The sequence below is a fragment of the Panulirus ornatus genome, chromosome 29 (assembly GCF_036320965.1).
Source record: "Panulirus ornatus isolate Po-2019 chromosome 29, ASM3632096v1, whole genome shotgun sequence".
NCBI lineage: Eukaryota > Metazoa > Arthropoda > Malacostraca > Decapoda > Palinuridae > Panulirus > Panulirus ornatus.
This window is the reverse complement of record NC_092252.1, coordinates 12,836,473-12,980,651: the sequence shown is the minus strand read 5'-3', so window position 1 is coordinate 12,980,651 and position 144,179 is coordinate 12,836,473. Positions and strand designations below refer to the sequence as shown.

Sequence of the window (144,179 nt, the reverse complement as noted above, 5' to 3'; positions counted from 1 at the left end):
CTCAGACTTTACTTTTAATCCCATTATATCCATGAGTACAACAAATATAAAGTGAGTTTGTCCTGAATTTGGTGTACTAAGTACTTGCTATCATATATAGGTCTATCTTAATCGATCATGTTTCAAAACGATGAGAAAATATCTTTTTTATTCAACTGAAAAGGTTGTATCCTCTGTAAATAATAAACAATTCATTTATTCATTGACAAAATGAGCATTGCTTTTATGATTGCATTACAGCTGTTCAGTTTCCATATATTTTTGTATGCAATTTTCCAGTTAATTTCTCATTTATTACAGTTACTTTAGTCCTGTAATATTTCTTAACTTCCAAGGGTATGCAGGCTTTCAGGACTAAAGTAGAACTTGACAACATATTTAAACCTTCACACTGGAATGCACACATACACAAAGATGCACTCAAGTTAGCATAATTTACCCACATAAGTGTGTAAAACTTCCACCCCATACATTACAAATAGGTTATTGCACACATATATATGATGCAAAGGTTATGAGGGTATTGAAAAGCAAGGAGGCTTACATTAACTTACAAGACAAGAGGAACTAGAGAGCCTGCAAAGTTGGTTTGATATATGGTTAATGACACACGACTCATATGAAAATGTAAAATGATAAGAATGGATCATTGTGAAAGATGACCTCCATATATCAACTAGCAAGATAAGCTGCAGAAATGAGTGTGAGAAAGACTTTGAAGTTGATGTAGTCCTTAATCTGCTGTCAGAGACCTACCTTAGGAGAGTAATAAAGGGGATAAATTGTTTACTAGCAAATAATAGAGTAGCTTTCAGGCATATGGATGAGGAAGTATTCAGCTAGCTGTTCACATCCTACATCATCCCATAACTAGAATATGCTCTTCAGGTTTGGTCACTGCACCAAAAGAAACATCAAGAATTGAAAGAGAAGGTGCAATGGAAGGGCACAAATATGATACTGGAATTGAGAGCTGATATGAGGAGGGTTGATCGAGGAAGTAAAGGTGGGGTAAGAGAGAGATGAGGTAGTAAGAGTATGTCAAGGTGGAGATGACAAGGAATTGCAGAGGACCAACTTGGAAGATGGATGGATGGTGTGAAACATATTTTGCTCAGGCCTGAATATGCAGGTGGGTGAAAGGAATGTTTAGGACAGAGTGGATTGTGTTGATGCGGTAAATAAGGGTTGACATGCTTCCTAACTAGATATTCCTGTGGTGAGCATTATGCGCTAGCCCTGCCTTTTGGCAAAATGGTAGGGACAGTAGATAGAAGTAGTAGGTAGGAATATTTAGGCAGGATTACTAAGTAGAAGTAGTAGGTGGGAGCATTAGATAGAAGTCATTAGGAATATTAGGTAGGAGCCTTTGCAAACACTGCATTAGACTTGCCCTTTGCCAGTGGCCTGTTATGGGTGAGGCACTAAAGTTTAAGATGCGGCACTGGAATTCTTTAGTTATGGAGACTTGCCATGTCCACCCCTTTGAGAGAGTTCCATTTGGAACAGGTGTTAGAGATATAGAAAGACACACACATTCATGAGCATTAATGACACAGTCAGCCCACAGCCTATCCCAGCTGTTCATCTTCCTCTTTGGATTGGTCAGTAAGTGGGTACTTGGCTTAGACTGGAGTGTGTGTGTTAACACATGCTTGAGCAAAAACAAGGTAGACTTATACAAGGTTGGGAGACAGGGCAACACAATCGTTAAACACTCTCCTCCTAACACAAATTATATCGCACATGCACAAGATTGCAAGAAGGGTTGCTTCATCTTGCAAGGAGACCTAAACAGACTCCAAAGTTGGTCTGATACCTGGTTGATGAAATTCAACCAGAGTAAATGTAAATGCAGTGAGAATGATACAGAGTGAAAGAAGGCTACTGTATGATCATTATCTAGCAGGAAACAAGTTCAGGATTCAGTATGTGAGGAGGACTTGGGAATCGGCATCATCCCCAACATGTCGCAAGAGTTCCACTTTGGGAGCATAGTTTACAAGACAAACTGTGTGCTGGCAAATATCTTGAAAGCTTTCAGGTACCAAGCTGTTCATATCCTAAAAGAGGCCAAAATTAGAATGTGCTTCTCAAGTTTAGTCACCACACCCAAAGAAACACATCAGAAAAGGTACAAGAATTAAGAGAGCCAAGTTACAGGCAGGGAAAGGCTAGAAGCTTTAAATTTGCCAACCCTGGAAGAGAATAGAGTTAAGGATGACCTGATTACAACCTTTAAGTTTTTCAAACACATAGATGACATGGACAATGAAAACAGTTCTTCAAGAGATGTAGGAACACAACAACCAGAGGACATAACAAGAAATTAATCAAGAAACTTGACAGAAGATGTAGAGCAGTACTTTTATAGCAAGAGAGTGGTATAGAATGACTGAGGACAGGTAATGCAGACAGCATATATGAATGTATTACCTGTACAAGAGAAGATAATGTTCAGGAGTTAAGGCCCCATGAGTGTAAAACTCCCTACCCATACAGTACGAGCTGAGAATTACACACGCATGCACTCCTTCAAGACCTGCTCATGTTCTGATGGGACTTTACAACTTCAGCAAGTTTATCACACAAGTGAAAGGAGGGAGGATCCAGCACAGGCTGCCTGAAGTAATATAGAACATTAGATGGTGAAAGGTGCCAGTTAACTGCTCTAATACTATAATGATTGGAATGACCCCACAGTATCAGCTGGAATGAAATGCTGGAAACCAAAAACCAACCTCTTGTTACCACAAGAAATTGCAGTCATGCTGGACACACAAACATTTAAATAATGACAGAAGTTACCCAAGAGTGTTCAGTAAAGTGGCATAAAATCTATACTGTATCAGTACCAGGATACCTTATCTAAGATAAACTCAACAGATTAACGCAAAATGTTATAAATCAACCATTTTATGAGTATCAAAATTATAGAGCACAACTTGGTCTCATTATAGATGGGTATAGAATATTTTACATAAAGACTGTCTCCACTGTATGAACACTAAACCTTATAACTGTCTAAAGTACATAACACAACTCAGCCTTCTCACACACACTCACAAATACACGTTCTTATCATTTCTCTTCATTTTGAAATATCTTGCTTGATGCTATTGGGTCTTTCTCCTTACTCATGTCTCATTTATCATCATAGTCCATATCAATGTCAAGATTTCCACTTAATTACTGCTCAAACTGCCCCAACATGACCATAGCTCCTCATACCACCAGGAAAGTTCCTACAAGCAGTTTTGCAGTTTGACCTCCATCTTACGAGTAAACTTTCAGTTCTCTCTGTTTACTGATAACTGTTCTCATATTACTTTCTTCAGTGGAGGTGAGTTTTGGTGTTACCCTTATACTCCTCCAACAGGCTTATAAATTTTTGCTATGTACTGTACACACACAAGCACAGCCTTATGCAATGCACCATGCATTTATGTATTGGTTTGTTGTCTTATGCCAGCCAACTCTTCTGCCTGGTTTCCATTAATATTGCTACCAAACTTACGTTGTGTGAGAATTTTCAGTCTTTACAATCATCCCAGCTGTGTGTGCACCACACATATAATTTTTTTTTTTTTTTTTTTTTTTTTTCAAACTATTCGCCATTTCCCGCGTTAGCGAGGTAGCGTTAAGAACTGAGGACTGGGCCATTGAGGGAATATCCTCACCTGGCCCCCTTCTCTGTTCCCTCTTTTGGAAAATTACACATGTAATACAGTTTAAAAATATTTTGTGTGCCCCACACAAAATACAATCAGAAACTGTGGCCCCCTCACACCACCTGTTTCCCTAATTTACTTAGAATGGTAGTCTTTGCTTTAATATAGTGACCAGCGTGGCACAGACAAAACAGAATGGCAGTATTAGCTTTAATGAAGTGACCAACATGGCACAAACAAAACAGTTCCCCAACATAGACCATCGTATGGAAAGGAAATAAAGAGCAAGTCCTTACCTGTAGTAACCTACAAGATGTTGCCATAATGGCAGGACTAACATGTAGTTCTCCCCACTTGCATGCTAAAGAATGCAAAACGAGGAAGATAATTCCAAAGCTTTGCTGTTTGAAAGAAGTTACCAAAATGGTAGCCAATACCCATCCATAAACTAGAAAGCAGCACTGAGATGCATACCAGACATCCAAGCCTTGAGAGAAGGGACCCATGCAGACAGCTCACAACAACACACAAAGTGGTCAAAATAATACCTGTGGAAAAAAGAGATAGCAGCAACATTGTGGTGCACAGCAAAGGATGAGTGAAGAAAGGTGAGGCTAGGAGAATTATTGAGACCTCATTTGATTCCCTCCTAGTTCATAAAAAGTCAGAGGAAGTGTCATCCCAAATGTATATGTTTGAGCTAATAAAGCTCCTGTGTATGAAGGTATGATATTGCTGCTCAGAAAAAGAAATTGCAACTATAAAACAGCCTCAGCTTCTGGGAAGCAGAATGTGTGATAATGGTTATGTTGTATTTTCTGGATTGAGTGGAGGATATAAGTTAGGCCAAACATGTTTTATGTTATTACAGGCTTGAATCTTGTGTTTTAGAATTGAGCCGAGGGGAACTAACGACCTTTGATTAAATTAAAAGAGAAAAATTGTGTTTTAGCGCATGAATATAACCAGGTTACTGCCACATTGTACGGATCCATATTGAGAGTGGAAATATGTTCAGTGTATGAAGTAGAAGACATCATTTATTGGGAGAAGAAAGGGAGTAGATGATAGGACAGAGCTGTAAGGAACACCAATGATAACATGATAGGAGGGGAAAGTGGCTCCATCAACAACTGCTGCAATTAAACAGCCAGAGAGGACACAGTGCATATAGGAACAAAGAGAAGCAGAAAAACCAAAGGAAGGGAGTTTAGAAATTAAAGACTTATGCCAAACCCTCTCGAATGCTTTGGAGAAATTGAGGTATAGGGGAAAAAAAATTCTGCAACTATTAAATGTAACTAGTTTACTGCTTCCCAATTCTGTGATTCTGTAGAGAAGAGGAAGCCTTTTACAGATTTTTTCTCTGATTTTGTTTTCACCGTTAACATTCCATGATAGTATACTTAAATTTCTTACTTGCTGTCGTCCCCCTAAAAAACTGAAGGTTCCATGAATCGGTCACATTATTTCAAAAAGAAAATTACATAGCATGATAGATTAGCATTCAGAATTTACAGGAAGTTGTATCATTACCTTGGTGTTTACCTGATCCACTGCTAACCAAGGGGAAAAGTAGGGTGTGGATGATGCATCTGAGAGCTCCTTAAGAGATATGGTTGTGGAAATCTTTCTTTCTGTTTAGCTTTCATTTCATGCTGTACTCATGTACACAGGCACAAGTGTGAATATATTTAGAAATATTACATCTTTCACACAAAAAATACTGAGGAAAATTGGCTGGTAAGTCTAATGAGGAAATTAAAGGATTTATTTCTTAATTTTCTTTCACATTCTATTGCATTTTCATATGCATGCACAGATTTGGTGGTGAATAGCATAAATATATCTAGTATTATTACATTTTTCACACAACCATTAATGAGAACAGGTGTGGCTGGCACATAGGGAATGGATATCAAAGATATTTTACTTTGGAAAGACTAGCTCCTTGTCAGTCATCTGCTACTGAAGTCCTCCATCACCCCATGATTACATGAGGAGAAATTTAAGCATAGTTATGTTATTTCTTCCATAAGTGCAAGATCACAGGATAAACTCCTGTGCAGGGCTCTCATCTCCTTACATAATCCTTCTAAAATCCCTACAGGTAAGTCTCTTATTTCTCCAAATATCTCTTGTTATTCCTTTTCACTTTCCTTATCCAACATACTGTGTATTGTAGTTGCTCTGGGTTCACTTCCAACATACTGTGTATTGTAGTTGCTCTGGGTTCACTTCCAACATACTGTGTATTGTAGTTGCTCTGGGTTCACTTCCAACAAACTGTGTATTGTAGTTGCTCTGGGTTCACTGGGTACAGTTTACCAGCAAGCTGATGGCCATGGTCTTATGATGGTGATGTTACAGGTACTGTACTGAAGAGAGCAGAATTTTTCCCCACTCTTTGCTTGTGATAGTGTAGACCTATATAGACTACAAATGATAAAAAAAAAAAGGCAGCTAGATACTTATACAGAGGTGGGAAAAGTTAACACATAAGTTGATGTGAACCATTTCCAAAAATGACACTGATCTAGACAGTAATGTGAGGGTTAGAAATAAGCTGGTCCAACTACTCAAATTCAGTTGTTGCCCCATTTAGATGTACATTGTTTCTGGAATTCCCTCTGTTGGCATATCATCCATCAATTCCATACATTTTTCTCTCCAAATGTACATATGGTACAAGAAGTCAGGAAGATTATTATACTGAGGTAGACACCTGTGGTAGAGATCCCTCTGCCAGTGGCCTGTTACACGTGAGGCACTAAAGGCCAAAAAGTGGCATTGGAGTTCATCAATTATGGAGACTCATTTGCTGTGGCTACCCCTGGAGGGAACAGGCCTTGGAGATAGATAGATATAGAAATGTTAATGCTTCAGTTGACGTGGACAGCCATTTCAGGGTTAAGAAAAAACTGGCCTGACTATTGTACTCAATCTGATCTAATCATTGCCCTGTCTAGATTTATGCTTTTCTGGAATTCCCTTGCAGTCTTTGTTGGCACATCATCCATTACTTCCACATATTTTTCCTCCTTACTAGAAGATGCATGTGCTGCTTTCCTTCTTTACCAGAACATTGCAGCCTCCTTTCCTAAAGTGGCCAACCCCCATCATATCACCTCAGTGTAACTTAGAAACACACGTTCCCCCTGGCATCCACTACTGGTCCTCATTAAAGGTTCTGATAAAATATTCTCTACTTCTCTCTGCTGAACTTTGCATTAATACCCCTAACACTTTCCATGTGGCTTTTAGATTGGTCTTTCCAGGATTCGTTATGCTAGAGCACAACCTGGGATGGGTCAAGTTCAAGGATCTGTCACAGCTTTCAAGTTTCTTAATCAGCTGGATGAAGTTGACAGCAAGTTGTTCTTCAAGAGATGTAGTAACAGGGAAACCAAAGTTCATGGCAAAAGATATATAGGACGTAAAGAAGTACTGGTTTTGTGTAAAGGTGGTGGATGGTTGCTGTAAACTAAGAGGACAATGTCATCAGTTTACAGTATGGCCACGTATTACGACAGTCATAATGCACAATGTTCCTTCTCTGCAGAATACAACCAAGTCCACCTCTGTCAAAAAAAATTCATAATCCACACTGTTCACTTCCAGGGTCTTGAAAAGTACTACCCCCATGCAGTAACAACCCACAACCTCGCATGTAAACAAAGACTCAGTTATTTGATGGTTGCCATCCACTTGATATATTTTTCTTTATTCTTTTAACTTTTTCATGATTATTTAGGTAATTTATGGATGTTATAACATCAAGATATGAAGTGTAAACTTGTGTTGTGTATTTTTATGCATAAATAAAGACAATAACATAAGATGTTTTGGAAGAGTGTTGACAAGTTGACAGCACAGGGCTGCTTACTGTCCCTTTAGATCTATGTGTCTCTGATACCCATTCCCTCTGGAAACTCCCTCTAGAGGATAGACACGGCAAAAGAGTCTCCATAACTGAATAATTCCAGTGCTGCTGCTTACCCTTTAGTGCAGAGGGGCAACTCTATCTGTGTTCCCAGAGGCTCCTGTTGACTACTGCCTATTGTGTCTACCTGATGTTACATCACTTTAATTTTTTTTTTTTTGTGCCCCTTACTGCTCTCTCATCATTAAAATGCATGAATAAAGATATATATAATGATGTAAGATATACTAAGTGGTACTGCTAAGTGTTCCTTAAAATCTGGCTTTTTGATTTTTTTTCATGCCTTTTAGAACTGACATTAATCATAATAAGTGTAAAGAGGAAGAAGTACATTACACTTAAGGAATTATATGCCATCTGGTAGCAATCGCCAGTAAATATTTTTATCCCCCTTGCTATCAGATATCATTTTTAAGAAGTATAATGCCAGATATTTAAGAATTATGGTTTTCTCATAATAAGAAAGTAGTAAAAATGGACCAGTTATAGGGAGCTTACAATCCCTACAAATGCAGCTTAAAATTTATAGTATGGCCAAAGGATATAAAGGCGTCTTGAAAGCACAGAATATTCTCATGAGGCAGTGCCCTATAGATATGGAACTATGTCCCCGATAATGTACAAAAAGGTAACTAAACACATGAGGAGGATCGAAAGGGGTGCAGGACCCAATTGGAAAATGCAACTGAAACAGCTTGCAGAAATGACCAAATTTTTTTGAGAGTACTGATCAGGGGAGTGACTTCTATAACAAAATTATGGACCAATGCAATATAGAAGGTTCTGTGAAATCTCCACTTAAGGGGTCAGAGCATGGATACCCTGGGTAGCCAAAGTAGGAGGAAGATCAAAATGGAGAGATATGATTCATTGAGAACAGTTGTAAAGCAAAAGAGTTCAGGAATCTAATACAAAGTACATAATTGACAGCCAACTAACATATGAAAGACGCAGGAGAGAAAGCAATTAGTACTGCAAGTTGAGGGAATAGCACATACATTTTGATAAAGCATTGTGGACAGAGCAAAAGACAGCTCAAGACTTTTCCATACATTCATCAGGAGTAAACTGTTGGTTGCAGAGTAAGTAATCAGACTAAGGGACTCGTGGTAGGATTCTAGCAGATGCCAAAGAAATATGGAAGCTGAATTAGGGATTAAAGAGTTTTCATTGTGGAGGATCAGTCAGTATTCCCACTTATTAGGCGAGTCTAGATATTGTTCGTTCAGTTGGTCACTACAGGAAAGGGTTGTACCAACTGTGTTTTAGATTGCAAATATTGTGCCTATGTTTAAGAAAAGTAATCGGGAAATTGCACTGAATTGCAGACCAGTCTCGCTAACTACATGGTTGTAAAACATTGAAGAAAATCAGAAAGCAAATGAATGACTTTGTGCATACAAGAAACTACCTAATTGGGATACACCTTAATTTCAGGGAAAGGAGGTCATGCATTATCAATCTTCTCGCTTTCTTCTCAATCTTGGATCAAAGAGAGGGATGAGTTGATTGCCAGTAAACTCTTGACACTTTACCACCTAAGGGGTTAATGAAGAAGCTAGAGCTACAAACAGGAACACAATCTTAGTGGTAGGGAGTAAAGGATGCAGTCATAAGTTGAGTGACTAGAATCCTTATATATGCAGATGATGCAGTGTGATAGACTGGATGAATTCAAAAGTTAGTCAGATGAATTGAATGGTTTCAGTCCAAGCAACCAAGGTAATAGGATTGAATAATTTGAAAGGCCTTCCTAAGATTATTACCCAATGAGAAATAAATTGGCAATATGTGTGTAAGAGACAAAGGGGCCGATATTGTGCATCAGTTGTCACCAGAGCTACAAATTGGGGAGATTTGTGGGACAGTCAAACTGTCTTGCATGTAAGAATCACATGCAAGTTTATGAAAAAAAAAGTTTTAGTAAACTATTCTCTACATATACCTGAAACAGGATTATGCATTTTAAGTCAGATCATTTTGCCTTAAAATGGCTCCAATATCTGATTGAGAGGGGCCAGAGAATGGGTTAAGATGGTTCCAGAATTAAGAGGACATCTACAATGAGAGGCTGGAGGCTACAGAGTTATAAGTCAGGAGGACAGTATTGAAGAAGTTATAAGTCAGGAGGACAGTATTGAAGCAGCTATTCAAGACGCAATACCAGTAGTAGCCACACAATTAGAAGCTGGGTAAAAGGAAAGACAAATTATGTAGAGAAGTACTGGTTTAGTGCAGAAATTGTGGTTGGGTGGAATTGCATCTTAACCAAGTTTATGGTGAATGCTGGCAGTTTGCAAGGCTTCTTGATGGCATAGAAAGTTCAGATAAGTCTCAGGAGATTAAAAAGTTATCTCTGAAGACATAACTTGAAATTAAGGACAGACTTATGAAAAAAAAAGTATTTTAAAGTATGTGCAGTGAATAAATGGAATTAGAATCAATGACGATGATTGTAGAAATAAATAAAAATGTGTGGTAGTAGAAAATGTTCAAAGTGATGTGGCCCTTGAGTGTAAAATTCCCTCCCTGTACATTGTATTCCTCATTTGGACATTGTGTATTCCTGATTTGTCAGAAAGCTTTTGGTCACTACCACATGGAAAAAAGATTACCCAAACAGAAGGGAGTAAAGGACGCAGAATAGAACAGCATTTTCAAAATGGACTTCGGTCATGAGTAGCATGCCATGTAAATAACTTTCCTTAGGGACAAACCGAAACATGTTTGAGAGATGTAAGGAATAATTATGATTGCATCAGCCAGAAAATAACTTGCAGAATTCATAGACTGATAATTGGCAGATGAAGTATTTATCCAAAGGGTAAAATAAGACTCATTGAAAGAAAGTCTCAACGTTATCATGATATAGAGGGAAAGCTGTTGGCATCTGCATGTGAAAAAGATCTAAGGTTCACAGTTTGGCCTGTCACCACAGTTCCACAACATGAGAATTGGTGAGGAGGAAAACTCTTTGATGGCAAATATTAGAACTATTTGTGTAAATATTAATTTATATGAGTCATAGTGTTGCTTGGGACCTTCCTGAAGGCTCCTGCAACCTGAGGCTACACTACTTCCAACAGCAGAGAAATGTAGACTTCTTTGGATGAGTTCTTTGACAAGACTGTACTCCTAATGATACATTCATGCCAAAATTATCTTTTCACTCACAGTGTGGTCTTGAGCAGGCAGAAGCCAGTAACACTCATTTAAGCATATGGATAAGGAGGCATTTGTTTACGTAAACTGCTCTTGGCATAGAACAGAATTGGATTATGCTTATCAAGTTTGATCACCACAACCAAAGAAACAAAGATTTAACCAAGTGTCCCAATGGTAGCATTTAAGGTGGTACCTGAATTATGAAAGCTTGGCTACAGTGGGAGACTGAGGGCTTTCAATTTTGTGCATCACCGAGGTGAATTGATTGCAGATTCCAAGTTTCTAAATCAGGTGAATGACATCAACAACTGGCAGTGTTTCATGAGATGCCTTGACAAGTAACCAGTGGTTACTAATCCCTGACAGAAGGAATGTTAATAAGTACTGTTTTAGTGCAAGGGTGGTGGATGGTTGTAACAGACCAAGTATTAAAACTGGATCCTGGCCGTGTACAGGTATTTGTAAAGCTACTTGATAGTAAAAAGAGATAGGGCCCCACATGTGTAGAAGTATCTCTCATACTGTTGAAAAAGCCAGTTATACACACAATAAGACCTTATATGAGCATGCACAAAAATATACACATTAATGTAAGAAATAACTTCGGGGTATTGTGGAACGTTAAGGAATAAGTGGTTTCATGAGAAAATAAAATGAACAAGTAAGAAAATAATGAGGGAGCAAATTCAAGCACAAGAAAACTTGGGATGGAACAAAGAAAGTAAGAAATAGTGGAAAATGAAAGAAAACATAGGATGTCAAGAAATATGACAAAACAAATAATCATAATTGATAATGGGAAAAAATGGGAGAAGAAGAGATTGCATTAAAGTATCAAGTCTGGAGAACCTATGGAAAACATGGTTACAGTAAAGAATATTGGAGGACATAAAGGAATAACCAAGTATGAAAATAAAATTAAGATAATGCTATACCACAAGGAAACAAAGTATATGATGGAAAATTTAAGGAATAAAAATGAAACCTAATGAAAGGTAGAAACATTGGAGAATGTGGAGGCCATGGAAATAAAATATTGAAAGCATAGTCGACTACAAAGTCTATAAATCCAAATTTCAAAAAGCTATAAAGCTCAAGAATCTGTACAGTTTGAAATTTAAGGCATACTACTATTGTTAACATGCAGAAAATAAGATAAAATACTACATAAGGTTTTTCAGGATGCAGAATTGCTGAACCATAAGATGTTGAGAATACAACAATTATTGAAATTTATGAAACCCTGAAGTGCAGTGCTGACAGGAAAACAAAGGCATGGTCAACTTGAGCATAGATAACTGCAGACAGTTGAACAAAGTGATGTGCATTTTTTTTTCACTGATTTAGAGTAATTGTTAGGAATCTGCACATTGCTTAGTCTTAGATGCAAGAATTTTGACTGTACAGTGGATCAAACATGTTAGTACACAGGATAATGTGACAAGGCAAGAAGGAACCCTGGGAAAACTAGGAAATACATGCACAAAAAAATCTGAGGAAATAGGAGAGGGGCTAATGGGAAAATGAAACTTGAAAATATGGCAAAAGAAAAACTAGACATTTTATGAATTTTGTTCCCATTTACATGGGATGGATCAAATGCTCAAAAGCAAGCACATATTTTGGGAATTAATTTTGCAGAAATGGGGATCCCATCATCAGTTCCACAGATTGGCAGAAAAGCAGCTAAGAAACATGAGAGGAACTATGAGGAGCACTAAGTAGCATGATGAAACGTGATGACCTTGATGGCTTTTGGGAAGATGGGGAGACTGCAAACAAATGACTGGATATACTGAAAGAAAAGGTGAGTTGTGTCTTTAATCCTTTTAGAAAGCTAGCTAGCTTTTTTTTTTTTTTTTTTTTTTTTTTTTTTTGGTAAGTAGAAAGCAAGTAGCTCTAAATGAGGATTTTTCTACTTTAGTATATTTCTTAAGTGAATATTTTCATTTCAGTATAAATTAGATACCATGGCAAGACGTCTTATAAATTCTTAGTTATGTTGCAAATACGCATTTATATATTTATAATAGCTCCAGAAATTTAAAAAAGAGAGTTCTGGTGTTCCCAAGACTTTTAAGAAAAGATTCTGCCCAGGACCTCCTTTCCAAAGACTCCTGCAGCCCAAGGTTGAACTACCTGCAGTAGCTGAGAAATTATTGACCTCTTTGGAGTGAGAAGCCTTACCAAAGATTTTACACGGCATAAGTATGTGCTAGTGGATTTCTGGTAACACCTATTATGAAAAACATTTTCATATATATTCGCCATTTCCCACATTAGCTAGGTAGCATTAAGAACAGAGAACTGAGCCTAGAGGGAATATCCTCACTTGGCCCCCTTCTCTGCTCCTTCTTTTGGAAAATCAAAAACGAGTGGAGGATTTCCAGCCTCGTGATCCCTCCCCTTTTAGTAGCATTCTGTGACATGCAGGGAATACATGGGAAGTATTCTTTCTTGCCTATCCCCAAGGATATTCCACCTATTATATATATATGAATATACATAATTGCTGTTTCCCGTGTCAGTGAGGTAGCGCCAGGAAACAGATGAAGAATGGCCCATCCACTCATATACATGTATATATACCATAAACACCCACATAGACATATATACACATGTGCATATTCATACTTGCTTGCTTTCATCCATTTCTGTCGCTAACTCGCACCACAGGAAAATAGCATCGCTACCCCCTCCTTTAGTGAGGTAGCACCAGGAAAACAGACAAAAAACATCACATTCATTCACACTCGGTCCCTAGCTGTCATGTTTAATGCACCGAAACAGCTCCCTATTCACATCCAGGCCCCACAGACCTTTACATGGTTTACCCTAGATGCTTCACATGTCCTGGTTTAGTCCACTGACAGCACGGTGACCCCGATATACCACATCGTTCCAATTCACTCTATTCCTTGCACGCCTCTCACCTTCCTGTATGTTCAGGCCTCGATTGCTCAAAATCTTTTTCACTCCATCCTTCCACCTCCAATTTGGTCTGCTTCTCCTTGTTCCCTCCACCTCTGACACATATACCCTCTTTGTCAACCTCTCCTCACTCAGTCTCTTCTCATATCCAAACCATTTCAACACACCGTCTTCTGCTCTCTCAACCACACATCACTCTTACCCTTTCATTACTTAACCGATCAAACCACCTCACACCACACATTGTCCTCAAACATTTTATTTCCAACACATCCACCCTCCTCCATGCAACCCTATCTATAGTCTGTGGGGCCTGGATGGGGATAGGAGGCTCTTTTCTTAAGAAATTCAAATGTATATATACATATATATATTGTGTTACTGGTTTTACCTGACTGCCTGTACAAGGTTACATCGAGTGTGAAAAGTCACCTCTGTATTATTGGGCATTCAGTCTCATCAAAAAATTTCTCTCTCCAAAGGAGTCTAGATTTTTCTGCTACTGGAAGTAGTGCAGCCATGGGCTGTAGGAGCCTTTAGAAAGGTCCTGGGTAACACCAGGACTCTTTCATAGAAAGTAGTCTGGGGTAATTATGAATAACATATAGGTTTTACAGGACACAACCTACATGAGGTTACATAATGACTAAATAACGTTTGGCAAGGTTCTATCACTGGGAGTACAGTCTTGTTAAAGAACTTCTCACTTCAAAGGAATCTACATTTCCTTGCAACTAGAAGTAGCACAGTTTTGGGCACCAAGAGTCTCTTGGGTAATACCAGGACTCTCATAGACACTGGAGCTGAAGTTTACCCCAGACGCTTCACATGCCCTGATTCAATCCACTGACAGCACGTCAACCCCGGTATACCACATCAATCCAATTCACTCTATTCCTTGCCCTCCTTTCACCCTCCTGCATGTTCAGGCCTCGATCACACAAAATCTTTTTCACTCCATCTTTCCACCTCCAATTTGGTCTCCCACTTCTCCTCGTTTCCTCCACCTCCGACACATATATCCTCTTGGTCAATCTTTCCTCACTCATTCTCTCCATGTGCCCAAACCATTTCAAAACACCCTCTTCTGCTCTCTCAACCACGCGCTTTTTATTTCCACACATCTCTCTTACCTTTACGTTACTTACTCGATCAAACCACCTCACTTCCTCTTGTGCCTACCCTTTATATAAACTTCCCTAAAACCTAGTTCTTATTTTTTTGCCTTTTTATATTAATTATCACCTCATTTCATGATCATCTTAGAAGTTACAAATTTTGCTTCATTGGTCACTTCCTTTACAGTTCTGTATTTCCTTCACATCTTTTATGATCATGCACCAGCATTCTCAAGTTAATGTCCTTTCATTAAAACTCAACCCCAGCTACTTGCACTTTGCTACTCATTCTACAATTAAAACCAAGGTTTTAAGTGTATCTATTCTTTCCATTCTCTCAGCAGATTTTATCACACAGACTCCTGATTTTTTCTTGCTCTACTGAAGAGCTCCAGCAATTTGCTTACCTTTGGTCTCATAATTTGTTTTTGTTAAATATACTTCCTCAGTTTTAAGATGTTTTTGCCTTTGTAACCTCCTAACAAATTGTCATAAACTGATTTCCTCCTGCATTTCTATTTAATATTAATATACACCATCCAGAAATGCACACCCACTTCATAAAGGATTAATTTCCTGTTGTAACTGCACCTGATATCCTCAACTTCAACCTTCCAGTATAAACCTAATGTTCAGGTACTGTTTATCTAAACTGCAAGCCAAATCATGGCACATGCTCCTCCTTTCTTAAATTGTTTAACTGCATACTGTACTTACTCTTGCACAGTACAACATGAATACATTCCATAGTCGTACCCTCTTCCTTTTTATATGAGCCTTTCCTTATCAGTTAATGTACGTATAAACTTTCTCGGATAACAGTTTTATGGTTATGCATTATTTACATCATTAAGTCATTCTGTACAGGAAATAAGCCTTGTTTATTTCTCATTTTATCAACTTTATCATATTGTAGTGCCATTTCCACTCCACCGTACATCTTAGCTCCTATGATTAGCAGTCTAATACTTATATGATTATTACATTAGTTAGTAATTTTCTTATGAAGTAACAGTATCATCTCATTTATGCAGTCATTTCCAAACTAAAATACCTAATGCATGAATGCCAAAAGACGTTAGAAATTGTGGGATATCCAAAAAGATTCAATAAAGATGTTTCCTACTTAACCTGTATCGTGATGCCAAACAAACTTAAAACTCTGCACTACATTAACTTGTGAGTGTGTGCCAAAACATGTAAGGGAACGTAAGGACTGTTGTAATCACAACTTCATGGCTTACCCCCCCTTCTGTTCCAGTATAATGAATAAGCTTGAGAACTGCAGACTTTAGGTCCTATACCCACTTTTTGTAACACAGGACTATTCCTTCAATAGACAGTTTGTGTTGTGAAGAGCCTTTAACTGGATACTTCAGCTCTTTATCAGTAGACTTCTTATTTGAAACTTGCAAGTTGCTACAATAAATAATTTTTTTGTATTTCATACAAGGACAATGCAAAACAGTTGATCTTTCTCCTATGCTTCTGGAATAATATAGAAAATTAAATCACAGTACCATCCACTGTTTTGGGTTACTATTATGAATAATTATGAGGTACAGAAACATATTTGATATAATGAGTCCTGTTGAAAATACTACAACAGTATATCTACATATGCATGTGTAAAATTTACATCATTTTTACAGTAGCATTAAAAAGTCTGATTATCCGACTCCCTAGGGAGTAAGTATTCTAACCATCCATCAGTATTCCTTCAAATTTAATAACTAATGATTACCTATGAAAAGCATGCTCTCTGACTTTTGGACCTCTAAATACAACTTGTACAATATTTTGCAAGGAGTCCACAAGAGGTGCTGCTCTTCAAACAGCTACTGTTAGTTGCATTGATGGCTTCACTAGCTGTTTCATGGTGGCTACTCTCTCGCTTATTAGACACAGTCAGAAAGGAAACAACACATATGCTCACATCATCATCTGAAAATGGTGTAAGTGATTTAAAAGTTTTCTGGGAAGCATGTAACTGAAAATTTGCCTCATAAAATGCAGTGAAAAGGTAAGCCCAAGACTAGACTACACTGTGAGTATGGCAAAGGTAAGACAACTTTAGGGTAAGTACAACTTCACCTAGACCTCTTTTGCAAGACCTTACAAGGAACATAAGCGTCTCTTTTGGTGAGTATATACTCATTAAAGTATTCAATTGTTAATTAATTTGGATATTTTTGTTTTATTTCTATGTAGCTTTCATGTAGTGTTATCAAAAATGCTCAGGTTTCCAAATTTTCCAGTTATCTGACTTGCCATAGGTCCCAACATGGTCGTATATTCATATTTTCACCCTGGTTTTGTTTTCTGTATTAGCCTTACTGTAATTATCATTGTCAACAGTATTTAGATTGTCTGTGAACACCATCACATTATTACAGTTCACCCACTGTATAGGACTTTGGTTCTTGTCACTAATGATAAACCAAATGAAAACTGATTAAAATATAAACTTACAATGAATGGCTGAACATGACAGTTTGACTTCTGTATAAAATCTTAATTTCTGTCTTATACTAAAGCCAGTTCATTTATAACATCATTAGAAAAGGTGCGAATATTGGGATAAAATTTGTGGATTCAGTTACATGTATATGCCTTTTGTAAGTAAATTTTAGATTATTTAAAATTCAGTCCCTTGAAATAATATTCTCCTTTATAAGACTTCATGCAACTCTTAAGGCATTTGTGAGGATTATGAATACTGTACCTTCTAAAACCAGGAGGCACTTTCTTTAAGCAGTATCCACAAGCTCCAAATATACTGCCATTAACATTGAAATTGTAATGATTGGTGTAATGCACCTGCAATACTGTCTGAGACTCAGCTTATAAGTGAAATTTATGTTTATATCAGTAGGCTTTTGCTTTTCATTATGTATATCTATTAGTTTTGCTTCACAATATCTAACCTGATGAAATATCATACATCATGGTTGTTTTTCAAGTGAAGTGGAAAACAGTTTCTCTTTTGAAGTAAAACTGAAGATGGAAAGATGTACTGAAAAAGAGTAATAAGTGATTGTGGCATGAACATTCTTGAAGGTGAAAGGCATGCGCAGAATAGAGTGAATTGGAACAAAGCAATCAACATGCTGTCAGCAGACTGAACCATGACATGTAAAACGTCTGAGGTAAACCACAGAAAGGTCTGTGGGGCCAGGATATGGCAGGGAGTTGTGGTTTCAGTTCATTACATGTGACAGCACATGTATTTACATAAGCGGATGTGGCCTTTCTTCTTCTGTTTCCTGGTACTACCTCACTGACACAGGAGGTGATTGGGTGTTGGGAAGAAGATTTTATATGTTATAATTGTGTTTATTTTCATTCATGCATTTTGTGCTGTTTTCTGTGAGGCAGATTCATGTCAGGAATGGATGATAGTGGGCAAGTATGAAAATGTAGATGTTTATATATGTGTATGTATATGCATGTGTGCATATATTTTTTTTTTTTCTTTTGCTTTGTCGCTGTCTCCCACGTTTGCGAGGTAGCGCAAGGAAACAGACGAAAGAAATGGCCCAACCCACCCCCATACACATGTATATACATACGTCCACACACGCAAATATACATACCTACACAGCTTTCCATGGTTTACCCCAGATGCTTCACATGCCCTGATTCAATCCACTGACAGCAAGTCAACCCCGGTATACCACATCGATCCAATTCACTCTGTTCCTTGCCCTCCTGCATGTTCAGGCCCCGATCACACAAAATCTTTTTCACTCCATCTTTCCACCTCCAATTTGGTCTCCCACTTCTCCTCGTTCCCTCCACCTCCGACACATATATCTTCTCGGTCAATCTTTCCTCACTCATTCTCTCCATGTGCCCAAACCATTTCAAAACACCCTCTTCTGCTCTCTCAACCACGCTCTTTTTATTTCCACACATCTCTCTTACCCTTACGTTACTTACTCGATCAAACCACCTCACATCACACATTGTCCTCAAACATCTCATTTCCAGCACATCCATCCTCCTGCGCACAACTCTATCCATAGCCCACGCCTCGCAACCGTACAACATTGTTGGAACTACTATTCCTTCAAACATACCCATTTTTGCTTTCCGAGATAATGTTCTCGACTTCCACACATTCTTCAAGGCTCTCAGGATTTTCGCCCCCTCCCCCACCCTATGATCCACTTCTGCTTCCATGGTTCCATCTGCTGCCAGATCCACTCCCAGATATCTAAAACACTTTACTTCCTCCAGTTTTTCTCCATTCAAACTTACCTCCCAATTGACTTGACCCTCAACCCTACTGTACCTAATTACCTTGCTCTTATTCACATTTACTCTTAACTTTCTTCTTTCACACACTTTACCTAACTCAGTCACCAGCTTCTGCAGTTTCTCACATGAATCAGCCACCAGTGCTGTATCATCAGCGAACAACAACTGACTCACATCCCAAGCTCTCTCATCCCCAACAGACTTCATACTTGCCCCTCTTTCCAAAACTCTTGCATTCACCTCCCTAACAACCCCATCCATAAACAAATTAAACAACCATGGAGACATCACACACCCCTGCCGCAAACCTACATTCACTGAGAACCAATCACTTTCCTCTCTTCCTACACGTACACATGCCTTACATCCTCGATAAAAACTTTTCACTGCTTCTAACAACTTGCCTCCCACACCATATATTCTTAATACCTTCCACTGAGCATCTCTATCAACTCTATGATATGCCTTCTCCAGATCCATAAATGCTACATACAAATTTTTTTGCTTTTCTAAGTATTTCTCACTTACATTCTTCAAAGCAAACACCTGATCCACACATCCTCTACCACTTCTGAAACCACACTGCTCTTCCCCAATCTGATGCTCTGTACATGCCTTCACCCTCTCAATCAATACCCTCCCATATAATTTACCAGGAATACTCAACAAACTTATACCTATATATATATATATATATATATATATATATATTATCCCTGGGGATAGGGGAGAAAGAATACTTCCCACATATTCCCTTCATGTCATAGAAGGCATTTAAAAGGGGAGGGAGTGGGGGGCTGAAAATCCTCCCCTCTCTTTTTTTTTTTTTGTTTTTTTTTATTTTCCACACACACAAATATACATACTTATACATCTCAATGTATACATATATATACACACACAGACATATACATATATACACATGTACACAATTCATACTGTCTGCCCCCACTCATTCCCATCGCCACCCTGCCACACATATATACATATATATGTGTGTGTATAGATATATATATTATCCTTGATCGCCATTTCCTGCCTCAGCGAGATAGTGCCAGGAAACAGACAAAGAATGGCCCATACACACACATATACATACACATATACATGTACATTTTCATGCTTACCTTCATCCATTCCTGTTGCATCCCCATCACACAGGTTATATATATATAACCGTGTTCCACATCTCCATTACCTCTAAAATGTGTATATAGTTTCATTATGACATTTACTGTATGGTTTTTGGTAGTATTCATTGTTTAGGGAGACCCTCTTTCAGAATGATAGTATTTCAATTCATATTACCCTTTCTAGGAATGAAATATATTGTGAAAGAAAAGCATTATCTGACTTAGCATTACAGTTTGAAAAACTTGTCTTCAGCCACACTTCTTATAGTGTACACATAACAGCTTCATCTTGGAAACCAGTGCAGTGAAAAGATTATACAGTACTGAGTTTGTAGCAATATTAATGAATAGTGGTTTGCTTTAAACTGGGGAGTGTTTCCACTCAACTATGTGAAAATGCAGTACTAGAACAATTTGTGAAGAAGTGCTTGTTTATAAAGCAGTTAGTGTTTGGGAAACAAAGTTTTTTTTAAATTCTTAAGTTTCCTGTTATTACAGTTAAGACCCACTATAAAGGAATTACTCTAAAATATTATTTTTTAGTGATGCGCAAGAGGTTTAAGGACTGTTAATGACAATGACCCTATCATGCCTTTTATATCAAAACTGCAATTTTATCTGCTGATCACTGATTAATGTAGCTTTTGAACTATCATGCTTTTTTTGTAGGTTATATCTATATGCTCTGCAAATGAAATATATCATAAACAAGGAAATATAAGAGTAGAAAGAAGGATAAACACCACACAAGCAACTGGTATGTCATGGGTAGCTACTTTAATGATAGAATTTTAAGGCAGCCATCAGAGAGGATCTGGATTGGCTTTTGAGGTGTTCCCTAGTATGAATGGACAGTGTGAACAGGTGATGAATCACCTTAAATACAACTGCTCTTTTCTAACTACTTTGTATATTGGCATTCTAATTATGTTGTATATAAATGTACTGAAACATTACTTGACTGACATTTTTTAGTTCACTATGAAAAGGGACCAATATTTTTGTATGTAAATAAAGCCATAACTTGCCCCGTTCTTTCTTCTCACCTTTAACATACAGGTAGAAGATCTCCAATCCAAAATCCTTGGGTTGGAGCAATGTTCAGATTTCGGGTTTCTGCAGATAACAGATACTGGTCTTTCTGGTAAGGTTTTTCATTTTTTAAATGTTATTTGTAGCAATGTAATATATGTTAATATATACTATATAAAACAATTAAAAACATGGATTTATTGTACTTACCCAAAATTCTTCTTTGTCTCTAATTCTAGCAAGCATACTGAAGACTAGATAGTTAGGCAGTTACATAGCCAATAAAAATCTGGAATTGGATACTTGCTGGATGCTTTTATTGTTATTAAGGTAATAACCACAGAAGTAACAGAAAATGAGTAAGAAAAGTAAGAGGGCAAGAAGAGAAATAACAAAAGCAAAAAACACAAGGGAAGAAATTTCACAATGAAAATGACGAAAAGTGGAAAGCCTGAAAGCTATGAAGAGTTGGAGGTGGGAGTATAAGATTACAGAAAATGAGAAGAAAAGGATTGATTGATTCTGTGTAATTTGTAAAGAGCTAGAAACAAATGGTTATTCAGTGCTTTTTAGCTTTAAAAAGGTACCTAGAAACTTGAAAAAAATTATAAGGTTATATATTTTGAACTTGTCTAAATGATATATAACAATAAACATTAGTATCAGTCTAATATCTCACCAATATTTTGTCCCAGGTAATATGACAAAATAATTTGCGCTTTTTTGCTAAGTTACGCTGGTGCTACTAGACACTGTGTAGTGACTTCACTTGTGATGGACAGGATAATATCTAAAAGTGTTTTATCATTCCCATAATACAGAGCATGCCATCTCTTCCCAGAGTGCCTGGTTCCAATGGTCTGCATTCCCTTTTCCTCTGCAGATACAAAACTAACCAGAACTGCCACCCAGTGTTTACAGATTTCTACCCAGGCCTCTTCAGTTAATCACCCTACATTTGATTTTCTTGAGTCTTTTTATTCAAACAATGTGGTGACATTCTGAAGCAGAGGGCACCAGGGCAGGAAGCTGGATGCTCTCTAACTTGTGTAAACCCCCTCTCTATTGTCATAGGTACTTGTTCAAGAGACCTTTGAAGGTATGCATACTGTTATCTATTATGGCTGCACACGGAAGATCTCTGCAAAAAAGATATTTCCTAACATCCAACCAAGAATGATATTTGAATAATTTATATGTGTGTACTCGTCATAATGTTTCTCAGTGAAGAATATTTCTGGACCAGCTTTTACGTGACCCCTTAGAACTTTAAACACTTCCCTGAAGTTGACCTTTTGAAACTCTGATCATTCTCCATGGGTCTGAGCTCAAGTACCATCTATTAGTAACAGGGTGTGACCTCCTTGCTTGAATACAATAGTCTAAGTGAGGTCTCATCAAGGACTTGTACAATTGTAGCATAACATCTTTGTATACAAAGGCCCTTTTGATCATACCCAAGATTTTGTTAGCTCTCTCAGTGGCAGCTGCACATTCCTTCACCTTTAAGATCTTTCTTCTCAGACAGTGGATTATTGTATTCCATATGTGGGACAATGCACTTGTCTGGGTTGAATAACATCTGCCACTCAGTGGATCAGTCAAACATGGTTCTCAGGTCTTCCTGTAAGCAGACAGCATCATCAAATGAGGCTATTCTTCTGAACAATGAAGGGTTATCTGCAAACTTGGACACAGAGCTGATAATGCCAGTGTCAGTATCATTACTATACCAAGTGAATAACATAGGTCCCAGCACAGAACCCTGGGGCATACCACTCTTTAAAACATGCTGTATGTTTTTGCTTTCCTAGTCAACCTATTGTGGAGGTCCTTATCAGAGGCTTTATTAAAGTTAGTGGTTACTTCCAACAAGAACTGAAGTAAGTTTGAGAGGCAAGAACAACCACTTACAAATCCATGCTAACTGCATTTGAAAAGCTTGAAGCAGACCAAGCATGACATAATAGGCATCTTTCTGAGTTGCCTCAATTAATTAACTGATTGGCCTGTTTAACAGGTCTGTAATTTGATCTTAAGCTATGTGAGCCTTTCTTGAATAATGGAGATGCTTTGGCATTCTTTCATTCCATGGGGACTGCACTCTCTCTTATACTAATCTGAAAAATGACACTGAGAGGGAATCTGATCTCGTGTCATTTCCTAAAGAAAAGAAGAGTATAAACCATCAGCCTCAAGAGCTTTACCCCATTTAAGGTTTAACAGCTTCCTTAAGCACCAACTCAGGGGAGATGTCTAAGTAAAAGCTTTCAAAGGGTCAGATATGTCTTATAGGATTTCATCAATGAGTACAGAGCTTAAAGTATTCATCCAAAAGTGAGGGACTCTTTACATCAGCAATTACCTGCCAATATTGACAATCAGGGGACCAACTCTTTCTTTCACCCTTAACCTAGAATTATAATACTTGAAGAAAGATTTCCTATCCCTCTTGATAATTCCAGTTAGGTTTTTCTCAAACTTTCTCATCTTTCTACACTGCTTTGATGGCTTGTTATCTTTTATATTGTACATATTGTTCGTGCTCTCCAGATTGTCTGTATCTTTACCTTAAATAGTACTTCTTTGTGCTTTTTCTGCCTTTCTGTTGAACTATGGAGGTTGAACACCTAAAGCTTTCTTTAAACATGGAGGCCATTCATCAGGCTTTTTCATTCAACTTGATCTAGATACCTTCTCATGCCAATATAGTCTGCCTTGCTGTAGTCATTGTAGTTCTCAAGTTATTAACCTCCACAGTACGGATTATCTCACTAAAGGGCTTTCTAACAAAGTTAAACATTTATGGAGTTTAAGACAGGAATGGGTCCAGTATAGTCTCAATTTTTGAAGGCCCCATGACATGGGTCAGAGAAAGGCCTTGAGCGAGTTCTAAAAAGCATCAGCCTTCCACTTTAGTTTGAAGTGTCTCGGTTTATGGAACCATAGATAAAATCCCTAATAATCGCAGGCCTGTTCGATTAGTGTATGAAGATTCTAGTCATTAATACAATGCTTAATATAGTACATATGTTCAATCATCAAGCAACTCGGCCTCAAGGTTTTTACAAGCAGACTATCCCTCAGTTTACCCCTATACCTCTCATAGAGTATACTAGAGTAATAAAGTGCAATGTAACTTAGAAAAAAAAAACTTCGTTAGCTACTAACAGTCTGTAAAGTAATGAATTGTTCATATGAATAACAACTTAAGTATTCTGAATAATACTGGAACTTTATTCACCTATCATTAATATTATTCCTATTTTCTGAGTGGTGGATGAGGAACATATAACTTTGAGTCGCATACGTCCCAGTGTATTACGGTGAAATATGGACTTGATACATAAGCAGGAACTTTTTACGTCTTCTTTCAGCACATTCATCAATTTTCTCATTGTATATATCTATTTCTTCCGCAGTATACCTACCATTACTGTATGATATGTACTACTAAATATATATCCTCTAGACCAACCTATCATCTACCACGTGTCCATGTTAACATAATCTTAAAGACGCTTTTTTTCATGATTTCTTCAATATATATATATATATATATATATATATATATATATATATATATATATATATATATATATATATATATATATTCTACCTATCTGCTGAATCTGACTATACTACCATTTATTCATATCTAGGGTAGAATCTACAGTATTATTAACCGAGTATAAAAGAATGCAATGCACATCATTACCCTGCAACCATTGTTTGTGTATTATGTAGCACTTTCATTTGGCCTAGCCATTCTCACAATTTCTCTGAATTATCATCAGTAAATGGGTTATGGAAGAACCTACTGATAATAACTGAGGAGAATGCAAATATAAAATCAAGGTATTACATTTTATCATACGAAACGTGTTAGGCCATTGGCTTTTAGTTCCTCCGCAGGGAATAGTTTCCACGTAAAGTCGGCTTTTCCAATCCCCTATAATGTACGTTCCACCCATTTTCGCCGTTATTTTTGTGAATATCTAAATGATTATCAGTTCTTACAGAAGGTGTGAAGTACCTGCAATATGTACCAAAACTATATGAATTCAATTTACCCACTCAGAGTGTGATGAACTACCTTAAAAAGCCTTGAATCATTATTTTAGTTGGGTGGAAACACACTGGAAATATATGACAATCACAAATTACCATATTAATAACTTCCCCTATCATTCCTCGATTAATGTTTGGAACCGAAGTCCCTCGCGAGCACAGAATTCCATCTCTCTCTTCTAAATTCTAATGAATATGTAGATGATCATAATTCATGCATTAGGTACGAATTTACTAAGGAGAAGCGTGTAGAAATGATACTTGAAAAATACAATTTATGGAAATATTCACGTTGATAAGTTGTACGTTTTGAACTGCCAGTCGCGAGCAAAGTAAGTATTCTACTTTTCTTTTTTTTTTATTTAAACATGTGGTGAGGTTATATGTTAAAGCATACATTGAGTAGAAATCCGAAATGTGTAAACGGCCTTTTCTTAACCGTGTCACTTTCATGTGACACTTCGTTATTTTTCTGAATATGTAAATTATTGTTAGTTCATGAATCGGGGAAGAACCAACTGAAAGAAAAGAAAAGATGTATGAAAAATAAGATCCGTTGTACCATTGACCGAGTGCAAGTTGAATGCTTTGAATGGAAAACGAATCTGAAATTGGTAAAATTCCAATTTTTTCTTATCACTGAATATGGACAAAAGCATTAATTCACGTATTTGCTAAGAACCTGCCGAAGGGAATGGTTCATAGAAAATGAAAATGTAATATACTAATGAATCGCCGGTCATGAGACGGAGACTGTACTGAGAAATAATCTGTTTAAGCTATTTCTAATACTTTGTAGATAATTATTAATTCGTGCATTAAATAAGAAGCTTCTTAAAGGGAACATGAAGGAAAAATTATATGTACAGTTACTATATATATATATAATTCACCGTAGAAAATTGTATTAGTATTACTCGTTATCATTTACTAAGTTGAATGTTTTGACATGAAGGCGATCTTGAGATCCCGAACACTCGTGTTACATGTAGCACTTCCATTTGTACACATTCCCGTGTGAGTTATCAGTTTTTGAATTAGTTAAGAACCAACTGCAGAAAACTACATGGTCAACATATATTGAAAATCCAATTTATCGATTATGATTTGAATGTTCTGAACGGAGGACGAAATTGTCTCTCTCCTCTTTAGACATGCCCACATTCTAATATTCATCGCAACCCATATCTCTTTAACTGGAGAAAGTAGAATGAGAGAGGCGCAGATACTGATAAGTACAAGATGTTGTGGAGGAGTAAAGAGAAGAAAGGTAAAACTGGTGCTCTGTGGCACTGGTGCAGGAAGGCTGAGGCGGGTCCATAGTAATGGTGCATGAGTCCCTTGGTGCTGGTGAGGTTAGGCAGCAAAGTCTTTGAGAAATGTAAGTTGTTGCAGACAGGAGGAGGCATTGCCAAGGTACCGAAGTTGTACATCCATAAGGAAGAAGAGTCCTGCAATTAAGATATTGCAGATATGATGGCGAGGTTTTATGGACCTACTGCTAAGGGGGAAAAGGAACCGGAGTTTCCAATGAATGAGGTTGTGAATGTGAAATTGTTACAAGGGAGGGAATGAACCACAGTCACATGACAGGAGATATGTTCAGGCGCAGGAAGAACACAATTATATAAGAGCATCCATTCCCGGTGGAGTTGACCTAGATGTATCTAAAGCTTTTGATAGAGTGTGGCATCGGGATCTCATCTCTACCTCTGATATTATAAATGTGTCCACATTCTACTGATAGACGTATGCGTATTCAGTCCATTAACATTTTTTTTCCCGGCCAGGTTGCCCAAGTTCGGTCATGCGCTGCCGATCAGTTGCTAGAGCAGACTGGAACAATTTTAATATTTCCGTAGTGCGTGATGCCCATTAGTTTGATTTTATTAGTGAAATATTATTATGTGAGTTGCAGATCATTATATTAGGCGACATCTCTGTTTCAGATAAGCTGGGTCATGTTACTGCGTCAATTAAACCGATAAGGACTCATGGTGGTTCCAAGAATTGCTGAATAGTTTTATTTTTCCACAGTGTCGGGCCAAGCATGTCGAAAATAAAGCTGTAACATCAATCAGTAGAAACTGTGAGCCATTTTTGTTCGAATTTCCCTCCAGAAATGTTGGTATTAGAAATACTGATACGTTCGAGATGGTGACTTCTTTGAATGTCATGAACATTGATGGAAGAGTTTTTAGTATGGGAGTTGCTTAAGTCTGCAGATAGATACTGGATCCCGCCATAGACGTGAGGTGGCTCAAGATCCCCGAACTGTACATTCTCTTGTGAAAATGCTTTTAAATGCTTACTGAAAAGCAAACCACATTTGGGGCCTCCGTCTTCCCTCTTCGCCTCGTCTACGAAAATCAGAGAATTGATGCTATAGAATTTGAACTTCATTAATAATTTTGCACGGTTGATTAATTACCAAGAAAATGCAATATATAAATATTTATTTTTTATCGGTAAGATTTGTCTCCGTAACCTGTGGTACGAGTCTACAATATGGTTACATTTCCTTTTTGTTATAGGAATGAAATGAGTGGAGGAGAGGTGGGGGGCAAACCTTTTGAAAAAAGCTGACAGTAGAGGGATGTCTTACTTCAAGTCATAGAAAAGATGTTAATAGTCATATGAATCACTTATTCGTTAAATTTTTTCCACTCTTATTTAGAATACTTAAGGCAGCTCGAGAGAACTGAGAATCCATCACTTTCACAGCACGATTCTTGACTTAATAAGAAAAGGCCATTGTGTCTGGAAAGTGTACATACGGACAGAAATTTACAACTGAGTAAGCATAATAAGATTTGTCCTAACAGAACGTTCGATTCGTGGCTTAGTGGAACTGGTTGCCATCGCAGTTGTTTCTTCCGCATTCCGTATGACAGAGTTCGAACCCTGGGCAAACGTACGCTAAAGATATATCATCACCAATAACCCAATCGGTCGTTTACGCTATGATTAAGATGTTTGTTCTCCCATGATATATTGAATTCCATGAAAGCATGTGAGATAAAGTGAAATCACTTGGCTTCGATCGTGCATTATTTTTTTTTCATGAAAGTGAACAACCTTACCCTTAATGAAAGGTTGAGCAAAACTAGCCTTGGTTTAGCTACATACCTGTCACCGTGAATTGCGCTTTTCTTACGTGGAGTTCGAATCCTAGCAGTGACGTCAATTGAATTAATCATTGCAATTATTAATTCATCATGCTGTTCTTTGTATATTAAGCTTGCGGACCAATACAATCAACATAACACATGTTGTAGGAACTGTCATGTAGTCTAAAATCGAACTTAATGGCTTCCTAAGCATAAGAAGCGTGTAAGCTTGCTTTCACACGAAATTCAGCCATTCTCCGTGTGGTCTAGGGAACTAGGGAAATTATAAACTAATATCGGAACGAAATCCAGTGAAATTATTTCATCAAATATACACCAACTATTTGACTGAAGCAGTAATAATTCTAAATTCACCATGATATGCATTTTTATGTATACATCATTAACTCGTTATAAATTTTCAAACTTGATGGTGTCATTCCAAATATATGTATTTATAGAGCCCTGAAAAAGATAATTTTCTAATCATTATCAATACCTAGACATTCTTGGCCTTCGGATTGTTGAAAGCTAGTGGAATTCGCTTGAAAATAAAGCAAAGTGGAACGTGACTTGAGTGGAAGTGTGATTTATCAGCGCAGTGTAAGGCGGCTGAGCCAAGGGAGAGTGATACTTGCAGTGGAGGTGAGGATTCAAGAATTCACCACTTGCACAATCTCAGTTTGTACCTACTGCATTTGGATTTTGGAGATGTCCTACATGTTTTTGGAACACACACACACACACACACATATTTTTTCATGCTACTAGCCATTTCCCGCGTTAGTGAGGTAGCGGTTAAGAACAGAGGACTGAGCCTTTGAGGGAATATCCTCACCTGGTCCCCTTCTCCGTTCCTCCTTTTGGAAAAAAAAAAAAAAAAGCAGGAAATAGCAAGCATGCGAAAAAAGAAACTCATATAGAATCACCCTAGACCAATTTCAATGAGAGTCTTAGCGTTACCCAAGACGGTTGCAAAGGTAGACTTCCTCAGAGAGAAGTTTTGGATTGCACTCCAAATAATACAGCCTAGCATTGTAACCTCGAGCTGGCGGAGTCCAATAACACACACACACACACACACATATATATATATATATATATATATATATATATATATATATATATATATATATATATATATTCTACCATTGCTACTGTAGGTAGTTCACTCAACTGCAAGACTGATCGACGCACAGTTGATTTTTTTTACATTGAACAAAGTTTTCATGTCAAAATCATTTATCCTAAAAGTTCTTACTATACAAGGGAAACATCCGGTGCTGGCCGTCCCATTACCAGATTTCACAGTACATGTGTGCTGAGAGCCTTGCTAGCGGATGCCACAGTGATATCACAGTAATCGGCGCGGGTAGTTTGGTCAGCAGGATATTTCACTGTAGACAGTGAAGGGGAATACGACCAGGACTCGCATCAATCAACACTAGTTGTCATTTTAGGGAATCAAGATGGCAACAGATATTACGGAAGTTGGTGGTGGGATCGGACCATTACTAGATCGTGCAGGGGGGGTATTGGGTCGGCCCAGAATTTATATTTCACAGTGGTAGATGTGAAAGGGATATTCGTATAGCACCAGTTTTCACAGTAGTTGGTGTGGGGAGTCTAGCTAGCAACAAATAGCACATTAGATGTTCTAAAGTGTCCAGCTAACAACAGATCATACATTGTTCGGTGCTGGGAGAGAGGACAATTGTCATCAGTTCTTATAGTAGTCAGTGTTGGGGAGGCCGAATAGCAGCAGCCAGTGTTTAGACTAAGGCCAGCACCAGGTCTCAGCACATTGGTATGGAATTCGAAGGTGCTGACGGTGGTCAGTACGAGAGCTACTCGTAGCAATAAAGGCAACGGGTTGATAACACCACTCTGCACTACAGGCAGCTTGTGGTGGATTAGAGAAATCTTTGCAGTACATGGAGCATATAATTCATTTCATTTACAGCTGAAATGCAAGCGGCATACAGTTGATGGCAAATTAGCCAGCAAATGAATGATGGCAACAATAACATAGTGCAAAACAGACTGCATGTGATTGATATACAGGCAATATATAGTTGATTCCATCATTAGTATGAAGCCATAGATACAACGTATTGGTGATAGCAACAAAATCTACGGATGCGTATGCACGATGCAGTACAGAATTTATAAGATGAATATCATAGAGCACCAATATAATTCGTATACATGGGTCACATGCAGTGTGAGAATGTGTGTGGTCTTAGAATGATCTTTCAACACCCGTAGAAGGCGCTAAAAGTGTTTCGGTTGGTGAATGTAACTGAGGTTGACAGCCTTAATGACCTTGGCCATATGTAAGGTTGTCGACGTGTCCTCGTTACGTTGCAGGCAGCATGTGGTGATTGGTGCCGACAACAGCAGTCGTCACCTCAAACTACGTCATCTTCCTACGTCACAGGCATTTGTATGGCTGGTAACAACAATTCCGTGTCATCTGACAGGACACGGTTGATGGGAGCATCAGTACATTCATTGCTTTCATGGCTGATGGCAATGATATTATGATGCAACAAAGACAGAGTATGGAAGATGAAAAAAGATTATTCAACAGAGACAAATCTTAGGTGATGGTAGCAGCAATGAGATGTAATACATGCAACGTTTGGTTGGATGACAGCATCAATACAGCATAGGCAGCAATGGTTTCATGGCTACAATGCAAAATAGGCATTGCAATTTAGTTTGTAATTCATAATGCATACAGGTGATTGCAATTATACTTTGCAACCTAGCTATGTGCATGTGATTGCAACAATATGATGCAATACTTGGTTAAAGATGGCTGTAGGGTTAAACAATCTCAACAGATGGCAGCACAAACCATCGTCAGACACGTTTACTCGCCATATTGACAAACTTACTACGCCTATTTGTTTTATAATCCCATACGGTGCGACAGGAAACGTTATTGCATAGGTAAGCTCTAATATTTATTTGTTCAAATTACTAGAAAGGTATATACAGGCTTAGTTTGTTTGTGTGATGGAGATTCGATTGGTGGGCGTAGTAGCTTAGTTTGGCTAGGAGTACCACTGCTGGTGCCTTGATAGGTGTGGGTTCGAATCCCTGCATGAGAGGAAGCATGTGAAGTGTGTATCCAACTCGTTTGAAATTGATTGTGAGCATGATGCTACTCACATATGTAAAAAGTTCTTGTCCAAGAAGAAGAGACATCTGTTGTAAGCGGGCTTTTGTGATTTTGACACGGAGTCGGCATTTGGGGAATAACATGTAAGTTAAGATAACAATATCTGATTATTTTTTTGCCTTATGTTTATCAAAGCAGACTCAGTTAAGGAAACATTGAGTTGTTCATGCTTTGTGGCAAGAAATGTATGGCAAATGCATTGAGAGGTGTCTTATGTATCGATATACAATGACATAATATGGCGTAACTGCCTTCCAGTTTGGGTAAGAAATTGTACAGTGATGAGAAAGATGAGCTTTCCTTAATATCTTTAATTTTTATATATTATTTTCACTATGTTACGTTAGTAGGTAAAATTAAAGGAAAACTGCCTCCTGACTGGAGAATCTCTGGCTCATTATTTCTCACGGTTAAATATATGGTGTTTGAAAGTACATGATGCCATAAAGCAATTACTTGACCTTTTCAGGAAAGGTGCTGTCTGCTCACCTTTTAATTTAGCAAAATTCCGTCAGGATATCGGTTAGGCATTGTATTCCTTGGTATGAAATCATGATCTGGAATACTACCTAATTTTGTTATGCTTAGTTATTAATCAACACATGTCTTAACCGTAGGAAATTTATTGATTTTGTTTTGCAATGATAGCAAATTTTGTTTTGAATGAGACTTGAGGAGAGAGAGAGAGATGTAGAGAATTATATGTATGTCTAGTTGAGCTCCGCATCGCTAAATATTCTGCTTTGCTGGTGTAGTGTTCAGAGAATATATAATAACAGTTGTGTAGCATGATATGGATCCTCATGTATTAATGAATAACATTAGATAAGATGAAAGTAATGATAAGTCTGTATATTAGTGAAAATACAAGGTTGATTAATGTATTTTTAGGTTAGAGAGAATCAAGAGAATGTAAACCTCACTTAATAGTTAGGTGCATAATAGAAATATACCAGAATCTAATTGATAACTGCTTGGGGTTACATAGGTGTTTGGTCGTCTGTTTTGGGGCATTCAGTGTCATTAGCTTGATGCACCATGCTGGGTGTGGCTGCTATATTATTTGTTTAATACTGAACAGAATGATAAATGTCGACTGCTAGGGGGAATAAGTGGAGTATTCAGTTTTACTTTTGCCAGTGTCACTTTAACACCTTTTTCCCTGCTTCCTTATGTAATGTTGCACAGTAATATACAATGCTGAATGTCATCTCAGCTCTTATATATTATGTAAACAATATATAAGTAGTGCATACGAAAATAATTCAATATCCAAACGTAATAGCAGTGCAGAGATAAACTAGACTTTTTCCTAATGAATTTGAAATCGATTGTGGTGAGGGTTGTGCATCTTGAAAATATGGCATTGATTGTGGTATATATATGCGGAACACTTGGAGAAATCATTAGAACCTATGAGACCACAGCTAATATTACCTAGCAGCCAAAATTCCTTTCATTTTGACACTTGATGAATGTGTTAATTATGGTTGTGTATACAAATTCAGTTTTTGGTCAATCTTTGTTTACATCAACAAATTGTGTTCTGTTTCTTTTCTATGGTTGCCGCAGGATGCAGCTGAGACAGCATTATGTAGTTTTTAGCTTTAACACTGAAAAGATTGGAATTCATCGGCTGCCAGGTGGACTTAGATGAGGTTTTTGAGGCTTCAGTTGTAGAGATACTTCACCTATTCTTAAGTGCCCTTGTGAGCCAGATCTATAAGCACTAACACTCACCTCTCAAACCTAATTTCAGTTTTACTCCATATTCCTCTCATATTCCAGCAACTTTTAGGTCTTTGCTTCACACTGACCCCTGACTACCAGTAAGATTTTCCCAAACTATTCTTAGCCCCTCACTCTTGATGTTTTGTTTCAATCAGAGCTAGAAAGTCCAGGTTCCTTTCTTCAAACATAGCTCTGTACCTATATTTTTCTTCACTTGTTTGTTATATCCACACACAGTCAGACTCCTCAGTCTGAACCTTTGAGGAGGATGAGCACTCCCTGCTTGGTACCTTCTTTAGTTACAGTTTATAGAAATTGAAACACAAGAAGGGAAGGGTTTCTAGCCTCTCCACTCCTACCCATCTTAGTCATACCATTTCCAGACACCCTCTTCTCCTCTCTCAACCACACTCTTTTCATTACCACAGATCTCTCTTACACTTTCATTACTTTCTCAATCAAATCACATCCACCCTCCTCCACACAGTCCTATCTAAAGGCCATGCCTCACAGCCATATGATTTTGTTGGAACCACTATTCCTCCAAATATACCCAATTTTGCTCTCCAAGATAATATTCTCTCTTTCTACACATTCTTCATTGCTCTCAGAATCTTTGCTCCCTCCCCTTCCCTATGACACTTCTGCTTACATGGTTCCATTCACTGCTAAGTCCACTCCCAGATATCTGATGCATTTCACTACCTTCAATTTTTCTCCATTCAAAATTACATCCCAGCTATCTGGTCCCTCAACATGCTGTACATCCCAACTGGTCCCTCTACCTTGCTGAACATAATAACCTTGCACTTATTCACATTTACTCTCAACTCTCCCCTTTCACACACTTTTCCAAACTCACTCACCAACTTCTGCAGTTTTTCACTAGAATCAGCCACTAGTGCCATATCATTGGTGAACACCAGCTGACTCACATCCCAGGCCCTTGCACCCCCAGCAGACTGCATACTCACCCCTCTCTCCAAAACTCTTGCATTTACCTCCCAAACCACCCCATCCATAGATAAACAACCATGGTGACATCACACACTCTGGGTGCAGACCGACCTTTACTGGTAACCAATCACTCTCCTCTATTCCTGCTCATGCACATGCCTTACACCCTTGATAAAGAGTTCTCTGCTTTTAGCAGCTTACCTTCCACACCATATATTCTTAAGACCTTCCATGAAGCATCTCTATCAGCCTATCATATGCCTTTTCCAGATCCATATTTTTGTTTTTTTTATACTATTCGCCATTTCCCGTGATAGCGAGGTAGCGTTAAGAACAGAGGACTGGGCCTTTGAGGGAATATCCTCACCTGGCCCTGCGTTTTGTAAAAGGCGACTGAAAGGGGAGGGAGCAAGGGGCTGGAAATCCTGCCCTCCAGTTTTTACTTTTCCCAAAGAAGGAACAGAGTAGGGGTCCAGGTGAGGATTTTCCCCACTCAGGCTCAGTTCTCTTTTCTTAATGCTACCTCACTAATGCGGGAAATGGCAATTATGTATTAAATATATATATATATATATATATATATATATATATATATATATATATATCATCACATGTTTACCAAATGGCGTCCTAGCTTCATCTCTTCGATGTATATCAACTGACTGTTATATTCCTCTCTTGTGTCTCCCCTGATGATGTGATTATTACACGAAAGTGCACTTGGGAACTTTTTGTGTTTCATTTTCCCCGTGGACTCATAGGAATATATATATATATATATATATATATATATATATATATATATATATATATATATATATGTGTGTGTGTGTGTGTGTGTGATCAGGGCCTGAACATGCAGGAGGGTGAAAGGCGTGCAAGGAATAGAGTGAATTGGAATGATGTGGTATATCGGGGTCGACGTGCTGTCAATGGATTGAACCAGGGCATGTGAAGCGTCTGGGGTAAACCATGGAAAATTCTGTGAGGCCTGGATGTGGAAAGGGAGCTGTGGTTTCGGTGCATTATTACATGACAGCTAGAGACACTGTGAATGAATGGGGCCTTTGTTGTCTTTTCCTAGCGCTACCTCGCACACATGAGGGGGGAGGGGGTTGTTATTCCATGTGTGGCGAGGTGGCGATGGGAATAGATAAAGGCAGACTGTATGAATTATGTACTTGTGTATATATGTATATGTTTTTGTGTGTATATATATGTGTACATTGAGATGTATAGGTATGTATATTTGCGTGTGTGGATGTGTATGTATATACATGTGTATGTGGGTGGGTTGGGCCATTCTTTCGTCTGTTTCCGTGCGCTACCTCGCTAACGCGGGAGACAGCGACAAAGCAAAATAAAAAAAATTATAATATATATATATATATATATATATATATATATTTATGTATGTATACGTAGAAAAGCAAATGGATTTGTATGTAGCATTTATGGATCCAGAGAAGGCATATGATAGAGTTGATAGAGATGCTCTGTGGAAGGTATTAAGAATATATGGTGTGGGAGGCAAGTTGTCAGAAGCAGTGAAAAGTTTTTATAGAGGATGTAAGGCATGTGTACGTGTAGGAAGAGAGGAAAGTGATTGGTTCTCAGTGAATGTAGGTTAGTGGCAGGGATGTGTGATGTCTCCATGGTTGTTTAATTTGTTTATGGATGGGGTTGTTAGGGAGGTGAATGCAAGAGTTTTGGAAAGAGGGGCAAGTATGCAGTCTGTTGTGGATGAGAGAGCTTGGGAAGTGAGTCATTGTTGTTCGCTGATGATACAGCGCTGGTGGCCGATTCATGTGAGAAACTGCAGAAGCTAGTGACTGAGTTTGGTAAAGTGTGTGAAAGAAGAAAGCTGAGGGTAAATGTGAATAAGAGCAAGGTTATTAGGTACAGTAGGGTTGAGGGTCAAGTCAATTGGGAGGTAAGTTTGAATGGAGAAAAACTGGAGGAAGTGAAGTGTTTTAGATATCTGGGAGTGGATTTGGCAACGGATGGAACCATGGAGGCGGAAGTGAATCATAGGGTGGGGGAGGGGCGAAAATTCTGGGAGCCTTGAAGAATGTGTGGAAGTCGAGAACATTATCTTGGAAAGCAAAAATGGGTATGTTTGAAGGAATAGTGGTCCCAACAATGTTATATGGTTGCGAGGCGTGGGCTAAGGATAGAGTTGTGCGAAAGAGGGTGGATGTGCTGGAAATGAGATGTTTGAGGATAATATGTGGTGTGAGGTGGTTTGATCAAGTAAGTAATAATAGGGTAAGGGAGATGTGTGGTAATAAAAAGAGTGTGGTTGAGAGAGCAGAAGAGGGTGTTTTGAAATGGTTTGGTCACATGGAGAGAATGAGAGAGGAAAGATTGACCAAGAGGATATATGTGTCAGAGGTGGAGGGAATGAGAAGTGGGAGACCAAATTGGAGGTGGAAAGATGGAGTGAAAAAGATTTTGAGTGATCAGGGCCTGAACATGCAGGAGGGTGAAAGGCATACAAGGAATAGAGTGAATTGGAATGATGTGCTATACCGGGGTCAACGTGCTGTCAATGGATTGAACCAGGGCATGTGAAGTGTCTGGGGTAAACCATGGAAAGTTCTGTGGGACTGGATGTGGAAAGGGAGCTGTGGTTTCGGTGCATTATTACATGACAGCTAGAGACTGAGTGTGAACGCATGGGGCCTTTGTTGTCTTTTCTAGCACTACCTCGCACACATGAGGGTGGAGGGGGTTGTTATTTCATGTGTGGCAGGATGGCGATGGGAATGAACAAGGGCAGACAGCATGAATTATGTACTTGTGTATATATGTATATGTCTGTGTGTGTATATATATGTATACGCTGAGATGTATAGGTATGTATATTTGCGTGTGTGGACGTGTATGTATATACATGTGTATGCGGGAGGGTTGGGCCATTCTTTCGTCTGTTTCCTTGCACTGCCTCGCTAATGCGGGAGACAGCGACAAAGCAAAATTAAAATATATGTAGTTTTGCACTAAGAACAAAGAAATGTTCTCATTTACTCATTTATTTTCTAGCTGTCATGTGTAATGCACCAATACCACAGCCCCTTATCTATTACCAGGCCCGATGGACCATTTTGTGGTTAACCCTGACCACTTCATATATCCTAGTTTAGTTCATTAACAGCACATCATGCTGTGTATACCACATTGCTCCATGTCACTCTATTCTGTGCATGTTACACTTTACAGCATGTTCAGGGCACTAGCTCTCAAAATGTTTTTCATTCCTTCCTTTCTACTCAAATTCAGTCTTCTGATACTTATATCCTCATTGTCAGCCTCTTCTCATATGTGTATATCCTTACCTACTTCCTTGTACAGAAGTCCTTTGTACTGTAATGAACCTCCCTTAGCACTTAGGAAGCCAGCCACATATTTCCACTGGGTGGGACACAAGTCACAAAGTGCATTGATGAGTATATATATCAGGATCAAACAAAATAGTTTTTAATTGCACATGTCCAAGCATTGTTATATATAGTATACCAGAACCAGCACTTACCAACCACAGCTGATTCCCACATGGCTTCATATGCTCAGGTTCAGTTCATTGACAGCATTTTACTCTCCGTATATCACAGTGATTCATTTAATTCAAACTCAAGCATGCCTTTGAACCCTCCTAAATGTTCAGGCACCAGTATCTCCAACCTTCCATCTCCTTCATAGTCACCTCCCCATTGCTCCCTCCACTTCTGACTCATAGATCCTCATAGTCAGTCAGTCAGTCTTTGTTTATCCTATACATATCTGAAACCACTTGAGGGCCACATGATCAGCTCTCATTGTTAGATTTAACTTAGTATTGTATTTTTGCATTTAATTTACCTTAAGACAAAATCATGCTTCTTTGCAGAGAATGGATGAAGACAATAAAATGGCTGAACCAGGACCTAGTACTGGGTGTTCCAATGACAGAAGTGGGATTCCTGTTTGCACTACACATCATCGAGATATTATACCTCCATCCAGGCCAAGAGATGAGGTAATTTTGAGTTGTGCTCAAAGTGGGATTTTGATGGTATCTGTAGGGATTCTGTGACCATTTACACAGATTAGGTTGTGGTTGTCCTTTTTGATTAATAGTATCTGTAAGGATTCTCTGACATTTTTGTATTTTTTTAATGTCTTCCTTAGATATCTCAACATTTTCTAAAGCCTCCTCCTCCTCCTTCCCCCATTTTATCTCTGTCTTCACTTGTGTAAACACTTTTAACTTGTTGTTTAATCCCTCTCATATCCTTACATTATCCTCTACTATTTTTCCCTTTGAATTCTTTAGTCTGATTAGCTGCTCTTTGACTGACAATCTGCTTCTGACAGATTTATGGAAAAGTTTTGGTTTTTCACCTGCCTTATCCACAACATTCTTATCAAGGTTTCTCTGTTCTTCTTTTCTTATCTTGTTGTACTCATTCTTTGCTCCCTTATACCTTGCAAAAGCTGGCTGGCTGGATCGTTGCCTTTATCTCTTTGCTCCCTTTGTTTTTGACATCTTTCATTAAACCATACTACTCTCTTCTAAACCTTTTTTCTGTATTTAAGGCTAGAGGTGCACCTGTTCTTAGTCCTTCATGTTAAGTTTCACTACAATACCCTGGTTCTGGGCTAATCATCTCCATAACCCAGTCTATGTTACTTGAGAAATGTGTAAGTTCTGTGTAGTTTCCATGATTATAACTCTTCTTCAAGTCCTGTCTCACCTCTGCTCTTTTAACTTCCCTGCTTACCAAATGATCAAACTTAACCATTACATGATCAGTTTTTCCAAGTGGTGTATCATATATAATATCTTTATATCTGTGCTAGACTTTGTGAAGATAAGATTAAGTAATGAGGGTAAATCTGTCCCTTTCATCATAGTGTGTTCACCAACATGCTGTTTAAGGAAGTGTTCTTGTACACACTCTAGGAACTTTTGAATCCTACTAGTTTGTCTCTTTGAAATTGAAATCTTCCGTTATCAACCCTTTCCCTTCTCTAAGAAGTGCTTAATTTCCTGTTTGTGTGTTTGTGTAGTGACCCTTTTTTATCAGTGTCATTGTGTGTGTGTGTATAGGTGGCCTGCTTTTATTAGTAAATTGGTAATTACCTATTTGTAATTGATAGAAATGACTGAAAGACAGTGCTTTATTATCTTCATAAGAAAGGGAAAATGTGAGTAAGGAACAAGTGATAGATATAGAAAAGAATGTGTTATATTCATAATTATATTAAGGGAGAATGAGACAAGATGCATATTATAGGGTAATCCTAACTCTCAGGGTCAGTGACCTTCCTCCTCTTTGAAAATATTTCTTATTATGATGGACATAGTGACTAAATACAAATGTCAGTATCTATCTCTTCCTATGTAATCAAAACTTAATGGAAGTCGAAAACCATATTTATAGGTACTCTTGGATTCTGGGTCACTCCTTCATGAAATAACCTCTCTTCCCCACTCAAAAAAGTGACTACTTAGGCTTATGTACTTTCAAGAGGTATGAAGACAACTGTAACAGTGACAATAACCATGAGAGATTGATGTTTTGATGGATAGATAACCATGAAAGATAAATGTTTTGAATAACCATGAAAGATAAATGTTCTGATGAATAAGTAGTTCCTATTGACAGTCACAGAAGTGGTTCTGAAGGTATTTCTGTAAACATTCAGGTAGGACTGTCTGTAAAGTGCTTCTCTAGGACACAAGCAAGGCTAATGGTCCTGATGACATCCATCCCCATTTACTTAATGAGTGTGCCTCTTAACTTGCTCTTAAAATTGCTTGTTTGCTCTGTTTCTGTTTGAAAACTAGAACTTTCCCTTATTTTTGTAAACATGCTTAGGTACATCCCTTCCTTAGGAAGGGTTCCTGTTCTAACCCCTCTCAAGCATTGTATTGTTGCTTTGACACCTGCCACTTCCACAGTCTTTAAATCCCTCCTCTTTAGATTTTCTACTGTCCTTTCTTTGATCACCAGAATGGCTTCCATAAGGCAAGATCCATTGGTTATATTCTTTCCTAATGTCTGGTCATCATCCTGTGCAGGTGCCCTTGACATATCCAAAGCATTTGGCAGGGTGTGGCATCAGGGTCTCATCTCTTATGCTCCCCTCTTTTGGCTTCCTTCCCTCACTCTGTGTCCTTATATCCTTTGCTTCCTCTCTGGCTGCTCTGTCTGCATGTTTGTTGATGGATTAACCTCCACTCCTTTCTCCATCTTTGTTCTGTCCTGTCTTTGACACTTTTTTCCTTTTTATCATCGATTTCCATTTTTCCAAAAATAATTCAGTACTTTTAAATGCTGATGACAACACTACAATCCTCCATGTCCTTCAATTCTGCTAGTTCTTCTCTCACTCAGTCTGCATCTTGTCTTGACAACTTCCTTAATAAGCTCAGACTTGGATAGGATATCTTCATGGGATGGATGAAATCTGATTAAGTTTAATGCTTCCAGGACCCAGTTTATGCCCACTTCTCCATAGAAAATTCATCACAACTTTCCTTTTTCCTTTAACAGTTCTGTAATTCCACCTCTTGACTCAGTGAACATGCTTGGTATTTCTGTAACATCCACTCTAACTTGGGAACCCCATACTATGGAAATAGCTAAGTTTGCCACTAAGGAACTGGTCATCCAGTTGTTAAAATTTCTTTTCATCTGGACAATTTGTGCAAAGGATTGATCCATCCTTGTGTGGAGTTTTACTTTCACATCTAAGGTGGCTCTAGCTCTGCATCCTTACTTGACTGAGTTGAGTCGAAAGTAGTTGGACAGATAAACTCTCCCATGTAACTTCAAAACTTGACCCTCTTGCCCTATGCAGCAATATTATGTCACCTTCCCTCTTCTACAGATATTACTTCGGTTTTTGCTTCTAAGAGCTGGTTGCATGTGTGCCCCCACCACTAGCTAGACCATGCAATACTCAGCAAGCTACTGCATCACATAATTTTTGTGTCGCCATTGGCAACCAAGGGTGGGATGTTTTGATAACTGTTTCTTTCTCTGCACATCAAAGCTTTGAAACTCTCAACCCTGTTATGTCATTCCCAATAACTATGACCTGGCACAATTTAAAAGATGTTTTTTTTCACTTCCTCCAAAATTTGTAAATACTTTACCTTGTCTCTTATTATTTTCTTTCATTAACCTCTATATATTTCATTTAAAGCCCAGCCTTGATATGGACTTTTGTCTGTAACTGGGGCCTCCACTGAAAAAAACTGATTCATTTCCCAAACCTGCTCATCTACAACAGGCTGTACATTTGTGCCTCTCTCCAAAACACTTGCATTTACCTCTCTCACCACCCCATCTTTAAACATGTTAAACAGCTATGGTGACATCACACACAATTGCCACAGGTTAATTTTCATGTGGAACTTCTCACTTTTGTCTTTTCCCATTTGTACACATGCCTTATAAATATGATAAAAACTACACAGTGCTTCTTCTAAAAGCTTTCCTTCTACACCATATATTATTATTATTATTATTATCATTATTATTATTATTATTATTATTATTATTGTTATTATTATTATTTTCATTATTTTCATCTTTTTTGTAGGGAAGTGATTCCGAGTATGGTGTCCGGCGAAGTATAAGCTGTGAGCAGTTGGCTACTTGGAACTCACAGTTATATGAAAAAAATTATGTAATTTGTCCTCTCCCTAATTGTGGCCTCATGTTCCATGGGGCTCCACAGATCCAAAATCACTATGTTAATTGTACTGGGGTAAGTAATTTCTGTAATGCTTTGTTTTGTATTATTCCATTAGTATCCATTTAAGCCTATACTATACAGCATGATAGAGGGAATGGGTGTCAGATATTAGATATATAGATGAATAGAAATCTTTACACCTTGAGCCAAACATACATTGAAAATCCTTAATTACCATTCAATAACACTGTCACCCCATTTCGTAAGAAGCTCATCTCTGATCCAATTCACTCCAGCTGATGTGCCACACATCTGATGCATGGCTTTTACCACCCCTTATCTTTTTGATAAACCTTTCACTGTGACAGTCTTGCCCTGTATACCTCAACGTCCCAAACACCCCACACCTGTTACCCTAACATCTTTCAGTTTAAACTGTCCTTCAGAAAATTCACATGCTTTTGATTGGATTTTTTTGTCATTACCTTTTTAATGTTATATGTAATATCTTATGCAACATATTCTTTTGTTTACTTAACTTTATCATTTTTTATCACTTTTTTAGTGCTCTTTGTATACCACATATATTTTGTATACTATATTTTATCATCGCTTGTTTATTAGTCATATCTTTTACATCTTATACTTCTTGTGTCTAGTTCTTGTCTTAAATTTTATTCTGTAATAACTCATCTGCTCAGAGGTATGACGGTGCTGTTCTGAAGTGTGTCCATTGCCAAGCCGTAGTAGCAGCAGATCATATGTATCAACACATGAAAGCCATGCATCACTCAGAGCCATCTCCTCATCTAAGCAGTGATTCTGGCAGTAGTGAGGTTGCAAGAGTAACAGGCATCATAGAAGGAGGAGGAAGGTCTAATCAGAAGAGTGGAAGGTTTCTATTAGGGTCAGTGGCTGTCCCACCTGGAGCATCAACAATAGTGAGTTGTTTTTACAGTGCTCGTATAATGGACTTTGATGCTCATGTCGTTGCATGAATAATTTTACATCTTTGCCATTTTCTCTCCTATTCATACCATACCATTATTCCATCCCTCACTTGTTCATTCATCTCTCAATGCTTTTTTTGATTATTGATCTCATTCCTCACACTTATCTGTGTTCTAGCTTGGTGAGCTCTGGGTAAATCATATTCAGCTTTTTGTGTTCTGCTCAGAGTGGGGTGCCTAAATGTGTGTGGATGTAACCAAGATGTGAAAAAAGGAGAGATAGGTAGTATGTTTGAGGAAAGGAACCTGGATGTTTTGGCTCTGAGTGAAACGAAGCTCAAGGGTAAAGGGGAAGAGTGGTTTGGAAATGTCTGGGGAGTGAAGTCAGGGGTTAGTGAGAGGACAAGAGCAAGGGAAGGAGTAGCAATACTCCTGAAACAGGAGTTGTGGGAGTATGTGATAGAATGTAAGAAAGTAAATTCTCGATTAATATGGGTAAAATTGAAAGTTGATGGAGAGAGGTGGGTGATTATTAGTGCATATGCACCTGGGCATGAGAAGAAAGTTCATGAGAGGCAAGTGTTTTGGGAGCAGCTAAATGAGTGTGTTAGCGGTTTTGATGCACGAGACCGGGTTATAGTGATGGGTGATTTGAATGCAAAGGTGAGTAATGTGGCAGTTGAGGGAATAATTGGTATGCATGGGGTGTTCAGTGTTGTAAATGGAAATGGTGAAGAGCTTGTAGATTTATGTGCTGAAAAAGGACTGATGATTGGGAATACCTGGTTTAAAAAGCGAGATATACATAAGTATACTTATGTAAGTAGGAGAGATGGCCAGAGAGCGTTATTGGATTACGTGTTAATTGACAGGCGTGCGAAAGAGAGACTTTTGGATGTTAATGTGCTGAGAGGTGCTACTGGAGGGATGTCTGATCATTATCTTGTGGAGGCTAAGGTGAAGATTAGTATGGGTTTTCAGAAAAGAGGAGTGAATGTTGGGGTGAAGAAGGTGGTGAGAGTAAGTGAGCTTGGGAAGGAGACCTGTGTGGGGAAGTACCAGGAGAGACTGTGTACAGAATGGAAAAAGGTGAGAACAATGGAAGTAAGGGGAGTGGGGGAGGAGTGGGATGTATTTAGGGAATCAGTGATGGATTGCGCAAAAGATGCTTGTGGCATGAGAAGAGTGGGAGGTGGGCTGTTTAGAAAGGGTAGTGAGTGGTGGGATGAAGAAGTAAGAGTATTAGTGAAAGAGAAGAGAGAGGCATTTGGACGATTTTTGCAGGGAAAAAATGCAATTGAGTGGGAGATGTATAAAAGAAAGAGACAGGAGGTCAAGAGAAAGGTGCAAGAGGTGAAAAAAAGGGCAAATGAGAGTTGGGGTGAGAGACTATCAGTAAATTTTAGGGAGAATAAAAAGATGTTCTGGAAGGAGGTAAATAGGGTGCGTAAGACAAGGGAGCAAATGGGAACTTCAGTGAAGGGCGTAAATGGGGAGGTGATAACAAGTAGCGGTGATGTGAGAAGGAGATGGAATGAGTATTTTGAAGGTCTGTTGAATGTGTCTGATGACAGAGTGGCAGATATAGGGTGTTTTGGTCGAGGTGGTGTGCAAAGTGAGAGGGTTAGGGAAAATGATTTGGTAAACAGAGAAGAGGTAGTAAAAGCTTTGCGGAAGATGAAAGCCGGCAAGGCAGCAGGTTTGGATGGTATTGCAGTGGAATTTATTAAAAAAGGGGGTGACTGTATTGTTGACTGGTTGGTAAGGTTATTTAATGTATGTATGACTCATGGTGAGGTGCCTGAGGATTGGCGGAATGCGTGCATAGTGCCATTGTACAAAGGCAAAGGGGATAAGAGTGAGTGCTCAAATTACAGAGGTATAAGTTTGTTGAGTATTCCTGGTAAATTATATGGGAGGGTATTGATTGAGAGGGTGAAGGCATGTACAGAGCATCAGATTGGGGAAGAGCAGTGCGGTTTCAGAAGTGGTAGAGGATGTGTGGATCAGGTGTTTGCTTTGAAGAATGTATGTGAGAAATACTTAGAAAAGCAAATGGATTTGTATGTAGCATTTATGGATCTGGAGAAGGCATATGATAGAGTTGATAGAGATGCTCTGTGGAAGGTATTAAGAATATATGGTGTGGGAGGAAAGTTGTTAGAAGCAGTGAAAAGTTTTTATCGAGGATGTAAGGCATGTGTACGTGTAGGAAGAGAGGAAAGTGATTGGTTCTCAGTGAATGTAGGTTTGCGGCAGGGATGTGTGATGTCTCCATGGTTGTTTAATTTGTTTATGGATGGGGTTGTAAGGGAGGTAAATGCAAGAGTCCTGGAAAGAGGGGCAAGTATGAAGTCTGTTGGGGATGAGAGAGCTTGGGAAGTGAGTCAGTTGTTGTTCGCTGATGATACAGCGCTGGTGGCTGATTCATGTGAGAAACTGCAGAAGCTGGTGACTGAGTTTGGTAAAGTGTGTGGAAGAAGAAAGTTGAGAGTAAATGTGAATAAGAGCAAGGTTATTAGGTACAGTAGGAGTGAGGGTCAAGTCAATTGGGAGGTGAGTTTGAATGGAGAAAAACTGGAGGAAGTGAAGTGTTTTAGATATCTGGGAGTGGATCTGTCAGCGGATGGAACCATGGAAGCGGAAGTGGATCATAGGGTGGGGGAGGGGGCGAAAATTTTGGGAGCCTTGAAAAATGTGTGGAAGTCGAGAACATCATCTCGGAAAGCAAAAATGGGTATGTTTGAGGGAATAGTGGTTCCAACAATGTTGTATGGTTGCGAGGCGTGGGCTATGGATAGATATGTGCGCAGGAGGATGGATGTGCTGGAAATGAGATGTTTGAGGACAATGTGTGGTGTGAGGTGGTTTGATCGAGTAAGTAACGTAAGGGTGAGAGAGATGTGTGGAAATAAAAAGAGCGTGGTTGAGAGAGCAGAAGAGGGTGTTTTGAAATGGTTTGGGCACATGGAGAGAATGAGTGAGGAGAGATTGACCAAGAGGATATATGTGTCGGAGGTGGAGGGAACGAGGAGAAGAGGGAGACCAAATTGGAGGTGGAAAGATGGAGTGAAAAAGATTTTGTGTGATCGGGGCCTGAACATGCAGGAGGGTGAAAGGAGGGCAAGAAATAGAGTGAATTGGAGTCATGTGGTATTACAGGGGTTGACGTGATGTCAGTGGATTGAAGCAAGGCATGTGAAGCGTCTGGGGTAAACCATGGAAAGCTGTGTAGGTATGTATATTTGCGTGTGTGGACGAGTGTATGTACATGTGTATGGGGGGGGGGGGTTGGGCCATTTCTTTCGTCTGTTTCCTTGCGCTACCTCGCAAACGCGGGAGACAGCGACAAAGTATAAAAAAAAAAAAAAAAAAAAAAAAAAAAAAAAAAAAAAAAATTCTTTTTTCCAGCCTTGGGAGGGAGGGGTTAATTGGGATATATATTAGGATGAGAATATGAGTGGCACTATTCTAGAGCTGTTACTCTGGAATTCCAAAGAAAACAGAATGAGTTAAATTTTTTAAAACTTGCATGTCTACCAAAATCTTGGCATGAGGTATATGAACAAGAATATAGTGCATAGTGGTTAGCATTCCCATCTACCATGCAAAAGGTCCCAGGTGTTTGAATCTTGGCTGTTGGAGGGTGTTGTGTGGAAAGATGGAGTGAAAAAGATTTTGAGTGATCGTGGCCTGAACATGCAGGAGGGTGAAAGGCTTGCAAGGAATAGAATGAATTGGAACGATGTGGTATACCAGGGTTGACGTGCTGTCATTGGATTGAACCAGGGCATGTGAAGCATCTGGGGTAAACCATGGAAAGTTCTGTGGGGCCTGGATGTGGTGCATTATACATGACAGCTAGAGACTGAGTGTGAATGAATGTGGCCTTTGTTGTCTTTTCCTAGCACTACCTCGCACACATGCGGGGGGAAGGGGTTGTTATTTCATGTTTGGCAGGGTGGCAGCAGGAATGAATAAGGGCAGACTATGAATTATGTACATGTGTTTATATGTATATGTCTGTGTGTATATATATATATATGTATCGTTGAGATGTATAGGTATGTATATGCGCATGTGTGGACATATATATATATATATATATATATATATATATATATATATATATATATATGTCAAGTCAATTGGGAGGTAAGTTTGAATGGAGAAAAACTGGAGGAAGTAAAGTGTTTTAGATATCTGTGAGTGGATCTGGCAGCGGATGGAACCATGGAAGCAGAAGTGAATCATAGGGTGGGGGAGGGGGCGAAAATCCTGGGAGCCTTGAAGAATGTGTGGAAGTCGAGAACATTATCTCAGAAAGCAAAAATGGGTATGTTTGAAGGAATAGTGGTTCCAACAATGTTGTATGGTTGCGAGGCGTGGGCTATGGATAGAGTTGTGCACAGGAGGGTGGATGTGCTGGAAATGAGATGTTTGAGGACAATGTGTGGTGTGAGGTGGTTTGATCGAGTAAGTAATGTAAGGGTAAGAGAGATGTGTGGAAATAAAAAGAGCATGGTTGAGAGAGCAGAAGAGGGTGTTTTGAAATGGTTTGGGCACATGGAGAGAATGAGTGAGGAAAGATTGACCAAGAGGATATATGTGTCGGAGGTGGAGGGAATGAGGAGAAGTGGGAGACCAAATTGGAGGTGGAAAGATGGAGTGAAAAAGATTTCGAGTGATCGGGGCCTGAACATGCAGGAGGGTGAAAGGCGGGCAAGGAATAGAGTGAATTGGATCGATGTGGTATACTGGGGTTGACGTGCTGTCAGTGGATTGAATCAGGGCATGTGAAGCGTCTGGGTAAACCATGGAAAGTTGTGTGGGGCCTAGATGTGGAAAGGGAGCTGTGGTTTCGGGCATTATTGCATGACAGCTAGAGACTGAGTGTGAATGAATGGGGCCTTTGTTGTCTTTTCCTAGCGCTACCTTGCACACATGAGGGGGGAGGGGGATGGTATTCCATGTGTGGCGAGGTGGTGATGGGAATGAATAAAGGCAGACAGTGTGAATTGTGTGCATGGGTATATATGTATGTGTCTGTGTGTGTATATATATGTGTACATTGAGATGTATAGGTATGTATATTTGCGTGTGTGGACGTGTATGTATATACATGTGTATGGGTGTAGGTTGGGCCATTTCTTTCGTCTGTTTCCTTGCGCTACCTCGCAGACACGGGAGACAGCGACAAAGCAAAATAGAAAATAATAAATATATATATATATAGGCCCAGTCCTCTGTTCTTGGCGCTACCTTGCTAATGCGGGAAATGGCGAATAGTTTGAAAGAAAAAAGAAACACGATAAATTTCCAAGTGCTCCCATGAGCAAGAATCACATCATTAGGGGAGATACAAGAACGAAATATAACAGTGGATAGAAAAGCAAAATTATGATAATTCCATCATCATATAAACAAGCCTAGTTGCAACATTATTCACTGTTTTCTATTGTACTGATTGCACAATATATTATCCATGTTCTTTATCTGACCAAATTTACTTTTATGTTCATTTCTCATTTTCATTGGATGGGAATGCTTTTATACTGCTAATAAAAAAAGGGGTAATACTGGAGTGGATAGAAAATTCCACTTAAGGGTTAAAGGGTTGAGAAGGTATTTATATAATAACAAGAAACCAATTTTTAGATTAATAGGTATGATGCTTTTTTTAGGTGTCTGACGATGAGGATGGAAGAGATTTTCATCGATACAGTATTTATGGTATATCAAAAGGTTGCCCCCCTGCAAGGTATGTTGTTACCTATGTTTTTTGTTGTGTATTTAAATGAATTGTTTTGCTGGTTCTTCTTTGCCATCTCTCACCACATGTATGGTATCCAGCGTTAAGTTTTGTATAAGACCAAAGAAAAGATGTGTTTTAGCAACAATTATATGATAAAGAAATAGGTTAGTAATTACTCTTTTTTGTTGGTTTCTACATAGTAGAGGAGCAACTATCCTGCTACCCTTGGAGTCCATATCCACATAAGCATGCTTGTCTGTGCCTTTGTTAAATTTTACATCTGAGCCCAATTTTTAGTCACTGCTCAACGGCAGTCATGTAATTTCATGTGCAAGTGCATAGTGGTGAGCACTAAAGCACCGTACCAAAGGTTGGTCACCCTGACCTCACAATTTAGCAATCAAAGATGACCTAGTATCTAGGAGTTACTTGTACTGGTTGCTGCTTTTACAGTGACTCTCAGTTAAATGCATATGGCATTTAGCATGGGCGGATTTTACAGTTACATGGACTGAGAAGTTAGCCAGGGTTTGTATGAAAATGATTTAATATGTGAATTGAACACTTTTTTTATTAATTCTTTAATATTTACTTATTTTTCCTGCCTCTGTGATGTAGCATCAATAACTGAGTAACAGTTACCTCAGTTGTACACATTTTCGTCTCTAGTGGTCATGTATGATATACTGCGTACTGTTTCAATTATCTGCAACTAAGTTCCACAGTCTACTACAAAGTTTACCTTGAACTGCTCATACACCCTAGTTGCATCTACTGGGAGCACATCACCCCTGATATTCCACACTACTCAAATTTTTCTCTTCATTGCTTGCTTTTCATCCTCCTGAATTAATTAGGTCCAATTACCCCAAATCTCACTCTGTTCCTCCATCTTGATTTCTTTTCTTTTCTTCACTGAACCTCTCCATATGGCCAGACCATTCATCTTTCCCAGTTTGGCTATCAAGTAGACAATGCTAACTACTAGACCTCTCTGATATGTCATTTCTCTCACAATCAACCTACTTCATGCCACACATCATCTGGAGACATTTTATTTCCAGCATGTCTACCCTTTTCATTTATTTGCTTTCAGTTGGACTACTGAACATGCCCATCTTTGAACATGCCCATCTTTGGCCATGCAAACACTGTCCTTCATGCACTTCTTAATACACTCAGGACTTTGACAATTTCATCCTCTCTTTGACTTCCTTCAGCTCCCATGATTTCATTAACAGCCATGTTTGCTCGTAGATACCAAAATCACTCTTCTTTGTCCAGATCATCCCCATTTAAACTCGTCTCAGATTGTACTGTTTCACCTCAGTATTGTACCTAATACTTGACTTTGGTTGCATTATCTTTGAACTCCCTTCTTTTTCTTGCTCTCCCAAACTTTATCTCAAGCCTTTGGAGTTTTTATAAATCTTATCTTCCTGAACCATGTCATCTAAAAAAAAAGACAATACTTCTCATGCCTGTTCCCTAGCATATAGCTTCAAGACTCTTGCATTTACTTCCCCCATCATACATTCAGAAACAGAATGAACAGCCATGATTACATCACCTGTGTTTCATGCAGACCTATCTTGTTGAAGTTGTAAACATGTTCATTCTAATTTAAATCTCAATATTATTGTGGATTTCAACAGTTATGAAGACTTTTGCTTTGGCCATGCCCTTTGAGGGAGTTCCCAAAGGGAATGTGCATCAGAGATATAGATAGATAGAAGGGAATGGGTAGGAACATTAAATAGAAAGTGATGATTTCACATTCAGTTTTGAAAGCATGACTTGAGTGGTTGAAGTAGAATCAGCATTGGAATTGAAGAAAGTAAGTGCAGAGTACAAGTGATGCCATTACTACTTCATTAAAGTAAACAGGTAATAGAGTACAGCCTATAGACTTTTTTTTTTTTCTAAAGGAAGGAACAGAGAAGGGGGCTGGATGAGGATGTTTCCTCAGAGGCCCAGTCCTCTGTTCTTAACGCTACCTTGCTGACGTAGGAAATGGCGAATAGTAATGAATGGAGTGATAAGAGAGATGAAAGTGAAACTAGGCAAGAGGGGTTTAGAGATGAAGTAGTCTTTGTCTTGCAGGAAACACTAATATTATTTTCTTCTTTTAGCATGTGTAATCAAGAGCAACTAGAACGGCAGTGGAGTCAGGAAATAGCCACTACTGGTTGTGCCACTTGTCCAATAGAAGGCTGCCATCTCAATTTCCCCACTGTCAACAGTATCTCCCTCCATTTTCAGCATTGCTGTAGAAGTCCCAAACCACATGAGTATGTTGTATGTGAATTGTGCAATAAGAAATTTGCTTCTCTTCCTGTGTTAAATGATCATATTTATCGTATTCATGAAGAGAGTAGGCAAAAGATTCGAATTCGTAATTTAGACAATAGTGTACCTGATTACAGCCTTAGAAGGTGTGTAATCAGTGGTCGAGAAGAAGTAGAAAGACGAAGAGTAACCGATGCACCACAGATGTTTCACCCTCTCCCTGTGGAGGAAGATGTTAACCTTCAATCAGATTCTGATCACCATTGTAAGCAGAGAGAAGTATATGTAAGATCTGCTGCAGCCAGTGAGTCGGATTCATCACTAGGAGAATGCTACATACCGCAACATCATGGATCAAGACCCCAGTATCATTTAACCAAGAATCAGGGTCATCCTAGAGAGTCAGTGAATGCAGGACCAAGCACATACAATTCACCTACAGTATTACATTCATATCATTCCACTTCTAAACAGTCAAGACATGTGGAATTTGAGAAACATAAGTTGCATGAAGATGTTAATATGTTTGGTAACACATCTGCATTTCATAGGGTAAGAGACAGAGGTGGAAGTGAACATTTGATTACTGTACCTTTTGGTACAGAATCAAAAGAACCTTCAAGATTTTTATATGAAGGAAGCAACAGTCTGTACGGAAGAGACGATAGCAGAGAACATTTGACTTCTGGTAGCCCTTGTTGTAGATCCCTTAGTCAGTCAGTAAGAACATCTTTCATGCGTAAAAGTGGTAATGGTTCACCAGTTTATCCTACTACATCAGGTGTTAAACGGAAGTATGTTGAACAACATAGTTATGGAAATGTATATGAGTCTCATAAGAATAGAAAGTGTGGCCCTAAAGTTTCATATAATACAGGATATACAAGTGATGAGAGTGAGGAAGATGGAAGACCTGTTCAGAATCATGAACCAAGAATCCGTCATTCACCAGGAATGCGACCCTATCCCAGGTCATGTATCAAGGCAGAGACATACCCTCCAGCAGGACGGTCATTACGGAGAGGACAGACTCCTCCTTTTCCTGGCCATTCTGAAAAAGAAAGTATACCAGTTTTTGAGCGGCATGGCTTGCCTGATGAATCATATTTTGATCCAAATGGCATATTGCCTACAGTAACTGGATGTGTGTGGGAAGAAGAAGAAGAAGGATTATTTACTGCTCCAGTTCACATTAAGAAACGACAGTTAGCTGAAAGAGCTCAACAGCTTCAAAGGGCAGAAGAGGCAGTAAAGCAGCAAGAGGAGGAAGCCCAAGAACGCACTTGGCGTGCTTTACATGAACAAGAAATGGCACTAAGGGAAAAAGAGGAGGCACTAAAGCAACGAGAGGCAGTGGCTCAAAAGAAAATTGAAGAGGCAACCAGATTAATTGAAGAGTCTCGGAAGCTTGGTGACTCAAAAAAGTTTAAAGATGAAAAATGTTTCTTAAATACACGCCCAGCCAATTTACATAATACAAACAAGAGATCTTCTTCATCAGGACCCTTTCATAGTTGCCAAGAAATGAGTAATCAAATAAGCACAAATGATGTACATGATGATGTTATGAAATGTCCTGATACTTCACTAGAACTTGGAGGCACAAATAGTCTGTTGACCAATGATTCTGAAACTCCCGTGATTCCTTGTACATCATACAGTGAAGTGCCAGTCAAGATGGGAAGAATTTCAAATGAGTTTTCTTTGACAAAAATTGCTTTAGCAAATAGCATGCAGCAAAGACAAGGAGAAAGCCATTCAGTTATTTCCTCCTCCATAGAAAAAAGTTTATCATTGCAGAATTTAAGTGAAACATCCTCTCAGGGACATAACACTGATGAAATGGAAGCTCCACCTAAATGCAATTTAGAAGGTAAATCAGGTGGTAGCAAGGACAGAAATGTACACCTGTGGGAGTTAAATGAAACTATACCAAGGATAGAACCGTCAAAGGTGATCAAAACTTATTCACGTGCAAATAGATGCCGTACTGTTAAAGAATCATCAGACACTTTAGCATTGTCATACATACAGACAAAAGCCTGTATTCCTCCACGTGCTCACAGTGTTGCTCCTATAACCAAGACTTCAGTGCCCACTCTATCAATCATGACCAGTCCAGAAAATAGTAGTGAAACTGTAGTTAATGAGGGTGCAACAGTAACAATCACACCTTTATCAACAGCTGAAAGACCACCAAGGCCTTGCAGTGCTATGCCCAATCTACAGCCTTCTGGACATGGTGGTACTTCAGATTCTTGTTTGATTCCAAGAGCACACCCTTCACTGTCTTCAGTCAGTAAGCTTACTCTTCCAGTAACAGTGACAGTCATGTTAGAATCACATCATAAACCTTCTTCATCCCTGACACGGTCTGATTCTCTATCAGAATCAAAAGAGTCACCCTGTCAGTTAAGTATGCAGCCCATTACACCTCTTCGTATTATCCAAACAAGGAAAACATTGATTAGTAGAAATACACCAAAAATATTGCCAGCATCGGCTCCTTTACAGGAAGTAACTCAGACTCTTCAGCAACTTCAGTCAAAACAGAATACGGTGAAATATCCTGGAAAAGCGAAACCATGTATTACTGTAACTAGTTCAGGCAAGGGACGTAAGCTATCCATGATGACTTTAGCAGGAATATCTATATCGGGGCATGAAAAGAAGGACCAACTCTCTGATGCAGCTGATGAATCAACTTTAGTAGTTATGAAGTGTAATAAATCACCAACAGAAGTAGATTTCAGTTCACAGAATACTTCACCTTTACCATGTCCAATGTATGTAATGTGTAATTCACAAGAAAATGCAGCAAGTACTAGATATAAGTCTTTGAATGTAAAGTCAGGTTTATCACATCATAATCTGTCTCATCTTTCTACTACCACTAGAAAGAAATTCCTAGATCTGAGTGATCTTGGGGCTCAAGAGCCTTCTGAGGAAACAGTTAAGGTAAAAGCATTTGAGTCTAACTCATCGTCAAAAGAATGTATCAAGAATGTTACTAAAAGGCCATTGTTTCATTCAGTTCAAAATAAGCAAAATGGAACATCTTTGCCATCTCATAATATCTCTCCAATACCATTTTCAGTATCATTATCAAATAATGAAGCTTCATCTTCCTCAGAACAGGAATCACACTCAGTTCAACACCCCTCACCTCAGCATGTATCTTTATCACCTTGCCTTGTGTCAGCAGTATCCCCTGATGCACTACCAACTTCCCCATCATCACTGATATCTCGGTCGTTATTGCTGGCACCCCATCCCGCAAAACCAATAGCTGAGTCAGCATCACCAACAGCCCCACTGGCAATAGCAGCAGCCAAGTCAACATCAACTCCCTGCCCTGCAAAACCAGCAGCCAATTCATCATTACCTACACACCACACAGAAAAGCCAACAGCCAAGTCAGCACCACCAGCACTTGAGCCAGCATTACTGACACCCCATTCAATGTCACCATCACCCCAAATATTGTCACCAACTCCCAGTTCAGCATCACCAGCAATGTGCTCAGCACCATTAACTCTGTACCCAACATCCTCCATTGTCCAACCAGAATTAGTGATGTCTCATCCAGAATCATCTGCAGCTCACCAAACATTATCAGCATCCCACTTAACTTCACTAGCACCTCACCAAATATCACCATCACTCCACCCAGCACCTCCAGCACTCCACCAAGCACCTCTAGCACCCAACCCTCCATCTCCAACACCTCATCCAAAGTCACTGGATCATGAAGCTTTATCACAGATATTGAACCCAAAAACACCAAAACTCTGCTCACCACCAATACTCCATCCAGCATCAGCTGCGCAGCACCCGGCATCACCAGCTTCATATCCAGCATCACTTACATTCCACCCAACATCACCAGTGCCTCATCAAACATCATCGACACCTCCATCAGTATTGCCAGTAATCCATCCTACATCACCACCACATCACTCTGCATCATTGCCATCTCATCCGTCATCACCAGTGCCTCACACAGCCGTTGTGACACCCCAGTCTTCATCACAGACACTCACCTCAGATTCACAGGTACCATATACAACATCCTTAGAGACCTGTCCAGCATCACCAGTGTCCAACCGAACATCAGCATCTCACCCAGAATCTCCAGCACTTTGTCCAGCTTCTCCAACACCTCACTCAGAAACACTAACTTCTGACCCACCATCATTAGAAATACACCAGACATCACTTACACCAACATTGCATTCAGCATCATCACCTCTCCGGTCAGCATCACCAGTTCCTCACCCAGCATCATTGAAACCCCACCAAGCATCAACACTTCACCAGGCACCACAAATACTCAACAAAGTATCATCAGCACCAGAATCATCATCACAACTACCCTACCTTAAATCACCATTACCCCACCCAGTGTTACTAACCTCCCAGCCATCTTCACCAACACACCACCCAGTCCCACTGCCACCCAACTCATTAGTGTTGACATCTGACCCAGCAGTGCCAACACATCATGCAACATCACCAACATCCCAACCTGTATCACCAGTACCACATGCAGCTTTGTTGGTACCCCACCCATCATTACCATCGCCCTGCCCACCATCATTAATAACCAACCCAGCATCACCAACACCCAACTCCGCATCAGCAGCTCTCCACACTTCATCACCAGCACTCCACCCTGTATCACCGGCATCCTGCCGAGCATCACCTACACCTGACTCAGCATTACCATCTCCCCACCCAGCATCAACACGCCATCCAACATCACCATTACCTGACCAACCACAACCAAAATCTCACCCTGGATCATCAGCTTCCTTCCCAGCTTCACCGTTACCCCCTGTAGCATCACTGACATCCCAACAAACTTCATTGACACCTAAGCCAACATCATCACCACCACATTCAACATCACCAGCATCCCACCCAGGATCAGCATCCTACCCAGCCTCACCAGCATCATTAACACCTAACCCAGCATCATCACCACCACATTCACCATCACCATCATTGCACCCAGGATCACCAACATCCTACCCAGCCTCACCAGCATCCTACCCAGCATCACCATTGCCCCACACTACATCACCCACAACACATGCATCATTAACTCTTCATTCATTGTCATCTGTATCTGACTCAAAGTCACTTATGTGTCACACAGCAGAGTTTCCATTGTCCCAGTCAAGAGTATCCTCCACAGTCCTCTCCACATCATCATCCCACCCAGACTCTCCAACACTTCACAGATCATTACTAACATCTCACTCAGAATCACCAGTGCCTTATTGTTCTCCACTGACCCACCCACCGTTACCAAAACCTCACCTCGCATTATCTGCTCCCCATCCCTCTTTGTCGGTGCCTATCTCTGCATCACTTGCATCTCTTCCAACCTCACCAGTAGACTACCCACTGTCTGTTACACAACAACAGGAATCATCTTACCAGGAATCAGTTACACCCCACCTGTTACCATCAACACCTCACTTATCATCCACTCCTTGCCCACCATCACAGTCTGCTGTCCACCATTCATTACCTATCTGCTGCCCATCTTCATCACCAGCATCCTATCAGGTGCCACCTTCACCCAACCTGACATCAGCACCTTATCATGAAACCCTGCCACCTCCCCTCCAAGCCTCTTTACCAGTACCTCATGGTACCTCTCCAGTATCTCCCCCTACTATGGCTGAATCCCATCAATCCCCATTTGTACCTCACCAGATTTTGACAGCATCAGTAGATTCACAGGAGCCAGAGAAGCAAGTAGCTTTGATTTCTAATTGTGAAGTGTCTTCGCCTAGTATGATTTCAAGGGTATCTTGTCCTGATTCACTAATAGATAATGAAACTCTACCCAGATCCCAAGTACAAGAAATACAGGTACCTCAACAGTCGGAAGTAATATTGCAACATGTCACACAGGGACCACAGCCCACTGCACGTCTGACTAAGGGACACTCACATCAGCAGGTAATTCATTCTTGTCATGCAGAAACCCAGGTAACTTCTCAGGCAACTGTAATGATGCAAGAAGTTATGCAGTTGTCACAACAGGGATCACCAGTGGCTGACCAGCTGCCATCAGACACCACTAATTATGGTCTTAATGGCACTGAACTTGCTGAACCTCAAATTTTGGGTGAATATGACCCATTAACTGGAACATTTACAAGTAATAATCCTGCTTTTTTACAGTCTATCCTGAACAGCAGTATAAATTTTCCCACCAGATGTCTACCAGATAATAATTCATCCAAAAGTGTAACTGGTTCTTTGACTTCACACTCATCATCTATGACCCCAGTTAGACGTGTAAGTGTACAAATTCAGACTGAAGATTTTCATGAGAGTGTTGACAAAATTGAAGTTCTGTCATTTTCTCAGAAGGGTGAGGATAATAAGAACTATGTTAATGAAAATCAGAGAGCAGAAAATATGCTCCATCATTTAATGAAAAAAAAAGAACTCAAAATCCGAAGATCAGATGTAAAACAGCAGTTCTTAAACATTAAAGATGAAAATGTAGTGTGTAGACATCATACTGCTAGGACTAGTACAACTATAGAACCAAGTGATACATGTGTTACAGAGTCAGAAAATGTAGAACAAATTAGTGCTAAAAGTGAAAGTTTATCATCAGTTGACAGTAGATATCCAAGTGTTCATAAACAAGAGACTTGTGGAAATGTAGAAAACAATTGTAAATCAGCAGTTTTAGAGCAGAATTCTACTGATTCAGAGGAGGCACAGTTAGATTTCCAGATAACAGCAGATGAAATTGACCATGAAACTCAGTACAAGAATGCAGGTTCAGGAATAAAGAATTATATGACTGCAGAAGTCAGTAATGCAGAACTGGATCATGAAAAAGTAAGTAGGAAAGAACTTTCATGTAGGCCAGTGAACAATGTAGATGAGAAGAATACTTCAGACGTTTGGGTGGATGATAGTAGTCTAACAGAAGCAACTGTTGTTGAAGCAAATGCTAGAAAATTAGTAATATTGGAAAATGCTTCAGGTGAACATTGGATGAATCAGACTGTGAGAAATGAAGCATCTGCTGTTGCTATTAGTGATTGTTTGTTTGATGAGAAGGAAAGAAACATTGATACAAAGGTAAATTATGGGTTGCCGCTGAAAGAAAAAGGGACAGGCCCAGAAAGCTGTGGTTCAGCCAAAAAAAGGCATATAACAGAAACAAACTTAAAGGATGATATTAATTTATCCAGTGATGCCAATAAAGCAGTTATGCTCACTAATATAGGAGTTAAAATGTACTCTGACATGGTTCCTGGAATGTTGAATCAAAATACATCTTCAGAGTTCGTAAAGCAAGTAAAGGAATCAGAAACTGTACTTCATGCAGATAGAAAAGAAAATGTTATGGTGTATTGCACATCAGAGGTTAACTTAGATGAAAATCAGGATTTGTTAAAGAGTGAAGTGGGAAAAATTACTGGGAAGAACAAAAAAAGAAAGGTAGGATATGATAAACTCAATTATGGTTCTCTAGAAATGCAGAATGATAATGTTCAAGAATGCCAGGCAACTGGATTTAGTAATGATGTAAGCCACAATGAAAACAAAGCTGATATGGTGTCTAGATTTGAACCTGCAGATGTCTCTGCTGAAAACTTACAGGCAGACATGCAGGAATATGAGTTAATCAAAGTTACATCAAAAGAAACAGGAAGTGAAGAAGATAGAGTAAGAGACAAAGGAAAAGTAAGTATAGGAAGGGGAAAGAGAAGGTGGCTGGATACATATATTTCTTCTGTACATTGCAAGAGTGACTTGGTAGAAACTAACCCTGAAGAAGAAAAGGTATGCTCATTTAGAATTGATAATGATGAGAACATGTTAGATCCCAGTTTAACTGGCAAAATGGAAAAAACAGATGAAGCAGCAAGTTTTGTCCAAAAGATTTCTCTACAAGAAAATCATGATGTAGGTCATACATTTCAAGACAAATCCTTGTCATTACTGAAAGAGGGGAAAGCAAGGGAAGTGTTGTCAATGTCCACAGATGACTGTCCTTTGTCACCATTAGTAGGTGGTGGTATTGCTGAATACACAGAGGGTTTTGAAAACTGTAGTAAAAAAGCAAGGAAAAACTTTGAAAGGCAGTTTGTCAAAAGTGCAGTCAAAGTTGAAAAACCAGAAGTTGAGGAAAAAGTGGAACGTGTATCACGTGGTGGCAGGAAATTGAAACTCAAAGATTGGTGGACTGGTGTAGTGACTGATGCCACTTCCCGTAGTAAAACATGTAATGGGTCAAAATCCCCTATTCGGCCCTCCATTAAAACTGTCAAGTATAAAGATGTTTCAGCAAGACACTGTAGTTTTAAAAAGGATTTAACAGAAAGTAGTAATATTGGTGAAAATCTGAAAAACAAAGAAAAATTAGGATATGCTCTATGTCAACCAACTGATAAAGTTAAGAGAGATGATAATCTGTGGTATAGCAGAGAAATAACTGGTGATAATGGTGCATCTATGTTGATAGATGAATCAGATAGCACAGGTGTTCCTTTGCCTCAGATTTAGATGAGACACAGGAAACTGAGGTGGCAGTTGAAGAAAGGATTTTACCTGCAGCCTGTGATGTAAAGTCTGTAAGAAAAAGAAAAGGGCGCCCAAGAGCTTCCCACCCTAAAGATCAAATAGACACTGAATTATCCAGTCAACCAGAGGAAGTGAAATGTGGCAATTGTGGCCTTCTCTGTGATTCACAGGGTCATTTCATATCACATGCTCAACTTGAACATAATGGTTTAGCAAGGCCTGATGGGGAGAACCAAGATTTTACAGAAGATGAGATTAAATATCTACTTAACACAACAATAAAAGCAGTTAAAAGACTTAAATGCATGAAATGTTTCAGTGAATTCCGGTCTCTTTTGGGTTATAGAAGACATGTTTTAGTGTGTGGGATGAACTCAGAGGAACTCAATGTCACTTGTAAAATATGTTTTAGGCAAGTGAGGTATTATTATTTGGACCTTCACATTAAAAGAAATCACTGTGAGAGACAAGAAGCCAAAAAGATAGAGAAACAAGATGAATCCCGTAAAGGTGATGACCAAACAGTTTCAGGATTAAGGCCAAGACGTAAAGCAGCTGCAAATTGTAATGCCAGGTTGCAAGTATGGCGGTCTAACAGAACAGGAGAATGTGGAAGTGATGTGTCAGATGGTGAGGATGATTATCATAAGGAACTTAATCTTTCACAGTTTTATTCAAAGCCAGAACCAACTATTCCTGAGGAATACAGTAAGAAATGGGAAGCTGATCTTGCCTTTCATGGAAAAGCAGTATGTATTAATGAGGGATGCACTTACACTTTTACAGAAGTTGGTAAAGGACATGAACACATTTGGAATTGTCCTTTTACAACCACTGATAAGACATATAGATGCAGAATTTGTGAATCTACGTCATTTACAGAAGATGATATTGTAAACCACATAGCTTTGAATCACACTGATATGATAGCAGGATCATTTGAAGGGAGTGATTGTGACATTTCAGATGATGATTATGAGGGCCCTCGAAAGGTACAAAAGAGTTATGGAAGTACGGCAGGTCTACAACTAAAGCCATTTTCATCAGCCCTAAACTGGACACTGGAATTTTTGAATGGAACTGTATCAGAAAAACTGTTTTCAGAATTTTATGTATTAAGAGATAATTGGAATGCACTTCAGGAGCAAGTAGCTAGAAAGTACTTACCTTCAATCAGATACAGCCCAAAGTTCAAAATACAAATGGTTACCAAAGAAGGAAGTAAATCAGTCCAAGAGTGGCAAGAATTGAATCAGTTACATGGAATTGCTCAAGAAAAAGGTTATGCTATGTTTTGTGGTGGCCCTGTTACAGCATCTGCCTGGTGCCCACAGCCTTTATCTTTCTCTTCTAATTCAGTTCAACAGTATTTAGCTGTCTCTTCTGTCTCTTCCCCTGAGAAGAAGTATCATGTTCATAAGTCATCCTATCATGATGGACTTATTCAGATTTGGGACTGTTCTTGTCTTGGAGAAAATAGTAAAGAACCTCCTAAGTTTTTGTTTGGTATTGCTCATGAATTTGGGAATGTGTGGTCATTAGTCTGGTGTCCATCAGGTACCTTTGAATTTGATGATGACAATAATCCTCAGGAAGATGATACTTTATCAAGATTGGGTCTTTTAGCTGCTGCTTGTTCAGATGGAACAGTACGTATTTTTGCTATCCCCCAACCCAGAAAACTTAACTTATTAGACTCTTCCAGAATATATAAGGCATTACCAAAGGTAACTTTAAGTCCAGGTGAGATGTACAAAGATGAGGCACAGTGTCTAAAAGTTGATTGGTGTCGTGGAAAAGGACATGCTTATGTTGCTGGAGCTCTTTCAACAGGTGTTGTATGTGTTTGGGATGTGAATTGTACATCTCCTTTACTAAGAGTGAAAGATATTCAAGGTAATTTCACACTTTATCCTGTGAACTCTTTTCTTGCACACAATGGTGTCTGCTCTGTGGTGGCATTTTGTCCTACTACTGGAGGTCGCAACCTTTTAAGTGGAGGCAGTGACCGAACTTATAAGTTCTGGGATTTAGAGAACACAGATATGCCACTAAGTATTACACGCAAAGGGCTGGTATTAGATGCAGTTTGGCTTCCACATTGGGCTGGTTGCTTCATATCTTTTGATGATGTCTATGGTCTTACTAATACAAACACATGTTTTCGTGAAAATGGTTTCTTTGGTATTCAGTCTCGTAATGTGTTGTCATCCAATGCACCAGTGTGGTCCTTAGCTGGCTCTGATTGGCTTAATGCCATAATACAAGGAGACTCTGCTGGTGAAGTGATGATCACAGTTCAGCAACAACTCTTTAGGAATTATGAGAATGACAAATTTCCATCAAAACGAAAAGTACCCTTATTGTCGGTTCGCATGCAAAATTTTGACAAAACCTCTCCAGTCTCTTTTCGAGTTTGTCTCGATTCAAAACAACTTAGTCCCTCAGAAACTTCAAAGACAAAACCCCTCAAAAAACATAAGAAGTTACGACAAGGACAAGGAGAGAAAGACTCTCTAGAAGAGGATGGCCTTTGCCCAGCAGCGTTTGTCGAATGGCCCCGATCATATTTTGAAACCTGCCAGAATTATGGTATTGTGTTTTTTGATCAAGACTGTGAAAATTTCTCTCAGATTCCAGAAGCAGAGCTTACAGAGCGCAAACGTTCAGACTACATGGAACCAGGCCCTGTTGCTTGCTATCCAATGATGGCAGCCACTTCCATTGCCTGGAATAATAACATAAGTGCACATACTTGGATCTTTGTTGGCACTCACTCAGGACTTGGTCGACTATTAAACATCAAGGCTCTTACCACTCCTGAGGAGGAAAAATGATGATTAAGTCAGAAAAAGGGAGAGGAAAGAACTCTAAACATTCTGTAGGAATCTGAAATTTGGTTAACCAGTATTTGATATGTTACTTAAAACTTCAGCCATTTAATGTTGTTGATTCAACGCTTTGATGAAACTTTTACTTTGCTACTAAATCCAGTGAGAATTTGTCGAGATTTGTCCATGATTGGAGCTCTTAACATAAAAAAAGAATACACATGGTCCTAGTTTAGCAGTGGATCATATAGCTAAGTTTTGCAGTTATAACTTTTGAGAAGTAGGGTACAGGCTTGAATAATTACGCATGAGCCCTCACAGTTGTGGCACATTAGAAGAAAATTCATATTTGAATTTGAAGAATCATTTTATAATTTTATCATACCCAGTTGCAAAATATGTTTTGATATATGTCTCACCCACTGGAGGTGGACTTATTATCAAAGAGCACATTACATTGAGCTGTCACCCTTTCCTTTGTTAATCAAAGTTTTTCCAGTATCCATAGTATCTGTAGCCATATGATCTATCCACAAAGAGGGTTGAAACTACCCAGGATATTAGTGGACATACGGCTGTCACTTTGGATGTTAAGTTAAAGATGCTGAGGAGGTTCAATAATGGTAAGAAACTCACAGTAGTAGGCAGGTCTGTTGGTCATGCTTATTCATCTGTGTGTGGCTTTCTTTAATGAACTGGATCCTTGCCATGAATGTACCGTGGTGCTCTCTGGAGTGGTTATAGGTGCTTCTCTCACCTATAGGGAGATTTGTGGAGGAAGAGATGGGTAACACAGCTAACATTGGATAGCTTTGTCGAAAGGCCTTGGAAAATATCTCCTCCACCTCCATTTGAAACAGATGATGGACTAAATGATGTAGGGGTGACTTGAACAAGCCTAACACCCTCCATTTCCCTTCCAGTAACGCTCCACCTCTTTCCATTCCACCTGTGACTGAAGCCGATACCACATTTTTTGGGTGAAATTTCATTTAATACTCTAACTATGCTTGATGAAGTAGTGTATTTATTATTTTTATGCTAACTTGTTTTAGATGTATTGTATTCTATATGTAAAAGGAGACATGGGAAATTTTTACTCAGGAATATGACCCATTAACACGGTGGGTTTCAGTTGCTTTTAGAATAACAACAGATAGCTCACTGGCATGTTTTTCTGGAACATAACCCCATCATTAAATGTAGTTTAGATGTATCAGATTTCTAATGTTTTATTTTTTTTCGATAACTCTGTTACCAAATTTTAATGAATAACTTAATTAGACACTATCCAATAGAATTGCATACATGAGATTGTCCTGATTGTTTTTCAGAAGCTGTCTTTGGGGTAATTAAGTTTAATGCCACATGTTTCTTTTTACTTGATTATTTTAAAATACCAGTTTGAGCATTATTTAACAGTTGCATAGATGATTTCTATTTGGTGAAGAAGCAGTCATAATGATATTCACACTTTGAATATGTAGCATATTGAGTAGATTCTATTGAATAGGCTTATCAACACACATACACACTCCCACAAAATGGCTGACACTGTACAACACTGGGAGGCTGATTAAGATGTTAGATTACCTGACAGGAATAAGGGAGACACTTCTTCAATGGTTGGAAGATTATCTTAGTTGAAGGAAACAAAGAATGCATGTCAGAGTAGCTTTCTTAAAGTGGGTTGAGCTCACAAGAGCAGAGTATTACAGGGTTCTGTTCTGGGACATTTTCTTTTTGTAAGCAAATTTCTACTAAAGTGATAACATCTCACCTGTTTTGCTCCTAGGGGGTTCATGATTGTAATGAGGGAAATGACTCACCTTCCCTGTACTGCTCTCTTCCTTATCTCTCCTTCTGTATTACCAAACTTACCCAAAATAGCTCCCAAATACTTAGATTTTGTCACCTCATCTTTCTCCCCCCTATATCCATAACACTTTCTTTTCTCACTCTGTAGGGATTTGCAAAATCTATACTTTCACCCAAATGCCATTACTTTAATTTTACTTGCATTTACCTTCAGTCTCCTATGCTCATAAGTCATAAAAACACTTAGAACCTTTTGTAACCCCTCCTCGCTCTCGGCAAACAACACGGTATCATCTGCTGACAAGCATGTCACAAGCCATCATACCTTTCCACACTCCAACTCTTCACCCAATTTCCCTAGTTTTGCTTTCATCTCTTATCTTTCATCTCTTATATTAAAAAGACCACAGTGACATCACACAACCCTGCCTCACACCCACATGTATACTGAAACTTTTGCTAAACTCTCTCCACTCTTAACATGCAGTTGCTCCTCTATAGAAGGCTCTCACACCATCCAGCAGTTGCCTCCATACCCCATATATAATTAACACATCCCATAAAGCATTCCGCTAGAGTCTATCATAAGCTTTCTCCAGATCCATAAAAGCTGCATACAACTACTTCCCTTTTGCTGATAAAATCTGCTACAAACATCCACTACCTTTCGTAAAACCCATCACTTCCATCAAATAATCAACACTTTTGCATATACGTTTCCTGGTATACTTAACAGACTTATTCCCCTATAATTGCTATATACATTCTTAGCATCTTTTCCTGAGGTGGAAGAAACAATAATAGCTTTCACCTAGTCCTTAGGCTTCAAAGGCACATATTAAATGCATCTACTCTCACACTTTCTCTCCCATCCACTCTAGGTGCCATTTCTACCATCACCTTCATTATCCCCCATTTTACTTCACTTTTTGCTCTAGGCATGTGGCAACTGCTGCCTAACCTTCTCCCACATTCATTAATCCTCAAAATGCTCTTTCTATCTTCCTTTCACGCCCTCCTTTTGATTCTGCACCTCACTTTTACTTCTCACATATGCATTTCCACTCTTATGCATACCCCTTTCCCTTTTCACCTCCTTCCTGTATAATTTCTTAATTTCCTTATTTTATTCTTCTAACTTTCTTCAAAAATCTTCATCTCTTTCTTTGCTTTCCTCTATCATCCTCTTAACATTCTTACACATCCTGTATTTTTCCCTCCTCTCCTGAACTTCCACTCGTACATTCCATTCAAACATTCTACTATATGTCATTTTCTTCTCTTCCAGAACATTTCTAATCTCATACTCCCACCATGCATTTCTACTTTTATTATTTTACCTCTTAACCTTGTATCCAGCTACTAATTCTACATCCTTCAACAGTCTTTCTCTGAACATTGTAAACACCTCATTCACTCAGGACCGCATCCCTACATTTACTGCACTTTTATCCAGTTTCTATCACCCTTTTTTCCTGTTCCTCATTGCATTCTCTCTGATTCATCTTCTCCCTTCCCAACACTTTTAGGTCTCCATTCTTACTAATACTGTACCTTTTTTTCTCCTTGACCCTCACTATCGTAAGAACTGCAAAATAGTCAGACTCTCCAAAGAATGCTCTTATAACTTGAGCGTCAAGCATAACCTTTCTTAACCATTCATACATTGCCACATAATTAATTGAACACTTTTGGTCTTTTTTTTCCCTCATTTCTCATCCACAGATATCTGTGACTCAGTGCTAAAAAGGTGTTTGCAAGGAGTAAATCCCTTTGATGCAGACATCCACAGGATAACTTCCATTTTCATTTACCTTCTATCTTGCCAATTTCATCACATCCCACCTTTGTTGTCATATCTCCCATTACAAGGGAAAAGTGACTTTAGGGAGAAAATCCATTGTGATGTTAATGTTTTACAGTCTTCAAAACAGTGGCTTAACTCCAGAACAAATATACAATGATAAAACTGAAAGGACAATCAGAATGGTACATGAAGATATTATAGATATTATAAAGAGGTAGACAGGGGATATTGGATTCTAGTGGTGATAGGGAGTCATGGAGATTGAAGTTTTTGAATGTATACTGGAAAATATTTCATTCCAACATATCATTGAGCACACCTAGATGAAGGGTACTGATATACCATTATTGGTAGACCACATCTACACACATACTATCTTGGTTATTGAGAATATTATGTGTGATTCACCAGTTGGAAAAAAGTTGTGATTATATAATGCTCAAGTTTGACTAAGTGAAAACTGAGGATATTAAAACCACCTAGGTGTGATAAGACATGGAAAGTTATGATCATGGAAACTTTACAAGTCTCGACCATGTATATGGTAACAAATTGGGAAGTGGAGTTCAGTAGCTAGGAACCAGGGCTTTGTAATGAGGGGGGTCTGTGAAATTTACATGGGTACCTCAAACCTTAAATACTGAGAAAGTTTTAAGAAAGAAGAAAGGATGGTGTAATAAAAGATGTCAAAAAGCAAAAGAGATTGGAGATATGCATTGGTGAAGATACAGACAGCATTACTCGAGTCAGCCAGTATTTGGAAGGTATAAGCAAGCAAGGAACTGGGATCAGAAAGGAAGAACAAGGAAACAAGAAAAGTATGTTGTGGACAAGGTAGGAGAAAATGCAATGCTTTTCCATAAATTTACCAGGAGGGAATAGTCATTTAAAGAGATGCTAAAAATTCCAAGGGATTGAGAGGAAAGAGTTATAGACAATAATGTAAGTATATGCATTAGACTAAAAGATACGTTCCAAAGTGTTTTCATGGTGAAAGAATATAGCCCAATTACCAGTGAGATGGAATGAAGAGTAGGTATTGGAAAGTACTGAAGTATTTAAGGAGCTTGACTTGCATAAGGCTCATGATCCTGTTGAAATTTCTCCATACGTGTAGATACAATTGACATACCACTTGCAGGGTTATTCACGATGTCTCAGGAAAAAGGTAAACTGCTAAATGAGTGGGAGGGTAAGTCTGTAAGAAAGGAGACTTGAAGGAGGCACTGAACTACAGACCAGTCTCCCTGGAAAGTGTGTTCTGTAAGATACTGGAAAAGAAGATGAGAAAGCAAATTGATTACTTCCTACCAAGGAGAAACTACCCAATTGAGAGACTACTGAGTTTCAGGGGAAATTTTTTTTTTAATGAATCTTTTGGATTTCTGTGATAGAATGAGCTCCTTTTAAACCAAAGAGAAGGCTGTATGGATTGTCTATGTGGGCTGCCAGAAAACATTTGATGCTGGATCACATAGAAGGCTGAGAAATAAAGGGAAGACTGCTTCAGTAGATTATTGTGATGGAAAGGATCAAAGTAAGCTTATCATGGGAGCCATCCTGAAATAGATTAAGGTCACCTATGTTGTGCAGCAGGGGTCTGTTATGGGACCAATGCACTTTCTTCATTTAAGTAAATGACTTGTGAGAGAATTGGATATCCATATGAACATGTTTGTGGAGACAAATGCAGCATAGTGTTAACTTTATCCTCAGAATAAGAACTCTTAGGAACAGTAACAAGTAAACAAATATAAAAGGGAGAGTTTGACATTTCACCATGTTTTATATGTTATATAAATTTTCATTCATTTTAAACCTTAGGTAAATAGATAATAATATAAAATGCATCTATTTAACTTGAGTTGATAATAGATCCTTATTAAAGTAGTATGTTTAAAATGATGTATCAAATAGCTGCCTCTTCCCCTTATTGTTGCACTGTTTTACATAGCATAGTTACATACATCCTTGACACACTGCCCATATTCACAGCAATTTAACTCATGTAGAGTCTCTAAAAAAAAAATTAGAAATCCCACCACCTTCAGTACTTGCCTTTCCTTTTCCAGTTACTCTGTCCACTGTGTTCAGATAGATTTATTGATGACAACCATTTTAGATTTGGTGCTCATTTATAAGAAAGTATTGTCATATATGTATGTATTATCGTTGATTCCCTTCCCATGTAAAAGGGATGGGTCAGTTTTATTGAGTAATGCACACTTTGTGGGAATTATACTTGCTGAACTGAGAGTCCCTACCCCAGTACTTCAGGTTGACAATATGCAGTTCCCTTGGGGTAAATTTGTAACCCTTCAGTATCATCCTATGAAATATTAGCTTATCACTGCCATGCTAAACTTGAGACAAGCCAATTTCTTAATTGGCATTTGCTACAGTGCTCAGTGTTTCTATTAAATGAAAGATGTCAATCAAAGAATAATTAAAAACATTTGCTAAAAGTAGATATTATTTAAAGATCTCTGATAATATGTTGCTAAAGAAAGTGCTGCTAATCAGATACACAGGTTTATTGTTTTATGTATTTAAATAAATAATTTGTACATAGAATAGTAAAGTTATTTTGGTATTGATGTGTTTATTTGTAGTAGAATTATTTAATGATATATAGCGTAGAATGTAAACTTGATATGTTTACTCTTTTCCCATTGATAAAGTCTCTGTCCATGCAAATTATACCTTTACAAAATTCTGTTTGAAAATATAATAATAATTTTCCAAAATCCGTATTGAAAATATATGTTCATTTCATCCACAGTTGATTGTTCATGATTCCTCCTTTTCTATGTTCTTTCATGGAATCTTATATACTTATTTTGTGCCTCCAAATACTTTTGTAACTGAGCTCTCTTGCATATAAATTTTTGTGTCCTTTATCTCTCTTTTCTGGTATATATGTTATTTTTTGATAATGACACAAAGTAGAGCTGTTATTTGCTAGCTGAAATTAGTCCTCAAAATCTTCGCAGATCATATACAGCAACATGGACAGAGTTAAGTAAATCCACAAACTTCGTAAGTATTGTGTTTTTCCTCATTGCCTTTGGATATAGTCAGATAGTTTTACCATAAGATGATTTATTTCATCCATTACAGTTGGAAGGGAACTGTTGCACTGTGGTTTATATGGTTTGATATTAATGTATATGCTATTACAGTGGAGTTCATGAAAGTAGTGTGTGATGTTTTCTATAAAAGTTTTTCTATCATTAAACAACAAAATATTAAAGAAAGGCTCTGAAACTTCATGAGCTGTAGTGCTCTGAGAAGATTTTGTTTCTGTTGTTTGTGTTTGAATCTTTATGATTCCAAGCATCTGCAAATTTTATGATATAGATAATGTATTAGATAGTTCTTATTTTTTTTGGTCAGTGTTTTATAAAATGTAATGAACCTGAAGTTGTATATTTAATGCCATGAAACTTAAGTGGTCCAATGCATTTACTGAAATAGAATAAATATGTTTTGGGGATATTTATTAGTGCACAAAAGACAACTTGATGTTTGATTTCTAGTCAAAATGTTGTACAGCTGTATACAAATTTTTATAGATTATTTAAAAATCCAATTGACTCTAATTAGTGTTTTCTTTTCCATGCCCAATGATCACCATTGTATCTATTCCTCCGTTTCATTATGTGGCATATCATCTCATGCCCTGGGTGTTTGACATGGCAAGGATGGCAATACTTTTGTTGACGATGTGTGGTGCCTTACTGAGGACCCTGTTGTAGAATGCCAGATCCTGTATTTTTTTTATGATGCTACCCCTACCCACCCTTGAATGTCATGTGATACCTTGTCACAGTTAGCTCCTGATATTCCCCTGGCCTGCGATGATCATGTAAGTGCAATGGCATCTTTCTGTGTAGTTGTTCCATGCTTCCATGCTTTGATTTGTGTTACATGCTTCTCGTTCAAAAGTAAACTTGGCAAACAAAAAGAAGTTTCAGTTAGAAGACAAAGTCCATTCTCTGCATTTTTCACTTAACATCTCTGCTGCCAGCTTGATTCCCTATTTTCATTTTCATCATGTCTTCCCCAACCCTTTACTACATGTCTGGTGGGAGACAACAGGATTTTCATTCAGGAAGCACATGCATTTTTCAGTCACAATCTTCAGTAAATGTTTGAAAGGTAATGATTATTGTCTACTTCACTGCCTTTTTGTAGTTTGGTCATACATGCATCTTGCATAGGAGTGCAAATTGGCCACTGGGTCCTTTAGAGGAGAAATACTTGGAAACTTTAGATCTACGCTCTTTATTAAGGTCAATCGTGGAATTAAAGCATTTTAATTTTTCTTGATAAATGTGGTGTTGCTTTCATCTATTCATATTAGTAAATCATTTTACTAAGGGTGCTGTTAAGGGAAAAAGAACTCCAAATCACTGGCAGTAAAACGTTTGCCCACAAGATGCAACGAAATCATTTTCATCTAGCCTTGCTTGGATGGTTCCTTGTTTCAGCATCATTATAGTTTTTTGTCAGTTTTGAATACTTGTATCGAATCACCTCTTATTCTCTTTTTGGAGCTAAGTTTAGGTCTTGTAGAAGGCTCATAGGATATGTTTCTTAGTCTGGGAATCATCTTGGTAGCATACCACTGTACTTTCTCCATTCCATGTCTTTTCTCAAGAAGAGTAACCAAAACTGAACACTGTATTTTAAGTTGGGATGGAGTTCTTAATTAGGAAGAGTAAGGATTGTGTTATAGACTAATTTGAGTGTTTTCGGATTAATTTTTTTTTTTTTTTTACAATGCATACTTGGCTCTAGGTCATCTGAGACTATTACATCTATATTTAATATTTTACCGTTTTCGAAATCAATCAGGAACAAATGATAGTAGCCAAATCCTTACGAGAAATAGTATTGATGGGAAAATGTGTAAGAAATATGTCTTTTACTATTTTTCTCAAAGATTCAGAAAAGAAAAAGTTACATTAAATGTTTTATTTTTATTCTGAGGACAACTGAGAAATGGACCATAGGTAAAGAATGTTTGGTCTAGATTACCTCTTCATCTCTATTTGAATGTTAGAGATTTTTGTTCTGCAACACCCTTGTAGTGATTAGAAAATACAATAGTTGCAGACATAATTGGAGGATTGCGTTTTATTAAACAAAACTAAATATCAGGAAAATATAGAGCAAATTACAGTTAAAAAAAAAAAAAGGAAAACTTCACCAAATCATCCAGTTAATCGAAATTCATCGTAATTTTCAACATTCCTCGTGAACTATAATAGGCACGTGAACTCATGATTTAGTCATGATTACTTCAGGTGTCAGCAGATGGATGACGGCAAGTGGTCATGGGATCCCAAGCAGCCGATATATTTAAATCTTGTATACTTCTAATTTTATATTGGCAACTTTGCTGAAGTTGTGAGGTTTTTAAAGATGTTGATATTATTCCTGTAAATTAATGAACATAGAGTGGACTTGGGGGGGGGTGGGGAGACTAATACATATATTGAGTGAAATTACAATTTCATATGTCTCACGTTGTATGAATTTCTTCACTGATGTTGCAGTTTGAAGTTAGTGTAAGGTACTTCACTGTTTTGGGGGAGGAAAATAATGGAATATTGATTTGGTACGTGCCTAAGATGGCGTTGGTAATGTCATTCCAAGTTGTATTTGATAATGGTCTGGCCATCACATGGTACTAATCAACGTTCTGTAAAAGAAGGGAGAAGTAACTGAATACAGTCGTTTATAACAATGGAACGTGAACATAAATAATGAGGCATGCATTGTTGAAGGGTATTGATCAAAATGCAGTGAGCAACGAGCGGTGCCAAGTCTTTGGACGGCAAGGGAGGGGAGCGACTTCGCCTGGCAATGCTGAGGTGTAGATTCGAGTCCCACGCTTGCTAATTCTGGATTATTCAGTGGATCTTTTACGGTTCCAGGTTAATTTGAGAAGCAAATACATTTCTTCTCGTGTCTGCATACTGTACTAAAGTTACCTATTCGTGTGAAGAACGTCATAATCAGATTCAACAAATGTGTGGAAGCGCATGTATGTGCTTCCTTGCAAATACATGAATGGAATGTTATTTCGTTGCATATTTCACCGACGAACTTTCTTTTTTTAATATTTCTTCCAGTATACAAACGGAGACCACATCTAAAAGTCTGTTCAAGAAATGAGACAAGGGATGGCGATGATGATCATAAAACCGCCACTGGAGAATTGTTCTTTGGTACCGAAGTATCAGCTAAGGTTCCCTCATAGGCTCGAAGTCATCAATTAATATGGTGGCCATCAAGGTCAGGCGATACACACTTGAGATAATGTGGCCACCGGTCACAAAAGTGTAAAAGTGTGATCACACAATGTCCAACAGGCGTACGAAAAACAATGGATCACGACGGTGAGACATGCTACGCCATATTGGCAGAATTTCTCCTAAGTCTCACCGTTAGTGCATCAGTGGGCAGAGATAATCATGTGGCCAACAATATTACCAAAATGCTGGTTTAAAACCCATGTGAAGAGTACTACAAAAATAGTGTATCATTGCCTTCGTGGCTCATCACTCTCAGATCAAAAGTACCAGGTTCGATCTTCAAAATCGATGACACCAAAACAGGCCAAGCAATATTTTCCTTACTGCAGTCCAACGCCAAAGAGTTAGACAGTAATGAGGAGACGACTCCAGAAATAATGAAGTTCTGGGAGACAGATTTCTCTACGCCTTAACCGCCCACAGGAGAGCTAATTAATGATTTGCACTCTGAGGTAATATTCGGGAATGTGATTTATCGAAGACATGAATATAATCATCCAGCAATGAAAAGTATATTTTTCTAAGAAAGCAAACATTTTTCCTGGACATGAACATTTGTAATATTCATTTGGATACATTGTATTAATACAGTGTAAGCAATATTGTACTAAAAGATTGCCAGGTAAATTGAACAAATGTCAAGCAGGTTCTCTATCTTGAAATAATTCTAAAATTTTTGTTTCGAAATAGCCCTCTGACCAGTTATTAACATTCCTTTTTCAGCTAGCTTGAGAGAGCAGATTAAGACTAACGTCCAAACAAAAAACTGCAGTTGGATTAGGTTTTTCGCTGCCCGTCGGAAATGGTGAAGCTGAAAGGTGCTCCAATAGTGTCGGAAGGTTGAAGAACTTTCCCCTGTCAATTTTGTATTGGAAGACTACTCAGGCATAAAAGCAACTCCATCAGTCTTCATTTTCTCATGCATTCATTCAGAAATATCGGCGCAGAATCTTCCATGGTTCCCAATTTAATGGATAATTTCTAATGCTGATTTTCTAATATGAAAGAGATGAAGTAATTAAGACTCAAATAATTGCATTTTCCACATCATTTATTTGGTAGTTTAGTCAAAACGTTACTGATAAATCATCCTAATTGTTCATGTTTAACTCCAGCTCCAAAATCTTAAATCTATTCTTATGATGGGCGATGAACATAAAAAAAAACGAAAATTGAGACCATTTCAGAACTTGTATAGAATGATAGAATTAATCTCCTATTATAGAGAAAGATATCAGAAAATAATCAAATACTGGTATTAACAGGATGGAATGTTTAATCAAAGGATCAGGGGTAACGAAGACATATATTTTTTAAGTCAAGGTTGAGATCCTGATAATATCGAGTGATTCAGTTTGATTGTCCAAAAGAGAATTTTGAGAATGATATAATGAAAATAGAAAATGAAAATATCAATTACCAATATTTGCTCGGAACAATATTGGATTCACATTCCTGCAGATTTACGATGAAAATTTTGATCCCGTAATTTCTTTTACTTTCCATTCTGAGCATTGTTCCTTGATTAAGTGTTGTCCTTCAATCATAACTCATGTATTCAGTGTATTTACGTATATCAAAATGTTAGATAACTCCCCTTTGCGCAGACTCGAGACTTTCGTAACAGAAACTTTTAGGCATTACACAACTACACAAGCTGGAGGCAGTGGCGACCGAGACTGCGAAGGGTTACCATCCGGCAGGCGGCTGCTGGTAACGAAGAAAGTCTTATATACCTGTTTAATATTACGAAAAAAATGGCGTTGTCCGTGAAGGCTTCGGCGAATTTTGCTGCAAGGTTCAATCCATCATCCCTAGTGAGTATTAGAACTGTTTTATACAGTGTAAGCTTGTAAACTACAACCGCAGGAGGGATAGTGGTCAATCAGCTGACGGCTGTAGTATTTACGCAATAAGCAAATTATATGGTGTGGTAAACAATGGCTATGATTTCATGTTTATCTGCAAATGATAATCTGTAAAAGTGAATTTTAGTTAAATTTTATGAAGTTGAGAATAATCAGGAAACTAGTTATAGTATGTGAAGAGGGAAGTCATCCAAGGCGTGAGACAGTTTCCCAGTAAACCTAACAGTTACCCGTACATGTTACCATACGTTACGTAAAGTTAGGTTTTTATGGTATTTACCTTATATTTATTTCAGAAAGTTGAGCCTGTATTTATCTTTTACCATAGTATTTAAATTTATTTCAGAGAGTTGAGCCTGTCCTTACCTTTTATCATAGTAATACTATTTGTCTCAGAGAGATGATCCTGTCCTTATATTTTACCATAGTAATTAGTTTAGATTTTGTATATTTCCTCAGCCACACCAAGCTGTTAGTTTTTATTTGATAAAATACAGAAATACACAGAAAGCCAGTCAGACTGTGAATGATATTAATTGTTTATGGTATTGTAGTGTGTGATGGAGAACAGAATACACGAGGTGGAATGTTTATCTGGATCATTGTATTTGGCAAGTTACCAGTTTAGTAATGTTTTAAGATTAGCTTTGAAGGTAGAATGGCTTTTGTATGGGAAGGTAGCATGTTATGTGGAAAATGGGATAATCGATTAGTCCTTGAAGATAAGGTGATTGAACATTTTGTTAATGCATAGAAACAAACACTGGATCCTTAGTATTTTTCTTTGCAGTGTTAGTTTAGGGTTCAGAGAATACAGGGCATATAAAGTATGACTTGGAATGTACTCTCTAATATTGAATATAGTTATGATAGTGAAGGTTATGAATATCTGGAAAAACATGGGGTTTACAGAAGTCAATTTAGGTGTAACACTTAGAAAAAAGATATCAGTGGAACTGAGGAAAATGCTGACTAACCTTCCTTGCAGCTGAGATTTAACCTAGAATCTTCTAGTTGAAGTAGACACACCTGTTATTGAGCATTGTGTCAGCTGCTCTGAGACCCAACCTCCCCACAAACAGCCATTCCATGCAGGTTGCAGCAGCAGATTAATATGAACTCTGTTAAAGTGATGAGGAGACTCTCATCACCCAAAACATTTAAATAGATGAACCTTTGATAAATACTCATCATGGCCTTAGAAATTTCATGGAAAAAATCTGTTAATTCATAATTTGTGTTTATGATTGTTTAAATGATGTTTGAAATGTTTCCCATTCTCTTTGTCAGTACTGTAATTAGAAATTTGCAATTGCTGATTTGTACATCACAGGAATAGAGCTTTACACTCATGGGACCCATCTCTCATTGGAAGCTGCTGGCATTCACTGTTTCCTTGTTTAGACCATTTCAACCATTTAGACCATTACTTCAAATCTTGCTAGACAAGCCTCTTTCTGAGGCTATGATAATGGCCTCTGGTAACTCAGCTGTTGTACCTTAAGAAGAACTGTATAGTGTCAATATCATTCAGTTGATTTAGGAACTTAAAGCATATTATCAGGTTTCGTTTCACTCGTTTTACCTCCAAGATGGATAACTGTGTAACCCTCAACCTTTTTTTTTTAGTTCAGCTCTCCTGTTTTAGATATCATTGTGGTTGCTTTCTCTGGATTCGCTTAGTCATGCTCTTGCCCTTCTCTCAACCATATATCATACCAAGTGTAAATTGTTTTTAGGTCCTCTTCTAAGGTGATGCAAAAGGTTTTCCTACCTTATTTCTCCCATAACCATGCTATTGTCTGCAAATATGTTAAAGTACAGGTTGAGTCCTTCAGGCAAGTGCTTCCCATACTCTTAAGAAAAGCAGCTGGTCTTAGACTGATCCCTGCAGCACTCTACTTGTAACCTTAGGCCATTCTGAGAATGTGCCTTTTTTTTTGCATCCTATGTTACTTTCTGCTTATGTAGTATTATCCAGCAGTGGAATTGGTCTTATTCCATCTGGTAGCTCAATCTTCTTAACGTCCAATTAGGGATGGTTCAGTTTGGTTGTATGACAAAAGGTTTCACCATTTGAGTGGGTCCAAATGTTTTAGCATCAATCTGTTTATAATGTAAATATGCAAGATGGCTTGTGTGTCCTCACTTCCTCTTTTCCCCATGTTTTGTAATTCAGCATCTTGTAGTTGTGAAAGTGAAATGAAAAAAAAAGAGAGAAACTGTTTTGATGTTAGACTGGATGTTTTAGTACAGCATGATAGTGAATGAAATCCCACTGAAATTAGTGAAGCTGTTGATTATCATAAATGTATTTAGATAACACACACAAAAGCATATGTAATAAAACATGTCCAGAAATTTTCCTCAAAATGTATCCCAATATTTTAACATTGAGTCTCTGATAAAGTTGGCTTTTTTAGTTTCACTAACTGTAACACGTGTCAGGAACACAATGAGCCCCTGTAGTTTCACTTAGAGTAACACATCATGAACATACGCAATATATTAAGATATGAGCTCCTTATGTAGACCAGCATAACCCTTCTCAGTCCCTTGATTTTTATTGTTTCTATTTACAGTAACTGACATTTTCCCAGTCGAGCATAACTCTTAACGCTATAAGTTTGATAAGGTTTCTCAGGATCTTTTTTTTCTGAAAGTTTCCTCTTACTTTTACAATAATCTACATCTTTGTATATTAGCAAGGCCCTCCCCACTATCAGTTTTGGTAAGGTTTTTATGAAGGGTAAATTTTTAGTCAGGTGTGTAATCCCTTTTATAATATGGATTTCAGTGACTCCCCAAGTAGTATGGTATAATGACACATCTTCAAAAAATGCAGCCCCATGTTATGTGAGGGCCTTTGGTATTATTTGCTTTTTTCTTATACATTTTAAATGTCTTGAGTTATTATTTTCATGTGCTGTATGCAAAATTTTCTATGAGAGTAATTTGTTTTCTGCTTTAGGCTGCAGCATTTAGTCGTGCACCAGCTAATCAAAGGAACTTCCACTTCACCATGGATGGGAGACGAAGCAGTGCAAAGACTTCCACTGATCAGGTAATTTTCATTTTTTTTTGATTTACTAATACTACTGTACCTTAATTTGTAGTACATCCCTTCACAAAAAGTTGCTATGGAAATTCTCATGCATTTATGCATGTATATAAGTCTTTTTGTTTTATATTCATTCAAATTTTATACTTACCCGCCGTCTCCCGCATTAGCGAGGTAGTACAAGGAAACAGACTAGGAATGGCCCAACCAACCCACATACACATACATAAACTCCCACACACGCACATATACATTTGAATATACATTTCACTGTATACATACATATAATACACAGACATACATATATACCCACGTACATATTCATACTTGGTGCCTTCAATCCATTCCTGTCGCCACCAAGCCTCACAAAATAGCATCATATCATTTTCTTTAGGTATTTCATTATTTTATTGTTTTTCACACCGAAATTTTATGTGATTCTGTTCTCTGTTACATTGATTATGCTTTTGATGAAAAGTAAAATTTTGACGAAGTTTCTCGAATGTCTGGTGATGTTTACATGATACTACAGATGTGATTATCTCACACTTCAACAATTTTTTTTGTTTAAAGATCCTTTTATTTCTAACAAACATAACCCTGACAAAACATTAACAAACACAGATTACCTGAAAAGCACTAAGCAACTGCCCTACCAATCCAGATTTAATTACCACCCCACTAATTCACCCTTCTGAAACTACACTTCCAAGACATACATGAGTTACATTTTTGTGTTTGTTCTCTGGGCACAACCCATCTCTACAACATTGTAAACATGAGATCCCTCATGCCCAAGATGTGACTTCCAAGATGAAAACACTGAACACTTACTCTAATTATCTTTCCTTGCTTTACATGGACATACGCACATCACCACACTCCCTGACTTATGGCCCCTCTTGGTGGTGGTTGCTGGTTTCTAAATTGCTGCTGGAGCTCCTTAGAAAGGGCTCCTGGGACAGGCTAGTATAGGTAAAGTTATGAGAAAATAGTATCTTTTGGGAGTATCTAAGCCTGATGATCAAGGATCATAAATCATATTTGTAGATGACTGTACTTTATTAGAATAATGTAACATTTTGAAAGGTATTAATTTTACTTCTGTTATGTAAATGTATAAGTATGTAAATTTACCTGCACTAAGCAAAAGAGAGACTTGAAGAGTCGACATTTTTTCAGGTTTTCCTGAGTTTCCGTATCTGTTAAAAAATGCTGAAGATTGAAAGATTCATTTTGAGATCCATTGCAGTAATGTTTCAGTTAGAATTTATTATTATTAGAAAGGTTTTGATGTTATGAAATATTGTGAGATTCCTGGACTGCTTTTTAAATGAAAAAAACAATGTATGCTTTTTAGCATACAGAAGAATATAGTTGCATTATTCAGCAGCTTGGCATTCAAAACCCTTATCAAGGAAGCTTGGTGATGGACCAAGTGAAGGAAGTGAACACCTTTAGAAACCAATGTAAAATATTGAGAACTGCCCTGTGCCAGGTGGAAAGGAAGAAGAGAAGCATGTTTTGAGATTGTATGGAGAGCATCTACATACAGCTTAGATTTGGAGTAATAGAAAAGAGAATTTATGAGTCAAAGTGACTTTTTTTATGAACAGTCTCACAAATTTGTAGTACTTGTTTCGACTCTAATGAAGATAGGTGTGATGTGGACTTGGATTGTATTTAATTTAGTGATTGAGATTGATGTATATTAATGCCATTGCAATATCTTTCATCCACAGCTGTCTCGAGACTACCCAGTGGTTGACCACACATATGATGCTGTTGTGGTAGGTGCTGGAGGTGCTGGTTTGCGTGCTGCATTTGGTTTAGTGCAGGAAGGCTTCCGTACAGCTGTCATCAGTAAATTGTTTCCAACGCGTTCACACACAGTGGCTGCTCAGGGTGGTATAAATGCTGCTCTTGGCAATATGGAGGTAATTTTAGTTTAGGTAATAGATTTACTTTATTATTTTCCTTGAAGGAAGATTTCCTAAATCATTCTTGGGTTGATTTGTCCTGCATGCCATGAGGGATTCCCTGGGCTCTCCAGGGGTTAGGATTTTTTTAACCCATCAGTTGACATCCATGTTTTAAGACTTATGAGGTGCCAGCAGCCAGGAGATAATAACCATTGTCAAATGAAGGTTACTGATTGTGTGGAGATGGACCTTGGCTTAATTGTTGACTGCTATCACTGAATAAGCTGTTGACAAGGGGTGAGAGGCATTTACCTCTCTATAAAGCAGATGGTTAGGGGTGTCAAGTCTCTAGAGATCCCAGAGAATTTCTCATGGCTTGTGGGACATCATTTCAGAGAGTTTGTCATACTTGAAAACAGTTTTAAGGGTCAGTGAATGAAGGAACCTTAAGAAAATACAGGTACACCACCAATTTTCCGGCACTCTTGGTTCCAAAGCCTTGCTGAATTAACCATTATGCCGGACCAACAGTGGTCACTTAATAATAATTCATCAACACACCTTAAACCCACTAATTATACATCTCCCATGTGTCTAAAGTATACCATGGACTGCTAGAAATTTAAATTAAACAAATATTAAATGTAAATTAAATAGATAAATGAAATATACACCTGATTAGGACTGAGGTGCTCATCAGCTATGAGTTTCACAATTCGTCCACATACTCGGCAGCTCCTTCGTGGTTTGTAGACTGCTTTTCTCTGCACACTTTATTCATGGAAATTCCATGACACTTCTTGAATCCATCCCTCACTATAGTCACGCTCATGTTGTAATTTAAGTTCTTTGTGGAACAACTTATCCTGGTTCGTTATCATGCTACCTGACAAGTCCACTCCATCACGTGATTCCAATGTTGTCGAAACCATTCCATCATCACTTGATTGTGCTCAGTACTCTTACCATCTTTCATAGTTTTGCTTCTTGGAATTACTGTCTGCATAGAATTTCAATATTTTCTCCCTTTGCTTCTTTATATCATAAACAGTTGATGAACCTATACTTCGAATTGCTGTCTGCATAGAATTTCAATGTTTTCTCCCTTTGCTTCTTTATATCATAAACAGTTGATGAACCAATACTGTCGATGTCACACAGCTTACTTTGAATTTAAGCAAAGTAAGCTAAGAATCTCACAGAATTGCAGTATCACCACCAACAAGTGCAGTGAAAAGAATGTAAATAAGCGCGCCCTACACAAAACACCATCTGTGGCTGCCCAGTAAAGTAGTCTGGTGGCTGTGGTAATTTCAAGTTCCCTCATGTAATTTTGTCCTGACGAAAGGAGGTGCCAAACCATCAATTGCTTGAAAATCAGTGGTGTACCTGTGGTAAGCATTATAAGTAACATAATGTTCTTGGAGAAAAACTGGAGGAAGTGAAGTGTTTTAGATATCTGGGAGTGGATCTGGCAGCGGATGGAACCATGGAAGCGGAAGTGGATCATAGGGTGGGGGAGGGGGCGAAAATTCTGGGAGCCTTGAAGAATGTGTGGAAGTCGAGAACATTATCTCGGAAAGCAAAAATGGATATCTTTGAAGGAATAGTGGTTCCAACAATGTTGTATGGTTGCGAGGCGTGGGCTATGGATAGAGTTGTGCGCAGGAGGATGGATGTGCTGGAAATGAGATGTTTGAGGACAATGTGTGGTGTGAGGTGGTTTGATCGAGTAAGTAACGTAAGGGTAAGAGAGATGTGTGGAAATAAAAAGAGCGTGGTTGAGAGAGCAGAAGAGGGTGTTTTGAAATGGTTTGGGCACATGGAGAGAATGAGTGAGGAAAGATTGACCAAGAGGATATATGTGTCGGAGGTGGAGGGAACGAGGAGAAGAGGGAGACCAAATTGGAGGTGGAAAGATGGAGTGAAAAAGATTTTGTGTGATCGGGGCCTGAACATGCAGGAGGGTGAAAGGAGGGCAAGGAATAGAGTGAATTGGAGCGATGTGGTATACCGGGGTTGACGTGCTGTCAGTGGATTGAATCAAGGCATGTGAAGCGTCTGGGGTAAACCATGGAAAGCTGTGTAGGTATGTATATTTGCGTGTGTGGACGTATGTATATACATGTGTATGGGGGTGGGTTGGGCCATTTCTTTCATCTGTTTCCTTGCGCTACCTCGCAAACGCGGGAGACAGCAGCAAAAAAAAGAAAAAATCTTGTGATGAGCATTAAATGATGCCTAAGTTTTTATCCGTTAAGTGTTTTATATAATGTAACATGGCTGCTTCAACTTGTATTAGTGATAGAATTTTAGGGGAAATGTGGTGACTACATCTGAAAAATGCTAATTAGCTTTAAGTTATTAATGACTCAGGCCGTAACTGCATAGGGTTGAATTACTATAGCTTATATTTTGCTAAAATGGGCTGTCAAGTAATGTTTTAAGCTAAAGCAAATCAACTTTTGCAGCCGGACAATTGGGTATGGCACATGTATGATACTGTGAAGGGCTCAGATTGGCTGGGTGACCAGGATGCCATCCATTACATGACTCGTGAGGCTCCAAAAGCTGTCATTGAACTGGAAAATTATGGTAAGTTTTCCATGTTGTACCAGTGAGCAATTGTCAATACTGACTTAGCCAAAGGAGATGTTTAGACTGTCTCTTTTATTATCTCTTTTTAATCTTTCAGACATGTTTACTTTTCTGCATGTGTGAGGTAGTGTCCACAACATATGACTGAGTCTTAGAGGGAAAAAAAGGTCTTTTATTGTTGCTGTAATATTGTATATATATGCTTGCAGCACATTAGTGTATGATAATGTAGAGTACATAAATGAGGATAGCATGTGGAATCCCTAATCTGTTTAAGCAGAATCCAGATCATTTTATGCAGGATGGCTCTCTTTAACTCTTTAGATGCAGAATTTATTTCCAGTTACATTTCTGGGGATAGGGGAGAAAGAATTCTAACCAAGCACAATTATTTCATCACCAACATTCAGATGTGTATTCCTCTTGTACCATATCTACTTTAGTTTTCATATGCATTAAAGTACATACATCTGCTTAATCTAAACCTATGCAGTTTTCTGTGCATGTCTTCTTGAAGGGGTGGAAGAGATGGTGCCGGTTAGAAGTGGGGTATCTTGAGATCTCTCATAGCAAGTTTTTTCTTTTTAGTTTTATGTATTTCATGTATGTAAATTGATATATAAAATGAGAATTTTTTCTTATTTTCAGGTATGCCCTTTAGCCGTACTCCAGAGGGAAAAATTTATCAACGAGCCTTTGGTGGTCAGAGTTATAACTTTGGAAAGGGTGGGCAGGCTCACAGGTTAGCAACTATATTTTCGGGTTAAGAAGTCTCATTTGTATATTTCACCCCTTGGACTATGGAGGTTTTAGTTCTTGTCACTCAAAGCAGTTAAGTAGACAGACTGATGATGTGTACATTTTCACTACGTTCAAAAACTCACAAAAATATCAGTTTGTCATTTGTATCATGGCTTAAATGGTATGCAAGGCATTTCCCATTATTTCTGTGAATAATGTGCAGGTGTTTGGTTGGAGGCTGGGCAAGGCTAATCACACACCATTCACTGTACTTCACCAAGTAGGATGAATACATCATTATTCTCTCTCTCTCTCTCTCTCTCTCTCTCTCTCTCTCTCTCTCTCTCTCTCTCTCTCTCACATTTTCACTTTCTTTCACTTAGCATTCTGTGATTAGTGTATACAATGTTTAAAGTAATTGGAAGCAAATGTATATGTATGTTAAATTTTTTTGCTGAATTAATTTTCACAGGATGCCCTAAAATGTCTGTTTTCTGACCCCAAAAATTAATTAGTAATTTTTTCTATTAAATATTCAACATCATATTAGACATATTATCTGGATATGACAGTAAAATTCCATGAAAACTTATTAGAGGAATAAAATGATGGTTTACTGTAAAGAATTCAGGAACACATGAAAAAGTTCTCTTGAATGGTACATGATAAGTTCACTCATCAATAAAAATCAAGAATAAATCTTTTACCTGATATAGAGAAACTGAATATGAATACCATTATGCAGTATATGATATTTGTATCATCTACGGTGAAGGAATTTCTTGGAAAAGTGAGAAATGTTTGGTGAAAAATGAAAGTTGTTATTGCACAATAGTTTTCACATTCCGACCTTTGCTTCAGTGTATTTTGTTCTTTATGAATTAATTATATCAAAATTGATAAGAAATAAGGCTATTATTCCAAATCTAATAACTTGCACCTTTAACCAATTACTGAATCTTTTACATCAGTTTTTAGTCTTATGGCACCTGTGCATTGGAACTGGTGCAGCTGAACATTCTGATGAAAGTCAGTAAGATGTTTCCACCTCCTCATCACCAAATTGTATTGTTGAGTCATCATAATCAGTATTCATTAACATCCCGAGACTGGCTGTCACTTAATCCGCATCTCATCTTGACACAGCTTCCTCTGTAAACTCAGACTTGGACAGGATATCTCAGTGGGGTAGGCAAAATCTTGTTAAGTTGATTGCCTCCAAGACCCAATTTCTATCAAAAACTCCTCACAACTCTCGCCTCTCCTTTGATGGATCGGTAATTCCACCTCTTGACTCATTTAACATACTTGGTATTACTGTGACTTCCACTCTTTCTTGGAAACCCCACATTACAGGAATAGCTAAGTCTGCCTCTGAGAAACTGGTTGTCATGTTTAGATGTTGAAACTTCTGTTTGGAAGAGTTGCTCCATTTATGTTTACAAGGGATTGATTCTTCCTTGTATGGAATACTGCTCTCATAGTTGGGGTTGTTCTAGCTCTGTATCCTTACTTGACAGAGTTCGAGTCGAAAGCGGTCCGACTTTTATAAGCTGTCCTCGGCTAACTTCCACACTTGACCCTCTATGCCACAATGTTGGTTCACCTTCCCTCTTCTGTAGGTATTATTTTGGTTTTTGCTCCTAAGAGCTAGCTGCTTATGTGCCCCTACCACTAGCTAGACCATGAAATATTCAGCAAGCTGCTGCATCACATGATAATTGTGTGGCCATCGGCTACTCAAGAATGGGCTGTTTTGATACCTGCTTCTTTCTTTACACATCGAAGCTTTGGAATTCTACCTTCACGTGTCTTTCCCAATACCTGTGACCTGGTGCATTTCAAAAGGCAGGTCTCTTAAATACTCAAAAATTTTTAAATACTTTCCCTTGTCTTTTCATTTTCTACTTCATAATTCTCTATTTCAGTTTAGGCCCAGCCTTGATGTGGACTTTCATCCGTGACTGTAGTCTTTAAGATAAAGAAAAAAAGATACTATATACAAGCAGAGATTGGTCAGTTCTGTGTTTTCATGAAGGTGAATGTATGTTTAACTCTTGGGATAGGGTAGAAATAATATTTCCCACATAGTGCTAGCATTTTATAAATACAATTGAGGGGCAGGAGCCTAGGGTTGGGAATGCTCTGCAACTTGATTAACTGCATAAGGGTAGGAATAGGATGATGAGCCAAGCTATTATTTACCCTCCATTGTGTATTCGTTTGTTGCTTACTGCTACTTAGCCAAGGTGGAAATGATGAACTGGTATAAAAAAGCATGTTTTGTTTCTTACTGAGTTAATGTAATTCTTTATTCTCTTTAAAAACCTTTACTTAGATGAATGGTGAGGTAGCTGGGAAGCAAGTCTTGGGGAATGGGGTATCCATACCCTATTATTAGGCTGGGACTGAGGACGTCAGTTATACTAACTGATTCCCTGAACGTTGCATGTATACACTTGGTCCTTCTTATCAAAATTTGATGGAGTATGATTATTAGATTGTAAAAGAATTATACCAGTTTGTGGATAATTATATATAATCTTTCGTTGTCAACAGGTGCTGTTGTGTGGCAGACCGCACTGGCCATTCTCTCTTACACACACTTTATGGACAGTCTCTCAAGTATGATTGTAACTATTTCATTGAATATTTTGCTCTAGACCTTCTAATGGAAAATGGGGAATGTTGCGGTGTTGTTGCCCTTTGTCTAGAGGATGGATCAATTCACAGGTGAGTAACATTGTAGGTTTTTTCTCAGGTGTTTGCTCATTTCCAGTGAACTAGTGTTAGTATTTAGAGCCATACCATAACTAATGCTTTATCTAATGTTCTTCATCTTAGTAAGGGAGACTTGATAGCAACTCTCAGTTTTTCCCTTGTTGAAAATTACAAAATGATCAGGTTTCATCTGATTTTGCATAGAAAAAAAAAGCTATCAGGTTCAAAAGAAAACTTTGCCAGAAGTAGTTTAATTATGTGATTAATGATCAGTACAGCAGGTTAGTATGTAAAACTTGGCTTGAGGATTGCAGCCGATTTAAGATAGTATATGAGAGGAATGCATTGTTGTTATGGCTTTAGAAAGAATACTTTTGAGGGCCATTTATATGTATGTATATTAGGGGTCAGTTGGTAGCCCCATTTTAATTGGTTCTTTTAGGCATGACATAGAAACCAATGCTCCTAAGTCCTTTGCCTGCCTTGATTCAGAGCTGGAAAAAATTCTTTCAGAATTAGTGTCATATCCTCCAATTACTCTCTGCTTCCCATTTTGAATGTAAATAGGATGAAAGATGAATTCGCTGAATGATGTATGAAGGCTGCATGTACCAGACCCACTTCATTCAGTGGGAAATGAAGCAGTGAGATATGGCAGGAACTGTGAGGTTGAAAATGGGAAATTTGTGTATGGAAGAAAGTGAATGTGATAAAAAAAGCAGTTGCACCTACTTTCTCTGACATCTGTAAGTTACAGTTCCCTTCACTAGCAGTATTTCAATGTATTTATGATGATGGAACTGTTGTCCTTACAAGGATAATGATTTCTCCCAAGATTGGATTGCCTTTTAGATATCAGACATCCCACATACTTTTTATGGAATTTCTTATATTTAGCTGACTCAGGAAACCTAAAAATCTAGGTGTTAACCTTTTAGAAAAGGTTTCAGCTTCCAGTAGTTTGGAAAAACAGAACTTTGTCCAGTTCCGAATGATTTCTATGGTTTGGAAAATTGCCTGTATCCTTAAACTTCAAGTAGCACTTAAGTCACCAAATGTAAGTCCCCAAATTCAAGAGGATTGTAGCAGAATTGGTGGAATGTTCTTATGATAGAATAGAACGCCCTGTTTACAAAAATATATGTTATATCAACTGGTTTTTGCTTTTTGTATATATTTTTTTGAATTTGTATTTTCTGCATGTATTTTTATGAATTTGACTATGCAGCACCAATGCCATAGTTTCTAGTCACTGGTGAGTGGTTGTTGTTCAAGTGAAGAACAATATCTCACCTGTGAAATGAAAGAGCATCATATAAAAATGACAAAATGACCAAGAAACAAGCAGTATAGTCCTTGCCTTACTTAGGGAAAAATAACAAACTTCCTGAGAGAGTATTACTAAGATTGCACTACACTGACTTGTGTTGGTATGTATTGCTTGGCAGTTCTTAGTTCTCTTTATGTTGGTGCAAATCTCACTTCCTGTTGACTTCTCTGTATGAATGTCCTTGTTCCATATGTTTCCACTGCTTCTGAAGGTGTGTACACAGAGTCTCTATGATGCTCATTGTGTAATCTTTGGTGTCACTCTCTAGGGAGAACCCAACAGGATGATGTTCCTTATGTTTCCCTTCAGACACGTTTCAGTGTATTGCCACTTTTTTTCACCAATGATTTTTCATTTTATCACTAGTGAATACATTGATTTATTTGGTTGTTACACTCTTGAAAACTCTTCGGATGACATTATTACGCAGAGACTTTATTTTGATTAGACCTTAGTTTCTTTGTAACTATTACATAGCTTTGCCAAAAGTAAGAAGTGCCCAGCATCAAGAGCAGTAGTTGTGGATGTGTTAATACAATACAGCATATGATGTGATAGTGGATGACAGTAAGACAGTAATGCTTTAAAGTGATATTGTAGCAGATGATGTTTTATTGATATCAGTAAAGCACTACCTTTTGCCTTACGATGATAATCTGTAATGAGTTCAAGTAACACAACAGAATATGTGAGGGAAAACATCCCTGGTACATAGAATTAAGTCTTGGCAAAGTTGGCTTCATTTGAAATTATTTCATGTAGAGCAACACTTTTCAGAAAAATTTCTAATACATCAAACAAGGAGCTTCTGTAGGATTAGAGTTCTGTGAATTAGACAACTGCATTCCATTGATAGTAGTAGCAGGCATTAGAATCCTTAGAAGTGTTCAGTATCTACACTTAAGAAAAGTCACTAGTTTGGCATTAGCTTGTTCCTAACCATGGCAAACTAAAGACATTTCTCTATAAGGCTTAAAGTGGCAGGTAATGGAATAAACTTGGAATTATGACTTTTTGATATCATAAGGAAGAAATAGGTCCCTCTGAAGTTGTGAAAGTCATGTTCATATTTGAAATCCATTCATTTTTTTAGGTTCCGCTCCAAGAATACAGTGTTGGCCACAGGTGGTTATGGTCGTGCATACTTCTCCTGCACTTCAGCCCATACCTCCACAGGTGATGGCAGTGCCATGGTCACACGGGCAGGACTGCCAGCCCAAGATTTAGAATTTGTCCAGTTCCATCCCACAGGTATGATAGTTAAGCTTTATATTGTAAAGAGTATTATTCGTTAGGTTTTTTGTGTGTTATTGTAATAGCGATTGAAAACCTGGGAAGACTTACCAGCAGATTTGTAGAGATTTTTTGTTATTTTGGAGTGATAAGATAGTGTAATAGAAAAATTGACTGTAGGGAATAAATGGACACAACATTCATACAGCACTTCTCTAAGAAACAGGAGTTGCACCCAATTCCACCCTCCCTTCTTTCTACAAGTAGTCAACACGAAGTCAAGACAGAAAGAAAAAAGGATAAGAAGGAGCTCTCATAAGACATACACATCAACATCCCCTGGTATTGACAACTAACCGAACAGATCACAGACAGTGCGAACACTCTTGAAGTATTGTTCATAGAAATAAAACTGCCCAACTTCTACCACAGCATGATGTGATGCTAAAAAGCAGCTCTAATGTTCTTTAGTTATGAAGACTTGCCATGGCCACTCCTTTGAGGGAGTTCCAATTGGAACAGGCATTAGATTTATAGATAGATGTATCTGCATTTTCCTAACTCTCAGGCACCTAAGTCTGAGCTGTACAAGCATATAATAGCCTGATTAATGTACAGTATATTTATATCTTTAAATGTGAAGGTGTCGTGGCAGTTTAGGGTATGATTGTGGAGCACAGGGTATTCAGTAAGGTGAATGAAAATGGCGAACAGCTCATAGAGTTGTGTTCTAAAAGAAAGGGCTGATGGTTGGGAATTCCTGATCTAAAAAGAGGGATTTGAATATTTATAGGAAATGTTTGAGTAATGATTAGAGAAATGGAGGGATTTATATATGGCACCTTAGGATCTTGGGAAAGCACATGATAGTGTTGATAGAGATGTCTTGTGGAAGATCTTATGAATATGTGGTGTGGGAAGAAAACTACTAGGAGTGAGAGCTATTTTCAAGAGTTTAAGGCATGAGTAGAAATAGAAGAATGAGAGAATATATGTTTTTTCATAGGTGCTTGCTATTTCCTGCATGAGCAAGTTAGCAACAAGAACAGATGACTGAGTCTTAGAGGGAAATTCTTCTCTTGGCTCCTTGCTCTGTTGCTTCTTTTAGACACTAACATGGGAAGGGAGGATTACCAGCCACCCACTTCTGCCCCTTGTTGTCACCTTCTACAACATGCAGGGAATATGTGGGCAATATATTCTGGAGAGTAAATTCCCTCAGAAGGCACATGGCTGAAAGCACCTCATGTACCCCCCATGTAAAAGGGAAAAGAGTGAAAGATAATGACTTAACTGAGTGAAAAGGAGAGATAGAAATTAGAAAGTGTGAATGGCAAGATACAATTAGGAGAAATTGATAGGTGTAGGAAATTGAGAAAAATTTTTTGATATTTTCTATCTTTTTTGCTCATGCTTAGGTATCTATGGTGCTGGCTGCTTGATGACTGAGGGTTGTCGTGGAGAAGGTGGCTATCTTGTTAATTCTGAAGGAGAACGATTCATGGAGCGCTATGCACCAGTTGCCAAAGATCTGGCATCTCGTGATGTTGTGTCACGTTCTATGACTATTGAAATTCGAGAAGGTCGGGGTTGTGGTCCAGAGAAGGATCATGTGTACTTGCAGGTAAGGCAAAACTTTACTGTGTCAGGGTTAAAGTAAAAGGAAACCCATTAATATTTTGGCATGGTTGTTTCTGTGCACTTCTAAATCTATAAATCTACACACACCAATGAGATACCAGTTGGAAATGGGGTTTCATCTTTTGATTTTGATAATTCCAGAAACTGCTTACTAGTAGCTCCCATAGAATGGTGGGTTGTGTTCCTGCAAAACTTCGTATGATAGTGTAAATAAATGGATAATTGGAGCTCATTGTTCAATGACGTGAATGTTTGTACTAATTTTCTGTGTCTAATTCTTCAAGTAAAAATGTTGATTCAATAACTAAGCTCTCATGGTGTAATGGTTAGCATTGTTGACCATGAGTTGCACATGAACCTGACCAGATTTACATCCTGGGCAAGGCAGTTGGCCTGCAGCCAACCGCGATCCTCTTGGAGCTGGTTCATAAGTGGGTATCTGGCTTAAGCCATGGCATACCAGTCTGTCAAAATGGCTTTAATTGTAAAACCTTTAAGCTCTTTAATGGAGTTCCCAAAAAGTACCTCTTTCTCTCTCTCTTTTCAATCTCATTTTACATGACCTCCCATTACCTCAGGCAGATCTCAACGTGAAAGTCCTTTCATATGTAGATGACCTTACAGTCACATCACAACACCCTTACACCATACATATTCACTCAGCTCACTCAGAATAGATTGAGGAAATGTTTCAACTACAAAGATATTGAGCATACCAGGTAAGTTGTGTGGGGAAGTGGTGATTGAGAGGATGAAGGCATGTACAAAGCATCAGATTGGGGAAGGACAAAGTGGTTTCATGAGTGGTTTAGGGTGGTTGGATCAGGTGTTCTCTTTAGAGAATATCCTATGAGCAATACTTGGAGAAAAAGAAGGATTTGTATGTGGCATGTATCAATCAGAATAAAGCATGTAATAGGGTTGACAGAGATGCTTTGTCTTACAGATATATGGTGTGGGAGGAAAACTTGTAGAAGGAGTGAAAAGTTTTTGTGAGGAGTGTAAGGCTAGTGTACGAATAGAAGGAGAGGAGAGTGAGAGGATCCAGGAGAAGGCTATTGTGCAGCAGGAATGTGTGATATCACCATAGTTGTTTGATTTGCTCACAGATGGGATGGTGAGTGAGATAGATGCAAAGATGTTGGAGTGAGGGGCAGGTATGCAGTCTGTAGGGAGTGTGGGGCCTAGAAATTGAGTCGGTTGCTGTTGGCTGATGACCCAGCAGTTGTGGCAGATTTGATTGAGAAACTACAGAAGTTGGTGACTGAGCTTAGGAGTATGTGAATTGAGGAAGTTGAGAGTAAATGTGAATAAAAGCATGGTTATTAGGTTTAGCAGGGTTAAGGGACAGATTAGTTGGGATATGAGTTTAAAAAGAGAAAATTTGGAAGAAGTGAAGTGTTTTAGATACCCGGAAGTGGAAGTGAGTCATTGGGTGGGTGAGGGGGCAAAGGTTCTGGGAGCAGTGAGGAATATGTTGAAAGAGAGCTCTTTATCTAGAAAGGCAAAAATGGTCATGCTTGAAGGAATGGTAGTCTCAGTAATGTTGCATGGTTGTAAGGCATAGTTTGTAGATAAGGATGGGCAGAGGAGGGTGAAAGTGTTGGAAATACAATGTTGAAGCCAATATGTGGTTTGATTGAGTAAGTGACTGAAGGGTAAGAGAGAGATGTGATGATAAAATGGGTGTGATTGAGAGAGCTGAAGATAATATGCAGGAAATGGTGAATATGTATGGGAAAAAATCTTTTCTTTCTTTCATTGTGATCGCAGTTTCCCATGTTAGCTCTTGTGTTTATTGTTGGACTCATTCAGGAGGAGGGAAATGTAGGTTGTGAAATATGAAACTGTTTCTTTCCCAGAGGCAGTTCCCTCTTAAGTATCCAGTTCTTTCCCTCTCTCCTCCTTCCCCTTTTTATTTGAAGATCCCTTTCTTAGGCATGTACATGAACAAGCACAAAGCACAGACACTAAATGGTAGTAAGTCAAGTGGATTGGTTGTTGGGAATTGCTACATACGGCACTGCTTTAATGATTGTTGTTGGCCATGATGGGTTGCTGAATAGTTGCATGGGTTGCATAAACATTAGCCTGTCTCAAGAATTTTGATGGTAATAGAGGTGAAATACAGACTAATAGACTTCATTTAGGGTACAATAGTGTTTTGACTCCTTTTGAGCTTTCCTTTTACTGGAGAAATAGAAATGTAGCCCACGTGTAAGATTTTCATTTATTATTATTATTATTATTATTATTATTATTATTATTATTATTATTATTATTATTATTTCGTTCTTTGTTACTATTCGCCATCTCGTTATTATTTCTTTCTTTCATACTATTCACCATCTTCCGCATTAGCGAGGTAGTGTTAAGAACAGAGGACTGAGCCTTTAAGGTAAATCCTCACTTGGCTCCCTTCTCTGCTCCTTCTTTTGGAAAATTAAAAAACAAGAGGGGAGGATTTCCAGCCCCCCGCTCCCTCCCCTTTTAGTCGCCTTCTACAACACGTAGGGAATATGTGGGAATATTCTTTCTCCCCTATCCCCAGGGACATTATTATTATTATTATTATTATTATCATCATCCTTATTACTGAATTTTTGTGTTAAATGGCATTATCTTCCTTACAGCTTCACCACTTGCCTCCAGAGCAACTGGCACAGAGGTTGCCTGGTATTTCAGAGACTGCCATGATCTTTGCTGGTGTAGATGTAACTCGTGAACCCATCCCTGTTCTGCCTACAGTACATTACAATATGGGTGGAATCCCAACCAATTACAAAGGACAGGTATGTTAAATTTGTGGCACTTTGATTGATAGTAATGAGGAAGGTTGAAAATTCATTTTAGCTACTTTAGAAATTGCTCGTAGAACATCATCCTGTTTTGTATGAAATTTTTTTTTACAGAATTGATGAGAAACCTTATTGCTCAGTCTTTCATGCCAGACACAGGAAAGTCTTAAATAGTTTAGAAGTTTGAAAATCTCAGACAGTGAATTTAAACAGAGTGGATATACAATTAGGAATTAAAATCAGGTTAAGGAGAAGTTTCAGGAAATTCTTCAGAAACTGAAGATTGATGTTGAAGTTTAAAGACATATAAAAAGATATAGATACATTCTGGAAGACTTGAGTGAAGATGGAGTACTGGCTAAAGAAATGGAATTATGGAAAGATTGGTATGATTATGTAAGAAAAATTGTTTTTATTTAAATATGAGCATTGACCATATATATTTGACAGTTTTTGGTCATGGAGGCAGTTATTCATTAATTACTTTTACTTAAACATGTATTATAGTATGCTGGACAACAGTTTATCATTTACAGATAAACTGTTGTCAGTCATGATGTAGAATATTGCATGTTGAACTGGTAGAATACATTGTATTAAGATTTTGTTTCTGTATGATTGCTGATTCCCTTGAATGTTGATTGATTTTAGTATTTAGTTTTCTTACCCATTTATACTAAATATAATGATCACCTCATTTTGATGAAATTAGGTGATTACCAGTGATGGAAAAGAAGACAAAATTGTTCCTGGCCTGTATGCTGCGGGTGAGTCAGGGTGTGCTTCAGTCCATGGAGCAAATCGCCTTGGAGCTAACTCTCTTTTGGATCTTGTTGTGTTTGGCCGTGCTTGTGCCCACACAATTGCTGAGGAGAATAAGCCAGGGGACCCCATCTGTGAACTGTCTCAAGTAAGTTTTTTTCCCACAGGTAATAATGGTGCAGTATTATCGTAATATTAATGTTAATTTGTGTATTATTCCTGTATTATTTTATTATTTAGTACTTTAAGTGATCAGTGTAATAAAAGATGTGATATTTGAGACATGGTGTATGTTTTCTTTCATTGCTGGGTCCATTCACTTCATGTACTTTGTAGATTAACTCATTTCATTTGACGTCTTAATAAGAATGTGATTAGATTTGATTTTTAGTAGGTGAAAGAGTACATTTTTTGTGATATTCTGTGATTAGATTTGATTTTAAGTAGACGAAAGTACATTTTTCATGATATTCTTAATATTTCTATTTTCTGTTTTATTGATATAGTAGGATAAGTAGGCAAGGTCAGTAGAGTAGGTTGCATTTGGTAGGCAGCCAGCAATTGGGGAGGTATATTACCAGTACCACTCGTTTAGGTATCAGGAGGGTTAGTGACAGCTGCTTAGTGAGCCAGAACTTCAATGGTTGTCAAGTTGCACTCCTCTGGCCCAGGTAGCTGTCTTTTCTTTTTTGCTTCACACACTTGAACTAATAGCATTCTGTCCATGAGTATATAATTTCTCCTTGTCATATGTAATGCTTGACAACACATAACTCGCAGCTCGTTCTTCATAACTAAATTTTCTTGTGGTGAGCACTGTGGGCTAGCCCTACATTTTGACTAAAGGGTAGGAGCAGTAGCTAGAAGTAGTAGGCAGGAGCATTGGATAGAAACAATTATTAGGAAAATTAGGTAAGAACCTCTGCAAACAGTGCACTAGAGTTGCCATCTGCCTGTGGCTTGTTTTAAGTGAGGCACAAAAGGCTAAGAATCAGCACTGGAGTTCATTTGTTATGGAGACTATTGCAGTGGCCACCCCTTTGAGGGAGTTCCAATTGGAGCAGATGTTAGAGATATAAATATTTAGATAGAAGGTCAGTGGTTATTTTAGTAGTAACCCTGGGCATCTTATAACACTTTATTTCATATATTAATACGCAGGATTTTTTTGCCGAACCCTTTCAAGGTTTTTATGATGAAATTATATGTCGTAAGTCATAGAATATTTGGTTTCAATGTGTTTTACTGTTGTTTACTTTCATCGCCTTACCCTATCTATATATCTATGTATTTGTATTTCTGACGTCCATTCTCTTTGGGAACTTCCTCAAGGGGGTGGCCACAGCAAAAGAGTTTCCATAACTGGTAAATTTCAGTGTGGTATGAGACCCATTTCTGCTAATCCTCAGTTCAATACCTCTTGAAGACTGCGTGCATTACCTGTACTTCCACGTGTACCTTTCATATGTACAGTAATTTGCCATGAATAGCTAAGGTTTGTAGTGATTTATTTATATATCTATATCTCTCTGATACCCATTCCCTTTGGGAACTCCTTCAAGGAAGATGCTGCTTCTTAGCCTTTATGCCTCACCTTTAAGAGGCCACTGGCAGAGAGCAACTCTAGTAGTTTCCAGGGGCTCCTACGTAATGTTCTAACCTACGACTTCTCCCAAATGCTCCTGACAAAATTTTCCTATTGACTACTTTTCAGTAATCAATCTGTCTATCTATATCTTTAATGCACGTTCCCTTTGGAAACTCCCTCAAGGGAATGGCTAACAAAAGAGTCTCTGTAACTGGTGAGCTGCATTCTCCTTTCCTTAGCCTTTAGTGTTTAACTTTCAGCAGGCCACTGAGAGAGGGCAAGTGAAGCATGTTTTCAGAGGGTTCTACGTAATGTTCCTGGTGGCTGTTTCTACCTAATGTGTCTACCTAATGTTCCTACCTATATCTGCAATTTAATGCTACTACCTGTTACTTCTATCCATTGCTTCCATCATTTTATCAAAAGGCAAGGCTAGCACATATTGCTTACTATGAGAAAATCTAGAGATTTCCTTTGAGGAATAATCCTAAGTATGACAAATATTAGTTTATTCTTTATGACAGACAAACGGCCTTATATGATCAAATATCTTTACATAGATTTTCTGTTCTTGTTTGTGCTTGGTTTCTTTTATCATTGTTTAGATGCATTTGTTTCTACTTTATTTATCCTTGTTTTGCATACATGATAATAGGGTTGGGCACACTTTTGACTTTTTATGAATTTTATCTTAAAAAGGAGTGTTTTTACAGTCATTTTGGGCGTAGAATACAAATCCGATGGAATTTTTTATGTAGAATGACACCCTAGGTTGATAGAATGAAAAATTCAAAATGGCAGCCAAAATTGTTCATTCTCTGCAAAAAAATTTGGTGTTTATGCTGACTAAAACTTGTGATATTGGCATCTTTTTGAGTTTGTTAGTATTAAATCAAACATTTATATGGATATTGTTCATCAGGACAGGTATAGGAATACTAAAGGAAACATCACTGAAATGTCAAAATTTTGAGTTATTTTTATCCATATTGAACTATAAACAATACAAAATAAACATTTATCAAATTGTACTTGTCCTGTTACTCCAACCTTGCATATCATTACTAACAACTTTCAGACAGAGCAAAGTTTTTAGGAGGGTGTCTACATTTACAGAAACATTGTCCTCTTGTTTAGCAAGATTTCTTTTTGATGTTTTCAGTTCTTTGACACTGAATTTTTCATACATTAATGGCATCTGAACATTTCACTCATGAAGTCTCATCAAGGTCTACAGTCACCACATGTTCTTTTTCCATTATCCTGTTTGCAACCAACTCCATATTCATATAAGAGGCATCATCAAGATATCAGATGATGCTCCTTCTACATGGGAAAACACACTTGAGGTCCTATGGTTTTTTTTTAGCTTTTTGGTGTAGCTTGACTGCCATCCTGACCTCCATATGCTGGGTTTGATATGCTTTCGTCTTCATCATTAGACTGTATCTCAGTTCCACCAACTTCCTTTCTGCTCATCATCTCTCACTGCTGTTCAGATATTGTTTGCTGTCTGTACTATTATACCTGTTAAATGTACAGTGCCTCCTTCGTAATCCACCAAACTGTGAAATGTGTATACACAGAGTTTATTATGACTTTTCCTGACCTGTGTGTTGGATGACCACCCAGTGTGCTACTTGGCAATTTGCTTTTAGTACTACATGTAGTCACTGATGATTCTGCAAGAGTGGTCAGGTGATTAACCATTGATGAGGCAAAATCTTCTTCATGATCTGTGTGCAGTACTTCATTATTACTTTATGATAACAACTCTGCATTCTGCACCCCTGGACTCGTGCTCTTTCTTTGTGGTTCTGTTTTTTCTTTGTAGCTGTGGCCTATATACTTTGTCATCAATTTGTTATGTCTTAATGGCTCATAATTTGTTTTCATTGAATTCCATTAGGTGCACTTTTGTCTATGTGTAGAGTGAAGCCTATTAGTATCTCATTCTCTGATCTTATCATTCTGCTTGCTGTAGTGTTATTACCCCAGACTGAACAACTGCTTAATCAGTCTTTGTTCTGCTCGCTACTTCTTTAACTTTACTGTTTCTTAAGAACTTAGATCTGTTTTCCTATCTTAACTTTAAAGTTTTTTCTCATGAAAAATGTGATTCAGTGTCAAATGTCCAGGCAAAATTTACTTCCATTAAAGTTTTAAAAACATTATTGTTTTGAGTTGATGATTAGGGTTTTATACTTTTTCCATGTCCTTTATTTATATGGTTGTTCATAATATTTGCATATATTACAGGTTGCCATACAGTGTTAAGCTGTACACTCTCTTTGAAAGAGAGACATATCCCATTTCTTTTGGTTTTCCTTGTTACCCAATTCATGTTTTATGATTTATTTCTTTCTTTTATGTGTATTATTGAACTGACTGACTTTTTCTTTCATAGAATGCTGGTGAACCATCTGTGGCAAACATTGACAAACTAAGATTTGCAAAAGGCAGCACCTTGACTGCTGAGGTACGAATGGCAATGCAGAAAACCATGCAAAACCATGCAGCTGTGTTCCGCACTGGTGATGTACTGAAAGAAGGCTGTGAAAAGATGTCAGCTCTTTGGTCAAAAATGGATGACATTAAGGTAATATGTAGTGGATTGATGTTCACTGGCATAATTACTAGTGCACTGGAGATATATGGATGCATTGACTTTTATGTTCCTCATCTTGTCTTGGACTCCATGTTATCGCAGAAAGTTGGGATTATAGTGTTTATTTTCTCTCTCTCTCTCTTTTTAGAAAATATAGATATCATGAGACACCTTCATCTTTTTTATGGAATATCGCATGACCAGAAAATAAAGTATTAACCACATCACAGGGCTAAATCATGTTCTCCTCCACAAGTCTTCAGTGTTTCTTTTAAACCAAGACAGAAACAAAGCCAGTCTCCCCATCACCTTGAACGGACTATTGCCACTGAACAAAACACCAACATAGATTACATACTTGATATTCACTCACCACACCATAACAACACACATATGTATTACCCCCAGAACCGTAACTGGCACTAAATTTGGCCCAAAAAGAATCCCTTAGCATGCCCTACAAACAATGCACCCTATTTACTCAAATCTATTCCTCACCTGCTTGGTCTTCACAGTAGAAATGGAAGGCTACATTGTTTCCTACTTCAGCAACATCTATTTATGGATGCCCACACCCACAACAAATAGAACACTGACAAAACATATACAGTGTGAAATGAGACTCCTAACCAACCAGACATACACCCATCAGAAACCACACTTTCTTGTGTTGTGTGTATTTCCTATGTGCTTTTGACATACAAATTTCTATTTTCAGTCTGGTTCCTCTCGTTCTTTCCGTATGCCCAAACCATTTCAGTGTACCATGATGAACCCTCTCAGTCATACTGCATTCACTACCATAGCTGCCTTTGACACTCTTTTTATACATGATCGACATGCTTCACACCCCCATATCATCCTCAGGGATTTCAGACACTCCAGTTTACTATGAAAATGAAAGTGGAGAGACAATTCTAGGATGTCAGTTTTGTAGGAGATATTGAATTAGCAACAAGGTTGATAAAAGGAAATTTGGATGTTGATAGTATTTTAAGCATTATAGAAATTTTGTAAGGTTTCCTTTACCCTAGTTAAGTGATAAGATAAGGAATTAGTATGAAAGGAACATTTCATTACCTCATGGTTGGGCTTTTTCAGCTAGTGGATCGTGGCATGGTGTGGAACACTGATTTGGTGGAGACACTTGAACTCCAAAATCTCATGACCAATGCTATCCAGACCATATATTCAGCAGAGGCACGCAAGGAGTCACGTGGTGCACATGCTCGTGAAGACTTTAAGGTAAGAAAATTGTATTTCCATCATAATGGGTTTATTTTAACTGATTATTTAAAAAAGAAATAATTTTAGCGATCACAGTTTTTCTAAAGTTTTGAAATATTGCTTGAAATATTCTGCTGTGAAAAGGCTGAACTTGTATGATTAACTTACCTCATAACTTGAAAAAGTTTCAACTTTTAGACATGAAACTGTATATAGTTTTTTCCTAGTATTTAAAGAACTGATGGCATAAGACCTAACACTAGTTTGATTTCTATGACTCATGTAAAAATGTTTATTGTAGAACTTAACCTGATGCATAACTTGAAGAAAATCACACCTTTGGAATTTGATGATAATGTAGATATTATCTTAACAGTATTTCCACCCATTCTTTTGGCACCCCAAATAAGTGTGACACAAGTGTGACATAGGACACTTTTGTAGAGTATATATCCAACCATGAATCTGATAGTGCTAATGAACAGGCTAGTTTGTCAACCTGCACGATCCATTTCATTAGATATAAGACTTCTGTTCACAGAGTTGTCATTCTAGAAGTTTTGTGATTCCCCACTTTATGCAAGTTATATACAAAATCTAAAAAACAAATTCAGTATAGTTTGTCGATCACCATAAGCATAGATATATTTCCCTTAGTATGTACCACTTTGTGCCACTGAAGATGTTCGATGAATTATGGTCAACAACTTTGTAAACTGTCGGTGAAAGGTTAAAAGAACTTGAACAGTACAGCTTAAAAAGAAGAGGAAGGTCTATGATGATATATGAATGACAACATTTAAGAAATTAATGAAAATTTGATGGGACTGAAAATTTAAGATTTTGGAAGAAACATAGTTATGGGATATATAAGATTAACATAGAATGGATAGTATTAAAACTGTAAAACAAAAATATATGGGAGCCTTGCAAGGAAGTGGAATTTTTTGATAGTTTTCAAAGTAAAATCAAAAGCTTAATCTGAATGGAGTGAGTACTGAAATCTTGAAGAAAAAGAAAACTGGCTAAGAAAAGTGTATGCAGTATAACATGGACCTTTATTGTTTATGTTTCAAATATCCTTAGGAACGTGTTGATGAGTATGACTACAGGAAGCCTCTAGAGACACAAGAACCTAAACCAATTGAAGATCATTGGAGAAAGCACACCTTATCATATGTAAACACTGATACTGGAGCTGTAAGTGTTTCTCATTAGAATGTTTGGTTGAAAGTAACCTTTTGTTCAAGTTTTTACAAGTTTTTAAGGATTTTGGTGGTTTGTAGATTAGGCAGTGGTTGATTTTTGTTGATGGAATAATTCGTATTTGGGAAAGACAGGCTGCTGAAGCCTTGAAAAGAGGTAGGTTGAAGTTTGTAGTTTATAAGTAGCTCGACTGACCAACTTGAATTAGGACTATCATAGCTGTGCATACATCAAGCAGAAATCTTCATTGGCTCAAAATATTAAAAGAGGTAAGTTCATGGTTACCTCAAATTTTGAGGAAATGAAGCCAGATGATGGATTTTGGCATTAGTATGGCTCAGTATTCTTGTGCTGGTTGCTCCAAATATTTGCATCCAAGTTCCTTACTTGACTATAAGAGTGTAAAATAATCATAAAGATGTGATGGACTAAATAGGGTAAATGAATTTAGTTTCCAGTTGAAGTAGATTTTTTCACCAGTGAAGTGGGTTTTAGACACTTCTTGTTTTTATGCTCAACATTATGAGATTAAGGAGCAAAAAAATTTTTTACACGAGGAAGTTCATTCTATTCTACAGGCATCGTAACGTACAGACTTTTACTTTCATTTTTCTCCTTTTATCTTTTTCCTGCAAGCACATGCTTTTTTCAGAAATGTTGTTGCCAGGTGTGTCAATACTGTGATTTTTTCCATGATGTGAAAGAGTTAAAAAGGATCATGTACCATTTTTATGGAGAATTCACATTTCATGGGAATGCAGCTGGAAATTAAATCCAATGCCATAGGGTTAATGATGATGATATAGGTATGATGAAAAGTTTAGACTCACTGTAGCATATATGGATTCCTTGATAATGCTGGTTGAGCCTTTATAATGGATCTTGTGCTTGTAAAGTAAATTGTTGAACAAGTAAGTGCTTTGCAAAAAATGTGGGAGTGCATCAGTGGTGTTTGATATCACCATGGTTTCATGTTTTTATGGGTTGTGCATTACGTGGTTTGAGAAGGAGTTAGTGGGATTATAGGGTACTTCTAAACCATGGTGAAACAGAATTAGATTGGTATTATTACTGTTATTTGGTACTCTTCTGTTAACTTAAACAGAGATGAATTGGGAAAGTTAGTAGGTTTATGATGGATAGGTTTGTGAAAAGTGAGTACAAAGCACAGCTCTTGTTTTGAAGAGGTGTTCAGTTGCATTGTATTATCAGTTTGAATGGTAAAGATTCAGTATTTCATGAGGTAAAGAATTTGGAGGTACTAATGATTAAGATGGAAGAAGAGTAGCAGAAATTGATTGTAGAATCTTGCATGGAAGATTTGTAGGCACACAGCCCCAAGTAAATGGAAATGATACAATTTTAGTGTTTCAGAATATTGCATAGTGGAATGCTTGCTCGTACTTTTGTATATGGATGTGAAAGCATAGTTTCCGTAGGTATGTGCTGATAAATGACAAGATGAACTACAAATGGTAAGTAGTGTTAGAAGAATGAATAAGAATAAAAGAATAAAGATGAGAAAAAATATGAAAACTAAATGGTGCTTAGGATGAAAAATTTATATTGTATGTCCATCTTTGGTGGCTAGTAGATATTTGGTTTTTATATATCTCTAGTTATTTTGAAGAAATGAGGAGGACAGATACAGCATGAAAAAAGTGAACAAATAGAGAGTATCATTGAAGACAAAGGGTATCTTAGATTAGATATCTTGGCCAATCATTGTTGAAAGTTTGCCGCAGAAACATTTGATGCATGAGTGACATTATGATAGGTGGTAATATCACTTAATAGATTAATATGTACAATAGATTAACAGTGTGCTAAATAAATACTGATGGATGTAGTATGGGATGCCATGTTATCTTGAAACAAATGAGCTGATAGGCAATATGCATTTTATCCATTCCTTGTTGTCAGGAATAAAGTTCATGAATAGAAATTGTTATATGCACCAGCATTATTACCTACAACTTCTTTCTCTTACCCTAACAGTTTCATACTCGATCAACCTTCCTCACACCACATATTGTTCTCAGGTATTTCATATCAAAAGCATCCACCTACTTTGTTACTTTTTTATAGCCCACACTTCAAATCCATGGTATGTTAGTATTACTGTACCATCAAACATACTCATTCTCTCTCTCTCTCTTTCAGTACACCCAGGACTTAATCCCTCTCACTTGTCCTATAGCTTCTTTCAGCTTCCATTGTTCCATCTGCTCACATATCCACTTAGTTCTCTAGAACCACAACCTTTAGGTTCTCTCCATGCAAACTCACATTTCCACCATCTTGTCAGTCCCATGCTAAATATTTAAACTTTCTCATTCACATTTATGTGTTATTGTAAATGAGTGCAAGGACAAATTTACCTTAGGATTATTTACAAAATAGGAAATTTCTAATTGTGTCACAAAGTGGTTAGAACTTCTTCTGCTCCTTGTTTGTGATCTATATGGTGTTACTGTTAGCCAACATGATGTGGAGAAGCATTTGTAAGTAATAAAAAGTGTCTCTTTGCTGTGATAATGGTAGACCAGCTTACTTGAATACACTTCCCATATGTCCAGCTTTAATTTTAGTATATTTCTTCTGGACACAAAGCTGATTAAATGAATAGTCTACCTGCAGGATTTGATAGGGCACATGGGCCAAGGAACTCTTGTCAAGCAATATTTTTCCAACCCTTGTGTCTGTTGCACATTCCATATTGATATATTCAAGTTTGTGTCCATCAGGCCCTCACTATGGTGAAAGTCATTAGTTTGCCAGCACTTAATGTCACAAAAATAAGCTGTTATTACTCAAAACATTGCTTTTGTTGATAGGCTTCTATTTTTCTATGTCGATATCTATCTGATGCCTTTTCCTTTTGGGAACTCTCTCAAGGGGATGGCTATGGCGAAAAAGTCTCCATAACCGATGAACTCTAGTGCTGCTTATTAGCCTTAAGAACCTCGCCCTTAACAGGTCACTGGTAGTGGGCAGTTCTAGGACAGTGTTTTCAGAGGCTTCTAAAGAGAATTACACATTGATAGGACATTCATATATATGAGTGGTAAAAACTCTTCTTGTAGCTTGCAAGAGTATATCTGTTCACCTTGGGAAAAAAGAAATTTAGTGAAATAGAGATCATGTACAGACAAAAGTTATTTTAATGGTTGCTTCATAAATTTTAGTGAATTTGTTTCATTTCTCAAAAGTCACTAAAATTTATGGCTTTCAGATAGTTCTGCCTGACTTTGGCCGGAAGTTAAGCTGATATTAACTTTAAAACTGATGAGTTCTTCGAGGGTCTAACTTAGTTTGGTAAAGAAATTATTCATGTGGCTTTGCTAATTCAGAATTTGCATATTAAGAGCATACATCTGCTTTATGTGATGCTTTTATTCAAGTTATTAATAAAATCTTGTTTTACAGGTTAAGTTATGGTACCGTCCTGTAATTGATCACACACTTGATGATGCAGAATGTTCTACAGTGCCACCAGCCATCAGATCTTACTAGAGCTTAATTGTAATTATTGGTTAATCATACTTGGGTGTAATGTTATTACCTGATTATTCCATACTTCGTTCTTTGAAAACAATGTAGGCACATTAGGTGTGAACATTTTTCAGTTTTGAAAAATTCCCTCAATCCTTATGTCATATAGTGACTAATTTAATGGGGTAGTAGCTCTTTACTGTTTTAGTGCTAAATATGCCTTCACTTGTAGATAACTGTACATATTCTTCTCTGACTGAGTATAATTGTATACAATATTACTGTAGGAAATATGTAAATTATAATATGAAATAAATAACTTTTAACACTTACAGTAGTGAATCTTTTTTTCTTTCCTACTCTCTTCTGTATTAGAAGAGGCTTTGAAAATTGTCTTTTTTGTCATAAATGAAAATAATAATAGTATACATTTTTTCTATTTTGTAGCTGAAATGAGTAAACCGCATGACATAAATTATTTTATTAGTAAGATTGCACTACATATTTTCTGCATATTATACATTTGTTCTTTCTTGTTCACTGTTTCATGAGTGGTATGTAGCACCAGGAACTGACAGGGGAAATGGCAATCAAGTAAATTAATAACTAATGATAGTCTATCTTGTGCATGCCTCACATCCCCTGCATGTTCAGACCCTGGTCACTCAAAGCATCTTTAACTTCATCCCTCCATCTCTGATTTGGTCTTCATCTTTTCCCATTGACTTGTATACCCTGTTAATCAGCTTCCTCTCATTCATCCTCTCTGTGTGTCCAAAGCTTTTCAGCTTTCTCAACCATACTCTTCCTACCTACAACTTCTTTCTCTTACCCTAACAGTTTCATACTCGATCAACCTTCCTCACACCACATATTGTTCTCAGGTATTTCATATCAAAAGCATCCACCTACTTTGTTACTTTTTTATAGCCCACACTTCAAATCCATGGTATGTTAGTATTACTGTACCATCAAACATACTCATTCTCTCTCTCTCTCTTTCAGTACACCCAGGACTTAATCCCTCTCACTTGTCCTATAGCTTCTTTCAGCTTCCATTGTTCCATCTGCTCACATATCCACTTAGTTCTCTAGAACCACAACCTTTAGGTTCTCTCCATGCAAACTCACATTTCCACCATCTTGTCAGTCCCATGCTAAATATTTAAACTTTCTCATTCACATTTATGTGTTATTGTAAATGAGTGCAAGGACAAATTTACCTTAGGATATATATAGGCTTGTTGTAATATAAGTAAGAATGGAGAGGACCATGAGGCTGGGGAGTGTTTTAGATAACTGGAAGTGAATATGGGATGTGAAGAAAGTGTGATAGGAATGGCAGATATGCTTTGTGGAGTGTTAAAAATATGTGGTATGGAAAGAAAATGACTAGAAGCAGTGAAAACTTCCATCAAGAGAGTAAAGCTTATGTGAGAGAAGGATAATAGGAGGGTATATACTTCCCACGTATTCCCTGCGTGTCGTAGAAGGCGACTAAAAGGGGAGGGAGCGGGGGGCTGGAAATCCTCCCCTCTCACTTTTTTTTTTAATTTTCCAAAAGAGGGAACAGAGAAGGGGCCCAGGTGAGGATATTCCCTCAAGGGCCCAGTCCTCTGTTCTCAACGCTACCTCGCTAATGCGGGAAATGGCGAATAGTATGAAAGAAAGAAAGAAAGATATAATTCCAGATGAAGGTAATTCTGTCTATATATGGGATGATGAGGGAATTAAGCACAAGGGTCTTGGAGAGAAGGGGACCTTTGCAGTGTGCTTGAAGATTGGCAGAAAAGCTTGAATAGTAATGGTATGAAATATGCAAAGGGGACAACAGTGAATGTTCAGTTTTCAGAGTTATGGGTTTGTTAAGTATACTCGTTTAAGTTGTACTGGATAGAGGTGTCTGAGAGGGTGGTGCATGCACAGACCATCAGATTGGGGAAGAACAATTTGGCGTCAGGCGTGGTGGACAATGTGTGGATCACATATTCTTCTTTAAAGCAAACATCTGATTAACCCCCTTCCCCCTCACTTCACACACACACATTACCTTATTTATGACTTTTTAAAGTGGTTACTCCTAATCACCAATCCTCTTCAGCACTCAACACAAGCTGTTTACCATTTTCATGGTACCCTCAGCTATCACATCATCCACTTTTGCATTCAAATCATCTATCACTGTTACTCAATCCCTTGCATCAGAATTGCTAATACACCACTCAGCTCCTCCCACAAAATTTGCTTTTTTCCTCACTCCTATTACCACTAGGTGCATAAGTACTGGAATAGTCCTACCTTTCATCCATTTTCATTTTCACTCGTCAATCTGGAGCCAACTTCCCTTCTTTCACCACTGCCACAGCTTCTACCACAGGAGTGCCACCTCTTATGTTGAACTTACCCTCGCACTATCTGTTGACTTTAATCCATGGATATTCCTAAACAATTCCCTTTTTCTGAAGCTTAGTTTCTTTCAGAGCCAGAACATCTTGGTTTCTCTCCCCAAACATAGTACCTGCTCCCTTTTTTTCATCCTGATTAAATCCATGCATGTTGTGACAGCCCAGCCTGAGACTCTGAGGAGGATGAGCATTCCTGGCTTGGCTCCATTTTCTGTTTGGGTCCTTAAAAATATAATTGATATACAAGGAAGAAAGTGCCCCCCCTCCCTCCAGAGAATATTCTTCCACCCCTATCTCCTGGGCCTGATTAGCATTTTTGGAAGGACTTGCACCATGGTTTGATTGTGATTAGTAGAATGCAGAATTCATTGGGCAAAGTAAGTAGTAAATGTAGATATATTTGTCTACATCACAAGCGTCACTACAACCCAGTTTGAAGTTCAAGTAATGATAGTGGGGTTTTCTAAATGTACTCTTGAATCAGTTTTATTTTTTCATAGTAAGACTAGTTGGAATGAAAAAAGTAATGAGTAGATGTATGAGAGGTTTGGTATGGTGGAGTAGGTGAAATATGATACTTTGAGGTAGTTTGGGCTTTTGGAAAAAGTGCAGGATGGAGAGCTTACAAGAAGAGAGTGTGATAGTATGATTAAAGGAGTTGTTGTGAGTGGAAGACAACTTGTGATATGGGAATTAGAGTAGAAGAATACTGGAGAGAGAGAAATGGGGAAAGAATGCAGGTAATGGTGTATGGAAGGGATGTACTTAAAGATGGGATTAGTGGAGAGACTTTTGCTGTTGCCACCCCTTGATGGAAGTTCCCAAAGAGAAAAGGCATCAGATGTGTAGAGAGATAGACCATAAACTAAGGGGAGATGATATGAGAATACCTTTTAACAATTCACAGTGAAGTTTTTACCACAGCTGTCAGTTTTGTGAAATGTTATTTATTCCTAAACTCAACTGTCCTTAGTTCGCCCGAATGTTGTGCCATTATATGAGTACGTTCAGAGTGATAGTGATGCCCATGGTAGGGACAGCTGACCCCCCCTCTTACTTTGCAATTTTTCTAGGGGGAGGTTGGTTTGTTAAGAGTTATCTAGAGTTTGTTTTATATATGATTGCTCAAGGATTCCTTTCGTTTACAAGTTTTGGTGTAACTCCAGGGTTCCTTTTCTAGGGGCTCTTGTAAATCCAAGAGCGTGCTAGAGTCTGTGTTCCCTTTCATTAACAAAGTGATACAGTCTTGCAGAATGTAACTTTACTTGTGGTATAACCAAAGGCAGGCAGAGTCCTGTAACACCCATGGTACAGTTGCCAAAGAGGTCTTGTGGAGTGAGAGATGCAGTAGCATATGAGAGTGAAAAAGAAATACCGTGGTTGTATTATGGTACTTTTCTCACATCATAATTTACAAAAGAATGACGAAATTTTTGAGATGCTTTATTTCATTTACTTATTCCTTCAGTCTATTTCCTTCTATGAAATATCTCCTTTTGTCTTTCTAATTGATATTATTTTATACACTTTGTCTTTTCTTCTTCCATCCTGTCCATTTTGATTATATATATATAAATGAGCTTGAAAGAGAGGCCTGTGTGTAAACAAGAAGGGTTAAGTGAAGAATGACGAAGGATGAGAAAAAATAAAACTGTGGGTATGGAAAATATTCAGGGAAGCAGTACTTATATGTTGTCTAGGTAAGTGAGTGGCATGGAGAAGAAGGAAAATGAACTTACAAGAAAAGGTATAGAGTAGTGGAATAAAGTTGAGTTGCCAGTGAAAGAGAAACGGGAGATGTATGGATGGTATCTGCTGTTAGAGGTTATGATAAAGTCATGAAGCATCAGTGAACTTGATAAGAAAATGTTTTGAAAGTATGTTAATAGTTTTAAGAACAAGAACAATTAGGGACAAGTGATGAGAGTCAATATGGAAGTGATAACCAAGCCAAGAGGTCAAAAAGAAATGGTGAGGATTTTTGAGGGGCTGTTGAATATATGTGATAATATTTATGGTGGTATCCCTGGGGATAGGGGAGAAAGAATACTTCCCACGTATTCCCTGCATGTCGTAGAAGGCGACTAAAAGGGGAGGGAGCGGGGGGCTGGAAATCCTCCCCTCTTTTTTTTTTTTTTTATTTTCCAAAAGAAGGAACAGAGAAGGGGGTCAGGTGAGGATATTCCCTCAGAGGCTTAGTCCTCTGTTCTTAACGCTACCTTGCTAACGCGGGAATGGCGAATAGTTTGAAAGAAAGAAAAGATTTATGGTGGTGGATGTAGTGCATGATATAGATAGTGAATGGTAAGGTGAGAAGAAAGGAATTGGTGAAGCCTTGTGTATGAGAAGTTGAGCTTCTTAACAAAGGGGGTGACAATGTTGTTGATTGGTTGGGTATGTTGTTTGTTGTTAATATGGCCCTAGATGAGTTATGTGCGACACTGACAGAGTACTCCTTTGATTTTCTTGCCAACGGTTGATTTTTATTAACAGTATTATCCTTACAGTGGGTGCATGCAGTTAGTGCCATTGTTTGTTTGCTGATGTTACCTCATTAAACACAGAGAAACAGTTAGGTATATAAAAAGATGGGAATCATATTAAATGGTGACACACTGCTTGAATAATGAGAGACCAATTTTAGACGATACAGTGTAGTTTATGTGATATATTTTATCAATTACCTTCTTTTTCCCACGTCTAACTTTTCCATAACTTCCAGATAGAAACGAACAAAGATCCTTAATTGTTTCTGCAGGTTAGGTGATTACAGGCCATTAGGAGTTTTATTTCCTATTTGCTGGTTTTACACTTGATTTCACTTCCTCAGTTGTTCCTCAGTACTCATGAGAGGCAGGTGACAGGTCCTTTACTCAGCCAGGATGTTCAGGTGAGAGAGAGTACTCTATTTATCAACAAGATGGCTCTGTGACCTTGCTTCAATTATTCTTTATGTGAGACCTATTTGTCAAGGATTTTCTCTTTCTGATTTTAATTTTCATACTTGGTCGTCGTCTTCCCATGTTCACGAGGAAGCTCCAGGAAACAGATGAGGAAAGGCAGATCCTGCTCACATGCATATATATACACACACATACTACATGTACACATACATGTACATACACATATGCACACATACATATTCATACATTTTTACGGTCATTTATTCCTGTCACCACCCTGCTCCACAGGATACAGCACGAATGCATGAAAGAAATAAGATAACATATACATTCCTTACTTCTCCCCAACACCTGATTGCTGCCCTCTGAGTTATTTGAGGTAGCATGATGAAACATGAAGAAATGCCACATCTGCTCACATCCTTATACAAGCTGTCCTGTGTAATGCACCAAAACCACAGCTCCCTATCCACATCCTGGCCCCCACAACATTCTTCCTGAGTGTTGTGCAAAAAACATTTCCTACTTTTGTTTCTTATGAAAATTTTATTATAAGGAAAGAGTTACTTTATCTAACAATGAATATTAGTGAGGTATACAGAAGAATTAAGGAAAATGAATGTGAGTTATGAAGAGCATAACTAATACTATAATTTTGTGTGAAATAGAGAGTAACCTAAGTGATAATGTTTGCAGACCAGTGCTCCAGACTTTGGTAACTTCCTCGGTATTTTTGTTTGCAGAATTTGTTGCTCTGTTTTCCAGGTCCTGCCCAGACATCTGTGTATCTCCACACTTGATTTGAATTGCTAAGTCCAGCCGAATACTTGAAGCAGGTGAAACTAAGAACTACTGCGGAAGACATAAGTGTTTAAGAAGCCCAAGAACATCTTGAACTCCTCCACCAAGCACCTTGCCTGATGTATCTAGCCTGATTTGCATTTCAGTGAACTTGTAAACACACGAGCATCAGCTCCCATGGTGGATGAAATGCAAGATTTACCCCCTACCTCTTTTCTGTGACAACAACTTTATCGCAGGAAGATGACACTCGTGTTTACTAACCCCAGCACCTTGTTGACCTACTACTTTCTCTTGTACATCTCCAAGTCTCCTTCCAAGTAAGTTCTGCCCATAAACCTGTCTTTTCTCTTTCAGTAACAACTTCGTCATCTCGTCTATATATCCACTCACCTGCCTACTTACCATCCTCTGCATGCCACACCCAATCGCCAAGCTTTTATTCTCAGCTTTTGCTCTTGTACACTTAATTTCTCATAGTATTCCTTCTCAACATTCTGTTTTCCAAGCTCACTGTTTCACCACTTTCCCCCTCATTTTTTTTTCTTCAGAAAAGCTATTACAAATCTTTACTGTTACTTCCACCAGGTAATGATCAAACATGCTGCCAGCTGCCCCTCTCAAAACATTCACATCCAAGTCTTTCTACTGAGCGCCTTTCAATCAGTATGTTTTCCAGTAATGTCTGCTAAACTTCTTTCCCAGTCACCCACATTTATTGATGTATGTGCTTTTTATACCAGATATGCCCTGTTGCCAGTACTTTTTCAGCATGCAATTCCGCAAGTTGTTCACTCTCTTCACCTCATTGAATACCCCATGTACACTAGTTGTACCCTCAACTACTACTTCACCTACTTTTACATTTAAAACACCCATCAGTTATACCCAATCTCTTGCATCACAACTGATGACACTCTCTCACCATGCTCCAAAACACTCCTTATTAGTCTGGAGTTCACTTACACTCACACAACTCCTGCTTCAGCTATAGTGCTTCCCCATTCTCATCTCTTACCCTCACACCAACCCCTGGCTTCACCCCTACGACATTCCCAAACTATTTTTTGTCTTTGCCCTTAAGTATTGTTTCACTCAGACCCAGAACATTGAAGTTCCTTTCCTCAAACATACTATCTATGCAAACTTTTTTCCCATCTTGGCTACATTTACCCACATTCAGAAACACAAGCCTGAGACTGCCAGTAGAGTAACCTCTCATTGCTTTCCTCCTTTGGCTCATCGTTTATCAACTGAAATAAAAGAAGGGGGCGAGAATTTGCAAACGAGTTAAGCAAATAAGTCATCTAATCCCTAAAAGCATTGTTACTTGCATCTTCGAATATCTTTTAAGGCTAAAGGTAGTTGGTTTAATTAGGTCCTTTTCGAAAGGGCAGGTGATCACACTCATCGCCCCTTCCATCTAGCTATATATACGTTGAACCTCAAGATAATTTCCCGCTATAGAAGAAAATAATTATTTTCCAATGAAAACTCAATTTGATCACTGACATAACGAAATTTATAACAAAATTTATTTGTTTCATTGAATAAAACTTTGTCAACCGTTTTATATTATGCATCTCTTCAGTAGTGCAATGAATATCTTAAGAATTTGAATAATATCAATCATTTGATATGAAATCAAAATAACTTATAAAACGCTGATGTCTAAAAGCAAAGTGCTTTTGTATAACACATGATTTCATTTAACCTTGCATATAAGATAATTCTTATTCCTTATACCAGCTACTAGAGATTCAGGTTAATTAGATTTTTATTGTTATCGAGAAGCTTAAATCATCGTAATATCGTGCCTGAAAGATAACTAGCGAGATGAGAATTCCGGCTTCAGTCTGCTGAAGGGAGCAGTGCAACCAAAATGTGCATGGTCACTTTCGCTGGGTGTCCTCGTTATCATTAAGTGAAGACTTAAATAATATTTATATCTTGCAGTGTAAACTTGTCTACATAACCTGCAAAATAACATTACACATACCCTGTCTACTTTTCCGTCACAAAACATGCATACTAGTTCAATAAAAGCTTATATGTATGTAAAACACTCAATATATGACAGTTGCCTTTACATTGTACTAGAATATAATGTTTAACAGGGAGATTTGGTAAGCTTTACGTATTTCAGAGGTTCAAGATGTTTGAAACGCGTCTATTTTTTTCTTATCTTTCTCTCCCACATTAAACGTTCATTTTATTCAAACTGATACCCAACGACGAAGTTTAACGTATTTGATTTCAAGTGTTGTAAATTCTTATACACCGTTCAATTTTTTTTTTTTTTTGTCAAGCGAATCTATAATGGCAGAAATAAAACTAGGAAGAGATTTACAGTTACATCTTGTGCAATTCCTATAAAAAGTGTGTCGTGCTTGGAGCTTTATAGTCCCTGTTTGAGTAAAGTCCAAGACGGTAAATGTTTGTACACACGTCCGGACACTGCTCCTTCCACGCTCACTGTTGAGAAGGTCCAAGATAATCCATTTTTCCCATGACTCATATTGCTCGTTGACAATCAATTCAGATTTCTTGTAACGGAATTAGGTCGGAATGCGCCCTTCCTTGTTTGTTGTGGTTAAATCGTATATCCGTATAGGTTGACTTCGTCTTTGGTAGTTTCTCTTAAGGCTGAGAATATATCTTAGGCATATTTGGCCACCTGTCATTTTATGGTATTAGAGTTATAAATCATGTTATTGATATATGAATTCGGTAACCTGTATAGGAGTAGAAGATGTCCGACTGTAGCATACGTCATTTTGGAGAGGTTCGGACATCGGTAGTGAGGCATGGCGGCGTCTGGAGTGTTAGTCAGCTGTTCTGGTGCTGTGTTATCTTCCTTGCTATATGAACAACTCAGGGGTGGCTATGCTCAAGTATGTTCTTTTGTACTTACAGTTTTCATAGATCATAATTTGCTAGAGAGGTGTTTACCGTTTATTCAGAAAGCTTGATTTTCCCTACTTTAATTCAGTCACGTCGCTAGAATTTTGAAAGGGTGGATACAAGTCGTGTGACATGCGTGTGTATTTGTAGATGCTGCTTACATATATACCCACATATATGTGTTTATAAGGTTTATGTGATTATAAATACAGGAATAGCAATGGTTTAACTTGGTTACGGTTTTCTCTCTAACGCAACTTTTCCTATAAACACGGACTGATACTACTACACAGCGTTAATGAATTATTACAGTATGCTGCTCTGTGAAGAGTATGTGGTGAAAAAGTGGGTAAAGTTACGTTAGTAAAGTATCAGTTTAGGAGCTTCTTAATAATGATTTATGGTTTGGGATGTAATTCGTATAAAGTGAATTCGACTAGAGGAGAATGAGTGTTAATATCCCCCCCCCCAAAAAAAAGCGTTATAAGGGGTATGATGAATCAAGTAAAATGTAAGAGATTGCGAAGTGAAACATTCAGTACAGAATACCAGAACCTGTGAAAACCTAACCTAACCTGGTGCATGGGCCGAGATTTATCTTAATTTTTAATGTGATACTCTAAATAAACCAAAGAATATCTCGTCATTTTTGATGAGAGCAATTATAGGAGGTAAACGCACTTTGCAAACCTAATCACTGATCGAATTAACTTCCCAGCATTGAATGGAAATGACATAACATTCATATTGTTTTTTAATGAACGTCAGAATACAAATGTAGGTTGCTTGAAGTTAGGTGAGATTTTCCAAAATTTATTTTTAATTAACATCAAGGTATCATGAATTGAGGTTGCTTGAAGCAAGATGAGATTCCTTTACTTTTAACCCATAATTATCCAACTGCATTTCAGAGGAGTGTGAATTTTGCATTTTTACTACAGTTTTATCAAGGCAAAGACAGTCTCCACATCTGGCACTAACGTTTCTTAAAAACAACTGCTGACAGCTGTGAAAATAATTGATCGATATGAAACTAAAGTATCGAGACTCAGACACTCTTTTTGTTCAAAATAAAGAATGAATTGTAAAATGGCTTAGAAAAATTGAATGGCTGGATTTAAAGGGATGCTTAGCAGCCCTGTATTGTCAGCTCATATGCATCCATCAAAAGTTTGATATAATATATTTTCATTGTATAATGTTATTTTTGCATTATGATACATAACTCTCTCATAATGATGAAAGAAAGGATGCTAAACAGTTTGCACTGTTGATTTGTAATCATTCATTAAAGATATCACTCATTGGACATCTTAAAATATCCTTTATAATACATAACACAATAATACATAACACATATTTATACAACATATCTTGATATAATGTTTATGAATTACGTAGATAGCAGTGAAAACAAAGTAAAAAGGAAAAAGAGATATTGAATCATTGCATAGGTAGCAGTGATATCCTTGAACTCTTAATGCCAATAGAATTACCAGTTTCCAAGAGGATTACAGGAGAGTTGATTTAGTGTAGGAGAATGTGCAACAACTGTATTTATATATGAAGCATTGGATGGAAGTGGGGTTTGTGCTAATACACAAAGAACCATTGGTAGCAGTTCACTAAAGTTTAAAAGCTTATAAGTGTTGTGCCAAATTTTGAATGGCTATTACGCAAAGAACTTTGATAATATACTGTGGTTTTTAGAAATGATTCATAATATTGATAATTGACTTCTTAAGTGCAGCATCATAGTTGATTATTAGAAATGCAAAAAAATCTGAATGACTTCCAATAAGATGTGAAACCCTAATTGGATCATTGATTAATTATTATCCTTGACAAGAGTAACTGTGATATAAACCCCTGAAAGTAGGCATGCGAATGTTGTAAATGTAGTGCAAGGGAAAACAAATACCTCTGAGGTTAGTAATCATTATGTTGTAATGATTTGTCTGTGTTTGAGATTGAGAGCCCATGACTGGTTTCATTTAGCCTTTTGTTTAAGTATGGCTACCTTGGATTTGTAAGAATAACTAAATAAGCCATCCATTTAACCATAGTATAGTATAGTTTATTATAGAATAGGAATGGATTATATGTGGTGTAATTTCAGCAGTTAGAATTGAATAGTATGTCTTTTGAAGAAATTGTTACTGAGCTCATATTTGAACAGTTTGTACAATTTGCCCTTCTGTTTACCTCAAAGTTTTGATAATTTGATGAAGTCTTTGTCTGCTGAATTTTGAGTCATGGAAATCCATTGGTAATTCCACTTGTCCAGAACAGGATATTAAGATTTGAATTTTTTTTTTGACAGGAAGGATTCCTACTTGGCCAGGTGCAGAGTCACATCAGTGAGCACATCAGTGACTCCCAGATCTGCAATGAGAAGACAGAAACTGTCATAAGTTAGCACACTCTTTTTACTACCACACATCTCTCTTACTCTTTCATTACTTACTCGATCAAACCACCTCACACCACATATTGTCCTCAAACATCTCATTTCCAACACATCCACCCTCCTCCGCACAGCTCTTATCTATAGCTCACACCTCGCAACTCTATACAACATTGTTTGAACCACTATTCCTTCAAATATACCCATTTTTGCTTTCCGAGATAATGTTCTCGCCTTCCACACATTCTTCAACACTCCCAGAACCTTCGCCCCCTCCCCCACCCTGTGATTCACTTCCGCTTGCATGGTTCCATCCGCTGCTAAATCCACTCCCAGATATCTAAAACACTTCACCTCCTCCAGTTTTTCTTTCAAACTTACCTTCCAATTGACTTCTCCCTCAACCCTACTAAACCTAATAACCTTGCTTTTATTCACATTTTCTCTCAGCTTTCTTCTTTCACACACTTTACCAAACTCATTCACCAGCTTCTGCAGTTTCTCACCCGTATCAGCCACCTGCGCTGTATCATCAGCGAACAACAACTGACTCATTCCCAAGCCCTCTCCTGCAACAGACTGCATACTTGCCCCTCTCTCCAAAATTCTTGTATTCACCTCCCTAACAACCCCATCCATAAACAAATTAAACAACCGTGGAGACATCACACACCCCTGCCACAAACTGACATTCACTGAGAACCAATCACTTTCCTCTCTTCCTACTCATACACATGCCTTACATCCTCGATAAAAACTTTTCTGTGCTTCTAGCAACTTGCCTCCCACACTATATACTCTTGATACCTTCCACAGAGCATCTCTAACAATTCTATCATATGCCCTCTCCAGATCCATAAATGCTACATACAAATCCATTTGCTTTTCTAAGTATTTCTCACATACATTCTTCAAAGCAAACACCTGATCCACACATCCTCTACCACTTCTGAAACCACACTGCTCTTCCCCAATCTGATGCACTGTACATGCCTTTACCCTCTCAATCAATACCCTCCCATATAATTTCCCAGGAATACTCAACAAACTTATACCTCTGTAAATTGAACACTCACTTTTATCCCCTTTGCCTTTGTACATTAGCACTATGCATGCATTCTGCCAATCCTCAGACACTTCACCATGAGCCATACATACATTGAGTATCCTCACCAACTAGTCACCAATATGGTCACTCCCTTTTGAAATATATTCCACTGCAATATCATCCAAACCTGCTGCCTTGCCGGCTTTCATCTTCTGCAAAGCTTTCACAACCTTTTGTCTGTTTACCATATCATTCTCCCTAACCCTCTCACTTTGCACACCACCTTGACCAAAAAACCCTATATCTGCCACTCTATCATCAAACACACTCAACAGACCTTCAATATAGTCACTCTATCTCCTTCTCGCATCACCACTACTTGTTATTACCTCCCCATTGGCCCCCTTCACCGATGTTCCCATTTGTTCTCTTGTCTTATGCACTTTATTTACCTCCTAAAACATCTTTTAATCCTCCCTAAGATTTAATGATACTCTCTCACCCCAACTTTCATTTGCCCTCTTTTTCACATCTTGACCTCCTGCCTCTTTCTTTTATACAGTCATTTGCACTATTTCCCTGCAAAAATCAACCAAATGCCTCTCCTTCTTTTTCACTAATAATCTTATTTCTTCCACTCACTACCCTTTCTAATCTGCCCACCTCCCACCTTTCTCATGCCACAAGCATCTTTTGCGCAAGCCATCGCTGCTTCCCTAAATACATCCCATTCCTCCCCCACTCCCTTTACGTCCTTTGCTGTTGCCTTATATGTAAATATATATTCCAAATTGTTCCACACTTACAAGTCTTTTTACCATCATTAATGTATGATAAGTTTTAACATATCAAACATTGTTTTTCATGTCTCATTTTAACAGTGCTTGCAGTGCTTTTTCACAACAGCACTAGCCATCCCCCACCCCCATCCCTCTCTTTCTCTCTTTATGAAATGTCATAGCCTAAAGTTAGACACAGATATGGGATGCTGTAAGAGACAGCAAAAAGTTGGGAACAACTGAGGTATTATTTACGTATGAAGCTACAAGAATATGTTTATAGCTATAAGGGAAAGTGTGATATTAATCCACTTGGTTCAGCACAGCAGCTGTTCCAGAATGATAAATTATTTTGGTATAATCCAAGATTTTAAACCTATAGTATTATGAAGTATATATCATGGAGAAATCTTTAGAAAGGCACATGAATGAAAAGCATTTAAGATGGCATGGCCATGCTTGATGTGTAGGAAATTTAAAATGATTTATGTTAGTATGGTTAAAGGAAAGAGAGGTGTTTGTGGACTCTGCCTGCAAGTGAAAAGTCACCTGTAGTAAGACTGTATCACTGGAAGTACAGTTATCAAAGAAGTTTGTATTGTAAAGTAGTCAATATTTCCTTGTTACTGGAAGTAGTGCAGCCTTGGACAGTAGGTGCATGAGGAAAGAGATCCTTGGTAACACCAGGACTCTTCCTTAGGAAGATGTTCAAGGGTAATTATGAATACACAAGTGAAAGAGGTAGATTGTTGAAAGTTATGGACAAAAGCAGTTGGTGAATTGTTAAGTAAGAGATTTTTTTTTAGATGAGGGTGCTTAGGGAATGAATGCTGAACCCTGTTTAGTGATGTTTGTGCTTGATGGTAGAAATGTGAATGGAAAGTCTTCTCACATGAAAAATCAACTTGGTGTGCATTATTAATTTTGCTGAGATAGTGTGAGAATATTCATTCTAGCAAACTTGACATAAATAAGTTGATGATCCCTGTAAGAGCTGATTTGCAGAATGCTCTTGATTCACCTCATTAGAATTGGAACAGTTAGAATTGCCAGACTTTATTTTGGAGATGTTAAACCATGGATTTATATTGTTTCTTTCATTTTCAGATCTGTCCTCTTTTCTACCATGCACTATGATTGGTAGCTTCTACTCAGGTGCAGGCATTTTGAATAATAAAAAGCTTATCAACTATTTGGGTTCAAAATTGCAGGTTAGTGCTTTCTATTTATGATAATAAAGTTCCATTTCTGTTGATGAAATGAGCGATACAGGATTTTTAAAGTGTTAATGTCTTTGGGCATTTTGGAATTATGCAGTAGAAGAAAAGTGATTGTGCATAGGAAGTTATCACAGTAGGGAAGAATTTGAGGAAAGCTAAATAGGAAACATGGAATTAGGAGAACAGATAAAGATTGATGTTAGATAGATATACAGTGTGAAGAAATTATCAGAAAGATGCATAGCTGAAACTTTACGATATAACTTCAGGATGCATAGAAGCAAATTGGCTTGCGAAGATACCCCATAGAAGGGACTTCTGGGAGAGGAAGGTAGGATACAGTAGAAGAGATAGATCACAGAAGAAATTGGTAGATGTTTTAGGCTGTAGTTATATTGGATGAGGATATGAGATATATAATTGGATGATTTTTAATCAGTTGAAGTCATTTAGTATGGAGGTGTGAATAGAGACATTTGTCTCACTTGACAATTCATCTTAGTGCACAGAGTGAAGAATGAAGAAGTACATCTGTAATCTTGGAAGTCCATGATTCTTTTAACTTACTGGACGTTAGGATTTATGTGACTGAACTGAGGGTCTCCAAGCATTTTATCCATCACATATACATGAGAACAAAGTTGAAGATAAAAGAAATACATAATATTACATAGAGATTCAATTAACTTTATTTCTTTCAGAATGTGTTGTATGTAATGCAGTATATCTGTGTATTAGGAACATGATAAGCTTGAGGTAAACTTAAAAGCCTGTATGTCACCTTAATTGTGAAAATAAGAAGGTTTTTAGTAACATGTATGTCTTGCTTCATTATAAAGAGAAAAACTTATTTTTGTAATGTGCAAAAAGAAATTGTAAGAAAGGGCATGGGACTAATGAAAAGTGCATCAAGAGATGAAGAAATGTCGGTCATGCACACAGGATTTAGAGGTAGGAAGGGACACAGAAAGAGTGACTGTATCAAGTGAAAACAGTTGCAGTGTTATTGATAAAAAAAGAAAAGAGCTATGCAAAAGTTAGAGTTGTGGAAGTTGTTTGAAGAAATCTGCAGTTGTAAAGAATCTGAAAAGTCTAAAGTAGGTAACCAGCTTGTTACCAAATATCTTGGGGTGTGATCTCCAAGATAACCAGTTACCATAACTGTCATGCACTAGATGGACCAAAGTATTTCAGTAGAGTTAGGTGTGGATGGTAGCTGAATTTTACTGCATAAGTAGAGCCACATATCTTCAGAGAAATTAAGACAGTCATTGGAATAAAAGGAAAAGAAAATCTTACATTATTTGCAAAGTTGAATGATTTTCTTGTCAAACATGTTCTCATAGATTAACAATCATTGGTAGGTTTAGCATACTTTTAATTGAAATTATCTTTTGACAGTAAACTTTTATGAAAGACAGTGAGGATATTACAATCATTTTTTGATCTTATATCCTAATAAGAATCATCATAGGAATATATGGGTTACCAAAGTATCATTTAAGTCAGGCTGTGCTTGTGTGAATAAATGTGGTTGAGCCTTGAATGTTGTTACCCTGTGGTCAGAACTTTAGAGAGACACCAAGGTAGATAAAATCCACAATTGCTACACAGGCCAATGGAAGGTTAATTGTAAAGAGTATGCATTGGATGTAGTGACATAAAGTAGAATGCTTTCTGGGGCTTGAAAAGTGTTGGAACCCTTTAATAGGTATTTGTTTTGTGTTGGGTGGAGACAAAGGGATTCCAGAGTAGATACAGGGTCAGAGAAGGATAGTTAAAATGTTATATGATTGTAGTGTTATAGCAGAAAATTTAAACTGTTTTCCACTAGATAAGTGTAAAATGGTTACTCATGGTGCCTCAGCTGTAGAACTGAAACAGGAGTGAAGAGTCTTCTTGTATATCTGGGTAGGTTTCCCATATGTAGTACAGCAAAGCCTCTGTTGGAAAAAAAATTTTGAGACCGTACTAAGGTGGCTTACTGAAGTTTACAAGAAAAGAATGTTGGCTGTGTTTTTGACTTGAAATATCATTTTTAGCTTTCCTTTACTGTTAGATATTCTTATGAATTTGCATGTACTGTATACCATAGTAATTATTTTAACTCATCTTTCCTGATTTCTGTAGGATAAATGTTAAGAATCTAAGGCACATCTCTTCAAATGATAAGTCACTTGTCTGTGAGTGTGTCAATTAAGTTTCTTCTTTATAAGCCGAAGAGTTTGTCATGACTCATGCATGTTTTTTATTGAGAATTTGTTGATTAGACATGAATGATTTCTTCAGAACTGGGATTTTTTTTAAAAAGGTCCACTTACATTTCAGAACATTATAGGTTGGTACCGTTGTCGTGGGTCTTCATGTGAAGATTTGTATATACGAGAAACATTAGTGCATCAGCAGCTTTCAACAGTTATGACACATACAGGCGGGCACTTTATTTTGGGTATTCTGTCCTGCCAGCCCTCAGGAGATAATGGAACATTTACTGTAAACCACAAGTTCATGATGCTGCAGAACAAGTAAGACTCGGTGATTGATATGGTTTATGTCAATTCATGTTCACTCTTTTAAATAATATTTACAGTAAAACACATGAGGCACCACACTATTTGAATATGTTGATATTTACCTGTGTAATTATGTGGAATTTTTTCAAGAAATTGTTTATTGTGAAACAATTTCACAATTTTTTTTCACCAGATACCTTGAAATTTCATGCACCAGCACTTAATTATAAGCATGACAGTGAGAGAGTGGATATGAGCAAATTACACCATTCTTCATCTGTTTCTGGCATTACCTTGCTATATAGGAATTTGCAAGCAAATGTGAAAAAATACCTTATAATACACCATGATCATGAAATACTACTGCTTTAGTTTGTTAGATTTTGATAGCTTGCAGGGTAGTGGGTTACCTTGACTGTGGTATATGAAGCAGTGATACTTGTGCTCCTAAGACATGGTAGAGTACTGATAACATTTGCTTGAAGATATTTCCCTACTTCATCTTGGTCAACTTTTGATACTGAAAGAGTCTTTGTCCATAAAATCACTCTACACAATCCAATGACAGATCATCATTGACGTAATTATGCATCATCTTCTGCTAGGTCTTTCTAAATCAAGCTTTTCTACCAAGAAAACTCACACAAAGTTTTCCAATGCCATTAACTGTACATATTCAACCACAAACTTTGTCACAGCTTTGTGATGAGTAGTTAATGTAACAAACAACCATAGGATGGTAGTTGGCTTTGGTCAACTCTTGTTACTATTGTTGTTTTATTGTTATCGTCAAGGCAGTCAGCCTGCACAGCGGCGTCATTCCCAGCCAGGCAGTCGGATCATACACTCTGTCTCACCCTGTACATATTGTTGTTGGTTGTTTAATAGAGAATTTCAGTTTTTATTGATTCTTTTAATACGACCTTACACTACAAGCTTCCATGTCAGTACTATGCTTTTCACCACATACACTCTACTGAAATTCCATGTCTCTATTGAAAACTTTGGCCTGCTCATTGAGCATCTGAGAAATGCTTACACCTTCATCACGTTGGAGCTTAAACTATAAGTGCACTGTCTAATTCTATACTCCTGGCACCTTTCAAAGTTTTCCAAAGCTAAACTTTTCTGGCTTTCATTTTCAGCAAAAAACTGAATATAAGAAATTGACAGGACTGTTAATTAGCTCAGCTGTAGTGTAAACAGATTTTCGCTCCATAGCGCTGCTAGCAGCACTGCCCTGTGGGCAGATCCACAAAGTAATGACGGCTGATTCTAAATGTGCCAGACCATGGGAGTTATTGAACCACAGAGCTCCAAATTGGAGAGGTTCAACCTGCAGTATATGTATTGATCCTTAAAATGCAAAAGAATTGAGATGGTTCTCTTTAAGGGTGGATCTGAAGTCGTCAAAGTGTTTAGAAGGAGTGCTTGGACTCAAGATTGATTAGGTTTACAAAGATGGTGGCTAATGAAAGTAAGGTAATATTTTCATACGTTTGCCATTATCTGCATTAACAAGGTAATGTCAGGAACAACTAAAGAAATGGCTTCATTCACTCACATCCACTCTCTAGCTGTCATGTATGATGCACTGAAACCAGAGCCCCATATCCACATTCAGACCCCACAGACTTCTCCATGGTTTTTCATTGACAGCTTATTGACCCTGTAAACCACATCACTCCAGTTGGCTTTGTCCTTGCTCACCTTTCACTCTTCTGCATGTTCAGCCCCTGAGCCTTCAAAGCTTCTTTCACTCCATCGTTCCACATTCCATCTCCCTTTTCCTTGTTGCTTCCACTTATGCCATGCATATCCTAGTCATCTTTTCCTTGCTCATCCTGTCCGTATGTCCATACCATTTCAGCACACCATATTCAGCTTTGCCTTACATACTCCCCTTCTTACTACACCTCCCTCCGCACATACCATTTCGTATTTGATCAACTCACCTTACACCACATATTGTCCTCAGATGTATGATTTCCAACACATTCACCCCAATCCTTTACCTTTTTGTCTAAGGCCGACACCTCAAATCCATACAACACCAGCAGGACTACCATACCATCACACATACCTACTTTTGTCTTTAAAGACAGTGAGCTGTCTTTCCACACATTCCTAAATGCACCTAAGGCCTCTACCCCCAACATCCCCAATGGTTTACTTCAGTTGCCATGGTTCTATCAGTGCCAAATCCATTCCCAGGTATCAAAACACTCCACTTCATGTTCTCTCCATTCAAACCCACACACCAAATAACTACTCTTTTCTTTGCTAAATGTGATAACCTTGCTTTAATTCATATTTCCTGTCAACTTTTTCCTTCCACACACTCCCAAACTCACACACCAACATCTGCAGTTTTTCACTCAAATCTGCCAGTAGCACTGTATCATCAGCAAACAACAGTTGACTCCCCAACCCCAGCAAACTGCACATTGTAAGGAAAAGATTATGAACCTTTATTTTAGTTGCCTTGGAAATAAGTAGATAAAGACCTGTGTTATGGGGAAAAGAGAGCTGAATTTAGTGTGAAAAAATTTACAAAAGATTGTTATATTTGTTGAAGATTTTAAGAGAAACACCATACCATATATAAAGAAATTAAGTATTAAAATAAGGTATGGAGAGCTTGTTACACCTTTGCAACTGTTTTGTTTATCCACCTAAAAAAGTGACTTTTACTTTATTGGAAACTAGAATTTGGTGGGAAGCTAAAAATGTGTTGTTAAACTTTAATGTTTACTTTTCAGGCGATTTGAGGGTGTTCCCTTGCAGGTGGTCAACATAGGTGACACATCAACCTCAGATTATCTCCTAAAACCACAAAATCCAGCACTGTATACATCTACAGCTGTTCAGACAGTTCTTTCCAAAATAAAGTAGGTTTGTGGCTTTATATTGAAATTTCATATACTGCAGATTACATAGGAATGTGATTTACTTGTTCACAAATTCACTCTCATTCAAGGAAATATGATCTTTCATTGACAATAGGAAGATGCATAAATGAGCAATGAATGATGGCTTTACATTTTATAAATGTAGGAATGTTGACAGTTTAGTGCAGGAGGTTAGATGTATAGCTTGGAGTTAATAGGTAATATCAAGAAAATTGCAAGTTATATCCTAAAGTCTCTACCTGACTTGGGCCTTTTGTCTGCTGACGGCCTATTCTTATGAACCAGCTTTAAATGACAGGTTTTTCTGGACTCAGCTTACAAGATGGAAAAAAAAAGTTCTCTTTTGAGGATGTATAATTATTTGCAGACAAAAATTTGTACAATGCTTCAATGAGGCTGTATCTGTATCAGCAGACAAAAATTAGTACATTATTGAGGACCTTCTAGCTTCAAAGGAGCCCACCTTACCTTGCTTCCACATGGAGCAAAACCTTGAAACTGCAGGAGACCTTGGGAAGGCGTCCTGGTATTGCATTAATATGAAACTAACTCCATGACATGCAGTTTTGTTACAAATCCACTCATCATCCCAACTGCATATTTTGTTTTGTATATTCCTACAGGTTGCTGTTGTAAACCAACGCTGAGATAGTTTTATTGACTCTTTGGTGACTCAAAGTGCTTGTTTCCTCTTACGTTTCCTGTCCTTGCTTACTTTCCACAACATATGTGGGATGAACTCTTTCTCTTCCCTTCCATTGGATAAGAATCATTAATAGAGTAACAGAGAAAAGTTTATTAAAGACCTTTTTTCTGAACTGAAGAAGTAATTTAACTGAAAATTCATTCAATAATTTTGTATTTACTTGTGTGTAGATCACATTAATGTAGGCCCTTACTTAATGTGCGAGATAGATTGATGGTATGTATGGAATGAGATGGAGTACGCAGTGACAGAGTCCTTGTGAATAGTCTGGTGGAAAGAGTAGATACTTAACCCATTAAAGGTGGCAATGTTTTTTGTATACATTTGTGTAAGACGGCATATTATAGGAATAATAAAGTATCAAGGAATAAGCCAATATGTACCTAAATAGATAAAATTGGATGAAAAACAAATGTAAAAGGTGTTACTTATGCAATTCTGCATCATAGCCGGCTGTGGAAGAAGGGGAAGAATGCCAGGTACCTTCCTTCCCTTCTTCCATTGCCCCAGCTGATACTGATGTTGACCTTGGCTGGTCGAGTGTGGGTGGCTGTTTACAGGTGTTTCCAAACAGAGAGCAAGATAGTACATGTCAGAGATGCCACATCACCCAACTTCACCATACATTTACAATGCAAAAGGACCCAATGTTTCATAATGTTGCCCACCTCTTACTACTGTATAAACGTTAGGTAACAGCTGATACTGGCACTGACCGCAGTTGGACGAGTGAGGGTAGCTGTTCATAAGAGTGATTAAACAGAGGACGTGATAGTAGATGACAGTAATGCCCCATCACCAATATCCAAAAAACAATTTCAACGCAAAGTAGCACAATGCTACGTAATGTTGCCTGCCTTTTACCATGTGAACATTAGGTATTATTACCTGCCTTTTAAGGGTTAAAGCCTCGCATAATATGACATGGCAAAGTGGCTGGGATTGCATTTGATTATCTCAAGAAAGGAGTTGATATTGTTTTTGATTGGTGAACCGGGCTCTTCAACATTATTATGATCTGAGGCAAGGTTCGTATGATAATGGTGTGGAGTTTACATGATTAGAGTTAATCTTCTGTTTCATTCTTTTAAAGCCATTGCTGGCTGGTTGGTCCACATGGACTTGTTGTTAGGGAGTTTCCTTGTGTAAAGATTGCAGAAATTAGTATTTCAGCACATCATCTTTTCTTAATGATTTTCCATAATACATTCTTTAATTATTATCTTTACAGTAGTGATGAACCAGGAGTACAAGAAGTTGAGACTCTTCACACAGGGTTACTAAAGAAGTTGGAAGTGCTTTTACCAAAATTCTCTTCTGCTCAGGAGGACCTTGAGAAAATCCTTCAAGAAGTAATCATACTCAGGGACTTGTGTAATGCAAACAGTATTAGACCAGGTATGTTGCAGATGTGTATGGGATAGCTTATTTCCTCGTTGTCGGCAATCTTTTTTTATTTCCTAAGTAATCTACAGCCCTTTTTGGAGTGAAGGTTGTTTTTTTCCAGACAGGCATGATAAAACCATAGGGAACATTGAAATATTGCCCTATGAAAATGATCAGCATTAGCATTGTGTTAGTAATCTTTTGAACTGAAGTAAGTGCATGATGATTCTACCAACTATCTCTACTTAGTGTGACTACCCCTATATTCCTGCCTAATGGTCCACCCTGCTACCTACTGCTCCCAGCTAATATTTGTACCTACTACTTCTACCTAATGTTTCTATCTAATGTTCTTGTCTAATGTTTGTACCCACTACTTCTATCTGTTGCTTCTATTTAGCCAAATGGGATGAGCTAGTGCATACTACTCACTGCAGGAAGATCTAGAGTTATGAAGAATGAGCTGTTTGAATGAAGCATTGTCAAGCGTTATTTGTGAAAAGGAGAAATTGTATGTTTGTAGACAAAATGCCACCAGTCCACACGTGGATAAGGCAGAAAGAAAAGACAGCTATTTGAGCCTGATGAGTGCAACTCAACCTCTGAAGTGCTGGCTCACCATGCAACCATCACTAACCCCCCTGATACTCAGGCGGGTAGTACCACCATGGTATCATGACTGGTACCTTTTACGTATTTTCACTGTCTAAAATGGCTTTTCAGAATTATAAACCTGATAGGAAGTTTAGTAATTCACACACACAGGACTAATAAAGAGATCCAGAGGAGGGCAACAAAGATGGTACTAGAATTCAGATAACTAAGTTAAAGAGAAAGGCTAAAGGCTTTGGATTTGCCTTCATTGGAAGAGAGATTTTTTTAACAAACAGGGTGCTGCCAGTTAGTTGGGAGGATAGTAGTGGAGTTGAAAAAGTTGTTTTCCCACCAGAAAGATAGGGGTTTAGAATGTTCTTACCCTCCTTTTTCCTAATAATTCACAGAGAATCTTTCATACTTGCAGGACACTACCTTGAAAGGAAAAGTTCTCAAATTTCAAAGCCTAAAGTTTTAGTGTTAGTACATTTGAGTCCATGTTACTCACAACTTGTAGTTTGTCATTGCTGAAAGCATTGAGGATGACCTTGCCTGACTTTCCATTTCATGAGGGCTTATGTTGCCTTTTGTAACTGCATTTCATAAGGCACAGATTTCTGCAGCTTGCAAGAAGTTTAATCATAAAATGAATGCTTTTTGCTGAGGTGGGAAAAGGCAAGCAGGTTAAAAAAGTTATTGGAAAAATTAGATTATTTGAAATATTTTTGAATCATGTACTTGGATTTTGTCTTTAAGATTTAATGAAATAGAATATTTTTTCAGTGTCATTGGTTGAAATAAGGAATAAATGTACATATTCAGTGAAAGCAGGGACCTCACTATGTTGTGGTCGAGATTCCTTTTCTTTTGAGAATAAATCTTAATAAACCTGAAATCATCACCGAGAGTAAATTAGTTGCATTTAGTTTTTATGTACAATTTTTCTTGATTATCTGTGTATGTTATACCTTAAGAGAGCACATTATAACCCAAGTTCAGTTATACATCACCTGACTGTAGAAATCATTTTAATTAATTCCAGACTTTACACCTGAGGAATTCCAGGCTGTGGATGTTCAAAACCTGATGGATTTTGATGAAATTCCTTCTTCTCCTACTAGTATGTCACAGACTGCAAAGAGTAACAGGCCTGCTGGCACCAAAAGCTCATTGCTGAGAAAAGGTTCTGGAAGAGTTAGAGATGTCAGAGAAGAAAAAGGTACCCTCGAGTCATCGGACCCATTTGGATTTGTGAATACAGAAATGGAAAAACTTCAGGTAAAGACACGTGGTTCTCCTATAGGTAGGGGGTCAAGATCCAGGACAAATACTCCCTCTCCAGCTAGAGTTCTCACCAAATCAAAAGCTGCGATGAACACGATACAACGAACTCCACCACGACGATCCTCAGAATCTGCTGGATCTAATGAGGGGAGTCCAGTACCAGCAAATAAACGCTACAAAGAGAACACATCTTTAGGTTCTGCTTCACCAGACGTGAAAAATGATTCCCAGAATCCAGTAAGTAAAGGGAGACCAAAGGCCAATCGAACTTTTACTCGCACAGCCTCAAGAGAGAGGAATTCACCTGCCAAGAATACCAGAAGTCGAAGCCCATGTGTTACAAGCCCTGGTGGAAACAAGTCTGGTAAGCCAAAAGTGCAGAATGCTTGGTCTGACAAATCTGCATCTGACTCTCAAGAATTTTGAACTTTTTGACTTTCAGGAGCTGTAAAGAACTGCAGCCAATGATTTTTCTTAAGATTTTAGAAGATGTGAAACAATAAGTGAAGAAATGTTGCATTCAAGAAATGTCATGTTTTTAAATGAATTTCTTCTTGGTATGTCATGATTGTGACATTAAAACAAGTGTCCTTTTATAGATATGTGAAAATTATTTCTACTTTTGAAACCTTGAAAGTGCTCTTGACAATCCTTTTCATTACTTGAATATCAAACTGGTTTTTTTTTACCAGTTTTTATGGTATATATATTACATAAATTTTTGTTATATAGTTGAGATATACATAGAAAAATATATCACTTTGTATCATAGTTTGGATCAGAGTCTGAAGTTTAAGTAGTCTCCTGACCGAGATTTTAGGTATCGTGGGATCATTTTGCACCTTATAAAATGTTGTGTCAGTAACAATTCCTAAATATCTGACATTTTGCTTTACTTGATGAAGAGCACAAAAAATGCTGCATTGAATATCAAAAGAATAAGTATTATTTCCTAGTCATAATTTGTCAGTTTTTTTTAAGTATTATAGATTGTATATTTTCAAATATTGTATCTCTGATTGAGTCCTTTTGCTTTTCTCACGTCATAAGTTAGACAGCTGATGTATTACATGTCTGTCTATACCTGCATGCACTTTTTCCCACTAAGAGCAACATAGCTGAGTTTTTTGAACATTGAAGAGTCCTTATATTAATACTGATATCAGAAATTGATAGTAACTTGGTAGAAGGTTGCATCAATCATGTATTGAGTTATACAGCAGTGTACCAGAAAAACTCCCATGTCTTCATTTATACAAAATGTACTTTCTCAATGACCTTGGTTGCCATGAAAGAATCATTCTGATAAGTATAGGGCTTACCCTTGGCTATAATAATGATACTTTCCTTTGGTCACTTTACACTACCATCAGGCCCCATTTAGTGACTAGTGTATGTTCCTGAAAAGTTGTTGCCATAATGATGTGTCGCTATGTGAGCAGCTGAAACCCATTTTATAAGCGGGATTATGCTCTTAAGCAAAAGAGAGGTTGGTAACGGGAATGAGAGAAAGGCTTGGGAGAGAAATGATGTTGGGATTGAGAGAAAGGCGTGGGAGAGGAGAGAGGCTAAAACTGATAGAAAAGCTTGGCCTCCCTAACCGCTGTAAGGATAACACCTAAAACAACTTTGGTTATCACCAATATAGCACTCTGTCATGTTGTACCATAAATGATATTCATTGAAAACTACCTGAAAGAGGTAGTGATGAGGGCTTGTGCTGCCACTGGAGTGGTGTTGATTGTAGTAAGGGTTACTTGGGAAGCAGTGGAAGGTGCACTAAGTTTTCTACATCACCTGCTGAATTATCTGATTCAGCAGCTGTTGCCTTATCACAGTTAATGCAAAAGAAATTTAATAGATTCTTACCAAAAAAGATGATGGCACTTGAGGTGCTGCTGGGGTGGGATGAGTTATAATGAGGGATATAGGGAGGTAAAGGCAAGTGCATTACACGTGTTTACTCTCTGAATTACCTATTTGAACAATTGTTGCCATATCACTCTTAATGCAGATGGAATGTATATCGTAAAAGGCAGTAATTAGGGTTTGAGGTGCTGCTGATGCGGGATGGAGTGTTTTCTGTTTGTCACCTTGTCTGAATTATCTGATTCAGCAGCTGTTGCCAGATCACACATAATGTAGACTTCACATAGCCCTTCATGGCCCAGGGAACGTCTGAATGAAACACTAGGAAGGTTTTGCTAATGTTTAAAATCTCCCTTGGTATTCCCTCCAAGTGGAAGTATCAAGTGATCTTTAGTGGCCTTAAATCTGGGAGCAATCTTTTTCCTCCTTGCTGATGAATGTTTTGGTAGTTACACTCTTCCAACATATGCCTGTCTTACCCATGCTGAATGCTTTATGAGTTACATAACCTCCCTTATCAGTAATTTTCTCTAAATACACAGGAAATTCAAATGCAAAAGCGAGATAAAAGTGATAAAAGCATGTGTTGGATCAAGTATGTTTAAGGTTACAAGCTCATCAGTGGTGGGTGAAATACAAATACAAACCCAAATTTATTTTGCCAGTGCTTTTGGGATGCAGATCTAAGATCATTTTGGTTTGACATCAATACAAGATCCATTATGGCTAAAAAGTCTCACAATATCTTCATTATTTCATAATTAAAGGAAGAATATATATTTATACAGTAAATTAGAAATAGGATTTTTTTCAAATTGTCACATTCATCTCATTCTAAGAATTTGTTCCCATTCTCAAGTATTGCTGTCGTGAAACTTTGGAGTATGAATTGCCATTATATGGGGCACCTTGGTACAGCAGCACAGATGGTCTGTTAGACTCTAACATTCCAAACTATCCTCAGTTTTTTTCCACACAGTTGGTCATTGCTGAAAATCAGGGTTATGTTTCCAGCAATTTGGCATTATAGCATAATATTGTTTTATGAGTTATTGAATAAAACTCATGATAAGGGGATAACATTCCAGACCAAAAGTTTCCCCAATCTAATGCTCATGTTTAGGCTGTAACTTGAAACATTGAAACTCACCACTGCCATATTATGATGTAGGTGAAGCTCTTTGATATGGCTACTGATGCCATTTCATTGGTAAATCAGATGATCTGTAATGATTCTTACTGAGAGTGCTGGTAATGAGGGATTGAAGTAGATGATGGTGGAATGGGATGGGGTTGAAGAGAAAGGATGTCAACCCTTCCAAAGTAAGTTGATTCTTTTTAGTATATGATGTTGATTTTATTTATATGTATATATTTTATTTTGATATACTTAACTGCCGTCTTCCGCGTCAGTGAGGTATTGCAAGGAAACAGACGAGGAATGGCCCAACCCACCCACATACACATGTATATACATAAATGCCCACACACACACTTATACATACATATACATATGAGAAAAAAAATTCATACATATTCACCTTTTCCCGCATTAGTGAGGTAGCGTTAAGAACAGAAGACTCAACCTTAGAGGAAATATCCTCACTTGGCCCTCTTCTCTGTTCCTTCTTTTAGAAAATTTAAAATGGGAGGGGAGGATTTTCAGCTTCCTGCTCCCTCCCCTTTTTGTCGCCCTCTACGACACGCAGGGAATACATGGGAAGTGTTTTCTACCCAATCTCCAGGGATATATATGTATATACATGTGTATGTCGCTGTATCCCAGTTTAGCGAGACAGCGCAGCAGCGCAAGGAAACAGACTAAAGAATGGCCCAATGCACCCACATACACATGTACATACATAAACGCCCACACACACACATATACATACCTATACTTTTCAAAATACATACATATACATACACAGACATATATATATATATATATACACACATGTACATATTCACACATGCTGCCTTCATCCATTCCCGCCGCCACCCCGCCACATAAAATGGCACCCCCTTCCCCTGCGTGCACGCAATGTAGCACTAGGAAAAGACATCAAAGGCCACATTCGTTTACACTCAGTCTCTAGCTGTTATTCCCATCACCACCTTACACCTTCCTGTATATTCAGGCCCCAATCACTCAAAGCACCTTTTACCCCAGTCTTCCATCTAATCTGTGGTCTAATCCCTTCTTGTTCCTTCCACTTCTGACACACACACCCTCTTAGTAAGGTTTTCCCTACTCATCCTATCCATATCCAATCCATGTGTTGAAACCATTTCAGAAGCACATGTTGCTCTGCTCTCTCAGACATACTTTGTTTACTACTGAACTTCTCCACAGAATGTAATTGCTTACAAAATTTGTTACCTGCTGGAATGATTAAAGCATATTTCCTGTGAAATGAACTGATATCACTGTGGGAAAAGATATACTGGATGTTTTTTATGTTAACTTTTCCTATTTTAAAAAGATTGTTTCATGGGCATGTTAAGATGAATATGAAAATGTATGGACAGATAGCAAGCTGAGTTCTTTTCTCACTCTGGCATTGTTTTTAATTTCACCTCAAACTGTAATGATTATGTCTTGTTAGCTATGTTCTCAATTGTGGATTTCATGCTGTTACAGTTCATTCTTAGCTTTTCGGTTTAGGAGTTTGTATAACTCAGTTTTTGGTATAAAAGACATATTAGATAAGGTTAGAATTTAATGTACAAGCACAGATTTAAGAGAAGAATGAGTTCTTAGAAGTGGATTTTTAACCCAGTTTAAATGTCTTGGCAGTACACACTTGTATTGGGGTGAGTTAGTATCAGCAACTTTAGGAGAACAAGAAAATGTCTCAAAATGAGCTAAATAGTATGAAAGAACATGAGAACAATTGGGAGCATCCATGAAGGGGGCAAATGGAAAGTGTTAATAAGCAGAGATGAGATGATAGAGTAAGTAATTTGAATGACTGGTGAATGTTTTCGGTGACAAGTTGGCAGAAATGGGATATTTTGGACATGGAGGTATGTGGAGCGAAAGTGATGCAAGTCATTTGGTGAAAAGAAAGATGGTGAAAACCCTGTGTAAGATGAGCTGCATCAAAGTAGTAGGAATACATCATATTGCAGTTGAATTTCTTACTAAAGAGGGTGATTGTGTTGTTGTCTTTGTTTAGTTGGGATTTTCATTGTATGTATGGCTCATGGTAATGTGCCTGGGAATTGGCAGAATGCCTAAGTGCTATTGTAAAAAGGTAGGGGGGGGGGGGTGATAGTGAATGGTTGAATAAAAGAGCTTTAAGTTTTTGTGGCATAGGATATATATAAGGCTGTATGTAAGAGAGTGATTGTATTAGAAATAAAATGTTTGTAGACAAGTGCGGTATGAGTTGGTTTGATCAAGTAAGCAATGAAAGGGTGAGAGAGATGTGTGGTAATGAAAAGAGTGAGGTTGAGATAAATGAAGAGGATGTGTTGAAATGGTTTGGATGTATAGAGAAAATGAGTAAGGAGAGTTTGGCAAAGAGGATATATGTGTCAGATGTGGAGATAACAAGGAAAATGGGGAGACCAAATTGGAGATGGAAGGATGGAGGGTAAAAGATTTTGAACACTCGGGGACTGAACGGGATAGAGTGAATTAGAGCAGTGTGGTATACAAGTGTTGACATGCTGTGGTTTCGGTGCATTACACATAACAGCGCATAACACCTTCCATATTCATACACTTTCACAAGTAGGTACTGGTTCTCTATGCTCCTTCCACTCCACACGTTTGATTTACTCTCACCATATGCCACTGTAAACTCAGTCTCTCATAGAATGTTATCCTGTAGCTGACTTACTTTTTCTGAATTTTTTTTTTCTAAAACCACTAAAACTTACATGCTCGCCTCCTCCAGAAACTAATCAGATTAAACCTGCTATCCCTCTCAGCACTTTCACATCCAACAACCTCTCTTTTGCTTGCATATCAAGTTAAAGCATTTTCCAAAAATGTTTATGACCAAATAGTATCACATGATTTATGAATAACCAATTATGACCAAATAATATCACATGATTTATGAATGACTAATCAGGGAAATGTGAAATGAGAAAATGAAATGCTCTTGTATATGTGAAGCATATTTATCAAAACTTTAGTAGAGGGTACTGTGCAATGAATATTTACATGTTTGTGAAAATTTGAATTGCTCTGGTTGCAAAGAAAAAATTTAACAAAAAAAGAAAAATTAAACCAATCAATAGGTTATATATTACAAGCATAAAATGGGCAAATGAAGCATTTTAATATCTGGTACTTATGACTGATAAATGAACACATTAACTTGCACTATAAGTATTGTTGGATATGTGGTGATTTACTTCCACACGAATATGAAATGTTTCCATACCATAACATTGCATTTATAGTGAATTGGTACCTATTCCCTGTTTTAGTTGTATTACACTAGATTGAATTTAGAAGTCCACCTTGTATCACGTACATCCTTCTAAAGTGATGTACTACAGAGGAGTACACGGAAATTTTCCGAATAATAATGAGGCAAGTCGCCAGCAATGCACGTCACCATCACTTAACACAGTATAGCTAATGATGTAAGTCAGTGTAAATTATTGGTACTGTAAACTTGAATCAGATGTATTTGACATAGATTGCTTGCATTACCCTTTTGGCTAAAACAAGATGGAAAGGAAAAGTTTGCAGTTGTGGGAAGGTACATTTGTAGGCTGGTGTATGGTAGTGTTCAAACAAGATTTTAGAATCTGCCGTAGAATTCTGTGCTTATTTGTGGACACTTCCACAAAATCTTTATTCTGTGTGATGGTTACACATTCATTTGTAATGAGTATTGACCCTCGAGTTCCCTCTAAGATTTTTATTGTGCAATTTTTTTTTATAGAAAACTTGTTATTGTGATTTTAACATTCCCTGTTTGTATCAGAAATAACATCTGTTACTTGGTTGAAAAATCTGTAACATGCATAGTGATAAATTTCCCACGTATTCCCTGCGTGTCGTAAAAGGTGACTAAAAGGGGAGGGAGCGGGGGACTGGAAATCCTCCCCTCATTTTTTTTTTTAATTTTCCAAAAGAAGGAGCAGAGAATGGGGCCAGGTGGGGATATTCCCTCGCAGGCCCAGTCCTCTGTTCTTAGCGCTACCTTGCTAATGCAGGAACAGAGGGGGCCAGGTGAGGATATTCCAAAAAAGGCCCAGTCCTCTGTTCTTAACGCTACCTTGCTAACGCGGGATATGGTGAATAGTTTAAAAGAAAGAAAGAAAGATCTTTAATTCTGTCCCCAAATACATAAGGTGGATTAAGATCATGTGCATCCTTTATGAGGTCCAGTTTTGCAAAACTGGGTTGTCTTAATGTGTAATCATGAAAATTATACATGGGAAACAATTAAGTTACCCAAGGGATATACCAGTTAAGCTCATTGTTATCCTCTGGACTTTGGAACAATTAATATCTTTATTTCTATGTCTTTGGATTGATTGTACATTAAGAAGCAATTAATACTTAAATTATTGCAGTCACTTGCTCCCAGTAATACAGTAACCACACAGTTATGTATTAATACATAAAAGTTCACTTTTGCAAACAAAGTCCTGTAAGATTTATGCCAAAACACATGTTAAGTGTTTGAATCACGAAATAGCCCTCACAGTCACTGATAAGTCAGGGCATGGGTGGTTGAGAATGCATTTTTGCTGACTTATGAAAAGAGGAATCAGTAGTCAATAGTAGTAAATGAGTTATGAATGTGAATGTACAATAATGTAGGTAGCACAATGAGATTGAATATCAAATGCAATTTTGTTGCAATTTTACTGATGACAATAGTGTAGTATATCACATGATGCCTTTGTGGGCCTTATATTAGGATTGTTTTGCTTCAGAGATTTTGCTAACCCGTTTTATGAGATCAAAGTACAGTAGACATTCGTTTTCAACAGTATATTGTTTAATTTATTGTTAGTGAAGTCATCTTAGTTATTAATTAAGCACTGTATACATATTGTAAATATTTAGGTATACTGAGAGTTTGTTAAAAAACGCAGTTAGATATCTCTGTATAAAAATGTTAATCACTCATCATTTGATTTATTCTTTTCACCCACCATTTATACTGTGTATCATATGCTTTTACTTGCAAGTACGATATTGTGTACATATTCGGTGTTTTGTAAGTATATAAAGAAGCTGAACATTAATTGTTATAGTATATGAACATGCTGCGGTCACACATGATGTAGTTTGTATTTCAGATCTAAAGTATTTTCCCTTACAGCAACAAGTTGTAAATATTTTTTTTAATAAAGTTTTTCTTGTAATAAACTTGCTAACATTGATTATATAACCATCTACAATACTTGTGTAAGGTGGTAGTGATAGTACTTAAGTCAACATAAAGCATTTAGTATTTTCTTCCATGTAAAAATCATTCCTGAACTTAAAAGATGAATTGCAGTAGTTTTCTACAATCATTTTAAGTTTGTGATTTTCTTTAAAACTTTTATGTTAATTTTTGTGACAAGCCATGGTTTATTTCATTCAGATGTGTGTTCTTGCATACTACCAGAGTCTTACAAGCATCTGAAAAAGGATTTGCTAGATTGGGGTTCAAGTGCCATTTTCTTCCCAATCAGGTATATCCAGGAGGATTCACCGACTTCAGCTGTCATAGAATGTTTGAGGTCTGGCTACTACAGAATGATAAAAAAGCTACAAAGACTTGATTCCAAATATTATGATTAAAATGACTTATAAAGAAAGATAATGACAAGCGATCACAAACACCATGGCTATAATATATGACAGCTCAGAAATCTTTACAAGGTAAATACGTGCTGGATAGATGTCAAAATATGCATCCCTTCCACAGTTCAATGTAATGAATGACAACTGTATGGGCTTGAGGACAAATGCAAAATTTATTACAGTAAGAACTGAATAACTGAATTGAATTTAAACGAAAACATTAACCTCTGGGTACAACCAAAAATTACGAGAACCTTTCATAAAAAACTTTGCAGATGCATTAAGGGCATTAGTTGTAGCAAAACTAAACCATATCCTCATGGCGGTGGATCGAGTATTTCTGATGCGTTTTAAGGGAAGTCATTTGGACATTAGTTTGAGAGGAGGCATCACCCAGATACTTCTAGGAAACCTAAGTCACTCCATCTGGGGAGAATCCTTCAGTCACAGTTGCCTCTGTAGGAAGGTAATGAAAATTAAGGGATGTGTAAAAAGTCATGGTCAAAACTAGCTGGTTGGGGACCAAGTAGTGAGAATGAGTCCTAAGGAGATAACATGGGAAATTCTTCTCAGTCATCTGTATTGCTCAGGCATGATCCTATACCAGTAAAATCGACATGCAAAACCAAAAGGTTATGATTCTTTAAAATGTTTTAATATTTCAATGGATAATATTTCATGAGGGAATTCTGCAGGAATGGTCACAAGTAGATCTTGAAGTTGTACTGAATCGAACTTCCTCAAAAATAATAGGTCCACCTGAAACCAAGCTAAGAAATGAGAGCTTAACCCTTGGATATGACTAGATTTTATAAATCCGTTCCCCTATTTAGGTATATATATATATATATATATATATATATATATATATATATATATATATATATATATATATATATATATATATCGTAGTAAAGCAGCTTTCCTTTCTGAAGATGATAGCATTCAAGAATATAACTTACTCCTCAACATGTCATATGCGCACCTGACCAGATAGCTGTCTTTCGTCTCGCAGTCGATACATTTTGTCACAAAACCGTTACCACATAATATAACAGTCATTGTAATACATGCTAGTGTACTCGAAGTATCACATACATTGAAACACGAACCTAGAATTATGTAGCTCCCATGGGAACAAACAAAGAAATACGACCTGCTGAATTTGAAAATTTTATGTTTCCCGCAATCGTCGCAACCTCAAAACATACGTTCATTGACCAATGAAAATATAGAACTTTCATTATCTTACACCTAGTAAGAGAATAAGACAATTTATTTTTCTCAGAAAATACCAAAAATGTTGAAAGTTGATGATAGTGGCCTGTAGAAATGAAATTTTTGGCATGGAACATAATTGAGGTTACGAAAATTTACGAAGAATAACAAGGATATTCTTCAAAATAATATTTAATTTTTCACAACCATAATTTCTTCTTACTTTTATGCCTATAATAATGATAAAAGAATTCAGCTTCAAAGATCATAAACATGTTAAAATATTTCGTTCACTTGTGAATCAGTATCTGTCAAAGATGGCGTCTGTCCGTAGTCGTCATTGACGTTTGTCCTGTGTAGAGTGGTGATTTTCAGTGAATGGTGAATCTTAAAGTGTTACCTGTGTGATCACAGTGTGTATAAAGTTCAGTGAAAATGGCGGAGCCAACTGAACCGCCGATTGAAGATGTCAAACGGCCAGAGGATGTGGTTAAAGTGGCCATGGCGGATAACTTGAAGTTTGCCGTGTTGATAGGGCTTATTGAAGTCGGGCAAGTTTCTAACAAGGAGGTTGTCAACACGGTCCTGCAACTGGTAAGTAGTGAACGAATGACTACTCTTTCCTCGAAGGGTGCCAAGTACCGAGTGATATAACTTGCCGTGTGAGTAACAATGAGGTTTGAAAGGTTTCGTCTGCTAGAGCGTCATCACTCGGTGGTTGGTAGTCCTGGACAGAGCATTAATTCTTGTTTACACTAGTATTCTCCTGGTTACCTGGTATCCATAGGATTCCCACGTGCGTGACTGTCATTAGAGGCATGCGTCTGTAATGGCAGTCATGGAAGAAGACAAAGGGATGTTGAAGACTAATGTTGTAGAATATCGTTTGTGTCAAGTTAAGCTTGTTGAGTGGCCCGACCCCCCTAGTGACTGCGGGAGTTTACCGTCTAGCATTGTACGCTGTGGCATTTGTTGCCCCTCTGACTTGCTCACATCGTCACCCTGCCACAGCTACATATGCCCATGTCTGAGATTTTTATCCATCAGCTAGAATAACTTCATGACCTTCCTCCATCATCCTACCCCTAGATAATATATGGCTGGGGAAGCCAGCAATCCACGCTAGTAGATGAAATTGTGTACATAGCCCAAGGCAGATAATGTACTGGTTTATTGTAATGTTTTTGAAATACAATATTTCACTAGAAATTAATACATCAGACCACTTTTGCCAATATTTGTTAGAATATTAAAAATCACTGAGTGTAATATATTGGGTTAGTAACTTTGCCTGAGCTTTCTCAGTTTAACCATATTTGGATTCCTAGGTCTAAGTATTGAAAAAAAAGAATTATCAAAAGCTAGTGATAGGAGTGTTAGGAGTGTAATATTAATAAAACTTGTTTTACAATGTGTTAAATGCTGTTGATTGGTTTGACCATGAAGAATCAGAAAACTTTAGAAAAATATATATATTTTTCAAAAATAGGCCTTTAATGAATATAATGGCCATGATTAAGAAGAAACATTAACTGGGTTTTTGTGTTGCCACTGATAACATGAGTAACTTTTGTAATGATTACAGTAAGTATTTGGTGTTAAGAAGATGGTAATATTGTCATCATGTAATGCTGTAGTGTCACTTCAGAGAGATGTAATGTTTGTTTAAATCATACTTGAAGTTTACTTCAATATGATTTTTAATCTTCACTGTGGCCTCTTGGGCATGTAAACTGTGGTTTCCAAGAGCTTGGTCGACCAAAGATCTGACTTAGCGGCTTGTTCTCGGTCCTAGCTCTGGGATCATACGACCTTTGAAGACTTGAGGGTATACTTCTGGTATATCGTTGGGTTGTATAGGAAGATAAAGTTGTTAATCTATTATCATATACCTAAGTTTATTTTAACGAGTTGTTAGTTGTTTATTGTATACATTATATCTTTAAAAACATTGCTTTTGGGGGCTTATCTGCCTCCACATTTTAATCCGAGATCAAGCTACTTTTTCTTCTGTTAATGAGTTTTTATTAGGCTGCTGCCTGTAGGCCTATGTAGCCTCCACAACTAGGTTGATGAGGTACAGCCAAGGTATTTGCCTATGTAAGTGTCAGAAATTCAATTCTTGGCAGTCCTTAATGTTTCTGATGCATGTAGGTAATGACGTGACTAATTAGAAAAAATAACTGGCATGATTCTAAAAAAGGATTTTACTTTTTGTTTAGGCTTGAGGAATGCCTTATGTGAAATTATAGGTATTGATTGAATGACAGTATTTAAGTGTTTTAATGAGCAGGTACCAGGACATTTTGATAATGATAGCCATTTTGATTATATTTTGATATTGAATTTGGGGTAGTTGGCAGTTCTGCCCATTCATTATTTATATGTGGCATAAGTCTTTTTGCGCTGTATCTAATGAAGGTGTTCCTATTTAGGATTTTTTTTTTTTCGTTTGGACCAAAAAGAACTAGCTACTGTAGTTGCATTAACTAGGTCTGTGAAGACAATCTTGCTCTAAGTTTTGATAGACCAGAATGATAGAGACAGAAAGGGAATGAATTTCTTTTTTTAATAAGCAGGCACCAGAACATATTGATAATGGGAGCCATAGTAATTATGAAATGGTAATATTGAATTTAGGCGCAGTTTATATGTGGCAAAAGTCTTTGTACAGAATTTTATGAAACAAAAAAGGGAATGAATTTGTTGTCAAAATTACTGATGCTAGAATACTTGGGAAAGCTTCAATATGAGTTAAATGGAATATCATGAAATCCCTGTTTGTTCTATAGGAATCTGCAAACAATGGAAATGGGGTTCATCTTTGGAGTTTTACAGGTTTACTGTTTCTTAGATTTTACAGTTTGATTTTAGAATCCTCCCATGAACAGTTCAGTTTTTTTATGTAAGTGCTTGTGATATAAGAATGCACACCATTTGCTATTCGAATGGAGACTGCTATTGTTTTTTATGGTAATTAATTTGACTGTTATAAGGCATAACTTCATTTCATTTTGAGATACAATATAGGGAAATATCAGTAAGTACTGTAATTGCAGCCGTTGTTTTCAGATGATGGTTAAGAAATACCATGCATTTGAGAGGGTCTCACTGAATATTACTTTTCAAATAAAGTTACGTTATTAAAAAAATCATGCCAGTTCATTGTCTGTCTGTATGTTGATTATCATTATCTCTGTTGCCTCTTCCTTGGGATAAATCATTTGCATACAGGCATGCATTTTTAGTAGGAATAAGTTTTGCAGAACCGGGGTACCCATCCCTAACCTTGTCTACTTGCCTCCTTGATACCTAGGGTTGTAATTTATGGTCAGAAAATAGTATGAAAATATCTGTTGAGGACAGAGACCACAATTGTACATTAGCTAGCTATTGATAATCATATTTTACATTGGGCTGTCAGATGGAAGTAAGTTTAGATTACCTGTACTTCATTATGAGAGAAAAGATGGAGGAATTATGATTATCGTGAGTGGACTTTGGAAGTGTTCATGCTCCACAGCTCAGGCTGAGTCCAAGTTGCTGAGCTAGGTCATTGGTTGACCATCCTGTTGTAGGCCATGACCAGCAGGCCCACATAAGCTAACTACTCCAGCCTTGTTGGTCTGGTGCTCTTTGTAACTACTTAAACAGGGCTCTCTCAAATTTATCCACTGTTCATCTCATAGCATTTCTGATGGCTGGAGACAATCTGTCTTTGTCTTAGGATGTGCAAGGTGTTTTTACTTGTGCTTATCACACCTTTTGATTATGATGATAAAATTCAACTGAGCCATCCATACCTTTCATCATGCTGGTGGAAATCATTTTTGAGTAAAGGTTGGAACCTTGCCGTCTACGAATTTTCAATTTAAGTAATGATACACCTTCACCATGTGTGCTCTAGGGAGCAGAGCCTCTCAAATTTCAATTATGCCAGTACGTCAGATCCATTACTGCATTCTTGCAGGCTTTAAAAGTTCTTTGCTCACGTTTTTACTCTGAAATTATGCATGCCTAGGAAGATAAAGTTAGCACCTAGTGTATATCTGGCATAGACTTCAGAGATTTTCTGTCCCCATAAGTCAGGCTAAGTCCAAACTGCTGAGTTGGACTTCACCAGGCTGTTAGAAACTGCAGCCCACAGGCCCACATTGCCACCAAATTTCAGCTGGTGTGGTACACCTTAACAAGCAGTATAGTGTTTTATTTGTAAGAGCTTTTGTGCTGTGCAATGTCATCATTGTGTTTCCTTTTTACCTTAAAGGTCTACAAGATCAAGGTTACCATCCTTTTAGAAGAGACAACTGTTGTATTGTTTTCTTTGTTGATGATAATGTCATCAGACATTAGTACTCAGAGGTCTTTCATTGTGCCCGTTATTGTGAACACTGCAAAGCTGTTCTTCAAAAAGTCAAACACACCTTTGTACTAAGTAAGTGAGCTATTTTTACCTCAACTGACAAATCATTCTGGTCATTAACGAAAAGCATCTTCTAATATCTTTTATAATTCGGCCTTTCCTGATATTTCTTCCGACATGATCTGATGAAGCTTTTTTTAGTAATTTAGATGATTCTGCATCTAACCCTTCACTTCATCTCCCACTAAATATATGCCACCTCCTAGCTTCTTTTTCAGCTCTGTTTGAGGAAGGAATATGGATCATTTTAGACTTTCAAGACAAGAGAGGAAAAACAAGTAATGATAGCCTTTAAGGTGTTAATGCTCTCTTGAATTGAATACTCCTTTGTGCTTACATCACCCTTCAAGGCAGTTAATATTGTAGAATTGAAAAGAGTTCAGGGATATCTCATGTCCCCAGTTGAAAAGATAAAGAAACTGAACTATTGGAAGTGATTGAAGTTATTGTGGCTGTATTCTTTAGAACACAGATGGGAGAGGTATATCATATACACTTGAAAAATCTCAGAAGGCATGGTTTCCAGGTTGCACCCAAAAACAGTTCTCTGTTGGCTCGACAGAAATGGAAGACTGTAAGATATTGTCCCAAAATATCAAAAGGTGTAATAAGCACAATGAGAGAAACACTTAAACATCTGGGGTCCTCAGCCATTCAACACATTACCTGCAACCACCAGAAGCACTATGGGATGTACAGTGGGGAAATTTAAAAAGACTGGTTTAGTATCTACAAAGTGTATCAGACCAGCCAAGATGGCTATGAGCACCTTTGAGCCAAAGCTTTCAACAACTTAGTTGACCAGTGACCCAATTCAGTAGCCTGGGCCAAGCCCAGGCTCTAGAGGTAGGCTTTTGTGGACTCCTGGTATGATTCAGATGGTATACCTCCTTGAGTCCTTAAGGAGTGTGCCTCAGGGCTAGTTCCAGTTAGTGGTTTTCTTTTTTGCCAATGTCTTAAATCTCAGACTTTTCCCTCCTCCTGGTAGCATGTCTTGTTGCAGCCCATCCCAAAGAAGGGAGACTGCTCTTGCCCCATTGCACTCACTTCTGCCTTTTCCAGTTATGGAAATTATCCTCAACTCAGTTTCTGAAACTTAGAAATCCCATTCCCCTCTTTCTGATCATCAATATGGATTTTTCAGTGTTTGATCCTCTTCTTAGGTATTTGGTGAAAATTTCATCTTATGGTATTAATGCGGTAAGGAAACTGGATTACTTGGAGTGGCTGAAATCACATGCAGATAGGAAAGTTACATCATAATTTGTACATGAAAAATCCCAGAAGGCATGGTTCTCAACTCACACTTGAAATAACTTTCTATTGGCACAGCAGGCTTGGAGGACAGTAAAATACTACCTCAGAAATCCAAAGGTGTTATCTGTACAAAAAGGAAGAACACCTTATAGATTTAGGGCCCAGAACTTTAACACCATGCTTGCATTCATCAGAAATGTTGTATGCACAGTGAAGTTTTAGAGTGCCCTGGACAGTTATATATAAAGTGTATCAAATCATGCAGTCCGGGCTCAGTCTGAGCTGTTGGGGTAGACTTCACCAGACCCTAAACATCTAAGAATATGACAGGGTGTGGCATAAGTCTTTGCTTTTTAAACCTTCTTTGATTTTTCTGTTTCTGTTTTTTCCCTAAAGCATATTTCCTCTCTAGTCACTCCATTGCAATAGTCTTTGATGGAGTGACTTACTGCTCTTATTTATTGATTGTGGTGTTCCTTTGGGTTTAATTCTGTCTGTCTGTCTCTCTCTCTCTCTCTCTCTCTCTCTCTCTCTCTCTCTCTCTCTCTCTCTCTCTCTCTCTCTCTCTCTCTTTTCCGCATATGATCTCATCAACTTTTAACCCTCTTGATTCTTATGCTTCTGATTCCACTTTACACTCTTCAGTTGACTTTTCTTCTCCTTATCCTAATACTTGCTCTCTTTTTCTCTCTGAACATATTTCCTCTCTCAAATTGGACATTTGCAACATTTCAGAATGGGAAAGCAGTTACTTTGTTGAATTTGATGATGCTAAGATGTAATTTCTTCTTTTATCTCTTTTCCAAAACACTACAGTCAAATTCTGTAATAAGAACTTGGGAGCATAACCGTACCTCATGCAATCAACGTCACAAAGTTTGCTTCTCAAAAGTTACGGGTCCTGTATAGGTTTTGTAATAATTTTGCTTGTGGTCATATTTCATATGTAAAGGAATCTTATTCACCTTAGTATGGATTACTGTTCACTTCTGGGGAGGTTCTTCCTACAGTTTTCTGTTAAAAAGATGGAATCAAAAGCTGGCTGTCTCATTGATTCTCCAAGCATAATCTCTCTTCAGTTGTCACTTTTTTATGCAACAGTGTCATGCTCTTAGGTGTACCAGATGAGAGTGCTGTTGTTTTCTATCACCACCTCTCAGGGCAAGCAAACTTTCTGAGCTGAAAAATATTTGAAGATCTCATAGCTTTTGCTGATGTAAAAAAGCAGAGTTGATAGGAACCACTGAAATCACCCAAAATGTTAAGTGGAGCATAGATCACAGGAACATAATTTGGTTTTGGAAAATCTTGGAAGCCCTGATTTCTTAACAGTGTAAAAGAAATAAAGGGCTTAATGGTGTGATGTGTGTTTTAAAGAACACCTTTAAATTCAGTTGTGTAAGTATTGGGCAAAGCACTTTTCACTCTATTTGCAAATACAAGAAACTTTGTTAATAATGACCACCCCATGTAGAAATTCAGGAATCCTGATTAGGAATTATTTACAAACCCATATTTACACATCCATACCAGAATGGTACGAAAATCGTACAAAGACAGTCTGTAGACATATAAATCAAGTCTTCCTGTAGTTCAGTAAAAATAACTTAATTGTTTAGCCT

General features: G+C 37.8%; 4 protein-coding genes across 19 annotated transcripts in view; all 4 read left to right on the top strand.

Annotated features, from left to right (window-relative positions):
- The window catches only part of Oatp74D (Organic anion transporting polypeptide 74D), a 494,863-nt gene extending 473,610 nt beyond the window's left edge, over nt 1-21,253 (top strand). For 14 of the 15 annotated variants that reach the window (XM_071679231.1, XM_071679230.1, XM_071679225.1 and 11 more), the window contains one exon: nt 1-21,253. This exon is cut by the window's left edge and continues 3,603 nt beyond it. The gene's annotated coding sequence lies outside the window, so the exon portion shown is untranslated. The other variant, XR_011714762.1, reaches the window with a different exon arrangement.
- Nucleotides 21,254-30,816: 9,563 nt separating this feature from the next.
- Nucleotides 30,817-69,630, top strand: LOC139758118 (uncharacterized). The gene is given in 7 exon segments (XM_071679222.1): nt 30,817-31,395; nt 38,205-38,333; nt 41,912-42,079; nt 42,709-42,948; nt 48,642-48,718; nt 50,845-59,545; nt 59,548-69,630. Coding segments are annotated over 6 exon segments (12,174 nt in total). The 5' UTR covers nt 30,817-31,395; nt 38,205-38,207; the 3' UTR covers nt 62,410-69,630.
- A 4,364-nt stretch (nt 69,631-73,994) lies between these two features.
- SdhA (succinate dehydrogenase, subunit A (flavoprotein)) lies at nt 73,995-103,487 on the top strand. The gene is made up of 14 exons (XM_071679221.1): nt 73,995-74,171; nt 77,194-77,286; nt 79,026-79,220; nt 81,677-81,800; nt 82,452-82,545; nt 85,104-85,277; nt 87,689-87,846; nt 89,247-89,452; nt 92,103-92,261; nt 92,980-93,177; nt 97,025-97,216; nt 98,327-98,470; nt 99,539-99,652; nt 103,088-103,487. The coding sequence occupies exons 1-14, from the start codon at nt 74,112-74,114 to the stop codon at nt 103,172-103,174; spliced, it is 1,998 nt and encodes a 665-aa protein (XP_071535322.1). The 5' UTR covers nt 73,995-74,111; the 3' UTR covers nt 103,175-103,487.
- Nucleotides 103,488-111,946: 8,459 nt separating this feature from the next.
- Nucleotides 111,947-129,700, top strand: LOC139758116 (BRCA1-A complex subunit Abraxas 1-like). 2 transcript variants are annotated; one of them, XM_071679219.1, is made up of 7 exons: nt 111,947-112,156; nt 114,490-114,580; nt 117,508-117,611; nt 119,949-120,145; nt 122,896-123,024; nt 124,983-125,149; nt 126,774-129,700. In XM_071679219.1, the coding sequence occupies exons 1-7, from the start codon at nt 112,070-112,072 to the stop codon at nt 127,439-127,441; spliced, it is 1,443 nt and encodes a 480-aa protein (XP_071535320.1). In that variant the 5' UTR covers nt 111,947-112,069; the 3' UTR covers nt 127,442-129,700. The 2 variants fall into 2 exon arrangements, with proteins under 2 accessions (XP_071535320.1, XP_071535321.1); XM_071679220.1 differs by lacking the exon at nt 114,490-114,580 and having other exon boundaries at nt 112,080-112,156.
- The last annotated feature ends 14,479 nt before the right edge of the window (nt 129,701-144,179 follow it).

Bases quoted from the DNA above. Each gene is read 5' to 3' on its own strand.
- LOC139758116 (XM_071679219.1), top strand. From the start codon at position 112,070: ATGGCGGCGTCTGGAGTGTTAGTCAGCTGTTCTGGTGCTGTGTTATCT. The intron at 123,025-124,982 runs GTAGGTTTGTGG...TTATCTTTACAG, and splicing joins ACAGTTCTTTCCAAAATAAA to TAGTGATGAACCAGGAGTAC. The intron at 125,150-126,773 runs GTATGTTGCAGA...AATTAATTCCAG, and splicing joins TGCAAACAGTATTAGACCAG to ACTTTACACCTGAGGAATTC.
- SdhA (XM_071679221.1), top strand. From the start codon at position 74,112: ATGGCGTTGTCCGTGAAGGCTTCGGCGAATTTTGCTGCAAGGTTCAAT. The intron at 89,453-92,102 runs GTAAGGCAAAAC...TCTTCCTTACAG, and splicing joins AGGATCATGTGTACTTGCAG to CTTCACCACTTGCCTCCAGA. The intron at 98,471-99,538 runs GTAAGAAAATTG...AAATATCCTTAG, and splicing joins ATGCTCGTGAAGACTTTAAG to GAACGTGTTGATGAGTATGA.